We start from the raw sequence: 139,539 nt of genomic DNA, 5'->3' as shown, positions 1-139,539 counted from the left end.
CCGCAGTTCTTACGATCCAGCTGGCAAAACCTACTGTACAGAGATACGATCTCCTGCTGCGTGACTATGGTGTTCCTCCAGCCACAAATCAAAATCAAAATCAAAATTGAAAAAAATGGTAAAGCGTTTTAATTAAGTTTTGCGAATTACATACAAGTGTCTTCGCAATATTTCTGGACCTCTTCGATGTCGTACTGCGTTAGCATGGAGGAAGAGTTTCCCATCGCGCCAACAAGAAGGAGAAGAAGAAGAAGAGGAATGCAATGTGATCGAAGAATGAACAAAAAGAGTGTGTTTTAACTTTTAAGTATCGCTTTTACTTTTTCCAACTACCAACTACGTGTTTGATTCAAACATATTATATTTTTGTTAAATTTTAGGTGAAAACTTAGGTGAAGTCGATTTAGCGTGAAGTTGATAGTTGAGGGTAGCTAGATGACGTGAAGTCGACTGTACCTGAGTTTCCACCTAAATTTTAAGTATATACATGGTAATATTAATTTAATATTTATATATTTTTATTCTAATATTTTGAGTATTCTTATTTTTAATATTATTTTATATTATATTTTTTATTATTATTTGTGATTTATTTTTTATTTAAATTATCTTTTTTAATAATATTAATAATTCATATTATACAAAATTATAATAATAAATAATGCACAATTACAATGGCAAATTTGACAAAGTCAAACAAAAAGAAAAAACTTCATATTTTTTTAGTATTTTCAATATTTTTTATTTAATATTATTTTAGGCTTTAATTTTTTATTACTTATCATTCTATCCTTATTTATATTTAATTTTTTCATTTAATTTATTTTTTTTAATAAAATCAATAATTTATATTATAACAAAATTGCAATAATAAACATAATATACAAGAATTACTGTTATAAATTTTACAAAACCAAATAAAAAATAAAAAAATTCATATAGAGCAAAAATAAAGTGAAAATTCATATAAACAAAAACAAATAAAAACTCCATAAAAAATGTAATAATATGTATACAAAATCTAAGTACTAAAAAGACTATAATATGAAAATTAACCGACAATAAATATCATATGAATAATAAAAATAGGTAAGTAAAAAACGAAAAATCGTAGAATAATAAAACCAAATAAAAAATAAATAAATAAACTTTGTACAAAACATAAATATAGTGTAATAAAAAATAGAAAAAGATAGTTCATATGAACCAAAACCAATAAAAATTTCATAAAAAATAATAACATACCTAAGAAATTAGAATACTAAAAAAATAATAAAAAATTATTTATCATATGGATACAAAATACGATAAAATAAGTGTTACGGCCTGGCCCAAGCTCACGCGGGTTAACCCGACCCGAATTCCCGCCGGCCCAACAACGCGCCCTCCACCCGACCCGGACACGCGTCCCGTACGGCTTGCACACAGCCGTGGGACAGCGCCCTTGAGGGTATGGGCCTAACCACTGGAGGGGCCCACTACTGACATGTATATAAGGGGGAGACTGGCTCTCCCTCCAAGGTACGTCACATCCTTACACCACCTCCTTTCCGCCTGCACATATTCTGACAAGAGCGTCGGAGTGTCTTTGCAGGTGGCACCCCCCTCTCCATACGAAGTGCTCGGGACCTCGCACACCCGGGACCAGGAAACCACGACCAGACGAGTCTCTCCACCATCCCAAGCGTTGACCTCAGGGTCCTAACCCGAACCGTCCGGTACCCGACCTACCGAACATTGGCACCGTCTGTGGGGACAACTCGTCCATGGATTTCGTGCTGGTCCAGACTGGGACAGGTTCCGAGGTAGCGCCTCCCGTGCTCGGGGGAGGCGCCGTCGCGACGGAATCCCGGCAACAGCAACGGTCGCCCCCGAGGGATGCGACACAGGCTCACGAGAGACGCCCCTTCGGGGGGACAGGTGATAACCACGCCAGGATAATGCAAGAACTACGCCACAGAATGCAGGACTTAGAGCGCAGGCTAGCAGAAAGAGAGCGCGACCAACGCTCCCCAGAGCGGAGCCCCACCCGTTCCCGTTCAAGGAGCCGCTCGAGGCGCACGCCGAGCCCCCAATACGAGTCGGAGAGCACTGGGGGGCGGGTACGCCCCAGAAGAAGAAGTCGCGACCCCATTATCTACGCCCGACACGAAAGGCGGCGCGCGTCGAACAGGGGCGACGAGGAGGCTCACCGCGAGAACAACGAGTCGAGAAGAACTGCCCGAGGACCCGTCATAATAGGAGCGACTCCTTTCCACCGCTCCGTACTCGAGGTCCGACTACCGAAACACTTCGACAAGCCGACAGACATGAAGTATGACGGAACGCAAGACCCCCTGGAACACTTGACGGCCTTTGAGGCCAGGATGAACCTAGAAGGGGTGGGAGACGAGGTCAGATGTCGCGCTTTCCCGGTCACCTTAGCGGGCCCGGCAATACGGTGGTTTAACAACCTCCCGCAAGGCTCGGTGACCCAATTTTCCGACATCAGCCACGCCTTCTTGGCTCAGTTCACAACTAGGATTGTCAAAGCCAAACACCCAATTAATTTGCTGGGGGTGACACAGAGACCCGGAGAGCCGACCAGGAAGTACCTGGACCGTTTTAATGACGAGTGCTTGGAAATTGACGGTCTGACGGACTCAGTGGCAAGTTTGTGCTTAACGAACGGGCTCTCGAATGAGGACTTCAGGAAACACCTCACCACAAAGCCCGTCTGGACAATGCAAGAGATCCAGTGCGTGGCCAAAGAATACATTAATGACGAGGAAGTCAGCCGGGTTGTGGCTGCCAATAAACGGCAGCTGGCCTATAACCAAGCCCGGCACTTCGAAGCCAGAGAAAGACCAAAGGAACACGCCAGGGACGGCGGTCCGAGTAAACCACCCAAACCGTTCCCCCGAGTTGGGAAGTTCACCAACTACACCCCCCTTACAGCATCGATCACAGAAGTTTACCAACAGATAGCAGAAAAGGGGATACTGGCGAAGCCCCGACCACTGAAGGACAGGACGGGAGGAAACAAGAACCTCTACTGCGAGTATCACAAGGGTTACGGGCACAAGACCCAAGACTGCTTTGACCTAAAGGACGCCCTCGAGCAAGCTATCAGGGACGGCAAACTCACCGATTTCTCCCACCTTATAAGGGAACCAAGGAGACGCAACCGAGACCACGACAGCGAAGATAGATCCCGACCAACGAGGCGACGACAAGAACCAGAGGGTGGCGACCACGGCCTCACGGTGGTAAACGTGGTAACGGCCAGAAATACCGCCCCGAAGTCGAAATCGGCACAGAAAAAAGATACCAAGGTCCTAGCGATCTCCACCTCACCCGTTAGAAGTCTTAAGGGTCTCCCAACTATCTCTTTCGGCCCGGAGGATCAATGGTTCGACGAGGCGCCGGAAAGTCCGCCCATGGTCATCACGGCTAGGGTCGGAACTGGCCTCGTCAAACGAATCCTGGTAGACACGGGGGCAGACTCAAATATCATGTTCCGAAATGTTTTCGATGCCTTGGGATTGAGAGATTCGGACCTGACGACCCACCAGCACGGTGTGGTAGGGTTAGGTGACCACTTCATCAAGCCGGACGGAATTATCACACTCCCGACCTCTGTGGGACAAGGGCAAAGACGGAGAACAGTCATGGCAGACTTTGTGATATTACGAGATTCGACGGCTTATAACATCATCCTGGGGAGAAAGACCATTAACGACTTGGGGGCAGCTATCAGTACGAAACTACTGGTGATGAAATTCATCACCGATGACGGATCCGTGGGATCCCTCAGGGGCGACTTGGAAACGGCGGTCGCTTGCGACCACGCCAGCCTTTCTCTCAGGAAAAAATCCAAGGAAGCGTCAGGGGTCTTCCTGGCCGACCTGGATGCCAGGGTAGACGACAAACCCAGACCAGAGCCAGAAGGAGACTTGGAAAAGTTCAGAGTCGGCGAGGAGGACGATAAATTCACATTCATAAACAGAAACCTCCCCCACGAGATAAAGGAGCCTTTGATGGAAATGATTAGGGCCAATGCCGACCTCTTTGCCTGGACACCTGCCGACATGCCCGGGATAGATCCCCAGCTCATGTCGCATCACCTGGCCGTAAAGGCAGGAGCCAAACCAGTGGCCCAGAGAAGGAGAAAAATGTCGCAGGAAAGGGCGGAAGAGATAGCCAAGCAAACGGCCAGCCTCTTAGAAGCGGAATTCATCCGGGAACTGGACTACTCGACTTGGTTGTCGAATGTGGTTCTGGTTAAAAAACACAACGGGAGGTGGAGAATGTGCGTGGACTACTCTGACCTCAACAAGGCTTGTCCCAAGGACTGCTACCCCCTACCTAATATTGATGCACTCGTCGACGCAGCGGCAGGGTACAGATATCTGAGCTTCATGGACGCCTACTCAGGGTACAATCAGATACCGATGCACCGACCCGACGAGGAAAAAACGGCGTTCATAACGCCAGGGGGCATCTATTGTTACAAGGTAATGCCGTTTGGTCTAAAAAATGCCGGAGCCACATACCAAAGGTTGATGAATAAGATATTCAGCGAACTCATGGGCAAAACAGTAGAAGTCTATGTGGATGACATACTCGCAAAGACCGCACGACCTGACGATCTCCTGAGCGACCTTAACGGCGTTTTCTCGTCCCTACGACAACACGACATGAGGCTTAATCCGCTCAAATGCGCGTTCGCCATGGAGGCCGGAAAGTTCCTGGGCTTCATGATCACTCAAAGAGGAGTGGAAGCCAATCCCGAAAAATGCCAAGCGGTCCTTCAAATGAAGAGTCCGGGTTGCATCAAAGACGTCCAGAGACTTGCTGGGAGATTGACAGCTTTGTCCCGTTTCCTCGGCGCATCGGCAGCAAGGGCCCTACCTTTCTTCAATTTAATGAGAAAGGGAATGACGTTCGAATGGACCCCAGCGTGCGAAGAGGCATTCAACCACTTCAAGGAAATCTTGGCGGCACCACCAGTCCTCGGGAAACCCAGAGCCGGAGAACCGCTCTACCTCTACCTGTCAGTAACTGAGGAAGCGCTTGCCGCGGTCCTCGTTACAGAAGAAGCAAAGACACAACAGCCCGTCTACTTCGTGAGCAGGGCACTCCAGGGACCAGAGCTGAGGAATAGCAAACTGGAAAGACTGGCGCTGGCGCTCCTAGTGTCCTCCCGAAGGTTAAGACAATACTTCCAGAGTCACCGTATAGTTGTGAGGACAGATCAGGCGATTCGACAAATACTGCAAAAACCTGATTTGGCTGGTAGGATGATGACCTGGGCCATCGAGCTCTCACAATATGACCTACAGTATGAGCCCCGACACGCAATCAAGGCCCAGGCAATGGCAGACTTCTTGGTGGAGGTAACGGGCGACCCTCCCGAGGAAACGGGCACACGGTGGAGGCTTCATGTGGACGGAGCCTCCAACCAAACGTCCGGAGGAGCAGGGGTCATCTTGGAAAGCCCAGCAGGGGTCATCTATGAGCAATCGACCAAGTTCGAGTTCCCAGTGTCGAACAACCAAGCAAAATATGAGGCTCTCCTAGGCGAACTAATGCTGGCTCGGGAAGTCGGGGCGACGAGGGTCGAAGTATGCAGCGACTCCCAAGTCGTCACCTCACAGATAAACGGAAGCTACCAAGCCCGGGACCCCCTCCTCCAAAAATACTTGGAAAAGGTTAAGCAAATGACAAGCCAGTTCCAGGAGGTCATCGTCCTGCACGTTCCAAGAGAAAGGAACACACGAGCAGACCTCTTGTCGAAGCTTGCGAGCACAAAGCCAGGATCGGGTAACCGGTCGCTCATCCAAGGCATGGTGAAGGAACCAACGGTCGCCCTCCACTTGACGGAGTCGAGCCCCTCATGGCTGGACCCCATCACCAACTTCCTGGAACTCGGCAAGTTGCCCGAAGATGAGAAAGCAGCCAAAGCTTTAAGAAGGGAGGCGGCCAGATATGCAATCATACAGGGACAACTATTCAAAAAGGGACTTAGCCAGCCCCTATTGAAGTGTTTGCACCCCGACCAAACGGACTACGTGCTCAGAGAAGTCCACGAGGGGTGTTGCGGACACCACATCGGGGGCAAAGCCCTAGCAAGGAAGCTCATCCGAGCAGGATACTACTGGCCGACAATGATGAAGGACTCAAAGGAATTCGTCAGAAAATGCACGAAGTGTCAACAAAACGCCAACTTCCACAAGGCACCGGCCTCCGAACTAAGCTCGCTAACGACTACACGACCTTTTGCACAATGGGGAGTCGACCTCCTGGGACCTTTCCCGGTCGGCCCAGGACAAGTCAAATACCTCATCGTCGCCATTGACTACTATACCAAATGGGTGGAGGCTGAGCCACTAGCCACGATATCGTCCACCAACTGCCGGAAGTTCATGTGGAGGCAGGTGATAACCCGTTTCGGTATCCCGGAGGTGGTTATCTCGGACAACGGGACCCAGTTCACCGACAAGAAGTTCATGGAATTCCTCTCTGGCCTGGGGATAAAGCAAAAGTTCTCCTCAATAGAACACCCCCAAACGAACGGGCAGGTAGAGGCCGCAAACAAAGTCGTCCTCCTTGGTCTAAAGAAGCGCCTAGACAATAAGAAAGGGAGCTGGGCTGACGAACTCCCCTCCGTCTTATGGTCTTACCGGACAACCGAGCAAAGCGCCACGGGGGAAACTCCCTTTCGACTGACATACGGGGTCGACGCGGTGATACCAGTCGAAATCGGCGAACCGAGCCCCCGACTACTGCTCGCGGGCATGAGCGAAGTAGTCGAGAAAGACCTGATTGAGGAAACGAGGGAGATAGCTCACCTAACGGAAACGGCGCTGAAACAAAGAATAGCCCAGCGTTACAACGCAAAAGTCCTCAAACGAGATTTCGAGGAAAGGGACCTCGTCCTGCGACGCAACGACATCGGCGTCCCGACCCCAGGGGAAGGCAAGCTGACGGTAAACTGGGAAGGACCCTACAGGGTAAGGGAGGTACTCGGCAAAGGTGCTTACAAGCTCGAAAGACTCGACGGCAAGGAAGTACCCAGAACATGGAATGCGGGTAACCTGAGAAGGTTCTACCCATGACCAGACGATTCGCCGAACTAAGAGCTTAAAGAAATAAGTAAATACCCGCTTTGTCCACATGACAATTCACCTTTTTATCTTGTCAAATATTCGCCATATTGGTTAAATTGCTTGGCTAAAGATTAACTTATACTTAGTTAATTTGCTTTTTACTCATGCTTGCCTACTTGTCTGCTCTTTTACTTCCTCCCTACGTGCGACGCACACGAGCGCGCCTTAAAACGGCAGACCGGGACTGATCACCCCGGGGGCCATCTTAGTCACGGCCAAAGACCACTGCGACGACAACGCAACCACGGCAATTCAAGCCATAACTATCACAAAACGGGAAAACGAGTGCCAGCCCCCCAAGAGAAATAACAACGAATACAATAAACGGCAACCCGGCCAAACGACCAAACAAGTATAACTTATCAAGAGTCAAAACAAAGAACGAACAACAGGTTGTTCAGCAAATGCATTACAAAATATCCTAAGTTATAAGACTTCACTTCCTCGGCATATCAACAATTTTTTCGTCCTGGATAGTCTTGAAAACGCCAATTGACGACGTCTCGAAATCAGGAGCAGCAATCCTCAGCTGAGCCTTCAGGGCATCTTCGGTCATCAAGATAGCATTCTTCCCTTGCTCCTTGGCCACCTTAAGCTTCTTCTTAAGCTCAGCGGCCTCTGCTTTAGCGGCCTTCGCCTCCGAGACAGCCTGCTCCCGCTCCTTTTCCAAGGCGACAATCCGACCCTGAGCGGCGTTCAGTTGACCCTCCAATGTCATCTCGCGCTCAAGAAGCCGGGCCACGGTCTCATCGGACGCCTTCAACCTCTCCGCAACAAACGACGACTTCTCCTCAGCAGCACTAAGCTTTCCCCCCATCTCGGACAGCTGACCCTGGAGGAGTTCAACTTGAGCCTTAAAGTCATTGTTCGCCTTAGCAGAGGACTCAAGCTTCCTCCGAAGCGCCTCCATACCGGATAACTCGAATTCGGCCTTCCGAGCTATCACGGCCCCACGAAGCAAGGTGCGATACATCCACCTCGCCTGCCCGGACAGTTCGGTCTCATGAAAATGCTCTTCTGTCCCGGGTATCAGTTGGGAGTCAATGAATTTGGTAGCATCAAAGTTCCTCTCCATTATGGTAAGGCCCCCTTCCGGGCTGGAAGACATCTTTCGCTTCTTGGGAGTATGGATAAGCTCCACGTCACTATCCGGATGAGGGGTGAGAGTCACATGCCCATCAGCAGGCCCTTCCTCGCGGGTAGGGGAAGCCTGACCCCCTACGCCCTGTTTTCCCGACGTTTCGGTATCCCGGGTAGGGGAAGCCTGGCTCTCCTTCTCCCCTGAAGGACCCTCCGACTTACCGACGTCCTTCTCTTCGGCATTCTCGTCATCACTTGCCTCAAAAAAGGTCTTCATCAGATTCTCAAGACCGGTCACGGTGGCAGACATTTCCACTGCGACAAACAATAGGCACGTTAGTCGTTAGATCGGAAAGAGAAGAACAACGACAAAGAAACATAGGCAAACAAAGAAGACAACTCACGGATATAGCTCCTGGCGGCCTCCCGCTCACCCATAAGAAGATGTGGGTTCACGGGGTTCTTTTCAAAGATAGCAAAAAGGACGTCGGCTATCTGCTTATCTACAGCCGACAACCTTTTGTACGTCACTTTGACGAAAGGATTCGACCCCGCGCCAAAACTCCAGTAAGTCTGGATAAGGCGCTCCCCCTCTAACGACAACCAGAAGGGATGACGACCCTTGACGGGACGAACCTTGAAGTACTTATCTTTAAAACCGTGGTAGGAGTCCTCAAAAAGGCTAAAAATCTTCCTACCCTGGGCAGAACGGAAAGAAAGAAACCCTTTTCTCGCCTTCCCCTGTTTGGAGGGGTTGGTAAGGTTGAAATAAAAGAGAAAAACGTCCACCGACGTCGGCAGCTCCAAGTACTCGCAGACCATTTCGAAGCAGCGGATCGAAGCCCAGCTGTTCGGATGAAGCTGAGACGGGGGGACGGATATCCGGTTCAGCAGCGCCATCTGAAACTCGGAGAACGGTATCCAAACACCGACTTGCGTGAACATGGACTTATAAAACCAGATCCAATCGGGGACACGAGGGGAGTGAAAATTGAGCTCATAAATACGCTCATGGGGAGCAGGGACAATGGCCTCGTAGTTGGCCTCTTCGTCAGTCCCCCCACACAAGTAGCCGGCTTGCCGGAACTCCGTCAATTCCTCCAAACCCATCTGGTTGGGTGAGCTCCTTATATCGTCGGTCACCCAAGCATACGGGTCGTAAGCCGCACCAGATCCGGAAGACCGGGAGACAACGCGAGGCATACCTACAGCGGGGTACCACTCCGTTAGTCTATGAGGTCGGGAGCCCGAAAAAACTCAGAAACTACGCCTTTTCAACCCAATCGTGACCAAACACGGCTAAAAACTACGCCTACCACATAAACCACCCAAAAAACCTATCCTGGAATGGTACCCCTCCCCTAACTCACCTACCCCAACATTGAAAAACCTTTCAACAAAAATAAACTAGCCATGCAACAAACGCAAGCAGCAATCGCACAGCAGCAGGACATAACACAGATACCAAAGGAAAGAGACCAAAAAATTACCTGGAATGATGAAGGAAACTTGGACTGAAAGTTGAAGCAGGAGGGAATTCGCACTGGAAGCTTTGGATGTTAGGGAGAGAAGGAGTTGAAAATAGTAAGAGTGGGAGGTGGATAGGGAGAAAACTGTTTAAAAACCACCTCCAAAAGCGCGAAAGGAAGCAGGGGCAAGATAGTCTTTGCGCACAGGTTTTTTCAAATCATTATGAGCATTAAATGCCCAGTGCAGAGAACGAAACGGCAAACAGATGCCACAGCAGATCAAGAGACACGCGCACAAGAGACGCGTCTCTCCCACGATCAGCCGACCCAACGACAACGTACGAACGTAGACATCACGCGCCACCAATGGCCCTCACGGCCACCGCTGACGCGTCGGGGGCACTGTTACGGCCTGGCCCAAGCTCACGCGGGTTAACCCGACCCGAGTTCCCGCCGGCCCAACAACGCGCCCTCCACCCGACCCGGACACGCGTCCCATACGGCTTGCACACAGCCGTGGGACAGCGCCCTTGAGGGTATGGGCCTAACCACTGGAGGGGCCCACTACTGACATGTATATAAGGGGGAGACTGACTCTCCCCCCAAGGTACGTCACATCCTTACACCACCTCCTTTCCGCCTGCACATATTCTGACAAGAGCGTCGGAGTGTCTTTGCAGGTGGCACCCCCCTCTCCATACGAAGTGCTCGGGACCTCGCACACCCGGGACCAGGAAACCACGACCAGACGAGTCTCTCCACCATCCCAAGCGTTGACCTCAGGGTCCTAACCCGAACCGTCCGGTACCCGACCTACCGAACAATAAGAAAAATAATATGAAAAATCTAAATAAAAATAAAAAAATTTCATAAAAAATAGAAATAAAGTACGATAAATAAAAAAAATCATATAAACCAAGAAACAATACAAATTCTAAAAAAATAACATGTATGAAAATTAAAGCATTAAAAAAATAATATAAAAATTTAATATTTATCATATAAATAAAAGAAATATAATAAAAAAAGTAAAAAATTAAAATATAAAAGAAATCACTAAAAATGATAAAAAAATATATATTAAAATATTTATATTGATTCTGACCGAAACAAATTTGAGAATTTTTTATGGAAAGAAGTACTGGACAAAAACCACGAAAAATCATAAGCGAAGGTAGATTATTCATTGTGCATATTTTTTATGAAGAAAATAAAGAACAGAGTTGTAGAAATTTTTTTTCTCAATTATAATTGTGTAATAATGATCAAGTGAATGCATGGTTAAAACGTCTATCTATCTAAGAGAAGACCTGCTAAAAGTCCGTTATCTGGCGGTCCGTTCTGTCTTATTTAGTGAGACAATCTTAAATTTTTCTTTCGTCTTGTTTAATGGCAGGTTAAGTGTGTAAATTTTTTTTATAAATTATTAAATATTAAATAATATATATAATTTTATAATTATTTCAATAAATTTATAAATTTTTAAGATATAAAAAAATTATAATTTTTAAATTCATAAATATTAAAGTTTTTATAATTATAAATATATAATAAATATAATTATAAATTAATTTTTTTTAAACAAAATAATAAAATCAATATTATCCAAAACAAAACAAATATTATCCAAAACATATAATTAAACATCTTTAAGTTTATAATCAATCAAATATAAAACATAATCTAAAATATAACTTAAAATATCTTCAATTACCATTTTTATTCTCTTGTAGATCAATAACATCATAGAAATTTATAAAAATTGGCCATGACAACAAATACGCTTAGTCCGCCGGAAAAGTCTGCTCCGCCCCACCAAAACCCGCCAAAGTCCATAAATTAAACGGTGCGGGTTAGGCGAAATTTTAAAATTTAGTGGTCTCAAATTTTTAACCAAACCCATCTTTTTTAAAGGGTTAGGCAGATCAGTCTGACAAATTTCAGTCCGTCACCCCTACTTTTAATGTTACAAATGCTAAACCAGACTTCTACCGCAACCGAATTTATTGAAATGGACCTCTTATGTATTAATTGGCCCACCCCATGTTGGGCCTAATGGGCCGCATGCTCGAATTTTAATACATGTGAGAATTTTTTCATGGGCCTACACAACCTTTAAGAAAATGGGACTATTTGTGTCCAATGTAATAACCCAATCAAATGTCTTGAACCAAAAACAAAGTTTTGATTAGAAACCATAAAGGTTGAAAAATGATGACAAAAAAAAAAGTATTGACCAAAGATAAAAGTATGAAGTTAAGGTAAAGAACTTATTAGGTTGACCAAAAATAGTCCAATCATCTTATATTTGTTTGATTAAACAAATATAGAATGTTCAAATCATCTCTTGTGAAAAAAAAAAAAATTCATGTCTTTTGTATGCAATAATTTATTGGACAATGTTAGACACTTAACTAGATTTCAGATCTAGGACATATTTTGTCCTCGATCTGTGGGTATATCTAAAACGAGCTCAACAATTATGTGCTTATTGAATAAGTCACACTCATATAGACCATTAGATTTTATTATATGAAAATCAAATGCTAATATAAAAGAAGAGCATTGATGGATTCTAATAAATATAGAATATCCTAGTACATAAATAAATGCTTTAAATGGCAATACTTTAATACACAATACTTTAAACGGCAACAGAATCTTTTATTCTTAAATAATTAAATATAAAATATATCATATATGAGTATTTTTTATTTATTAAATTAATTATTATGCAAAAAATTTTTATAATATTAAAAATATTATATTAAAATAATATTTTAAACAGTAACATAAAAATATAAAATTATTAAAATTTTATTTTATATTACTTGATAAATAATTCGATTATTATTTTTAAAATTTATTAACTAACTACTTTTATTAAAGATATTATTATATAATATAATTTTTTATAAAAATATTTTGAAAATAAAATATTATATATAATACATAAAAATATTAATTGTTTTATTTTTTTAATTAAAAAAAATATAATAAATAATATAATTTTAAATACATACCTAAATAAAAAAGTTAATATTTTCATGTATTATCTATAATGTTTTAAATAAATTTTACTTTTACAAATATTTTAATAAAAAATTATATTATATAATAATATATTTAACAAAATAATTAGTTAATAAATTTTAAATATAATAATTTAATTATTTTATATTTTTATGTTGTAGTTTAAAATATTATTTTAATATTATAAAAAAAATTGTATAATAATTAATCTTAATGAATAAAAAAACTTATAATTTTTTTATTTATTTATTTTATATTTTTTAGAATAAAAAATCTCTACCTTTATATAGTAAATATGTCATAATCTTCTTATTAACATATATATGTTTTATATAATTAATCTTCTTTTTAATATATATATATATATATATATTTTACTATAAAATTGAAGTAGTTAACGGCGGGTTATCCCTATTGTGGTGACGAATCTTGTATGTGTTCCTAAGAAAAAGGAATTTGTCCAATTTTCGGAGTCTCAAAAGGGGGCGTGGAAACACATAAGAACTCTTGAATGGAAATCGAAAAATAGATGTAACTCCAGTTACTCCGGAAATGGTAAGATCTTTGGGGTTCCGGCAAGCTACTGTTACATCCATTTCCTTAGGGGTCGACGATCTTTTAACCATACCGTCTAAGGGGTGGCTTGTTCAAGATGCTGAACAACAAAGTTTTACTTTCAAAAACGACAAGAACTGAGCAAAAAAAAAAGATATCTTCGGAAACCGATACTTCTTCTTATCTTTTTGCAAAGAAGGGTAAGAATTCAAAGAAAATCAACGAAACCGAAGATAAAAAAATATTGGTATCGAATAAATCCCTTGTAACGATTTTTTTTTTTATTTTAGACTATGGAAGCGGCCGTTACGATATATAAAAAACGCTCGATTTGAAAATGTCGTACGAAATGATATGTCACAATTCTTTTTTGATATATGTCAAAATGATGGAAAAGAAAGAATATCTTTTGCCTATCCACCCAATTTGTCGACTTTTCTAAAAATGATGGAAAAAAGAATAGACCCTTTAACAAGAGAAAAAATATATATATATATATATATATATTAGGGGTGGGTCGGGCTAAGATTTGAAACCTGTCAAATTAAAAAAATCGCTAAATTATGTATATATGTTCCAATTGTGTGACTTTATTTATTTTATTTTACAATTTCGTATATATGTTCAAATTATGTGACTTATTTTTTAAAATAAAGATGGTTCTATTGACAAATATTATTTTGAACAATTTTATTGAAGTTAAAAATTTAAAAAAGAATAGTAAAAAAATTATATTATAATTTGACTATTTTTTATTTGTATTTAATTTTTTAATTATTATTTTTTACTTAATTTTAATAAATTTTATTTAAAAAAAAAAAGAAAACAAAGTCAAACGGGCTAGCATTTTATACCCACTTTAGTTGGCGGGGCGGACCGGTCCATTCTGTTTATGGTGCGGGCCTAGGCAGGACGGGGCGAGCTGGCCCACATTGACACCCCAAATCTATATACTATCTAGTAATTTTTTTATATATTAAATAATTATAATCGTATAATAACATTGAAATCAAAAAACATATTAAATTTGTTACGTATAACAATTTAAAATATCATTTCAATATGATTTTTTAATATTATAAAAAAATTTGCATAAAAATTTTGCGAGTTTGGTAAATTTTTTAATTTGACAGGTTTCAAATTTTAGCCCAACCTACCTTTTTAGCGGATTCGACGGGTCAACTCGACGGACTCGATCCGTTTTGCCACCCCTAATATATATATTAAGAAGATTATCAAATATTTTACTACATAAAGGTAAAAATTTTTTGTTCTAAAAAATATAAAATAAATAAATACAAAAAATATGTTTTTTATTCATTAAGGTTAATTATTATGTAAATTTTTTTTATAATATTAAAATGATACTTTAAACTACAATATAAAAATATAAAATAATTAAAATTTATTTTATATTACTTGACAAATAATTAGATTATTATATTTAAAATTTATTAACTAATTATTTTGTTAAATATATTATTATATCATATAATTTTTTATCAAAATATTTGTAAAAGTAAAATTTAAAAAATTTATATATAATACATGAAAATATTAACTTTTTTATTTAGGTATGTATTTAAAATTATATTATTTATTTTATTTTTCTAAAAAAATTGAAAAAAATAAAAAATTAATATTTTCATATATTATATATAATATTTTAAATAAATTATATTTTTAAAATATTTTTATAAAAAATTATATTATATAATAATATCTTTAATAAAAATAGTTAGTTAATAAATTTTAAATATAATAATTTAATTATTTGTCAAGTAATATGAAATAAAATTTTAATTATTTTATATTTTTATATTACAGTTTAAAATATTATTTTAATACAATTTTTTAATATTATAAAAAAGTTTTGTATAATAATTAATTTTAATAAATAAAAATACTCATATATTTTATATTTATATATTTTATATTTAATTATTTAAGAATAAAAGATTCTGTTGTCGTTTAAAGTATTGTGTATTAAAATATTGCTATTTAAAGTATTTATTTATGTATTAGGATATTCTATATTTATTAGTGTCCATCAATGCTCTTCTTTTATATTAATCTTTAATTTTTATCTAATAAAATCTAATGATCTATATGAGTATGGCTTATTCAATAAACACATAATTGTTGAGTTCATTTTAGACATATCCTCGACCTGTTGGGGACCTGTTGAATTGGAAGATAATGTGAAAACAAAACAAAAAAAAACTATTAAGACTAGCTTAGCTGAAACTAGGAAAATATTTTTGTGTTTCATTTGAAATATTATTGTTGAAGTCCGATGTTGTACTTAAAAATTTTTCTTAAATCTATCTAGGATGAAAAGTGCAAGAAAATACTATAATCAAACTAAATTCACAGTTAAAATTAGTACGGGCTAAAATAATGGTATTTGTGTAACATTAATCTAAAATAAAATGTATTAGGTGGCTGTTTAAATATAAAAACTACATTCATAAACTAAAAACCTCTAGTATATCTGCCCCTAATAATTAGCAGCTATTCATTCAGCAAAGAAAAACAAGCTTTGGGAGGAGCATACAAAATGTAGCAAAATGGATACCGTGGTTTTTTCTGACTTAGCAAATTATATATGTGCTAAGAGAGATAGGGTTTTCCAATTGACCATTGTCTATTTGTTTTGTTTTATTTTATTTTATGAGAAAGTACAGGAAGTCAGGAATCACGTTTTTTTTTTTTTTAACAATATAAATAATAGGTTAAAAAAAAATTAATTTTAATTTTAAAAATTAAATTTTAAATTAATTAAATTTATTTATATTTAATAGATCTGAGATGTAGCATATTGTTCACAATTTTCGTTGTCTACTTAGCGGAATTATTATTTTATTTTTAAACAAAGGTTTGTTCCATTAAACCACTATGCGACAAGCTGAAAGATTTTCATTGAGCTGGAGTGATTTTAAATCATTTCCCCCCTAATCATGGCCAATTGTTATTGCTTACTCTTGGCATATATAGTATCATAATAATAATACATTATTGCATGCATAATAATTAATAACATTGGCGGCTAATTAAATAATAATATATATATACGTACTACAGTAGTTGACGTGCAGTAATAAGTACTTGCAAACTTAGCTTGTTTAATCCTTAAAAATTAATCTATTTGATATGCTTTTGAGAGATTGGTATGGAATTTAACGATCCCCTACTCATGCTACATATTACCTTGTTCATTAATATAATTACTATGCTAATAATCTTCTTATTACCATCATTTAATTTCCTTCTTTTCATGTATACTTCCAACGGCAACACTTTAGCTTAATTAGCTTGGAGCAAAATCAATTATTAACACCAATCATGTCAAACCCAAAATATAATAATAGCAAGGGTTAAGGACTGAAATCGTCCCTAAAGTACGGGGTAAAAATCAAAATCGTCTCCAACCTTTTTTTGTTATTAAAATCATCCTTAACGTTACAAAACGTTATAAAATCGTCCTTTTCCACTTCAATTTTATTTTTTTTTACTATACTACCCTTCATTATTAATAAAAATAATTAAAAATAATATTAAAAAATTAAAACAAACACCCCCACGGCCCCACCCCCCTCTCCTCCCGTAACTCCCCCACTCCCTCACTCACCCTCCCGTAACCCCCTCACCCCCACCCCTCACCCCTTTCTTCTTTTTCTCTGAACCACAACCACCCTCCAACAAGTCACACAACCACCTTCCTCTCTCCTTCTCAAGCACAGAACCGAATCATCCCCCACCATGGCAGTCCTTCTTCCCCCTTCCGTCATGCCCAGACCGCCAGCGACCCATCAGCTGCAGCTGTCCCTGTCGCTACCTCCCTGATGTTTTTTCCTTTCCCATCCCCATCCCCATCTCCGATGTTTCTTCCTTTCCCATCCCCTTCCTTCTGCTCTTTTTGGATTCTCCCTTCCTCCTCTTCCCCCTCCCCCACCTAAAAAACTCCAATTCTTTTTCTCTTCTTCAACAACAGCAACAACTAAATCTAACAACAACAATTCTTCTTCTCTTCTTCACCAGCAACAACAACAAATCCAGCAAATTCAACAATAACAGATTCAGCAGCAACAACGACCACAAAATAAATCACTAAAAATTTAAATTTGACAATAATTCAACAATCATCAAGTGCACTTTAAATCCAAAATCATCAACCATAGAAATTAAAAAGAATTAAATAAAATGTTTATGTTCTTCAAAAAAAAGGAAGAACGAAAAAAAGGAGGAACGAAAAAGAGCGCTGTGTTCTGCCAGTCCCCAACCCACGCTCTCTCTGCTAATGGAGAACATGCATTACGTCTTCCGAACCGATCTTGGAAAGGACTTCCACGTCGATAAGATCATCAACTTCTCTTCTCCGCTTCTTCGTCGTTCACACCTTGCAAGCCAATCGCAGGGACAGAGTCACCGACTTCTTCACTGTCCATGGCAGTGACCTCTTGCAACGCTCACAGGATTGGACTCGCTGGTTCGGTGCGTTTTGCTGTCGACAGAGACGGCGATGTGGGACTGGGCGGCGAGGTTGTGGACCTCGTCGGCGAGAAGAAGGTAGAAAAGGAGGCGGGGGCGGAGATGGTACGGTGGCAGAAAGAGAGAGAAGATGAATTGGGGTTGTGGTTGGGAGGGGGGTTCGAAAAAAGGGGTAGGAGGAAGGGTAAGAAAGGGATGAGAGGGAAGAAACTGAAGAGATGCAGGATTTGGGTTCGGGTGGGGGAGGAGGGGGGAGGGTGTTGTTTTATTTTTTTTTAAATATTATTTTTATTAATTATAAAGGGTAATTTTGTCAAAATAATAAAATTGAAGTAGTAAAGGACAATTTTATAACGTTTTGCAACGTTGGGGATGATTTTAATAACAAAAAAGGTCGGGGACGAATTTGATTTTTGCCCCAGACCTTAGGGACGATTTCAGTACTTAACCCTAATAGCAATGAATCCATAGTTAATAGGCTCCAAGTCAACCAATTTGAGTAAGTCGAGTAGGCAGTTCACTCATTTATTTAAATAAGCATTGGAGGTTTAAATCTCGTTCTATGCACAACATTTTATTAGCCAACATGTAACAGATTTTTAAATAAAGATCAGATCCGCAACGAGTTAGTTTTTGACATGTTGAATTAGAAAATATCGTAAACAACAAAAAAAAATAGCTAGGCTCCAAGTCAAGTTTTTAAAATTCCATTTAAAATTAAACCTATCATCTCTCATATTAGTAATATAACTATAATAAACAAATATAAATATAGCGATGCACCATGCATGTTCGACCTTGTACGTATACATAATAAAAGTATAAATATATATACTAGTATACTACTAAATATATATAGTCATTTCACTCATTTGGAACAGACAGGGGAGAATCCAATGCAAAGGGTAATAGCTAATAATATAACACATAATAATCATCCTCCGACGTACAAAACAAAAGAGAACAAAATCGCGGGAATCCAGAACCATGCAATTTTCTATTTTGACGACGACAAAATCCCATCATTTCTCAAATTAAACTACTATGGTTTCTAATTAATCAATGAGTATTCACATGGGTGTGCTTTGCCACAAGAAACATAGTAAAATTTGAAGCACCGGATTTATATATAGGTGATTTCTGTGATAGTACGAACTTGAGTGGTTAAAAATGAATGATGTTTGATTGGTAAATGACGTCAGAATATGTGACTTGATGGAATATGCGGGTGGAGTATTTAAAGTTTTAAACGTGAATTCAACTAAACTTAAGTGTTTAACTAACATTATAGTTAAGTTTTCACAATTACCGCATTTAAGTTTAAATCCTTTGGTTGAATTCGCGTTCAAACACTTCACTTGCATATTTCATCATGTCACCTGTCGTCACATTATTTGTCAGTCAAACATTATTCATCTTTAGCCACCTAAATTCGTGCCACCATAAAAACCACCTTTTATATATAGGCTTCAATCGTTACTATTATGAAGAAGATTGTGTTTCCTATAACTTTATGAGAGCATTGGTTCACGTTATTCTCAGTTCGACATGTCAATAACTAATTCGTTATGAATCTGAATTCTATTTAAAAATTTGTCGCTGGCCAATAAAATACTACATGTACAAAGTAGGATTTAAATTTTCGACTTCGTACGTTCTTTGGTTTGTCCAACAAAAAACAATAACCCTGGTCAATAGGGGTTGACCAAAAGAAAAAGCTCTAATAATAGACCAGTTGACTTCAATTAGTGTTGATCAAAAAATAAAAAAATACTCCAATTAGTTTTTGTAGAATTTTTCTTGTTGGAATGTTGGGTAGGAATTTCATGAGTGACAATGTTATTGAAGTTTGATTTAACCATCAAGATTGAGGTAATGGTGTTGGCCTGTTGGGGTTAAGTAATTTGTATCATTTTATTATAATTTAAGTTAGTTCGAACTTTAGTACCGCCGCTATATATATGATGTCAAATTATTTGAATTTCAAGGATAAACCTAAAAAGTGTTTTAATTATTAGGAGCATCCAAATACTTCTCTGTTATCATTAGTTTACATTGAAAAAAAAAATTGATTGAAAATTTATGTATATGTATTATTCATGTAATAAAGACTAAATTTTTAATTAAAAATAATTAAAAAAATAAAATAAAAAATGAGGTGAGATGAGAGAGATACGTGGCATATATATGAATTGTCGGCACAATATGCATGCATGTGGCAACCATCACAATTCACTCAGAAAAGCCAACATATGCCATGTGATTGTGCCCTTACCAATCTAACACCATACATTACTACATTACTCATCTATTTTCGCCTACGAAGCATGGACATTTCGCTCCGTGTCTCTGTGGGTGGGACACATTTTGGACACGACACTCACCGACATTTATCCGATACGCATATCTGTTGTGTCCAACCGTGTTTTAATAAAAAATAAAAAAATTTTCTTCAGACACGTTTAGACACACCTAAATACCATCACGTGTCAGCGTATCCAGTCTTATTCTTAACATATATTATTAAAATAAATTTAGATATAGTATATATTATTATTTATTAAAATAAAAAATATTTTAAATACTTGATATAATTAAAATAAGTCATTAAAAATAATTAAAAAATTTAATTTATATTTTAATATCAATAAAATATCAAAATATTATTATAATTTATCTAAAAAATACTTTATATTTTATATGTATACATGTTCCCGTATCATGTAAGATTTTAAAATTCGCATGTCAACGTATCCTGTATTGTATCGTATCCCGTATCCATGTCAGGATCCGTGCATAATAGATTTTCACCTTCAATTTTACAAACATTTTGTGTGGACTTTGCTTCTTCATTCGGCCAAAATATTTTGATATGGAAATATTTCTGGAGAATGCTCCAAAATTTTAACAATAGAAATAAACAAAAAGTTAGTTATCTTATCTCCTTGCTTTACAATTTTATGATGCCTGTAATTTTTTTTTATTGTCTAATATAATAATTGTGAGTATTAAGAAATAGAACTCTTTTTTTTTTTTTTGAAGTTGATATATGTGCAATTTTTTTAGGCGCTCTATAGAAGTATAGAACACACCAACATTTTATACTTTCTTTATAGTTAACCTTTTTCGCTTATGACCAATAAAAAATAGTCTGTGAATAAGTGTATTTGTAATTAATTTTCTTTTATAAATGCTAAATAAATACGTATTCTTGTAACTATATTTTTTAGAAATTATTTTTTTTTTTTTTTGGAAAAAGAAGAAAAAAACTCAAAAAAAGAAAGAAATATAGTTTTTTTTTTGTGTCTTAAAGAAATATACTATAGAAAAGAAGGAAAAGAAATAGAAAAAAAATTGTGAAAAATAGAGATTAGTTGAAAAATGATGAGTTCAATTAGAAACTAACTATTTTTCAATTAATATTAGTTAATTTTTAAATTATTTTTTATTCTAAATATTAAATCATAAATTTTAAATTATAAACACTAATACTCTAAATTCTAAATCCTTAACCCTAACTTTAAATCTTAAATTCTTCAAAAAAAAAAAAGTAAAAAATAATTTTCAATAAAAAATTAATTAATATTAACTAATTAAAAAATAATTTTCTATATTTATTCAAAAAGAATTTGTTTAATAAGAAAGTATATAACTTAACAATTAGTGTAAATAAGAAAGTATATAAATAAAGAGTTATTAAAATTAGTTATTTTATTATTACTCTTAACTTAACATTATATAACTTGTCTTAATAAAAAAATAGTCAAATAAACGAACCTAAGCCCTTGTTGTTGTTGAAAAGTTCAAGTCTACCAGAACTACTACTAAAGCAGCCATTTGATAATTCCGAAGGCTTCCTAAGCTTTAGAAGTGATCTACTATATATTGCCTTGGTATTCTCGATATTTTTTTGGGTTTACACCAAGTTTCTCATAAAACAAGCAAGATGATATTTAATTTGGTACTTAAATTTTTAAGTGAATCTTAATTAAAATTTTATTTGCTTCTATTTAGTTTTTAAATTTTACGAATATAATTTATTTTAGTTTTTGAGATAATTTTTTATGTATAGACGTTAACAAAATGCTTATATAAATAGTCAGATATTATATTAAATTATGTAAAACAACGTCATTTTTATTTTGGCATTTAAATAGTCAAAAAATAATATTATAATTTATAAATAATATTTATTAAAACTTTTCTATCTAAAGTTATTTTTGAACTATTTGACTATCAAAATTAAAACAACTTTATTTTATAAGTTTAGTTTCAGCGTGATATCTGATTATTTATGTCAGCATTCTGAAAATATTTATGTATAAAATTGTCCCAAAAAATAATATAAGTCACCTTTGTAAAATTTAAAAACTAAATAAAAATAATTTAAACTCCAAAAATTAAACTAAAATTCATATATAAATTTAAATCTCAAATTGAATATTAGTTATAGGACAAGCATAGAGCTACTAATGTCTCTGAAAACGACAAGAGAAATGTTAATTGAAAAAAAAAGGACCGATTATCCAACTCTGACCAGCTTCATAGAACATTCTCTTTTAAAGGTGAAAAAATAATATAATAATCCCCCTATGTTAGACAAGACACGAATTATTGTTTGACATTTCAACAAGCTAAGCAATGCAATGAAGGTGTTATACAATGTGCCAACTCGTGATTGGGTCTTGTCATTTGTCAAGTTGGTTAATTAAGTTAAACTAATCGCTTATATGTGCAAACGATTAATAAGGTTAAGTCAAGAGATGTTGTATTAACTCAGATGAAATAATGTAATTAATAATAATAATAATAATAATAATAATAATAATAATAATAATATTATAAATTAGATATTAAATAGAATCATTTTGGTAAATAAATGTTGTTCTATATCTTGTTTATATATGTTAATAATTTTAAGTAGCATTTGTTTTGAGTTATTATTGGGACGGAGATTAGGAGACTGAGATTCAGTATTATGTTTGTTGGCCTAAAGACTGGTATTAAAATTTTAGTACCTCCAAAAAGTGGAGACACAGGAAACTGAAATTTTTTGGAACGGAAACTAACATTTTATACCTAAAGTATCCTAATTTCAATTAATTAATTCTAACTTTACCTTTTGTACAAATTAAATTAGAGCTTCATTCTTAGCTTATTTTAGTCTCTATCTCTCATTTTATACTAAACACAATACTAAAATTTGTTTCAATCTCTATCTCTCAGTTTCTATTTTTTAGATTCTGTTGTCTCTCTTCCAAACACTATCTATTATTTATGTATATATTTCACTTTTCTATTAAATGGATCTTATATTTGTTTTTCAATTAAATAACACAATATTCTATATATATTTAATATGAGAGGGGCGGTAGAGAGAGGTAACAAATTAAAAGAAATTGGATACCATCACTCACAAATTAATAACATTACTATTTTATTATATATGTTATTTTCAATATTAAAAATTAATTTATTATTAAAAGTAAAAAAAAAAAAAAGAAAAGAGAAACAAAAAGATAAAATACTCTAAATTTTAAATTTTAAATTATAATTCTTAAATTTAAATAATTAATATAAAATATAATAAATAAGTAAATAACTAAAGTTTAATTTGTTTAGGATAAAAATTACTTCAATTTTTAATCAATGAGAAAAGTTTAAGGATAATTAAGCGGAATTATCATTATATATGAACATGTATATATAGTAGTTGAGGGTTTGATCCACCAAATAGGAGAAAGGAGACAACAAACTACCAAAGCTATTCCAGAAATTTTCATTCATGGCTTTGAATCGGATATAAAAAAGAAAAGACAAAAACTAATAATAAGAGTTATTAATTATTTGACGATGAAATTTCCAAATAAAAGCATATGTCTCTCTTTCCAATTTGCTATAAAGAATCGTGCTAAAAACGATGCTTGTCACATTCGTAATAACAGGTCACATGGATTGGGAATAATAAATTTCTAAATTCTAATACGTATTCTCTTTATATAGATACAACATCTAAAATTATCCAAATAATTTCTTTTCGTTGTCTATAATAATTATTAAAATAAATTTGACGTACGACTTCTCGATCAACTTTTTTGGGTCAACTCGAAATATAAGACTCTGCCCAACAAAATCTGTTTAATTTTCATGCCAATCATCGTTTTGATCTTTATATATATATATCCTTACTGTATGTTTGATTAATATTGGAAAAAAATATAAAAAAAATAAAAAATATATATATATCCTTATTACTAATGATATACGACAACGGATAAAAAATAAATAACTTAATACAAAAAAGCTTTTGTGAATTATTAGTAGCAAGTGTTTAGAGAAAATAAATTATTTATTAATTATAACTTGTAGGAAAATCGACAAAGTAATAATGTGAAATCTAGGGATGTGTTTTATTTGCATTTTTTTTTTGTTTTTATTTATAGTATCTTCTGTTTTTAAAATTGTGTGAAAAAAAAATACGGAGTCAAGATAAATTTTTTTTTCCTAAATTTTACATTTTTTTTTACAAAATTCAAAAAAATATAAAAAATGAAAATATAAATCAAACATACTCTAAGTTGTTCGTATTTAGTTTATTTTTGTACGCAAATTAAATATATATATCGAATATACAAAATTACAAACCCATACCCTTTTTGATAACGTATAGTAATAGTAATCTATAGAAAATAAAATGGATCAAAATACTTAACGAGCGCGCTACACATCTATGTAACCATATAAAATTAAGTTGGTCCAATCTCAAATAGAGTCACACACATTAATGAGAGTGAAAACACGCGCCTGCTTATTATGAAAAAAACGTTACTTCTTTCTTAGTTCTTCTTCTTTTTCTATGCTCGCGTTATAGGCTTTACCGTTCTCCTCTACTTGCGTTTTCTTTGTTGTTGTTCTTCTTCTCTACTCGCGTTCTTCGTTATGGATCTGAATTGACTTCAACGTAATTAGCTTTGTGGTTCTTCTTCTTCGTTTTCTTTTTCGATCTGGACTTTTGAATTGAAATAATGAATGAATCAACTTCAAAATCAGTTGAATGAGTGCGATTTGGATTATTCTTCCGAAACGCATCACAATAATCTTAAACATTGAACAAAGTAAAAGGAGGCTACTGAACTGAACAACATTCATTTGGTGAATCAAAATCACAAAGGCCCCCGAACCGAACAATATTCATGTGGTGAATAAATGGTGATCAACTTTCAATCAACAAGAATAGTATTTCTCCATGCAAAAGAAGTACTGAACATAGTAACAACCAATTTCAAAACCCTAGTTAAACTATCCACTGAACTGAAGAAGAAGAACCTATGTGCGCAAATTTGAAAGAAGAAGGAGGAGGAGAAGGAAGAGGAGGATAAATACTATTTTTGTTGATTGAAAGTTGATCACCATTTATTCACCACATGAACATTGTTCAGTTCGGTAGCCTTTGTGATTTTGATTTACCAAATGAATGTTGTTCGGTTCGATAGCCTCCTTTTACTTTGTTCAATGTTTAAAATTATTATGATAGCATGCAGCAATCATTCCCTAGTTGTCTCAATGTAATAACCTCATTCAACTGATTTGAAGTTGAATCATTCATTGTTTCTATTCAGAAGTGTAGATCGAAGAAGAAAACGAAGAAGAAGAAGAACTACAGAGTTTATTACGTTAAATTCAATGCAGATCAATAATAAAGAATACGAGCAGAGAAGAAAAACGCAAACAGAAGAGAACGGCGAATTTTATTAGGTTGAAGAAGAAGAAGAATAGGAAGTAGAAGAAGAACGCCAATAGAAAAAAAAAAGAAAAACGAAAACGCGATACATTATATAAGACGCGTATACAGTGACAGACCCAGAAAATTTTAGGAGTGGGGGCAAATATATATATATATATATATATATATATATATATATATATATATATATATAATTATATGGAGATATAAAAATTAAAAAGAGTTAGCGAACACTTTTATTCTTAAAATACTATTTATTATATATAATTTATAAAAAATATTTTTTTTATTTCTAAAATTTAAAATTAAAATATTTTAATTAAATTATAGATAACTTATTATCCTAACTAATCTTTTTATACACATTTAATAATAAAAGACTGAATTAACTGGCATATTAGCGCATAATAATACATTAGTATTTATAATTTGAAATTAGAATTATATATAAATACTAGAAAAATTAAATCTTTATATGAAAAGTATGTTTATATAAAATAATAAAAACATAATTTTTATAATTTTTTTTATTTTTTAAAATAATTAAATTTGTTATATATTTTTTAATTTAATTTTGATATAATATTAGCTAAAATATTTTATGTATCTGTTTAATTATATATTATAATTAAAATATTTTTTATCATTATTTTTAAAAATAAAAAATATATTCTAAATTAGTAAATTAATCAGTTTATTTTAAAATTTTATATGCAACATAGGTACATATATTAGAACAAAAGATAAAAAATAAGTAATAAGGATGAATAAATTGAGAATAAAATAAAATATATAAAGTCACGAAAAAATAAAATATTAGATTGATACCTAAACTATAATTGTTTGAATTAAAAAATGCAATTGAAAATATCAAAAAGAAAAATAATGAAATTGAAAGATACATAGAGTCATGGAGAGCTATATAAAAAAATTGGAGAATTTAAAATTTACTTTTTGATGAAGAGAAGATGACCATTAGACAAGGAATAGAAAAAGAAGGTTGAAAATATAAAAATAAGAAGAGGGTTTAAGAGAATAAAGAACTGACGGTACAATAATTAAATTTGATTAGGTTAAATAATAGTTAAAATGATAAAAAAAATAAAAAAATAAATTTAAAACTTTAGCTAATTGATTTATTTTATTTGTAGTGGAGTCATTTAAAATTTAAAGTGGAAGCATATTATATATAACTATATCTTTTAAAACAAAAATTAAAAAATTATGGGGGCAAGTGCCCCCTTATTTATATGCTTGGGTCCGTCCCTGCGCGTATATAATAAACGACTGTGAAGTAGAAGAATGCGCGTGTGTAAAAAAAGTTACTTAGATAATATCCGTATATTTTTTAATGGATTAAATAGTTGAGACTCTGCATTTAAGATGATCCTCATTATTCAAGTTCTAATAATTAAGAATGGCATCGCTATATATAGTAGGTTTTCGTTGACGTGAAAATTATCGCGGTGCATTTTTTTATGGAAGGTTTCTACATTTAATAGTTCATAACTACTATGGTACGTACATATTTTGGTGCAATATATATAGAAACTAATAATTTAATCACATATGAGGTTTGAATTATTCTCTGCACCTTTTATTTTTCTTTTTTCTTTTTCTAAAGCAAAGGTAATAATTAGATGTTAAAATAGGTGGGTCAGATTTTACCCTTAATAAGAAGTATAGCTTGTAATTATGTAGTTAGTTAACCCTAAATTTAAACAACTTGAGCAATTTACTCGATTCTCGTGCATACAGTAATTTATTGATCAACAACAAATTTTAACTTTAACTTTTGGTTCTATCAATATGAATAACGTAAAAAAAAAACAAAAAAAGAATTAACCTGAATTTGATCTAAAATTTATTGAAAAATCTGACCTTTAAAAAAGTAATAAAATTTGTTATTGAGTTTTAGTTTTACATAATATACCAATAAACAATTAACGTACTAAGAGAGAGAGAGAGATAAAAAAAGTATGCAAAAAATTGTTACTACATTATTTCACTCAACAAAAAATGAATATTAAAAATAGGCAATAAAAACTTCTTTTCCTCACCTTCACGTATTAATTATTAGTCCGAATTGAAAGCCATGATTTTACAAGTATTACCTAATTTTGATTGTAACATAAGTCTACTTAACATTGTAAATCAAGCTAGTGGAAGCAATGAGTTAAGCATGATTTTGTACTTTTATTTTCGTTTAACAAATAGTTTCAATAAAGAAATTCAAAATCTGAAAAAAAGGGGAGCAATTTTTCACATAATAATTGTGTTTTTCTCATTTACAAAAATAGATGACGTATCTTACAATGTTATCTTTTCCGAGAAAAAAAAAATAGGGCAAATGATAATAGCACAAGTACGTCAATGATAAAGAAATATATTAATTAACTTATTAATAAAATATGGCAAGTATTAATTAATACATGTTACGTCTGTTTTAAATTTTTCCTTAAAAACAGAGTTGAGATGAGAAGGATATTTAAACGCAGCATAATGTGACAAAGTTGTTTTCACTTTTCACATAGTGATATTTATTATTTAATATCAATTTATATCCGATGAAAGCCAAGTATTCAATATAAATTAAAGCCAAGTATTTAATATCAATATTAATTATTTTATTTAACTTTAGTAAATTATAGAGTAAATGGTCAAATTAATTTTTAAAATTCTTTTTTAATCGAATTCGTCTTTTAAAGATTTTAAGTTAATTATTTTAGTTTTTCTGTGATCTCCGTTACTAATGTGTCAAAATTTGTTGATATGATACTATTTATACTCTAACCCAAATTATAAAGCCTAGTCCAATAAAGACATAAGGCCCACCTCAAAGGATGGCCTCTACCGGATACCCAACCTCTTTGAGAGGTCAGATATGACGAAAGGGACCGGCTTGTACTTATCTAAATAAGTAACTGCCTCCCCAAATCTCTTCTACTATCTCTATCTCATCTAGAAGATAAGATCTCAACAAACTCCTAAAATATAAGATAAGATCGAATTACCGCCACTAGAGAGGTCATCAAACTCTACTATAAATACACTAGCACCCTCCAGGTATAACTCACGCTTTAATCTACCAAAAATCTGCTTAAAACTTTTGCTAACTTAAGTATCGGAGTCTCTTGCAGGTACCACCCCCCACCTCCTCACGAGAAACTCGGACAGGCGGCACCTCGGCATCCCAAGTCGGACGCTGCCCCTCAAAGGGACCTGGACCTCACGTTCAGACTCAAATCAACGTTTCAGGTAACCCTCGGAACATTGGCGCCATTGCCGGAGACATGGAGCTCAACCCTTGATAATGGCGGATGATCAACAAAATGGTCAGACAACCACCCGACATAAATAGGATGCAAGCATATTAAAAAGAGGCTGGAATACATTTTCTATGGATACCAGAAACTCTGTAAAAATTTCTCCCAATAGGCAGAGGATATCAAATAGGGATGATGATTCTGCTTCTACAGTTAAATTGGATTAAATATACCAAACGGCAGAGACGAGGATAATGCACTCGTAGACACCAACCAGGATAGATGGGAAGCCGTATATTCATCACCATTGTAAAAAAAAAAAGGAGAAAGGAAGCTGACTGCTAATTGAAAAGGACCTACAAAATAGTAGAGGTCTTAGGCAAAGGTTACTACAAAGTGTCCAAGCTCCAAGGGTGAGAGCTCCCGAGGTCCTAGCACGCATATAACCTAAGAAGGTACTACAACTAAGCAGTGAACCTCGTGCAGAGATGCACTCTTTTTTCCTGATCTAAAGGTTTTTAATGAAGCACCAGTATGGGAATTAAGGGCACTCAATCCCCTTACACGCATATTTCTGTAAAGAAATTTTTTCTTTTACTAATAAAAATTCCTATTTTTTCAAAAGTTTCCTACTTAAGAGCATTAATTTAAACTCGACAAAACGCAAAAATTCATTGCCCGACCTAAACTTGGTCGTCAAGATGAAGCGGCGAGATATAAGTTAATGTAAGAAGTTATATAAACTCGTGTGAAGCGATTTCAATGAGATCGGATAAAAAACAAGTTGTAAAAATAACTTGATAAAGGCCGATTACTCGAAGTCGGACCTATGAACGGAAACTCAACATCTCGAAAGACCTAGCTCTATTTTAAAGGCAAAAAGGTTTTTCCGAAGAACAAAAGAGCGATTTTGAACACTATTTATAAGAGTTGCAAAGAACAAACGTTTAAATTTTCAAACGGGTCAAAAACCCGACCTCCATAGAAAGGAGCACCCGACGTCTAAGCAGAAGCCACAGAATGCTCGAGCTTGACCTATATAAAGATTAGGACTCAAGCAAGGGTACTGTTCATACCCTGACCCAAATTATAAAGTCATGCCCAATAAAGACACAAGGCCCACCTCAAAGGATGGCCTCTATCGGATACCCAACCTCTTTGAGAGGTCGGACACGACGAAGGAGATCGACTTGTACTTATCTAAATAAGTAACTGCCTCCCAAATCTCTCCTACCATCTCTATCTCATTTAGAAGATAAGATCTCAATAAACTCCTAAGATATAAGATAAGATAGAACTATCGCCACTAGGGAGGTCATCAAACTCTACTATAATTACACTGGCACCCCCCAGGTATAACTCATGCTCTAATCTACTAAAAACCTGCTTAAAGTCTTTGCTAACTTAAGTATCGGAGTCTCTTGTAGGTACCACCCCCACATCCTCACGAGAAACTCGGACAGGTGGTACCTCGACATCCCAAGTCGGACGCTGCTCCTCAAAGAGACCTAGACCTCACGTTCAGGTCTAAATCAACGTTTCAGATAATTCTTGGAACAGATACGTTAAGTGACACATAATACATACGTAAAAGTCCTAATTGGCAGCGAACATAATAAATTTATAAAATTAGACCAAATAAATCTTAAATTGATGGATTCTAATGCCTTAAGTTCTCCCCTTAATTAGGTTTTGATTTAATATAATTTCATAAATTTATCCTGCTAATAGTTAATTAAAATCACTTAACGTACCATATTAATCAATTTTGGCACAATAGAAAAAAAACAAATATACTAACGCGATTAATTTAAAATTTTAAAAGATGAATTTGATTAATTTTTTTTAAATTAATTTAAAAAACGAATAATATTTCAAAAACGAATTGCACCATTTATCTGTTAATTATAAGTAACTCATCACGCATTTAATACAAAAAGTACAAAAATAATTAAATTAAATTAAATTACTTCATAAGGCGGAAGAATCAATTAAAAGTAGGTGGCGCGAAAACAACCGTCCCGACTCCCTCCTTTTTCTTTCCAACTGAAAACCGTTTACATTATTTTATTAACCTAAATATACAGTAATATATAATATTATAATTCATTTCTTTTATATTTTTAATTTTTTTTTTTATTTTTCAGTAGAAATCATCACTTTATATTTTTCCTCTTTTAATTTTCTTCTTCCCTTTCTCCTTCCCTCTCTTTCTCTTCGAAATCACAAAATTGCCACCGCGACGAAGTTGAACTCCGGCGACCGGCTGTCCTTTCTCCGTTTGTCTCCGGCGAACCTTCGTGAGATCTGCACCTCATTTCTTATTCCGTTTTGGATCCTCCTTTCGCATCTTGCTTTTGTTTTTTGATTTTTAGGGGAAAAAAAACGAAATAGAAAGAAGAAGAAGAGGAAGAAAATAAAGATTATCTGATCAGAGCAAGTTTTTTTTTAGCAGTAGAAGGTGAGAAATTCATCGAAATTGAAATCAATTGTGTTCTGATTAATTTCCTCTTCGGAGCTTCTATTTTTCGTTTTCTTAGCTCTACGTAGATCACTTTGTCTACTATCGCATCATGCGTGGATTTCTCCAGATTTTGGTTTTTGATCAAGTTTCATGCTCGGTGAATTCGAAGAAGAAGAAGCAGAAGAAGAGAGAGTTATTTGATTTTTTTTTTCTTTTTGGATTTTGAATTTCCGAAATTAGAGAAAGTGTTCAAATTAATTTTAATGATTGAAGGAATTAGGATTCAATGAACCCTAGTGTTTGTATTCGTTCTGCGAGATTAGATGAACAGTGAAAACACTTAACGTGTCTTCAGAGAGAGAGACATGAACCTGTCAATCCAGACATCTGTCATGGATCTCTGTCCTAGAACCCTTTGTTTCTTTCCAAATTTTCCAGGTTAAAATGGTTCCTTTTTTTTTTCTTTTTCTTTTTCTGGGATTCCATTCTATAGATATTCGTTCATGAGTACTTTGAAAAATAATTATTCGGTATGGTCAAAAAAGAAATTACCTCACAATCAATCTTTTATGAAGTATTTTATTTTATTCTGATTCTGATGAATCATGTTAGGTTTGCGAAATAAGTGTTTATGGGGATGGACAATAATCGTCACTGCACGTGGATGTCCATGTCTTTACCCATCTCCCAAACATTACCACCAGCTAGTTCATACTTCAACCTTACAACAAAACCCATATAATGTATCTGTGCATAGCATTACAAACAAAACACACCAATTTACATTCTCTAGTTGAGAATTCTCTCTGCAAATTTAGGCACAAAAAACTCATGAAACAGTAAGTTGTCATATATATATGGTAACTACTAACTACCACTAATTAGTGTTCGAGTCAAATTGGGAAGAAAGGGAAGAATGTTACTGTGTTTGAGTTTGAAAGATAGATAGGAATAGAAATAGGCACTTATTATTGGCCCTGCAAGTTATGGCATCACTTTCATAGAATTCCCTTTCATGAAAAGGAGTTGAGAGAGATGAGGAAATAGGGACAGAGTGGGTTTATGTGGAGAGAACCCATTGCCAACCCACCCGACCATGGCACTCCCGTGAGAAAGACAAAAGGGGAAAAAAAATAAAAGCCTCTTACCCTACGCACTTACCTCTTTCTTATCCTACACCCCCTCCATAATTCCATTTCATTTCCCAGTATCCCCAATTTCCAAGGGGACCCCCCTCCCATCCCTGCAATTCTTGCTATGTTCTCCAGTTAAACTGTAACCAAAGTTTGGTGATAAAACGTTAAATGCACGTTGAGACAGTTTCCGCTAGTTTCTCTCATCCATCACAACTAATGTTGTTTTCCCTCTCCATATTCTTCTTGCCGTGTCCTGATCTTGTTGGATTCAGGATATTTTTTATGACAAAAACATACCCACTTGCGTTTACCACACACGATTCTCAAATTTGTTCTCTAACAGATCAGAGTCTCTGTAAAGATGTACACTTTTTTTGTTTATGGGTTTATTCTCTGGTTTCCTTTTTCTTTTCCAATCTGGGGTATCTTAACTTTCTTTGCATTTGTTGCAGATTTATTGCAGAGGAAAGGATCTTCTTTCTGGATAATCTGTGCTGTTCATTTATTCCATTGATTGCCAAAGCTGCTATATCTAGCCGAGTTTCATGAACACTAAGATCAATGTGGTCTAACTGTGATAGAGTGGATGGATGTACATGAATCAGATCAAGCATTACGGAAACTCCGAGCTGTGGAGACTCGAAGACAACCCTTGGTTCTAGCTGAAAAGTTCAATGGACTCGCTACCAGGCTTCCAGCAACAAGGGAAGTTAGTTCAAGGTATAAATCACCTTCTCCAGCATCCCCAACTTCTACTCCTCGGAGATGCCCATCTCCAACCCTCTCAAGAACTACTCCTGCATCACCCAAATCGTTACCAAAGAGGCCTCTCTCAGCAGAGAGGAAGAGGCCGGCTACTCCCTCTTCCCCACGCAGTCCTTCCACACCGGTCAGCGACTCATCTGCAGATGTGCATTTATCATCCAGACAGGCAGCTGGTAGCCGTTTTCCAGAGACCCTATGGCCTTCTACAATGCGAAGCTTGAGTGTTTCTTTCCAGTCCGATACCATTTCGATACCTGTCAGCAAGAAAGAAAAAGAGAAGCCGGTTACTAGCCCTTCTGATCGTACATTGAGGCCTGCTTCCAATGTGGCTCACAAGAAGGCTGAAACTCCTCGAAAGGCTACTCCTGAGAGAATTAGGAGCCCTCTTAAAGGGAAGAATACCACTGATCAATCAGAGAATTCAAAACCAGTTGATGGTCTGCACTCTCGATTGATAGATCAGCATCGATGGCCAAGTAGAGTAGGTGGGAAGGTATTGCCTAGTTCATTGAACCGAAATATAGATCATGCTGATACCACGATAAGAAAGTTGAGCACTCCAATTTCAGAAACTGGTGTATCATCGCTGAGAAGATTGTCTTTATCGAGTGAAGTTTCGGCCTCGGGAACTGGCATGCCTTCACTGAGAAGATTGTCTCTACCAGGTGAAACAAGTAAGCCCGTGCAAAAAGGTTCTAATGATGCTGGAAGGCTGTCATTGCTTGGTGAAAGCGGAAGGACAGGAAGCCAGATGAAATCAACTGATGACCGCCTCCAGTTATTAAGATCACTTAGACCCGTTTCTACAACTCCATCAGATAAAACAGGATTGTCAACTGCTGGAGTCAGATCTCTGTCCTTGTCGCGTCCTGCCTCACCCAGTAAGACATCGGTGATATCCTCTCCTGGTTCAAGAGGTCTCAGTCCATCTCGGTCGAGGCCATCAACTCCTGTAACTCCTTTTTCTAGAGGGCTTAGTCCATCTCAAATTAGGCCAACCAGTCCTACCAGTCCATCTGACAATTCAACTTCAGTTATGAGCTTTATTGCTGATTTTAAAAAAGGGAAAAAGAGTGCAGCCTTCATAGAAGATGCTCACCAGTTACGACTTATGTACAACAGATACCTGCAATGGAGATTTGTCAATGCAAGAGCAGAGGATGCACTTTACATCCAAAATTTAACTGTGGAGGTTTGATTTGCTCTCTTTCACAAGCTTGCAAACTCTTGCAGTGTAGTTCTTATGCTATGTACAGGATTGTGCACGTCAATTTACTTGCTTACATCATTTTACAAAAATCTTTCAACAATGATGCAGAGAACTTTGTATGATGTATGGAGCACTACTTTGTCTATGTGGGAATCAATTATTAGGAAGAGGATCAATCTCCAGCAGCTGCGGCTCGAGCTCAAGCTGAATTCTATTTTGAATGATCAAGTAATGCTTCTGTGATGACTAAAATAGTTATGATTCCACATGCCACCTTTTTTTAGGGACATTCAAGTTACTTTTTATTCATTAAATTTTTTACATGATTGATTTGGATAGTTGGTGATTTATGAGTTAAGCAAATATGCACAGCAGATATTGGCCCTATGCCCCTGTATATTGAATATAGGTTTTTTATTAGTCTCTGATTACATGTTATTGATATTAGCGGTTGATATAATTATATCACTTCCTATAAGTGTAATCCTATTTCCCTTCATTACTTGGTTCAACTTTCAATACTTGGTGATATATTGTTCTGATGTGGGTCTTTAACTATGTTTGAAGCAGATGACCTACCTTGATGATTGGGCTGCAGTTGAAAATGATCACGTTGATGCTGTATCTGGGGCTATAGAAGACTTCGAGGCAAGCACTCTTCGTCTTCCAGTGACTGGAGGAGCAAAGGTATGCCTGGTTTGTGTTTGTTGATTTGATACCTGGGACGACCGGATGAGATGCATGCATCGATAATAACAAGTTAACAATAATAACTTTACACCTTTTCAGGCAGATATTGAGCATTTGAAAGTTGCTATCTGTTCAGCTGTTGATGTCATGCAAGCAATGGGATCTGCAATCTGCCCTTCGCTTTCACGGGTGACTTATTTTATCTAGAGTTATACTGTTTTAGTCCACCTTATCATCTATTTTCCTGTTGTTTTCTAGGCTAACACATTACTATCAAACTTGTCCTCCATTTATTGTATTACTGTTTAATTTAGTATCTGATGGTCAATATCATTTTTTCCATCATTTCGTAGTCAAATGCAATATTCTAGGCATTTACACCTGTTTTTATGTTATCATAGGTGGAGGCCATGAATAATTTAATTTCTGAAGTTGCTATCGTATCAGCACAGGAAAAGGCCTTGCTTGATGAATGCGAAGCGCTACTAACATTTGCAGCAGCTATGCAGGTGAGAGTCATGGTATATACTAAACAGTTAACAACATTGTACTCAATAAAATCTCTAAAATTTATGATGTTGGGTATGAAAATAAGTTAACAGCCAACCAAAATATGTGGCTCAGTTCTCAATCATAGTTATCAACCAAAATATGTAGTATACAAAGATAAAATGGAGACACATCCTTCCAAATTCATAGTGGATTAGTTTGATTAGTTTCTTTCATTAAGACAGTTTGAGAGAAATATTTTGCATGTAAATTTGTTCGTGAGCATTTGATGAGACAAAAATAATGCGTTTCATGGTTATCATCATCATTGTGTTGCTAGTCTTCTAATTATTTTTTGGATAAATCAGGTTGAGGAAAATAGCCTTCGGACGCATCTCATGCAAATCAAGCAAGTTTTAGAGGTGAATAAGTAACAAATGCTGGAATTTAAACAAGCATTAGCTTGACCTACTTCTAAGCTAACAACACTTCTTGCGGCTGCAGCCAAATAGTATAAGTATATCTAATATATTATATAATTATTTCAGGTTATTTACCCTTGTAAATTATTTTTGTTATGTTTAAATAGGCTCCTTCCCTTTTTTGTCTCTCACTCAAATATGTTGGAATTCATATTGTTCCATTATTATCTTCCTCTCCTTTCTTTAGTCAACACTGGCGACCAAGCCTTCCACTTGTAATTTTGTATCAGGACAAATGAGAAAGAAAATGCAAAGCAAAAGAGTTATATTGAGTTCAACCCATTTTTGCACTATAGTTTGCATTTAATTCATATTTGACCACCAAAGGCAAAAATAGCACGAAGTTAAACATTTTGATGCTAAATAACAGAGCTTATGCGATCCAAACCACAATAATTTTAAGAAGATTAGAATAAAAAATAAATTGAAATTGATAAAATATAAATAATAATTTTTTTAAATAAAATTGAATTAGATTGAAAAATAAAAATTAAACTGTTACCATTTTAAATGTATTGGTACTATTGAAAATGTATTTTTAAAAAAAAAACATATCAAGAAATAAATATTTTATTTTATAAGCATTCTTTTAGGATTAAAAAAAAAAAAGGATCCAGTCACCAAAAAAAAAAAAAAAAGGATCCGTTGTTTTGTTAAAGAAGGGAATGATGAAATTGGAGTGCAGATGCAGATGATTCACCGGGAGCTGTCTGCACCGCCGAGCCGCAACGCCCTCCTCTCACTCATCACCAACTCCGCCACCATCCACCACCTCCTCCAGCTCCACGCTCAGCTCCTCCGTAATGGCTTCCACTCCGACATTGCCACCGTCACCAAGCTCACCCAGCGCCTCTTCGACCTCCGCGCCCCTCGCCACGCCCTCTCTCTTTTCTTCTCCTTCCCCAAACCCGACATCTTCCTCTTCAACGTCCTCGTCCAAGGTTTCTCCCTCAACGCTTCCCCTTCTACCTCTCTCTCCCTCTACTCCCGCCTCCGCAAAAGCATCAACCTTTCCCCTGATAACTTCACCTACGCTTTCACAATCAACGCCGCTTCTGGTTCCCGCGACGAGAAGCACGGGATGATGCTGCACGCGCATGCCATTGTTGATGGGTTGGCCCCCAACCTATTTGTGGGTTCTGCACTCGTTGACTTGTACTGCAAGTTTTCTCGTGTTGGGTATGCTAGAAAGGTGTTTGATAGAATGCCTGAGAAAGATACTGTTTTGTGGAACGCTATGGTTAATGGCTTGGCGAGGAATTGTTGTTATGAGGATTCTATTGAGGTTTTTGGGGACATGGTTGAAGATGGGGTGAGGTTGGATTCAACTACATTGGCTACTGTGCTCCCTGCAGCTGCTGAGTTGAAGGAGTTGGGAGTTGGGATGGGGATTCAGTGTTTGGCTATGAAAATTGGGTTTCATTCTGTTGATTATGTGCTTACGGGCTTGGTTTCATTGTATTCGAAATGTGGGGATGTGGACACTGCTAGGTTGTTATTTTGGATGATCGATAAGCCTGACTTGGTGTCTTACAATGCTCTTATTTCTGGGTTTACTTGCAATGGTGAGGTTGAGTGTTCGGTGAAGCTTTTCAGAGAGTTGCTTGCTTCTGGTCAGAGGGTGAGTTCAAGCACTATGGTTGGCTTGATTCCAGTGTCTTCTCCCTTTGGTCATCTTCATTTGGCTTCCTCTATTCAGGGATTTTGTGTGAAATCTGGTACTATTTCGCATCCATCTGTTTCAACCGCACTCACAACTGTGTACAGTAGGCTCAATGAAATGGACTTAGCACGCTCCTTATTTGATGAATCGCCAGAGAAAACTGTGGCTGCTTGGAATGCTATGATTTCGGGTTATACTCAGAATGGTTTAACCGAGACCTCTCTCTCTCTTTTTCAGGAGATGATGAAGACTGAGTTTGCTCCAAATCCAGTTACAATCACAACTATCCTTTCAGCTTGTGCTCAACTAGGAGCACTGAGTTTTGGGAAATGGGTCCATGAGCTGATCAAAATCAAAAATCTTGAACCAAACATTTATGTTTCCACTGCTCTAGTTGACATGTATGCTAAGTGTGGGAACATATCAGAGGCATGGCAACTATTTGACTCGATGAGTGAAAAGAATACTGTCACATGGAATACTATGATTTTTGGTTATGGGCTCCATGGACACGGGCATGAAGCGCTTAAGCTTTTTAATGAGATGTTACATTTAGGATTTCAACCATCTAGTGTTACTTTTCTTTCAGTCATGTATGCTTGTAGTCATGCTGGCTTGGTAAGAGAAGGAGATGAAATTTTCCGTGCTATGATCAATAAATACGGTATCAAACCCCTGCCTGAGCACTATGCATGCATGGTGGACATTCTTGGGCGAGCTGGGCAGTTAGAAAAGGCCTTAGAATTTATAAGGAGCATGCCTGTTGAGCCTGGTCCTGCAGTGTGGGGTACATTGCTTGGTGCTTGCATGATTCACAAAGACACAAATATGGCCCGCATGGCTTCGGAAAAGCTATTTGAATTGGATCCAGGGAGTGTTGGATACCATGTTTTGCTCTCTAATATATACTCGGTAGAGAGAAACTTCCCAAAAGCTGCTTCAATACGAGAAGGAGTGAAGAAAAGAAAACTGGCAAAGACTCCTGGTTGCACTCTAGTTGAGATTCATGGGACCCCACATGTATTTGTATCTGGTGATCGATCTCATTCTCATGCTACTGCTATCTATGAAATGCTGGAGAAGTTAACTAGCAAGATGAGGGAAATTGGATACCGTTCGGAGACAGTCACTGCTTTGCATGATGTGGAAGAAGAAGAAAAGGAGCTCATGGTTAATGTTCACAGTGAGAAGTTAGCCATTGCTTTTGCTCTTATTACAACTGAACCTGGTACTGAGATCAGGATCATCAAGAATCTCCGGGTTTGTTTAGATTGTCATACTGCAACTAAATATATATCAAAGATCACAGAAAGAGTCATTGTAGTCAGGGATGCTAACAGATTCCACCACTTCAAAGATGGTGTCTGTTCTTGTGGCGATTATTGGTGAATCTGAATGAATAATTGTTTACCAGTTAAACTAAGTGGGACAGAAGCATCACCTGAGCTTTTAGTTTCATATTTTTTACCTTACAATAATGCGACGCGGACACCCCACTTGAGCAGCATGACAATGAGTTGATCACTTGAAATATTTTTGAAGCAAGTTAAATTGAGTGATATCTAAGTTCTATCATGCTTGTCTGCTGCTGTACTCCACCTAAACATCATACAAGCCCGTTTACTGTATCAAGCAGTCTTAGTCATTGTATCTTTTAGAGACACATACTAGCATTGCATTCTTTTTGTCCATGCAGGAGGCTGATATCCTCCTCGGCTGTACTATTGTAACGGAGTTGATAGTAAGTTACCATGTTTCACTATTTATCTAGTCATCAAGTGTTCTCAATTTTTTATTTGCTATTTGGAGCTGCTGTTGAATATATGAAATAATTCTAACGAATTTGCAACCAAAAGAATCTTTTCTTTTCCTTATATACTTACAAAATTAAATATTTTGCTCAGTGCTTCTCCTTTGTTTAATGAAGGAAGAAAATTGTTGCTTATAGAAAGTTGTTGCTTTCTGATAAAGAGATTCATGTAATCTTAAACCTATTAGAAAATTTAACAGTTGATTTTCAAGCTCAAATCTTCCATGGAGTGAATTGATTCACATGTCGTTACACAACTACAAATCCAGTTTCCAGAGCCTAAATCATTCAAAACCAATTTGTAGATCAGGTATATTTGCTACTGCCTTTGCATTCTGTTTAATGATTGTGAAAAAGAAATATGGTTATAATTCAATAAAAGATGAATGTGATTGAAGATCAGTGTACCACTAATTTGCACGATATATCGGTAAACTTGTAAAGTTCATTTGCTTTCCAATCCTTGGGCAATTTAAGCCAAAACATAAGGCTATATGTAGTACATTTACAAAAACGACAAAACTGCACTTGCACTTGATAGCTTTCAGTCTTTCCTTATTCCTCCATGTGCATCTACATTCGTTGGTTAACAAATTATACCTTAAAATCAAGCATTTGCACACACCATCAACATGGTCACCAAAGAATACTATGAAGGGAACACTAATCTTCAGCAGTTTATTCCACACATCTTGGTATCAGGTCCTTTAGTTTTCGTCACAAATGGATCAATTCTTACCCAGAGCAACGAGAAGATGGAAGCCAGTAGCACTGACCATATCACAACTATGGTAGGTGTGCGGTTTTGCCGACCCATCAAACCTTTAAGGAATGGATATAGATGGACAATCACCCAGAAGGAGAAGAAGAGTTTTCCAAAGAGAGGTCCCCATGATTGGTAACCATTGTTTATTGCATCTGAGATTCCAGCAACAACCCCAACAATGTTGATTATTAAGATTGTAGTTGGAGGAATCAAGAGAGTAGTCCACTTGAAGGTGTATAACTCTCCAAATTCTTCATCGTCTGCAGCCTTGGATGTGACAGTGAAGTTGGTGTCAATTCCAGCCAACACCTTCAGAAGACCTTGTATGACAGCAAAGAGATGTGCTGATACACCACCAATGACCCAGAATTGTTCATTTCTCCACCATTCTTCAATGCTCACTCCACTCCATTTCAACTCAAGAATGCCAGTTGCAATGATTGAAGAGAAGAGAGCAACAAAGTACAAACCAGCAAAAGTGCTTATCTGAATCATAAGCAATAAAAAAAAGTGTGAGTTTTTGAGGATTGAAGCATTTTCAGCTTTTTAGCTATCTTGGATTGAGTCCTACAATATATTTATTAGCATTCATATAATGTCATGTCTCGTGCTTTTCTGAAGATAACATAAAATTATATGAAACTATGCATGTTAAAATTCAAGAATCATGTCATGTCTAACTCCATTCTAAATTGAAGTGAATAGTTCAAAAATTGTTACCGGCGGCATGATGAATTTGTCAGTGAGTAAGCAGACAGCAGGAAGAATACAGTATGCAACCAGAGGTATGGATGTGAATGGGTAGACAGTTGTGTTTGCATATGCAAATCTCTCAAGCCACTTTAGCTTCCCTTCCTTGTAGCCATACCATAACGGGCAATGGCGACTGAAGAAGATCTCGATGGATCCAAGTGCCCAACGAAGCACCTGGTTAAGCCTATCTGACAAGTTGATGGGAGCAGTACCCTTGAATGCTGTTCTCTTTGGCATGCAGTAAATGGATCTCCAACCACGGCAATGCATCTTGAAACCTGTTAGAATATCCTCTGTAATAGAACCATAGATCCAACCTAGCTGCAAATTTGGAAAGCAAAACTCTTGGATGAGTTCCTTTTATTCTTAAATGTGAATATAGTAAGATATTCAGGACAATCGAGATTTCGCCGAGTTGAGTTTTACATTTCAAGTTTATCCATTAGGTGAACTCTTGAGTTTGATAACCTTATTAAAAATAGAATTTACCTCAATTCCCCATTCAGTTTTATCTTCATAACCACAACTGATTACATGAATGGCTTCTTTAAGCTGGCTTGCTGGACTTGATGAAGGAGGTACACCACCATCTTCCATCAAAGTTGAGGTCACAAAAATAGATGACTGCCCAAATTTCTTCTCAAAATTCATTTGGGACATGAGCAACTCTTTGTCATCCTCCATTACTATATAGAGACATGTGACGGGTTAGAATAGGTAAAGGGAAACCAATTTGGATACAAATTAGTTTCAAATAGTAGTGACTAATGAATAGAGAAAAATGAGAACCTTTAAGGTTTGCAGCCTCTGCAATTGCATCATTCTTTGCATGCTTTGCCTTCTTACGCTTTCCGAAGCATGGACAACAGTCACAACTTACCATTTTTGGACGTTTAGGACCCTTTGGAGGATTGTATCCATATAAAGCTTGCCTCCTGAATACACAACCTGTGCCCACATATACAGGACCCTGAATTCCATCCAATCCCTTCATGTTAATCTGCAAACACAAAGAAGTGAAAGTAGTTAAGTATCTGAATTCTGCAAAGACAGTGCTTTAAAAAGGCCATGTCTTACTGAAGCTGAGAATCTTGTAGTGACTTACATCAAAGAAAACTGTGTTCCTGTTAGCATACCGATCATGTGTATCGATACCATCAAATCTCTGAGGAAATTGGACATAGCAGACTTTCTTCCCAGTTTGAGGGTCCATTAAAAAGCACATGGCCTCTCGGACAGCTTTGCTGTTATTGACATAGTGATCACAATCCAAGTTCAGCATGAAAGGAGCATTTGTAAGCACAGCAGAGACCCGAATCTGGAAATCGCGGCAATCATCAGAGAAGAATGAAGTGAAATAGTGGCTCATAAAGGTGAAATTGGACATCACGTAAATAACACTGCTGCTCAAAATTCAAAACTCTACCAGAGCATTCATGGCACCAGCTTTCTTGTGGTGCTGAAAACCAGGCCTTTTCTCCCTGGAGACATAGACGAGACGAGGAAGCTCATTTCCTTCAGTGTCATGGCCTCCACTGTGGCCAAGAAATACTTGAATCATACCAGGATGATCCTTAGTATTGTTTCCTGGCCATGGTGTCCCATCCTGCATGATCCACCCTCCTGGAGGAACCTTCTGTGCTTTAGCCACAAGTGCATTGATCCTCACCTTAAACTCTTCATATTCTCTCTATCAAACAAACAATTAATAGAGTCAATCCTTGAAGTCTTTTTGTACATAATGTAAAAAGGTTCTACCATTTTTGTTCCTCACAACTACTAATATTTTTTAAGTGTCTCATTTGATGCTTAACCATTTTTGTCTGTGTTATCCTAGTAATTTTAGTACTAACCTTCATTGCGCGCCGCTCCTTAACAAAAGTTGGTTGCACTTTGTCCTTGAGGTAGTCAATTTTCTCAGAGAAGTACATCTCCGGTGCCCTTGGTTCTATGGAAAATTTCTTGCAAAATGGTACCCACTTCCTAGCAAACTCTGCAGTTTCTGATAAGGCTTCAAATGTACACATTGAAGCACCATCATCAGAAATGTAGCATGATATCTTGTCAACAGGGTAATCCATGGCCAAGATTGAAAGAACAGTGTTTGCTGTAACAAGAGGAGGTTCCTTCATAGGGTCCACAGTACTCACAAACACATCTACAGGAGCAAGCATGTTTGGTTCACCTTCACGCTCATACCTAACATATGAACAACATTTTGGTCACGCAATCATTTCTCTGAAAAGGTTAAGCTATTAAACAAAGACATATAAATGATATTTTATCTAATAATATCGTTACCTGATTGAAAGACGGTCAAGGTAGGTCTCTCTGTCAATTGGAAACCATTTAGGGAACTGATCAAGGATCCATGAAAAAGCAAACCAGATTTCACATATAATGGAAGTTAGCCATAGCCCCAGTGCATCATGAACCGGGTTCAGAATTCGATATCTTAGAAAGAATGCAAGAATAACAAGCCGCGCCACAATCACCATCCTATATGGATTCACTTTGCTAGATGCAATTGGTACCTTCCTTGATAGTGGTTGCCTTGTTACATCCAACCTGCAACAGTTGACATAATTGCCATCATTTCATTCAAGTTAAATCAGAGAACTGCTTGGAGGAATGTTTTTATAGAAGCATACAAGGCTGCATCAAAATCTTCATCAGGTTCAGGGCCTAAATTGCCTTGTTGAAGTTTCCAATCATCCATCCTTTCTTTCCATCCATCTTTCTTATCATCCCATCTTTCACTTCCTGTTTAGGATCATAACATTAATACACTTTTGTTCTTTTTTTTTTATACAATGTCTATTACCAAATTGTAACCGATATATTACCAGGTTCAGAAACTGGATATGGATGCACTCTTTTATGCAATGAAGAAGATAACATCTCTCCATAAGCATGAGATCCCGCTGCTGATAACTCTCCACTCACCTGCATATTCATGCAAGCAAAGTTAGAATTTGTATGAGTTGAATAATTGTATAAGAAGGCTTTATTTTCTATTGAAATAGTTCAAAGTTCAAACATCTTACAGGAAGAGATCGACCACCAGAAATGACAGCTGGGAATTGAGCATTATCTTCATCTTCAGGACCTCTTCCATAGCTCATCTTCCCATACAGCATGGCTTCTGCAGAATGGTCATGCTTGTTCCTTTCGTCCTCAATGTTAAATTCATGTTCAATATCATCCACATCCTCCTCATCTTCATCTCCCTCCACCCTTGGACTCCCTAATATAATGGCCAACTTTAGATTATAACATAACAACAATAATTTACAAATCAAACAAAAACATGTATAAGTTTTCCTTTAAATTTCTGTTATCTGTTATTGTTACTTCTTAGTATATTCATAAAATCAATGTATTCAAATACATCGATTATCAAGAAGTAACAATTACAAGTAAAAGAGAATGGAAAAATGTAAAATGTAACATCTTAATTCATTAACTAGTTACCCTTGAGACGCTTGTATCTGGTTTTGCATTGTGGACAAAGTTGGCTGCCTTCCCTCCTTTCATACTCATAGCACGGCCGGCACACCGGAAAACCACACTCATTGCAGGCCACAAACAAGTCTCCATCCACCGTGAGTCCCACCTCATCACCACATATCTCACACACTTGACCATCCAAGTTCTTCAAAGGCTTGTGCTGCAAGAAAAGGACATAGTAGTAACACAACACATATATCAATCAAAACTGTTTGATGAAAAACAACCAGCAATTGAACTCCTTTTGTAGCTTCAATGTCATAGATATCTGTTACCTCTTCATGGCCATGAATGACAACAAGCTCATTGCGGTTATGAGAGCCAGCGACAAGTCCGGCGCTGGCTTCCATATCGATTTGGTAGTGACTATAGTGAAGGAGACAATGTGGGGTGACACAATGGAAGAAAAACAAGAATGTAGTGGTGAGATTTTATGAAGGGAAACTAAACTCTTTACACACACACACACACATGACACACCTAATGTGTCCACATAAGAGATGGTGCTAATTGGTTGCAGGGTCCCCATTGCCTTGAAGTTAAGCTTCTTCCTTTTTTCTTTCAACTACCATTTTTCTGAGTCATTTTCCAACGACTGACTCTATTGTTTGGTTGTTCAGAAATCATACATTGCAAACGTAACAAGTGGGCAAGAAGTAGGAGGGAGCCATTGCTGCGAACAGATGGTATGTCAGCATTCGAAAAGGAATACAATAACTACAATGAAGTTTCTGCATTAAGCCATTAACTTTTGGTTTAGTTGAATATAATAGGAAACTATTTGGAGGATTCAACCAACTAACCTATAGAAACTATATGACGTTCAAGTCAACAGAGTAATACTATTACTAATGTGAAAAAGAAAACAAGAGATCAGTTATAACACTAGTAAAACTTTATTAAATCAACACATATTAATACACCCAAAAAAAAAATGCCACATTATTTTATTGAATTTAATTTTTAAATATTAATAATGTAAAAAAAAAAAAAAAAACTTATATAGACAATTATATGAATAAAAATAACTAATTTTTAAATTCATTATCTAAAAGATCATCTAAACGGATATATGACTGTAAAAGTACTCTACTTTTTTATTAGAATAAAAAAGTTAAATTCGTCCTATATGTTTTTAGTCATTTCACACTCTAAATATAAGTTTTATAAAAGTATTAATGATTGATGTTCGGTTCTTTTAGGAAACCAACTTAGTATTATTACTTATCTTCTTCAATTTTAGCAGATATTTATTGCCAGTCACATTGCCTGTCAATTTAACATTTTTAACAAAAATTATATGGATATCACGTATGGTGTAAGCCATACATTTGTGGAAGTTTAGAAAAGCTACCCATTATATAAATCGAGCAATGTTTTTAACAAATTAATGGAAAAAACACTAAGTAATTGAATAATATATATAAGTTTTAAAATAACATACCAAAAAGTTTAAAAATAAATGAGGCGTAACTGCTTGAAATTGTAATCTCCATTTTACCAAACCATAATGTTCTGTTTAAATTTCCGCATCTAATCTAATATGCAAATAAATGTAAACTTTAATCTCGTGCACCAAACCAAAGAAAGGTTTGGCGTCAATTATTAAATGAAAATAACATGTTGCTATCAGGACAAGGTTCTGATTACTTATACGAGTCAAATATGTAACACGTTAGCAACCTTGGAACGTAAGCACTTCAGAACTACGTTACCTTCAAATCGTTAGGTACGTAGGTTGCATTATCTACATCTCGAAATAGAAACATTACAACTACGACTACAGAAAATATAAGCAGCATACTGAAACAGCTACTGCAAGATATCATGCTGGCATAGGCATAAATGCCTGAAATTGGCGTTCTGTTCTCTCTGCCAATTCCCCATAATTCCTTATGGTATGATGAAGCTTCCTATGAGTAATCACCAATTTGACATGCAATGGATTGAATAACATAAGGCTGCTTCTACCATTATGTTCTGGTGAATGTGTCATTGTTGCTCATGATTATATGCTATACAACACACACATATTCTAACCTGGCCAAAAAAATATATGTTGCACACAACTCATTTCACAGTAGACTCGCAGCAGAGTTTCAGACACTAGCAGAGACTTCATCTGCTGCGGATTTGTCTTTTTTCTTTGGTGGATCTTGGGTTTTCTGTAGAACGGCTTTATTTGGAACCAAAATTATGAAAATGTTCCTATCCCGGAAGTTTTTGGCCTCCTCTGCCCCAAGCTGCACATCAACCAGAGATGTGGTTTTGATATAAGATTCAAGTTGAAACAAATATCATGTCTCCATTCAAAGAAATCATCTTTCAAAGAATCTGAAATGAATTCACGAAAATCCAATCTCCAACAAAGATATACTAGGCTTCTAGCATACATTCACACATAAATTTTACTTATATCACAATCAATTGTACAATATAGTGAATCAGCATCATTACCTCCCCAACATCATTTTGGAAACGTCTAATAAGCTCAATAGCAATATTTCTGAATTCGTTTTCACGACCTTTGAGATTCACAATGACCTTTACCTGAATGTAAGTGATCCAAACGATATGAATAATTTGAATATAATATACTTTCTCTTCTATGTATAATAATAGGGCATGGATAAATAATTCATATATAATATACCTTGTCACCATCTTTCAAGAATTTTCGGGCAGCTTTCAAACGCACAGAATAATCGTGTTCATCAATGTTGTATCTATTAAAAATAAAAGACAAAGCTAAGAAAGAAATTAGGAAAAAGGCACAATACCCCATGTAACTAAAAACTAACCCAGCAAATGAAAACCAATCTCTACCACTGGTCTAATTGAGTTTATGTGATCATTAGGATTCAAAAATTAAAACAAAGCTTAACCTTTATATGATGTAAAATGATATGCCAATCATTTAGGAGTATCTATTTTTAAAGATTAAGATGCACCATATTGTACATATCTTTGGGCATCACAATTATACAAACTCCTCTTCGTGTATCCCATCATAATCAATACAAGTCCAAAAGCATGAAATCATATTGCACAATGAATCAAATAAATATCACATGCCAGATCTAATCATGAAAGAGTATAATATAATTTGGAAATCTGAGAAACAAAATCCAGAACATTTTATTGCCAAATATTCCCTTTGAGATAATAAAAGTAAAGAAGGATTATCTAGGCTCCTAGCCTAGGAAATTACCCCATTTTGAGCTCCTTCAAATCCATCCGACTGGCTACATTTAAAAGATCATTTTGTCAGTAATAAATTATTTGCGCTGAGTTCTTACATAATTCGACGAAAACATCATAGTCCAGCTACTACAATGCTTACCAGCACTTTTCTTCTGCTGATCTCTTTTCTTCTTTTGTTGTTCATATCTATATTTACTGTAAAACAAGGGAGAAACTATTCAAATCACAATCTTCAAGGTCCAACTATCCTCAAAGCATAATATAATTCAAGTAGGTAGGTGGAAAAGTAACTTAAGTCCCCTTCCCCACCCCCTTCCTCTCCCCTTCTCTTCTCTCTCAACAGTCAAAACACTTCCATGAAACAACTACATATATGTGCCAATTCTCCATTACTGATAGCTCAATCTCATTGTGACTTGTGATGATATCCCCCCGCAAAACAAAAAATAAAAGAAAAACAAAACAAAAACAACAAAAAATAAATGAATAAATGAATAGATGAAGAGTGAATCTTAATGAAAAAGTGACCTTTTATAATCGAATGTTCTGACAGTACCAGACAGAAGCACAAAACACATCTATACATAAGTTCAATGCGAATTGTATGCCTAGCTCCCCCACTACTCCCAAGTCCCCCTTGCCTCGAGAAACCAAATTTGTTTATTTGTCTACGAAATGCAGACCGAACTAATGATTATCTGATCTTACGCATAGAAACATGCCATTGACTACTAAATTTATCAACAGATGTCTGAACATTTAAAATTTACACATATGGTCACGTCTTTGAATAACTTCATACATAATAGCCATTAATATTTTGATATGAAAAAAAAAAAGTGCACAGCCTTTCTAAGAACATACGGAGATCATACCTATAATCCATTATGCGAACAACAGGAGGATCTGCATCTGGGGACACTATTACCTGCATAAAATAAGTTTCACTCAAGTCAGAAGTATAACATTTTAACCAAACCCCATTAAAAAATTAAATGGTCCACTGAATCAAATCAAATATTATAAACCAAATTCAAATAGTTCAAACACCTCACTATCACTTCCAGGCTTCCAGCTGCAAACTTGTCTAAGTGAAACATCTTAAATCATTTATCACGTTCAAATTAAGACATTGCAAAGAAAAAAAGTAGATGGACCGAAACAATAGCTATTGAACAAGTCAGGGCAATACAACATTTGCATATATGTCTATTAGGTAGCGTTTGGTGGAGAGACAGAGACGAAAAGACCGAGACTGAGAGACAGAGACTAAGAGACAGAGATTGAAATAAATATCAGTATTCTGTTTAGTGCAAAGTGGGAGACAGAAATTAAAACAAAAATGAAATTATAATTTAATTTGTACAAAGAGTAAAATTGGAATTAATTAATTGAAATGAAGGTATTTTAGGTATAAAATGTTATTAAAATTTACTCTCTATAAATTTTAGTCTACTGTGTCCCCACTTTTTGGAGGTACTGAAATACTACCAGTCTCTGAACCAACAAACATGATAGTCTCAATCTCCCAATCTCTGTCTCAGTACCTCAAAACAAACGCTACCTCAGTTGACATTAAATTACATTGATAGGACAAACTGCATTCAAGTATTTCAGTTAAGAAAAATCAACAGCAAACTTTTTCACTCAACCTATCCCTAAACAAATAAATAACGAATAAAGGGAAAGGCTTCACACCAAGTCAAGTTCAGCATCTTCAGCCATTTGAAGGGCCTGACTGGTAGACACTACTCCTACCTACAAAAACAAAAACAAAAACATCTTCAAATGCCAGATTAATCACTACTCAAGCGTGGCTTTCTTCTCAAAGCACTTTACAAGCCAAAGTAGCCAATTAATTACTATAGAGACAATTTGAGTAAACGGAATTCAAATCCTAAATGCAACGAGAGAACTAACCATATTCTGGCTCTGGTCAATAAGCCTCACGGAATTCGAACTATTCCCAAAAAAAAAAAAAAAAAAAAAAAGAAGCCGAAGCAGTTATTGAGCGCGAAATTCCAGAGGCAATTGTGTATGAGAGTGAGAGAACAAAAATATAGTAGGAAAGAGTGAGGATGGAAACCTAAGAGAGGACATATCGAGAGCTTGGTCGTCGTCGGAATCGTTCCGGCGCTTCCTGAAATTGTTGTAGTCGGAAGAGCGGGAACCGCCGTAGCGAGCGGCAACGTAGGGGGAGGATGTGAAGGAGGCAGATATAGGAGAGTCGAATTTGAGGGAGTTGGGATTGGAGATAGGAAGACCGAAGAGCTTGGAATCAGAAAAAGAGAGAAGAGGAGAGGGTCGAGTATGGAGGTGGTGGAAGGGGAAGGCGGTGCTGGTGGTTATACCAGCCATGGTGGTGCTCCTCTTCGTTCACTGCTCCACACTGATGAAGATTTTGAGACAAAGCTCAAGTGTGAATTCAGCTGACACTAAACTTCAAGTTTGGCGCATCATTTCGTTTGGGGTCCTCTCTCACTCACTCTACTCTACTCTCTCTCTCTCTCTCTCTTATCCACAATTTTTGCTCCAATATCATTCTCTCAAACTGGGCTTCGTAAATCCCTTACTTTGGGCTCATAATTCATTCATGGGCTGAACCTATTCCTTCCGCCCTATATCACTTCTGGGTATACTTTTCAGCATGTATTCGTTCCAAAAATATTACTCTATCCATCTAATTACATAATACTACATTAAAAATAATTACTTTTCACATTCATCACGTAATTATCTTAAAAAACAGATTTAATTAGGTAAAACACTTTATACATCAAAATTAAATTCTTGCTCGTATAATTAATTATGAAAAAAGTATAAAAAAACAACACTTATTATGAACAACGTAAATAATGAATTAAAAAAATATTAAATTAATTTTAAAAATCATATTTTTAATTGATTAGGAGTAATTAAATTTTTAAATTTGGATAATTAAGATTAGACAATTTAACTTTCTCTAAACACACTTTCACAAGGAATGAATCCTCTCAATTGTGGAAAAAAATTGAAGGAATAAAGCGTAATTTATAACCTTTTAATATACTCTCTCATATTTTTTTTTGTCTCACTTATAATAATTAATAATAAAAAATCACACTTTACTCCTTCAATTGTTAAAAAAATCGAGAAAATCTATTTCCCACCTTCACACTACGTCCCGTTCTCTTTCATTGTACTGTCACACTGCGTCTTGTGTCGTCTCCGCCTCCACAGTTTGTCGCTGCCGCCGAGAGAGCTCTATGCAATATGCGCGTTAAAAAAACATCTAGTACAGTGAAAAAAGAAACACCCCAACGTATACAGAAAAAAAATTCTATATTCAATATCAATAATATATATATATATATATATATATATATATATATATATATATATATATAAAGAATAATCTAATATCTTATATGCATAGAAAAAAACAACCTCTGTAATATAAAACTCTTAACTATATACTAACTGATCTTGCCTGTGAAATAGGTCGGCCTCCACAATCTGCGACGGTCGAGCTATAACCTTGGAGACTGAGTGTCCAACAACTCGATTCCGAGCTTTTCCTTTTGCCACAGCGTGATGTAAACAATGAAGAGGAGGGGAGTGTACCTGCAAAGGCACTCCAAAGCTTAAGTCAGTATGTTGTCTTATTTTCAACTTAACCTAAAAGAAATACTTTACCTTCTTTTATATTATGAATTCTTCGTCGGTTATGTTCTCGGCAATAATCATCGGTTACCGAATTGATTTGTAACCGACTTTATTATGCCTGTTCGGATATCGGTTATGATAGGAGCATTAATCTGACCGAGTTATGGCTCATGAAAGGCCGAGCTTATAGCGGGTGACAGTTATAGTTTTTTAGTGACAACAGCTATAATGCCGAGCTATAGCTCGTGTTTAGATGGTGGCCATATCATAGCCTCCAAGCTTGACCTGAGGAGGGATTTTTAATGAAGCAGGTTGAGCTTTTGAATGAGTTATAATTCGGTCAGGTGTTTTATTTAAGTGAGCCCCCAATTCAACGTACTTCATTAAAAAAAAGAATGAGCCTTTTATTTAGGAGAGAGAAAGTGTCCTTGGAGCATTAAAGGCTTGTTAAATTCCCAAGGTAACTGCGTCGTTTGGTGTGATTGAGTTGGCAGTTACTTCTGGATGTGGTTAAGTTCAAATGTGTGGTAAGTTATCTCTGACTCTTGGTTTTTTGCTGCTTGGAAAACATAATGAGTAAAAGAGGTATGCATGCTATTTCTTTCGTCTTCTGCTTTGTCATCTGTGTCTTCTACCTTTCTGCTTTTCTGTTATGGTTCTCGAATGGGTTTAGAGAAGGAGAAAAAAGGGGAGATTGACTGGTCGTATGACTAGGTTAGTGACGATGTGAAGTCTCGTATTTCTTTATTTTGTGATGATGTTGCTATGAAGCAGATAGACGTGAAGAGAGTCGTCAGGGTTGGTTGTGGTGTTAAAGTGGAGTTGTTGCCATGTAGTAGTGAGGATAGGATTTACCATAGGGGACAGGGGTTTGAGTTTTTCTATATGCATAGTTGCGTGTTAGAGGAGTTGCGAGTGAGACTGCCTTTCACTATTTTTCAATGTCAGATTCTAAAACAACTTAACTGTGCTCCTTCACAAGTGCATCCTAATGGATGGGTGTTCCTTCGATGCTTTGAGATATTGATGGAATTTCTGGAGTTGGAGCCTTCTGTAGATTTATTTTTTTCTTTGTTCCAAGCTAAAGGGGTTTGGAAAGGGGGTGGGTAAATTTGAACAGTACTCCTGGGTTTGGTATTTTTAAACTGTACAAATCATCTTTCAAGGATTTCAAGGAGATGTATGTTAAAGTGAGGGGTGTGGAAACAGAATTTCCATTTTATATGGATGAGTTGTTAGCGGAGAGGTTCCCTTTATGGTGGTGCTCGGAACCGCAAAATATCCTCGGCGCCGAGGTTATTACTCCGAGGAATATCTGTATTATTGAGTTTTTAGTTGAACAAATTGATCGGAAAGAGTTGATTTCGATGTTTGAGTTGTTGAAGTGGGATGAGGATAGGAATTCTGTGGTAGAGTATATGGGTGAGTTTTGTTTTTGGTTTCTGTTGTTTTTATTGGTTAGTTATTTGCTGACATTCCGTTTTGTTTTCATGGAACTTGTAGGAGGTAAGTACCCTGGCGTTTCGGCTGCGTCGCTGAGGTCCCGGTTTAAGAGCAAGAACTTGGAAAAGGAAGTTTCTTCTACCAATCGTGAGAAGGTGGTAGTGGCTGGGGAAGTTAGTCAGCCTCCTCATGGTCGTCGGAAAGTGATCGTGAAAAAGAGGAAATCGGACGTGGTGGACTTATCTGACGAGTCTAGTGGGAAGGAACATGGTGTTCCCCTGGAGGAAATTGAGGCTTTTGTTGTAAATCAGAAAAGGCTTCATGAGATGTATGAGCAGAGTGGAGGTTTGTCTGTCTGGGGGAAGGAGTATCCTTACATGGCTGTGGCCGACGAATATTGTCAGTCCTCTGCCGATGTTTCTTTGGCAAATGAGGTTGGTGAGATGGCTGTTGGGCAGTACATGCAGGTAAGATGTTTCTTATATTGGTAGTTTGGTTTTTGCTTATTTCATATACCTTATGTAGTAGTTTTGATGTTTTTATAGGTGGTTGGTCTGAGGCTTGCTAGTTTAGGGCGAAGTCAAGAGCTGAGGCATAAGAAGATTGCAGGTGAGAAAGCAGAATGTGTTGTGTATAAAGAAGAGTTAATTAAGAGTAAGGGTATTGCTGCTGGGTTACAAAGTCGGCTGACTGAGACTGAGAAGCAATTGAAGGAAACAAAAGATAATTATGCCAAGGATGTGGAAGATTTGAAGAAAAAGGAAGCTGATCTGGCGAGTATGGAAACTCGGTTGATTGAGGTTACAGCTCAGCTAAAGGAGATGGAGAAAGGAAAGGTGATGAGATTTTGGATTCTTTTGTTGAAGGTTTCGAGAGGGCATGCTTACAAGTGAAGTTTTTTGTTCCTGATGCTGACCTGTCTGGAATGGATCCTGCGAAGATTGTTCGTGACGGGAAGCTAGTCGAAGATGATGGGGAGGCCGAGGATGAGGCCGAGAATGTTTAGTGGCTTTGCTGTTTGTTTTGTAAAAAACTCTAGTTAATAGTTCTTTTTGTTATTGGATATGTTATTAGACTTTGTTAAGGTTGTAAGCCTGTGATAATTGCTACTTTGTTGGGATATTGATCTTTTGTTTATTTGGTTGAATTGGTATTTAGAGAAGCATTTTGCTTATTTAATTGGAATTTTGTTCAGGATGTTATTCCTGTGTGTATGTTAGTATTGCCGAGTTATTTTGGATTTGATGATTGTTCGTCGTTGTAGACGAGTTTGTAGTTATGCTTTGATTTTGGAAAGCAAGAAAGTGATAGATGCGCATATGTCATGCATATTTGAATATGAAATGGATATGTTTTGATTTGGGAACCTTTGAATACAAAGGTGCAGGTAGGCTAGCCTCGTTAAAACCTCTCCAAGCAAAACCCTCTAGGGATAAAATCTTGGCAGTAGGAAAAAGAGTACAAGCCTGTCCCTGACTTTTTAACTATAGAATTTCTTTAGGGAGGATACATTCCAAGTGTTGGGTAGGGGTGTACCATTTACAGTTTCTAGCTTATATACTCCGTTGCCGAGGACCTGTGTGACTCGATATGGGCCCTCCCAGTTTGCGGCTAGCTTGTCATGTGATGGTGGCCGTTGGGCGACTTCTGTCTTTTGAATGACCAAGTATCCTTTGTCGAATATTCGGCTTTTGACCAATTTATTGTGGCGCCGAGATAATTTTTGCTGGACTGCGCGTTGTCTTAACGTGGCAACATCTTGGACCTCTTCGATGGTGTCTAACTCGGTTCGCCGAGCTTTATCGTGTTCGCCGAGTTGTGTTCTAATTGAGTTGTGGGAGATTTCTAGTGGTATCATTGCTTCAGATCCATATACAAGTCTGAATGGTGTCTCCTTTGTTGATGACTGGGATGTTGTATTGTATCCCCATAGGACTTCAGGTATTAGGTCGGCCCATAGCCCTTTTGCGTCGTCCAACTTCTTTTTAAGTGCGTACAATATCACTTTATTTGCTGCTTCTGCTAGTCCGTTCGTCTGAGGATGTTCAACAGAGGCAAAATGTTGTTTGATTTTGAGGTTCTGCAAGAAAGATTAAAATTTCTGATCGGCAAACTGGCGACCATTGTCAGTTATGACATGATGAGGAATGCCGAAGCGGCAAATGATGTTTTTCCAAACAAAAGAGATTATTTGATGTGATGTGATTTTTGCCAAAGGTTGGGCCTCGACCCATTTTGAAAAGTAGTCAATTCTGACTATAAGAAATTTTACCTGGCCCGGCGCCGTAGGGAACGGGCCGAGAATGTCTAATCCCCATTGGTTGAAAGGCCATGTGACATCGCTATGGTGCATATCTTCGGCTGGAATGTGGATGGTTGGGGCGTGCTTCTGGCAATTTATACAAGTTTGGACTTTGTTCTGACATTCTTGTTTTAGTGATGGCCAAAAGAAGCCGGCGCGGAGGATTTTCGATGTTAAGCTCCGAGCTCCTGTGTGTGTTCCGCAGATCCCCTCATGTGCTTCGGATAGTGCTATCTCGACCTCGAGTCTGCTGAGGCACTTGAGCAATGGGCAAGTGTATCCTCGTCTGTATAAGGCTCCGTTCAGTAATATGAAAAATGTGGCTTGTCTTCGGAACCTTTTGACATTCTCTATGGTTTCTGGGATGCGGAACGTTTGTAGATAATTTATGAAATCTGTTCGCCAATCTGTTTCCTGTGTAACACTTAGCACCTTTGTCAGATCAACACTTGGAGATGTTATAGTAAATTGATGTAATGTGGAGATCTCGGATTGGGTGCTGCCGAGCTTGGATAAAATATCGGCTCTTTGGTTTTGTTCTCTTGGTATGTGTTGTATTTCAAATTCTTTAAATTGTGAAATTAAATCTTTTACTAACAGCAAATATTTAGATAGAAGAGGGTCTCTTACTTGAAATAAGTCGTTTACCTGTTGAACAACTAACAGGGAGTCACAGTATACCTTAATCGTGGGTATATGGAGATCCAAACAAAGTCGGAGTCCTGCGACCAGGGCTTCATACTCTGATTGATTATTGCTGGCCTTAAAAGATAAATGTAAGGAATGCTCAAGGATGGAACCATCATCGACTTCCAGTCGGATTCCGGCACCACATCCTTCTTTGTTGGATGAGCCATCTATGTACAAGGTCCATTGTTTTGTGTGGTCGTCTTCGGTTGGTATTGTAAGTTCGGCGATAAAGTCGGCGAGGAATTGTGATTTGATTGGCCCTCTGGACTGATATCTGATGTCGAACTCGGATAATTCGATTGACCACTTTATAAGCCTTCCTGCAATGTCGGGCTTATGTAGCACTTGTCGTAGTGGGTGATCTGTCTTGATATTGATGACATGACTTTGGAAATAAGGTCGGAGTCTGCGTGCGGAGAAGACTAATGCCAGGGCCAGCTTCTCTATCCTCGGATAATTAAGCTCGGCGTGCTGGAGTGTTTTGCTGACGAAGTATACTGGATGCTAAATTTTGTTTCTTTCTGTTACAAGAGCAGAGCTTATCGCCCAATCAGTAACTGACAAGTATAGGAATAAATCTTCCCCCTGGAGGGGTTTTTGTAGAATCGGCGGTTGTGAGAGAGTTGTTTTTAGTGTGTTAAAAGCTTGTTCACAATCGTCGGTCCATTGAAATTTGTTTTTCTTTTTGATTGTTTGGAAAAATGGATTAGATTTGAAGCTAAACAAGGTACAAATATGGATAGTGCGACAAGCCTTCCTGTGAGGCGTTGAACTTCTTTTATAGTCTTTGGGCTTGTCATCTCCAAAACTGCTCGGCATTTGTCGGGGTTTGCCTCAATGCCCCTGTGTGTCAATAAAAACCCTAAGAATTTACCACCTTGTACTCCAAAGGCGCATTTTTCTGGGTTTAGGCGCATGTTGTAGTGGCGTATCTGGCCGAATATCTCTGTTAAATCATCAATGTGGTTGCTGCCGACCTTTGTTTTGGCGACCATATCATCTACATAGACTTCGATGTTTCTGCCGATTTGTTTGGTGAAAACTTTATCCATAAGACGCTGGTAAGTTGCTCCTGCATTCTTTAGTCCAAAAGGCATAACCTTATAACAGTAGTTGCCAAAGTCAGTAATAAAAGCTGTTTTACATTGATCAGAGGGGTGCATAAGTATTTGGTTGTACCCTGAATAGGCATCCATGAAACTTAAAGTAGCGTAGCCAGAAGCGTTATCTACCAAAGAGTTTATGGATGGTAGAGGATAAGAATCCTTTGGGCATGCTTTGTTTAAGTCAGTAAAATCGACGCATATGCGCCACTTACCGTTTTGTTTCCTTACCATAACCACGTTTGCCAGCCAGGTGGTAAATCTGATTTCTTTGATGAACTCTGCGCTGATAAGTTTTTGTGTTTCTTCTAATGATGCTCTTCTTTTCTCTTCGCCGGGTTTTCTTTTCTTTTGTTGCACTGGTCTCACAGATGGGTTTATAGCTAATTTATGACTGATGATTTGTGGGTCTATGCCGGGCATATCGGAAGGTTTCCAGGCAAATAAGTCGGCTTGCTCTTGCAGGAAGGCGGTGAGGGCCTGGAGCTCCTCTTGTCCTATTGATTTACCTACAAAAGTGAATTTGTTAGGGTCATTGTTAAAATATATCTTTTGTAAGTCATCAGACGGAGTAGGTCGTTCTCGGAAGTCTGTTCTTGGATCTAGGTCGGCTAATGCCGAGCTTTTTTTTGTAAGATCGACGTTGTTAACTTGTTGCTTCGAATGAATTTGGAATTTCATGCCGACGTTGTAACAATGCCGAGCTTCTTTATGATCTCCGTGGATTGTGACAACGTGGTCGTCCTGCAAGGAAAACTTAACACACAGGTTACTGTAGATACAATGGCGCCGAACTTGTTTAAGAAAGGGCGGCCAAGGATAAGATTATATGGACTGAAGCAATCTACTACTAGATATTGAATATCACAAGTTTTTGAAAGAGAATGCTCACCCAGTGTTGTTTGTAACCACACTAATTCCATTATTGGAACTCGTTCGCCCAAGAATCCGACCAGATCTCCCCCTGTTGACTGGAGAATGTTGTTACTGAGCTTCATTTTTTGAAACGTCGAATAGAATAAGACGTCTGCGCTGCTTCTAGGATCTAGGAGTACTTTCTTGACCAGTAGGTCTCCCAACTGAAGAGTGATAACCAAGGGATCATCCAGGTTCTGTATGTTAGACTTAAAGTCAGCTTGTGTAAATGTGACTTGTGAGAGTTGTGTTGAATTCTCAACCTCGCCTTGCGGTCCTTCTAACGAACATATTGCTCGGAATGATCTTTTTCTTGCCGAGCTTGAGGATCCTCTACCGGCGTACCCTCCTGAAATATAATTGATTATTCCCCTTGATTTTTCGTAATTGTTTGGCGTTACCTTTTCTTTTCCTCGGTGTTGCTGTTCGGTTATGTCACTGTTTGTAGAGATCGTCGTGCGCTTTTGGATGTGACCTCCAATATACTTGTCAAGGTGACCTTGCCGAGCCAATCTCTCTAGGAGGTCTTTGGCGACCACACAATCGTCAGTGGTGTGACCGTGCTTTTGGTGGAATGCGCAATACTTGAATTTGTCTGCGTGTTTAGTATCTTGGTAGGTGCCAGCCTTTCTCGGGAGCTTGATCAATTTTGAATTTAGGATTTCCTTTATTATGTCCTCTCTCCTGGTGTTGAACTGCATATAAGAATCAAACCTAGGGGTTAGTTTAAAATTTTGCTTACTGCTCGGCGCCTTATGTTCGTCTCTGTAGATTGTTTTGTCCGACTTCTGAGCTTGTCTGAGTTCCTCGATATCGATTTGACCTTTAGCTTTTTCGCGGAACTCGGCAAGGGTCTTCGGTTTTGCTACCGCAATGGTTTCTTGGAACTTTCCTGGTCGGAGTCCACTTTTGATCGCGTGGAGATGGACCTCGGGGTGAAGGTCTGGTATGCTTATGGCAATCTTCGTAAAACGAGTCATGTACTCCTTCAAGCTCTCATTTTGTCCTTGCTTGATTGTATTAAGATAATCTGAGTCGTGCAAATAAATTGCAGATCCTGCGAAATGTTCCTCGAATAGCTTGGCCAATTGCTGAAAGCGCGAAACAGAACCTGCAGGCAAAGCACACAAGCAATCAAGTGCAGGACCGTCTAAATAATTTGAAAAATAATGGCATAAAACAATATCTGATGCACCGTTGACGATCATTATTGATCGGAACTTTTTGAGGAATTTCTTCGGGTCTCCGAGCCCATCATAAGGTGTGAGAGTTAGTGGCAGGGCGAATCTCTTTGGCAACTCGAAGTTCATCACTTCTTCTGTGAAGGGTCCTACAAGTTTGTCGGACTCTTCCTTTTCATCTTTGGGTTGAATTTCGTCAGCTCGGACAGTCTCCGAGACGTGAGAGGGCTGGAAATGATGCTCATTATCCTCTGGCTGTTGGTGATGAGTATCGTTATGTTCTATCCGAACATGGTTCAGTTCAGCAATTTGAGCAGCCATTATCTGATTTTCATCGGCCATTCGTTGGTTGGCTTGTTGTAGCTCGGTTACCATCCGCATAAGCTCGGACAAGGAAGGAGGTGGCACGTCAGCCATGGGTGTAAGTGAGGATGATGGGACCAAAAAAGAAAGAATCGATTTCTTCGAGCCCCACGGTGGGCGCCAATTGATCTTGCCTGTGAAATAGGTCGGCCTCCACAGTCTGCGACGGCCAAGCTATAACCTTGGAGACTGAGCGTCCAACAACTCGATTCCGAGCTTTTCCTTTTGCCACAGCGTGATGTAAACAATGAAGAAGAGGGGAGTGTACCTGCAAAGGCACTCCAAAACTTAAGTCAGTATGTTGTCTTATTTTCAACTTAACCTAAAAGAAATACTTTACCTTCTTTTATATTATGAATTCTTCGTCGGTTACGTTCTCGGCAATAATCATCGGTTACCGAATTGATTTGTAACCGACTTTATTATGCCTGTTCGGATATCGGTTATGATAGAAGCATTAATCTGACCGAATTATGGCTCATAAAAAACCGAGCTTATAGCGGACGACGGTTATAGTTTTTTAGTGACAATGGCTATAATGCCGAGCTATAGCTTGTGTTTAGATGGTGGTCATATCACTAACCTTTTGTATACCAATAGAGTGAACTAAGACTAACAACGTAAGTGTGGAAACTTGGCCAGAGTTGCGGCGTGGCGAAACGAAGATTCTGGTGCGGCGAGATAGAGGAAAAGGCGAGCACTTTGCAGGCTTCAAAAGCGAAGATTCTGGTGCGGCGAGATAGAGGAAAAGGCGAGCATTTTGCAGGCTTCAAAAGCGAATGAGCAGCCACAGCATAGAGAAGCTTCGTGATTGACAACGATAAATGGCAATAGAAAGGAAAACCACGCTGAAAATGATGAAATTATGATTTAGTTAAGGTAAAAGATGAAAATTAAAATAGGAATGGATAATAAATTGAAATACCTTTTTTTATGCTTATTGACTATTGAGTATGAGAGTACAGTCCGTTGTTCACATTTTGAGAGTATTGTTCACATTATTCACATTATTCATATCTCCGTTTGCAGAACTTCTAATTATATTATTTTGGTTTTCCTTTATCGGGGACTTTTCAGTTTTTTAAGTTAACAGAATAACAGTTTATCGTTCTGATAATCTTTTCGTTCTCCAGTTTGCAAGTAACATTAATTATAATTTCATTTACAAATCGTATCGCGAGCCTTAATCCTCGTTTCATGCTTACATGTTAAATCATCAGAGTTCTGCAAAAATCTTCGCCGGAAGTATTTCGAGTTTTTAACGAATTTAATTTTTGTAGCAGAGATCTTGTTTATCTAGCTCCATATCAGAAAAGAAAAGAAAAAAAAAATATTTTTCATTATTTATCAAACACATCACTGTTACACTACTAGATGCGAAACTTTAACCGAAAAAAAGGGGAGAAAAACAACTGAATAACGAGCTTTCAACATAACCGCTATGAGTTCTTAATCATATAACAAAGATAAAGTCAAGATGCTTCTTGTTTAGTCAACTTCTTCAATCTTGGGTCCAGCACCAGAATCAGATGAACCACCAGCAGGCATGTCATGAGCACCACCCATTGGAGCATCTTCACCACCACCACCACCACCACCCTGATACAACTTAGCAATGATGGGGTTACATATTCCTTCCAACTCCTTCTGCTTGTCCTCAAACTCATCCACCTCCGCCATCTGGTTCCCTTCCAACCACTCAATAGCATCCTCCACCGCCTTCTCAATCTTCCCCTTATCCTCAGCACTCAACTTCCCAGCAATCTTCTCGTCCCTTATCGTGTTCCTCATGTTGTAAGCGTAGTTCTCCAGAGAGTTCTTCGCCTCCACCTTCTTCTTCACTTCCTCATCCTCTGCCCTATACCTCTCTGCATCCTTAACCATCTTCTCTATCTCATCCTTGCTCAACCTTCCTTTATCGTTCGTGATCGTTATCTTGTTCTTCACCCCTGCCGTCTTATCCTCAGCTGAAACATTCAAGATCCCATTCGCATCGATATCAAAACACACATTGATCTGCGGAACTCCTCTCGGAGCCGGAGGGATTCCGGTCAGCTCGAATTTCCCGAGAAGATTGTTATCCTTCGTTCTCGCTCGTTCTCCTTCGTACACTTGGATTAGAACACCAGGCTGATTATCAGAGTAGGTTGAGAAAATCTGCTCCTTCTTCGTTGGAATAGTCGTGTTCCTCGGAATCAAAACCGTCATGACTCCGCCGGCGGTTTCAAGTCCAAGACTGAGCGGCGTGACATCGAGAAGCAGCAAGTCCTGAACCTTCTCGTCACCTTCACCGCTCAGAATTGCGGCTTGAACCGCAGCACCATAAGCAACAGCTTCATCAGGGTTGATACTCTTGCAAAGCTCTTTACCATTGAAGAAATCTTGAAGAAGCTGTTGAACTTTCGGAATCCTTGTAGATCCTCCAACAAGAACAACTTCATGAACCTGACTCTTATCGATCTTCGCATCACGAAGACACTTCTCCACCGGCTCCATGCACTTCCTGAACAGATCCATGTTCAATTCCTCAAACCTCGCTCTCGTGATCGTTGCATAGAAATCAATCCCTTCGTACAGAGAATCGATTTCAATCGTCGTTTGCGCAGTTGAAGAGAGCGTTCTCTTGGCTCTCTCACACGCAGTTCTCAACCTCCTCAAAGCCCTAGGGTTGCCGCTAATATCCTTCTTGTTCTTTCTTTTGAACTCCGCAACAAAATGATTCACCATTCTGTTATCAAAATCTTCGCCACCAAGATGAGTATCACCGGCAGTGGCTTTCACTTCGAAGATCCCTTCTTCAATTGTTAAGAGCGAAACATCGAAGGTTCCGCCACCGAGATCGAAGATGAGAACGTTCTGCTCGCCTTTTCTAGAAGCTTTCTTGTCCAAACCGTAAGCGATAGCAGCAGCGGTTGGCTCGTTGATGATCCGCAAAACATTCAATCCCGAAATTGCCCCTGCATCCTTCGTGGCCTGCCTCTGAGAGTCGTTGAAATAAGCAGGGACGGTTATAACCGCGTTCTTGATCGGATGGCCAAGAAACGCTTCCGCAACTTCCCTCATCTTGATCAGAACCATGGAAGATATCTCCTCCGCCGCGAAAGTTTTCTCTTCTCCTTTGTACGTCACAACGATCATTGGCTTGTCACCTGCGCCAGCAATGACCTTAAACGGCCACAGCTTCATGTCGTTTTGTACGGACGCATCGGAGAATCTGCGACCGATTAAGCGCTTTGCGTCGAAGACGGTGTTCTTAGGGTTCATGGCGACTTGATTCTTGGCAGCGTCGCCGATGAGACGCTCGGTGTCTGTGAAGGCAACGTATGAAGGGGTGGTTCTGTTGCCTTGGTCGTTGGGGATGATCTCAACGCGGTCGTTTTGCCACACCCCCACGCAGCTGTAGGTTGTGCCTAGGTCTATGCCTATGGCTTTTCCTTCCTTTGTAGCCATGTTCAACTATCAGTATATAGTATAAACCTCAACTTCAAATTTAAGGGAAAAAAAAAATAGAGCTGTCAGAAACAATGAAGCAAGTTTTTGGTTGCAGACTGGTTTCTATTTTTATTAACTGTAATGAGGGAGAAGGGGAAGGTGGTTTTTATAGTAGGAGTTTGAGGAAGAAATTCGAGAAAGTACGAGGTTATGAAATGGAAATATCAGAGGTGGGTAGAGGGTTCTCGAGCGTTTGATGGGGTTCCAGAATATTGCAGTCGGTGGAGAGGTGGGTAAGTTTTCTTTGATGGGGTTCTCGTTGACGTGGAAATTAATGTGAGTATTATTAAGTAACTAACAAATATTATTATTTTTTATTAATATTTAGTTAATAATAATTTATATTTCTATTTATTAAAATTTTTATATATATATATATATATATATTAATAAAATTTATTTATTAAAAATAATTTAATATTTATATTAATTAAATAATGATTTTTTTTTTAATCAAAGATAAGAGATTCGAACTCGCAACCTCATAATTGAGTATAGGGAGACTATGTCATTTGAGCTATAATTCATTGAGTTTTCTATAACTTAAAAATGAGTTATAACTTAAATAATATAGTCTCTCCATACTCATTTAAGAGGTTGCGGGTTCGAGTCTCTTATCTTTAGTAAAAAAATTAAATAATGATAAAAATACTAAAAATTAATGGCGTTGAATTTACGGGTACGTGCCAATATTGTTGTTTACAAATGGCAAAGGACCTAGTGTTAATTTGGTAATTTACGGGGACAGATAAATATAGACCAAAAGTCCGAAAAAGACTAATAAGTGCATATGAATATGATGATGATGTGGGAAGTGTGGTGTATGAAGGCGAAGTGAAGAGTAGTGTTGTGAAGGAAGGTGATTTGAATGAACCACGTGGGGATGATAAAGTGTTGCGATAGGGTGTACGTGGATGTACCTGATGGTTTTCTGAAACACTTGTTCAAAGAGAGGACTATGGATGAAGAAGATGGCGAAACAAGGAATCAATAGCAACTTTGGCCTACATTGGGGAAATAAAAAATGTTAAGTGATTAGAAATTATATATAAAAAAATGCTATGTCTATATTAAAAACCAGTCACTAATTATATTATAAAGAGATATGCTACGTTGATAAACAATGAATCAATAGCAAGTTTGGCATACCGCATACACATAATTTCTGTATTTTTAACGTATATTTTACTTTAAATATATATTGTATATAAATTACTGATTTAGTGTGCCAACGAGCAATAGCTCAAATGGCATAGACTCTCCATATTCAATTAAGAGGTTGCGGGTTCGAGTCTCCTATCTTTCCAAATTTTTTAGTCACCAAAAAAAATTACTGATTTAGTGTTAATTTTAATATATATTTTATATAAATAATTAATTTTTCAATATATAATACATTTCTTATATTATTTTTGAATATCTTTTTTATATTATAGAAAAGATCAAAATAAAAACTATGTTTAAAAAAATCTTATTTATTTTAATGATTCTAATATTACTAATATATTTTTAAATCTACTTAATATACTAAAACTGGGTTTTCCCCCGACTAATAAAGGTGACGTGGCGATCCCTCGTGAGTCCGTTTTCCCTCCAAAATGCATGAAATTTTTCATCTATTCTAAATTATTTTATAAAAAAATATCTTTATTATAATTATACCAATTTAGGAACATATCTTCATTATTATTATATCAAGTCAATATTTAATGCACTATTAAACTACTTTTCAATTATCAATTAAAAATATTTTTAATCATTTTAATAATAATAATAATAATAATAATAATAATAATAATAATAATAATAATAATAATAATGGCACCGGTCGTGGTAATCATGATAATATATCTCTATCCCTTTTCTATTTCAATATGTGTATATTAGGTATAATATTTTTATTTATTGTCCGAGATTTCTCTAATTATGATTGAAGATAATGATTCTAATTATGATATGATAAAATTATATAATTTTAACAAAATTAATATATGATGCAAAATTACTGTATATAATAAAAAAGGGTAAAGTATATTTTTTGTCCCTGAAGTTTACTAAAAGTTTCAAAAATACCCCTAAGTTTTAATTTGTTTCAATTTTATCCTTAATGTTTCCGATTTGCATCAATTTTATCCTTATCTTCAAAATTTTTGGTCAAACTACGGTCAACATTAATTTTTTCCAATAACACCCTCCAAACCCTATTCTCTTTCATCATCATCCCCAAACTCACTCAGCAACATTCCCATCCCTCACTCCCTCTCCGATTGTCTCTTCTACCGTGTAGTCTACCTCCAGAAGAACTCCCTCTCCAGCCACCTCCCTCCGCCGCTCCTCAACCTCACCAACCTAACCTCGCCAACCTCCAACTACTCAACCTTGCTCACAACCTCCTTTCCGGCACGCTCTACCCCCTCCCTCCTTTCCCCTTCTTTCTTCTTCTTTCTTTTTCCTCCATCCTCCTCCGCCACTGTTTCCCCCCCCCTCCCCCCCGCGCCACCACACGACGCCGCCACCGTCCAACCGCACCCCCCTTCAACCAGCAACACCACCCCTTTCCCCCCTCCCTTCCCATACCCCCATCACTCCTTCCTTCCCCCTGCCGAACAGCCGCACCGCTGTGCCCACCACCGCCAGCTGCCATGCTTACCACCTCCCAACATGATTTCAATGAAGATGATAAAGGTAGAATCTTTTTGTTGAAATCTTTGAGACCATGCTTGAAGATACGGTACCCACAAAGAAGAGAAAGTAATTGAGAATCAGAAGAGACATGTACCTCTTATTTGTTATGGAGTTTTGATCTGTTGTTGCATGGAGCTGTTGTTGTGTTTTGTTATTGTTGATGTTGCTGTTGCCCTTTTTTATTTTGCTTCTTCTTCTTAAATGTTGATGGATTTGATTTCAAGTGCTTCATAGCACTTGTTGGTTGGAGCCATGGTCAGGGATTGGTGGTGGAATGCTGGGTCTTGTAATGGAGTCTTCTCCATGAAAGAGAGAAGGAGGTTATGATATACATCACTTGCGGTGGCCGGAGTTGGGACACAAACGGCGGCGGAAATGTTAGGGAGGAGTTGTTCTTGATGATGATGAAAGAGAATAGGGTTTGGGGGGTGTTATTGAAAAAAATTAATGTTGACTATAGTTTGACCAAAAATTTTGAAGATAAGGATAAAATTGATGCAAATCAAAAACATTAAGGATAAAATTGAAACAAATTAAAACTTAGGGGTATTTTTGAAACTTTTAGTAAACTTCAGGGACAAAAAATATACTTTACCCAATAAAAAATTACCTTAATAATAAATAATTTACATATTTATTTTTGTTTTACTAAACTCTATATATAGTGTTTTTCTGTGATACATGAATCTAAATTTGAGAGTCAACTCATAATTTTATATTTTTTTTTACTACTTCATAGAATAAAAATGTATTCTTCGTTTTTTATTGAAGTTGATCCTTTTAAGGTACAATTTATAATTTTTTATAATGTTTTTCATATACTCATCATTCTATTATATTATTCTTTTGATAATGTATTAATTGTGGTTGCTCTAAGTTATTTTTATCGTCTAATGTTCCAGTTCGATTGTCTTTTGCCACAATCGTTTACAATGCATCACATCCATGAAATACCTCATCGAGTTGTCTTCACTGATTCGGGTTCAAAACACTGGTTCTCTCTCCTTGCTTCAGAAGCATGAATAATTTTCTTTTGTATCTCCTTCTATGTTGCTAAGTTACTTACTTCCAAGTCAACTTCTCGAGCTGTGTGCTTTACCAACTTACCCTTTCATTGTTTTCAATTAATCCTTGAATTAGGAGTTTTGAATCTGACCCCTTTCGCTTGATCGAAAGCCTTAGGTGAGCAGAGAAAAAATTGTTCAATGATAAACCCAGATCTAAACCCTTGAACTGCAACTTTATCCCAAAAAAACAATTTTGGTTTTTGATTCACAGCAGTGATTATCAGAAATCACTTTCTCCATTTATCCCAAATTGAAATAGCAGAGAGTTAAAGAAGAAGAGAGGAAAGTAAATTGGATGCAAATAGAAATGAATCACCTTTAACTTCTGACTTAGCTTGAAATTGTTTGATTTGGGTGATTAGACCTTTGCCTTTTGGATTAAGTTTTCTCTTTCTTTCTTCTATGGTGAAAAGAGCAATTGGACGAAGCTCTCTCTCTTTTGTTCTGATGCTGACCGAAGCAAGTAGAGAGAGGTGAGACTTCAATATTAAATGAGAAGTTTGATGTAGTCAACTTGGACTTGTGTTGAATATGTTTTCATTCAGTCCAGTTGAGTTTTACAATATTTTGTTGGGCTTTGAGTGTTTGAAAGCCCACTGAGAGACTTGTTTATTTTTCTATGTGTTTGGGCTGCTGCAACTATTTTATTTCTTTGGCCTGCAACACTAATTAAATACAATTAAAGAACTAATTGAATTTTTAGCCTAATAAAATAATGTTTGTCATCATCAATTGAAATTAGTTAATTTCTTAACTCAACAATCTCCCCCTTGATGACAAACATAATTGTAACTTTGATCAAAAGGAATTGAATTTTGGATAAGATTAAGAAACTTCCCTTTGAGTAATGTTACTTACTTTTGTGTTGTTCCCCCTTTCCTTTTCAAGAGATGCTCCCTCTGTATGTATGCTCTTTTCTTCTTTCCTGTTTGCATATACTTTTAGGGGTGGCAAAGCGGACCAGCCCGCCCCAGCCCCCCCAAAAAAACCAAAATTTCTCTAATCTTCTGTCGTTTCTGCTTCCTCAATTTCCCACTTTCATCTAATTTCAAAATCGAATTCCATGTTTTCATTCGCTAATTGTGATATTAATTTTCGATTGGCTTCAAAATCCTTTATTATCACTTATCTTTAAAATTTGCATAATTAGGGTATCTAACGGTAATTTTTTTGAGAATTTTTCATTTCTTTTATTTCAGAAGAAGTGGGTTCGGAAGAGTTATTCCCAGATAAGTGTTGAAGAATCGAAACTGACAATATGGAAAGACAAAGATCCACAAGAGGTAGGATAAGAATGTCGTTTTCATCTGTTAACAATTGCACGAATGAACAGAAGCAACTTCAATAAACATATATCTCTAATGGAGAGTGGGTTAGGATTGTGAATAGAGGTGCATATCTCTATTAGAGTTTGTGAACAATGGAGACAATGTTCTTGTGTTTTCCTTGTTTTACTTGTTAGTTAGAGATTTCTAAAGATAATTGGCTTTTATCCATGTTCACAAGGTACGAGAAAAACACAGGAGGAGGAATAATAGGAAAGGCAAAAAGAATTAGAACTTGAGAATGAGTGATTTGTAAAGAGTAAACTATGGGTATAATGATAAATTTACTCTTCGTTAACAATTTTTTATGTTTGCCGTCAAGAGGGACCTAGTTAAAAAAAATTGGTTTAAAGACCCAATTGAAAAAAAAAAGTATAAAGACCTAATTGAAAATTTGACAAAATTTTAGGGACTAATAGAATAATTAAATCTTATTATATTAAAAGGTTAATATAATAAAGTCTTTGATTAAATGTAGAGATTTATCATTAATTCATTATGATAGTAATCATAATAGTAAGAGACAGATATTTTATATTATAATCTAAACTGTTCTTGATTATAGGATTATTAAAAGGGACATTAATAATTTGGATAGACCAATATATATATAATGATTTTTATTGAATGAAGATTAATAGATCTTATTTATTAAAAATTATATATAGATGGTGCATATAGAGATATGACTAGGGGTATTCGCTGTGCGGTTTGGTTCGGTTTTAAGGGAAAAAGTCATCCGATCCGAACGCTTAATTTATATGCGGTGCGATTTGGATTGGATGAAATCTTTTTGGAAATCCGATCCGATCCGATTACAAGCGGTTTAGATTTGCGGTTTTTTAAATAAAAAAATTAAATACATATAACAAGTCTCAACATCAAATTTTAAATAATCAACAATGACATAACAAATCTTAACAATATCTTAAAAAACTAACGATAACATAACAATAGAAATAAATATAATAATAAAATAATAATATTATAGCACATTGTGCAATTTGGATTGGATTGGATCGGTTATGAAAAGTAGATTCGAAATCCGATCCAATCCAGCGGTTTGCAAAAAATAGAATCCAATCAAATCCGAATTAGTGCGGTTTTAATCGATTTTCAGTTTGGATCGGATTGGATGAGCGGTTTAATTTGGATCGGTTTGGATTTGAACACCCCTAGATATGACTATTGAACTGACTCACTTTGAAAATTCGTAATGGTTATAGTTATCGCATATTTGTCAATAGAATATTTTCAAGATGAATATGAAAATAGAATTTCATTTGACTTGCAACTGTCATAGTAATTAAAAATGTATTTATTATACTTTGATTATGGACACCTAATGTCCTATGATGCTAGTCGAATGGATATTGGATATGATTTAAATACTTGTAGAATTAATGATTAATCAATAAGAAATCCGTTAACCATCGTAAAGAGTTTGATCTTTATGATTATACTTTGTAGGGGTGTTCATGGGTCGGGTGAAATCGGGTTTGTCCTGACCCAGACCCGATCCTAAATATACACCGGGTTTATTTTTTAGATCATAACCCGACCCTACACCCGATGAAACCTAAACATTTTCGGGCCACAACTATATCGGGTCCAAATCGGGTGAAAATCGGGTCTTTAAAATTTTAACAATAATTTATAAAGAAACTTATTTATGATGCACTTATTTATAAATAAGAAACTTGTTACTAAAATGTTAATATCCATATTTGAACTTGAATTTGTCCATTAATTATAATTTGATGCTTCTTTGATCTATTTTCTAATTCAACAAGTGTGATTAAAAATAAAACAATAAGCTTATAATTAATATAACATAATATTAAAATTAATTTAAAACATATATATCTTTTTTAGTTCTCTTAGGGTGCACATGGTTGGGTAAAAGTCAGGTTCACTTTGACCCGTCCCGCCCCGAAATAATGTCCGGGTCTATTTTTGAGACACTTACTCGACCATAGACCCGGTGAAATAACACTAAATTAGTTCATAAAATGTTCGAGACCGGGCCATGTGCACCCCTAATACTTTGTTCTTATTGGATTTTTAGTAAAAATATATTACTTCATACTATCGGATCTGATATAAAAAAAATACTATAAGATTATTAAAGAGTATTGATAGATGCCAATTTTAATTAGTAAAGTTAATATGACTAATTTACTACTCGTTTAATGCTAAACCTCACACTTACATACTAACGAGTATTATAATATTTGCTAAAAAATAATTTAATCAATAAATATATTAATTTAAATAGAATATTTTATATTTTTTGTTAGTACTAAAAATATAATAATAATATAATAATTAAAAATATTAAATAAAAATAAAAAATAATTAATTATTTTATTTTAAAATTATATCTAAATTTGGATGAAATTTTAATTGATTATTGTTCATACCCTAACCCAACGCTAGGGCTCAGGATCCAAGTAAGAAGGCCCAACCCAAAGGGTTGAGCCTCACCCAGCACCAAATCAGCCGCTACAAAGTCGGTTTGCACCACGACTTGCTCTAAGGAAGTCGGGAACGAGGATTAGCTGGCAGATAAGCACTCATTTGAATGAGTAACTGCCCCTAGAATCTCTCTAACCACTTCACGAGCCATATCTTAACTTCCCTAAGATAAAGGGACGGTTAACACCCTAGAAAAGTGGCACTACTCCAACGGTGGTTATTGACTTACCACTATAAATACACTGACACCCCTCAGGTATCTCTAAGTCCCAATACTCTCTAGACCTGCTAACCCCTTTGCTGACTTAGGCATCGGAGTGTCTTTGCAGGTACCACCCCCCATTCACTCATACTCACAAGTCGGACGGAGGCCCCCAAGGCGCAGACCCTGACAAAGGCTTCCTCCCTTAGACGATTGGGCCAACCAGCACCATCCAGCCCATTAATCTCCGGTTACCTACCGTAACATTGGCGCCGTTGTCGGGGACCCGAGAGATCAACCAGTGATGGCGGACGGATCCCCTGAGGAGGGTCATGTGGAAACAGATTCTGAACAAGAGAATCTGGACACCAGAAATAGTGACGCGGACCTAACCCTCCATCAGGAAACCAACGATCAACACAAAGAAGGAACCTCCGGAGTCAAAATCCCGAAGGTGAATTCCTCAGAAGGCCGTGAGTCAGAGAAGGACGGACAGTCCCATTCAACTGAGCTTATGGGGTTAGTCCATATCCACCAAAATCGTTTGGAACAACTAGAACAGGAACAGGAGCGACAAAAGGAGATAGAAAAGCGCCTAAGAGAGGAGATGGATAGACGAAAAGAGTTAGAGGAAAAATTCTTAAAGCTAGAATCCTCCCTCAAAGGTCGGAACTCCCGTGATAGTAAAGAAGAGTCCCCCCTAGGAGGAGAAGATCCTTTTAGTGAGGACATAATGAGGGCAAAAGTTTCGAGAAACTTTAGAAGCCCCGATATGGACCTCTACGACGGAACCACTGATCCAAAGCATCATCTGAGCAACTTTAAAAGTCGGATGTATCTGGCCGACGCTTCCGATGCTACGCGATGCAAAGCTTTTCCGACAACCTTGTCAAAAGCAGCGATGAAGTGGTTCGACAGCCTCCCCCCGAGGTCGGTCACCAGTTTTGAAGACCTCTCAAGGAAATTCTTGATGAGGTTCTCTATCCAGAAAGACAAAGTTAAACATGCACCAAGCCTCCTGGGAATAAAACAGGAGGTCGGAGAATCCTTACGAGCCTATATGGAAAGGTTCAACAAAGCATGTTTAGAGATTCAAGACCTGCCCACCGAGACAGTCATAATGGGGCTAGTCAATGGGCTCAGAGAAAGTCCCTTCTCACAGTCCATATCCAAAAGACATCCCATCTCTCTAAGTGATGTACAGGAAAGAGCGGAAAAGTACATCAACATGGAGGAAAATGCTAAGTTAAGAGACCTGAGTTGGCGACCTGGGCACCCTCCCTCAACAAAAGAAAGAGAGAGGGAAACCAAAAAGAAAGAAGAACTCGGTCTCGATAGACCAAGAAAATATCACTCTTATACTCCTCTAAAGGTCTCTATAGTGGACGTATACAGAGAGATTTGTAATACTGAAAGGCTACCACCCCCCAGACCCATTAAAAATAAAAAAGGGGGGAGCTGCAGCGACTACTGTGAGTATCATAAAATATATGGTCACTCCACAAACGACTGCTACGACCTTAAAAATGTGATAGAAAAGCTGGCTAGGGAAGGTCGGCTCGACAGATATCTCATAGAAAGGTCGGACAGTCATGGAAAGAGAAAGCGAGACGATATGGATAGAAGAGACCCACCACCGCAGACTCCGGAGAGGCATATCCATATGATCTCAAGAGGGTTCGCGGGAGGGGGACTCACCAAATCCTCTCGCAAAAGACATCTCAAGAGAGTCTACCAGGTCGGAGGAGAGTCATTCGACCTCCCTACCATTTCATTCACAAATGAAGATGGGCAAGGAATAATCCCTGGACACGATGATCCAGTGGTAATAACTATGATCCTAGCAAATGCTCATCTCCACAGAACCCTAGTAGACCAAGGAAGCTCAGCGGACATTCTTTTTAAGCCCGCTTTCGACAAACTAGGGTTGGATGAGAAAGAATTAAGAGCCTACCCTGACACCTTATATGGACTAGGCGACACGCCAATAAAGCCACTAGGGTTTTTGCCCCTCCACACCACCTTTGGAAAAGGGGAAAAATCAAAAACTTTAAGCATAGACTTCATAGTCATCGATGTAGGGTCAGCATATAATGCTTTAATTGGCAGGACTACCCTTAATCGACTCGGAGCGGTGGTATCCACCCCTCACCTTTGTATGAAATTCCCAACTTCAGCGGGGATAGCAACGGTAAGGGGAGATCAGAAATTAGCAAGGAAATGCTACAATGAAAGCCTAAACCTGAGAGGAAAAAGCCGAGAAGTTCACACAGTAGAGCTCGGAGGCGCAAGGGCTAGAGAGGAGCTGCGTCCACAACCGGGAGGAAAAACCGAGGAGATACAGGTCGGTGAAGAGGAGGGAAAAAATACTTACATAGGGGCCAACCTAGGGGAAACCCTAAAACAAGGATTGACTAAGCTCCTAAGAGATAACTCCGATCTCTTCGCCTGGAAGGCCTCCGACATGCCTGGGATAAACCCCGAGCTCATGTCCCATAAGCTCTCGGTTTACCCGGGGTCCCGACCTGTACAACAAAGAAGACGCAAGCTCGGCCCAGAACGAGCCCTGATAGTAGAAGAGCAAGTACAAGCGCTCCTAGAAGCCGGCTTCATTAGAGAAGTCAAGTACCCAACATGGCTAGCCAATGTAGTGCTAGTCAAAAAACAAAATGGCAAATGGAGAATGTGTGTCGACTACACCGACTTAAATAAGACATGTCCCAAGGACCCTTATCCACTACCAAGTATTGACACCCTAGTGGACTCCAGCTCGGGGTACCAATACTTGTCATTCATGGATGCCTACTCGGGGTATAACCAAATTCCGATGTATGAGCCAGATCAGGAAAAAACATCATTCATCACGCCCAGAGCTAATTTTTGCTACGTGGTCATGCCGTTCAAATTGAAAAATGCAGGGGCCACATACCAGAGGTTGATGAATAAGGTGTTCGCCTCCCACCTTGGGACCCTAATGGAAGTATACGTCGACGACATGCTGGTAAAAACCAAGAAAGAAGTCGACCTCTTGTCTGACCTCTCACAAGTCTTTGACACCATAAGGTTGCGCGGGATGAGACTAAATCCTGCAAAGTGCGCCTTCGCGGTAGAGGCAGGAAAATTCCTAGGGTTTATGCTAACACAAAGAGGGATTGAAGCTAATCCCAACAAGTGTAGAGCTATCCTAGAGATGAAAAGCCCGACTTGTTTAAGAGAGGTCCAGCAGCTGAATGGCCGACTTGCAGCCCTTTCCAGATTTTTGGCAGGATCGGCGCTAAAATCTCTCCCACTGTTCTCCTTATTGAGAAAGGGATGTCAGTTTGAATGGATTCCTGAATGTGAGGAGGCGTTCCAGGAGTTCAAAAGATTCTTAAGCCAACCTCCTATTTTGACACGACCTATAGCTGGGGAAGACCTCGTCCTATACTTATCTGTAGCAGACAAGGCCGTCTCATCGACCCTGATCAGAGAAGACGAGGTTGGACAGCACCCAGTATATTTCATCAGTAAAGTTCTACAAGGCCCTGAGCTAAGGTACCACAAACTGGAGAAGTTTGCCTACTCCTTAGTAGTAGCCTCACGAAGACTACGGCCTTACTTTCAAGCTCACACAATAAGAGTCCGCACGAACCAACTCATGAAGCAAATCCTCCAAAAGACGGATGTTGCAGGGAGAATGGTTCAATGGGCAATAGAGCTCTCCGAGTTCGACCTGAAGTATGAAGCTCGGACGGCGATTAAAGCCCAGTGCCTCACCGACTTCATCGCAGAATACGCAGGAGACCAAGAGGAAAAACCAACTACATGGGAACTCTATGTAGATGGATCCTCAAACAAAACAGGAAGCGGTGCAGGCATAATATTGGTGGATGAAAGGGGAACCCAGATAGAAGTTTTCCTCAAATTTAAATTCCCAACTTCAAATAATCAGGCAGAGTATGAAGCTCTGATTGCTGGATTGAAGCTGGCGGAAGAAGTCGGTGCTACAAAAGTGATGATATACAGCGACTCGCAAGTGGTGACCTCCCAGATAAGTGGAGAGTATCAGGCGAAGGACCAAAATATGAAAAAGTACTTGGAAAAAACTCTGGAACATCTTGGGCGCTTTGCAGAAACCGAGGTCAAACATATAACTCGGGATCTAAATAGCAGAGCAGACGCCCTATCCAAGTTAGCAAGTACCAAACCAGGAGGGAATAACAGAAGCCTGATCCAGGAAACTCTCCAGAAACCCTCCGTAGTAAAAGAAAAAGACAAACAAGAGGTCCTTGAGGTAGTCGGATTAAACCTCGGATAGATGAACCCCTTGGTCGAATACATGAAATTCGACATCCTCCCTAAGGAGGAAAAGGAGGCTAAGAAGATCCGAAGGGAAGCACAACATTACACTTTGGTGAGAAATATCCTCTACAGAAGGGGGATATCAACACCATTATTAAAATGTGTACCGACCTCAAGAACCACCGAAGTGTTAGAAGAAATCCACAGTGGAATCTGCGGAAATCACCTCAGAGCGAGATCACTAGCCAGGAAAGTAATCCGAGCAGGATTCTACTGGCCGACCCTGCAGAAAGATGCCACGGAATTTGTGAAAAAATGCCAACCATGCCAGATGCATGCAAATTTCCATGTGGCCCCACCAGAGGAGCTCATCAGTATCACTTCTCCATGGCCTTTTGCAAAGTGGGGAATGGATTTGTTAGGTCCTTTTCCCCAGGCGCCAGGACAAGTCAGATACCTGATCGTGGGAATAGATTACTTCACAAAGTGGATAGAAGCAGAGCCATTGGCCACCATCACCGCACAAAGAAGTCGGAGGTTCCTCTACAAAAATATTATCACAAGGTATGGGATACCTCATTCCATTACTACAGATAATGGAACCCAGTTCACCGACTCTACCTTTAGAAGCCTAGTAGCCAGTATGAAAATCAAACACCAGTTCACCTCGGTGGAGCACCCGCAAGCCAATGGGCAAGCCGAGGCGGCCAACAAAGTCATACTGGCAGGGCTAAAGAAGAGATTACAAGATGCAAAAGGAGCTTGGGCCGAAGAGCTCCCCCAAGTGCTATGGGCCTACAGGACGACACCCCAATCCGCCACTGGAGAAACTCCCTTTCGACTAGTCTATGGCGTAGAAGCCATGATCCCAATAGAAGTCAACGAACAAAGCCCAAGAGTGATTCTCCATGACGAGATCGGAAACATACAGGGGCACAAAGAGGAGCTCAACTTGCTCCCCGAAGTCCGAGAAGAAGCCCAGATAAGAGAAGCAGCGTTGAAACAAAGGATGACTACAAGATACAACAAAAAAGTCATTCGAAGAGCATTCACCCCAAGTGACTTAGTCTTGATCAGGAACGACATTGGAGTCAACAAATCAGGAGAAGGAAATCTCGCTGCAAACTGGAAAGGACCATACAGAATCAATGAGGTCTTAGGAAAGGGCTATTATAAAGTAACCGACTTGGACGGCACCGAGTTACCAAGGTCGTGGCATGCTTGTAATATGAAAAGGTACTATAGCTAAAAGCGAACTCTACTCCCTGATGTACTCTTTTCCCAAACTTCATGATTTTTTCCCAAAACCAAAGGGTTTTTTCTAGAGAAGGGTTTTTAATGAGGCATCATAGTAGAGACTAAGGGAAATAGATTGTCAAAAACCCTTAGTAGCAATAAGGTACCTCCCTAATTAATAAAAGATCTTTTTCATATATATCTCTTGCAAATTCCTTTTTTGTTTTTTCTTTCGACGAAACGCGCCGACTTAAGCTCGACAAAACGTGAAAATCCCATGAACCGACCTAGATGGTCGTCAGGATAAAACGACGAGGTACAAGTCGGTGTAAAGAGGTTATAGAAGTTGATCATGTTAAACTCGGAAATATCCCGACTCAAAAGTCGGAATGGGAAACCGAGTAACACAAAAATGAATCACGAAAGTAGCCTAAGTCATAAAAACTCAATGAAACGAAATTGAGCACTAGGAATAACCAAAGAGAGATAGGAAAAAACCTAAGAAAAGATTAAAAGGCTGTCCTAAAGATCCTTAAAATAAAAAAGGTTCAGAAAGGCAGACAAAGCCAAAGAAAAGGTTTTTCCAGAAAAGATCAAAGGGAAGTTCGAAATCAGAGAAACATGCACGCATAAGGTAACTTAAACCCTTATCCAAAAAAGGGGTATTTATTTTTTTAACTTAAACCCTTATTAAAAAAGGGTATTAAAAAGTGTTTTGTTTACGGCCTTAAAAGGCCAAAAAATCGTTCACGCACTACCAAAATTAAATAAAGAGTTTAAAAAGAGGGGACCCACAGGCCGGGCCCCCATATAGCCAACAAAATTATTTTTTAGGAAGGAGAGTAGACGGATCACCATCACCAGAGCCAGGAGGAGCACCACCAGAACCAGGAAGAGAGGCATCCAGAGGAGATGAAGAGGAAGTCGGAGGAACTTTGGAGGAACTCGAGGCGTCCTTAGGGCGAGGAGGAGACTCCATAATCCTTTGCCCCCGAGTCTTCAAATCTGACTCGGAAATAATCTCGGGGACGGGGTGATCCACAATGGCACCATCAATTACAACTTTATCGGGATCTAAAGGAGAGAGGTCCAAGTCAGGAGCAATGACTCCGACCTGCTCCTTAAAGATCCTCCAAGCCTCCTCAGCGCCATCAGCAATAGAGTCCTCCAACTCGGCATATGACTTCCGAGAATTCAGCAGATCATTCTTCACAGACACAAGATCATCAAACAAACTTTGATAGCTAGCCTGTGCTGTCTTCCTCAAGTCCGCCTCCATGTTGCATTGGGCTTGCAACTTCCTCTCCCTATCCCGGAGGTTATCTCTCTCCTCCCTCAGCTTGGCGACTTCCTCCTTCAACTTCCCCTCATGCTCCTGATATATGAGAAGCCTTCCTTCCAGCTCTTCGACCCTTGAGGTCATCCCCAAAGAGATAAGAGGAGCCTTCTCAAAAATATCTAAGAGTTTGCCACAAACCCCCGCCGCCTTAAGGCTCTCCTCAACCAGAGTGGTAAGGTGGCGCCGAACAGAAGCATCATCCATGCTTATACGAGCATGGGGATAGATGTTCTTTCGGACGAATGCAAGAGCATCCGCCTTCACCTTACCAGAAGAGCCAGACTCTAAGGTCTTGCGCTTCTTATTCTCTGGCTCAGAAGAAGGTCGAGCAGAGGGGGGCGGCTGAGAGAAAGTTGAAGAAGAAATCACAATGGGCTGAGAGGGAGTTCCAACGTTCCGAGGAGGAGGAGGAGGGGAGATAACCGCCCTGGCGCCACCAGTCCTGGCGCGAGACCTTGCTTTAGCCTCCTGAACCCTTTGGTAAGACTCCTGAGCGTTTGCCTTTGCCATCTCTGAAAGGACAATAACAGATAGATCAGACAAGTCGGAAAAGTCAGTCAGACAAGTCGGAAATCTAACAAACAAATAAATGCTACCTAGCTGTGCCTGGACAAAGGTCGGAGACCCCTGGAGAAACTTTTTTGTGTCCAAGTATGGGGCCCTCCCCCACACTTCTCGGAGGAACCCCACAATGGCTGCTTCTACCTCATCCAGGTCATCTAGACCATATTTCTCGCAGGGGGAGGCCTCCAGCCAGTATAAAGGAAATCGGGGAGAAGAATTATCATCCAGAAAAAAGGGATGGTGACCTTCTACGGCTTGAACTTTGAAAAAGTAATTTTTAAAGTCATGGAAGGATTCATCAAAAAGGGTAAAAACTCTCCGACCCTGTATGGCTCGGAAAGACACCCATTGTTGCTTATTGTTTAGCCCACTGAAGGGTTTGGTCATATGGAAGAGATAAAAAAAAATCTTCAAAGAAGTCGGGAACTCCAAAGCTTGGCTAATAAATTGATAAATTTTCAAAAAACTCCAAGAATTGGGGTGAAACTGGGTAGGGGCAACTCGGCAGTGATGCAAAACAGATATCTCAAAGTGTGAAAAAGGAAGAAAAACACCCAAACGGGTGATCATACATTCATACATAAAGAAAAAATGAGGGGCTGCCTCATTGACCCTCCCAAAGCAAACCCGGTCTTCAGGACCCGGGACTACCAATTCATATTTCGGCTCGTCATCCTCAGAAGTACAAATTCTGTGGTGAGTGCGAAGGTTGGTGATAAACTCAGTATCAACAGAGGGTTCCACCCCTAGGACCGTGACATCAACCCACTGAGAAAGGATATCTACGGAAGCCATTTCTTTTTCTTAAAAAGGTAGCAAAAAACCTACAAGGAAAAAAGAAAAAGAAAAATAAAAAACACGGTCTCTAAAGGAGGAAGTACGGAACTGAAGTCTACAAACCAACCTATCTACAAAATGAAGGCATGCAAATAGAAAAGCATGTTACAAAAAGAACTAACCTTTATCCGAAAATGAGGGTTGGAGAAAACGAAAGCCTTCGAAGATGCAAAAATGCAGCACGAACGAAAGAAAGGGAAATTTGAAAAATTGCAGAAACGAAACAATGAAAGAGAGGGAAAGTATTTATAAGTACGTTAGGGGCACGATGGTAAAAGCGGAGCAGTCATTAATGAAAGTGCACCGTTACCAAGGCCATCAATCCCTACGCACATCCCTAACGGACGCGACGCTTGATTAGACATAACTGTCAGAACCAAAAGGTCACGAAAAGTCACGTCGGTTTTAGACCATCACGTCGGTCCTCCAACAAGTCGATCACAATCCCGAGTAGAATACTCGAACCCAAGTCTTAAAGAGAAATTGGGCTCGAGTAGGGGCACTGTTCATACCCTAGCCCAACGCTAGGGCCCAGGATCCAAGTAAGAAGGCCCAACCCAAAGGGTTGAGCCTCACCCAACACCAAATCAGCCGCTACAAAGTCGGTTTGCACCACGACTTGCTCTAAGGAAGTCGGGAACGAGGATTAGCTGGCAGATAAGCACTCATTTGAATGAGTAACTGCCCCTAGAATCTCTCTAACCATTTCACGAGCCATATCTTAACTTCCCTAAGATAAAGGGACGGTTAACACCCTAGAAAAGTGGCACTATTCCAACGGTGGTTATTGGCTTACCACTATAAATACACTGACACCCCTCAGGTATCTCTAAGTCCCAATACTCTCTAGACCTGCTAACCCCTTTGCTGACTTAGGCATCGGAGTGTCTTTGCAGGTACCACCCCCATTCACTCATACTCACAAGTCGGACGGAGGCCCCCCAAGGCGCAGACCCTGACAAAGGCTTCCTCCCTCAGACGATTGGGCCAACCAGCGCCATCCAACCCATTAATCTCCGGTTACCTACCGTAACAATTATATTTCAAATTGAATCGTGATATGATATAATTTATAAGATTTTAGTTTAAAATAAGAAAAGATAAGAATCAGATTTAAAATTAGATTGAAATCTTATAACAAATAACAAATCTCAATGGAAGGTAGGTGGATCAAGAATACTGTTATTGAAAAAAAAAAAGCAATCACTATTGTGGGCCGTATCTTGACCACCCGGCCCACTCCCACTTACTCTTAGGCACCTCTATAATACGTAGTATATACGTTTAACATATTGGAACTATACGGTATGCGGTACATATAAATGAGCAAGACGCCAAATCCAAACCCTAAGGAGGCCGTAACTTCAATTTCCGTTTATCTTTAATCTTTAATCTTTGATCTTTTATCGTTATTAACCTAATTTCAAAGGATTTTCCCAAAATTTAAATCTGAACATAATTATAAAATCGATTTTGACATACGGTACGCTATACGTTTGTACGCACGCTCACTCGTAATAAGGGTTTTTTGTCACCCCTTCGTTCTTTCTTCCCTTCTCTCTCACGCTCTCACGCAGTTCTCTCTTCTCTTCTCACTCCGCAGAAGAGAGAGAAATATCCCAACACACTCCCAATCCCAATCTCTATCTATCCTTCTTCATCCCTAACCTTTCCTTCCTCTCTCTCTCTCTTCCTCTCTATCTCGTAAAGTTCTCCTTTTTGGTTCTTTTGAGCCCTCAGATTCGCTCGTCGAATCTATCGTCTCTTTTTTTTATTCATCTGACGGCGGAGATTTCATCTCGAAGCGAGAGATCCTGAGGTATGCAGCAAGGTGATCAGACGGTGATTAGCTTGAGGCCTGGTGGTGGTCGAGGCGGCGGCTCCGGCGGTGGTAGCAGGTTCCTTGCTCCTCGATTCGACTCCTCCTCTTCTGCTTCCTCCACGACTTCTGCTTCCCTTGCCTTCGGCGATCTTCCTCTCCTCCGCCCCCATGGCGGCGCTTCTTCTGCGTTCTCCATCAAGGTATAAATTCCAATCGTTAACTGTTTCCCCCGGATCTACCTTTTCGGTCGCTTTCACCTCTTCATTCTGCAGGCTTTCCATTAAAGTTTAACACTTTCTTCATTTATTTACTTTTTCCGAAACAAAATTGATTGCTTTGTTTTTTCCTCTCTTGTTTCCGTTGTGACATTGAATGTGTCTTGTCACGGTGCTGGAAGGATTATTTGGATATTTGTTTCCAATACGTTATTTCAGATTCTATTTCTTGTTCACTTTTTGGATCCTGTGTTAATTAGGTTGATATCAATGTTCAAGTTGCTTTTTTTTTTTGGTGTTGAGGTTTGGATTGTGAAAATAATATTCTTTAATTTGTGTGACAACATCATCCGGTGCAATACCATAGAGAGCTCTGCAGAGAACTAAAACAGTGGAAGAACTAAATAAATTCAGTTTTACTGCGATTTTTCAGTGTATAGCAGCTAGGGACTTGGCCATTTAGGGCAACATGAGTTGTTGAATGTCCTAATTCTTGGTGGGCCACTAAATATGTGTACCTGCTGTAAATATGGACTAAAAGTAAATTGTGGGCTTTTAGGTGGGTTTGACTAAGTTTCAAATTGTCCATAAAGGACCCACGTACATGGAATTTACTAGGCGATTTTGGTTTATACTGCTCCATTTTGTATATTGTGAATAGAATGGTATTATGATATTTTCACTGTGATATACATGTATAGAACTTGGTGTCATTTTATTCTGATTATATGTTATGATACCTCCTCTTGTTGTGTTCCTGTGAGTTATATGATTGAATGTTTTTTTATATAACCATGTACTGTGGTAGACGCTTTTAATCCAAATGCTCTGTTTTATAGGCTGGAGATTCACGGTTTGAGGGTCGCGAGCGGGTGCGTTATACCAGGGATCAGCTTTTACAGCTCCGAGAGGTAATACATATTTTTTTTTCTGATTAAGTACTATGTTGAGTTTTGTGCTTTAAAATTAGTAATAGCCATCTTACAATATTGTTGTTGCTTATTGGCAAAATAGTGTCTGATCAACATTGTCTGACAACACTGATCACTGGTGGTTGGATTGGTCTCTTACATTTTTTTTTTTCACTCTCTCTGTGGATAAATTTCCTGGTGTGTTGGTCTATGATCTGTTATTAATTTACTTATACCTTTTGACTTAATTAATAATTAACAGCTGTCGGGTTTTTTTTTTTTGGTGGAAATCTCTTGCTGAGTACATACCTGCCTTTTGTCATTGCATAATTTGTCTATTTGCTCTAATGATACTATTGAAATGGCAGCATAATTCAGTTTTTGTGCGACTTGTATATCTTTTGTCATATAACTTGTATTTGTGTGCTAACATCTGTCTGATTACTTGTAGGCTGTTCAAATCCCTGATGATATTTTGAAGATCAAACAAGATATTGAAGCTGAACTTTTTGGTGAGGATCAAAATCAAAGCTGGGGACGCTCAGAGAACAACGTGAGTGCTTTTTTTTGTTTTCTATTTGTGTGTGTAACTTTCTGAGGCTCCAATCCTCTTTCATCCTCTCTGATAAATTGATGGATGAAGTTAGCTCGGTTTTAGTTATTGTTGGTGATGAATATACTGATACAATATGTAGATTTATGAATGAATTTGAAAAAAAAAAAAACTCATGTGCATCACAAGTGCTATTTTTATTCTTTAAACTGCTGCTGTAAATGTATCATGTTAAGATATATGATTTTATTTTGGATCATCTTCAATATACTAGTTTCTAATTTGTTTAATAAGGCTTGAATTATCTTCTGCAGCCTCCACCTCAATTTCAAAATAGATACTCTGAACCTGATAATCGTGACTGGCGTGGCCGGTCTGGGCAGCCTCCTCCTGCAAATGCCGATGAGAGGTCCTGGGATAATCTCAGGGACAGGGAGAATAGGGAGTTTGGCAATACTAGTCAGGTTAATCGTCAAGACCAACTGAATTCTCAGTTTGCAAGGGCACACATCTCATCTAACCAAGTGGTAATATAAAAAGACACAAGTGCTTGAAGCCTTATCCTTTATTTCTTGACCAATTGTATTGTATAATTAATTTTTTCTTAATCTTTGTATTAATTTAGGGAGGACCTTCTCCTACTCTGGTCAAGGCTGAGGTGCCATGGTCCGCTAGAAGGGGAAGTCTCTCTGAAAAGGATCGTGTCCTGAAGACTGTTAAAGGGTAACATATTTTTATCATCTTAATATTTATTGATATTTGAGTGGGTATCCATTGATGTTAACCCGATGTAGATTTTTTAATTGCGGTGTATGCATTACCATTAAATTCCACACCTCAGTAATAGTAATTTGAACCAAGGAACAATTTGAGGGATAATCATCATATATTAAATGTGAAACAAATCATGTTTGATGTTTGTTAGTTGTGATAATTTTATTTACTTATTTCCTGCTTAAACTATAGAATTAGCTTCTAAGTATCGTTATCTTTTCTATTTTTAATTTAATCACTTACACAAACTTTGTTTGGAGTTCAGAATGTGTGGCTTGTGCTACTACTTACTAATGTTGTTAACTGTTTCACAGAATACTAAATAAGTTGACTCCTGAGAAATTTGATCTTCTAAAGGGTCAGTTGATTGATGCAGGCATAACATCAGCTGACATACTTAAGGTGTTTTTTTAAATATTTTTAATTTTGCTGTTGTAATAACATTTTATGTTTCCTTGTTCCTAATTAACTTTGTTTGTAAATGCAGGGGGTCATTTCGCTTATATTTGATAAGGCAGTGCTAGAGCCAACATTTTGCCCCATGTATGCTCAGCTCTGTTCTGATCTTAATGAAAAGCTGCCTCCTTTCCCATCAGATGAACCTGGTGGGAAAGAAATCACTTTTAAGCGAGTACTCTTGAATATCTGCCAGGAGGCATTTGAAGGTGCAGATAAGCTGAGGGAAGAACTTAGGCAAATGACTGCTCCTGAACAAGAGATGGAGCGCCGTGACAAGGAGAGACTTGTCAAGCTTCGTACCCTTGGAAACATCCGCTTAATTGGAGAGCTGCTGAAGCAAAAAATGGTTCCAGAAAAGATTGTCCATCACATTGTTCAGGTTCTAGCATGACTTGAGACTTCACTGATGTAATATTATTTCTTGTTTTGGGGTGTAATATCAAGTTTTGTTTGATTGGTTAACTGTTATTTGGAACAGGAGCTTCTAGGACCTCCTGACAGCAAGATCTGTCCAGCTGAGGAAAATGTTGAAGCTATATGTCAATTTTTCAACACCATTGGTAAGCAGCTCGATGAAAGTCCAAAATCACGGCGGATAAATGATATTTACTTCAACCGGTTGAAAGAGTTGAGCACAAACTCCCAACTTGCACCACGTCTGAGGTTTATGGTTCGAGACGTTCTAGATTTGCGTTCTAATAACTGGGTTCCAAGACGTGAAGAGGTAAATTTAAACAACTTGTTGTATACACATGCCTTAACTTTTGAAGGCACATATTAAGCATTGATGTTTACTTGTGTAGGTGAAAGCCAAGACCATCACTGAAATTCATTCCGAGGCTGAAAAGAATCTTGGTCTGCGTCCAGGTGCTACTGCAAGTATCAGAAATCCCCGTGGTGTAGTTTCTGGTGTTCCTGGAAATACCAACCCTGGGGGCTTCCCCATTGCCCGACCTGGCACTGGGGGCTTGATGCCTGGGATGCCTGGGACAAGGAAGATGCCTGGGATGCCTGGAATTGATAATGACAATTGGGAGATGCCTAGGACTAGATCAATTCCAAGAGGTGACATTTCAGGTGCTCAAACTGCAGGACGTGGCCAGTCTCCTATGTTTTCCAAGTCATCAACCCTGAGCTCTAAGTATCTACCTCAAGGAAGTGCTGGTCTTATGAGAAATAGTGCCTTAGTGCATGGAGGGGGTGGACCTCCTGCTCGTCCATCAAATTATGGTTTTGGTTCTGAGCCTGCACCTCAGGTCGCTTCACCTGTTAAAGCCGCTCCTCCCGCTGTGTCCTCTGAGAAAGCACAGGCTCCAGTTGTAAAATCGGATACTGCTGATCTTCACCGGAAAACAGTGTCTCTTCTGGAAGAATATTTCAGTGTTCGCCTCTTGGACGAGGCACTGCAGTGTGTGGAGGAACTAAAATCACCTGCTTACCACCCAGAGTTTGTCAAGGAAGCCATTTCTCTTGCTCTGGATAAAAGTCCACCCTGCGTTGAACCTGTTGCCAATCTTATCGAGTATCTTTTGATGAAGAAGATCCTTGTGCCTAGAGACATAGGAACTGGTTGCTTGTTATTTGGTTCAATGATTGATGATATTGGCATAGACTTGCCTAAAGCACCAAACAATTTTGGGGAGATAATAGGAAGACTGATTTTGGCTGGAGGTTTGGACTTTAAGGTGGTGAGGGAGGTACTTAAGAAGGTGGAAGATGACCGGTTCCAGAAAGTAATATTCGACAGCGCTATGCATGTCATCAGCTCTGCATCCGGGCAAGCAGTGTTAGAATCGCAAGCCTCGGATATTGACGCATGCCGGGGACTGTTCCAGTGAAACCTGATGGGGATGAAGACGACTATGCATGACCAAATTGTGTATCTGGACGAACATCTCTTCCCTGTTTCACTACTTTGAAGTTCCCAACCCTTTTTACGCTCACACTTGAGTTAAAGAGCATTTTGTATTGCACTATGTTATAAAAGTGGAGTTTCAATTATCAGGTATTTTCCATCAAGTTGTATAATTTTGATTTTGGTCTTTTTGGGGATGTCGTAGAGGTGTTTATTTGTTGAGGGAACAGTCAAAACCATAAATTCTACGGATTTTGTTTCTCCTAGAGAAATTGGCCCATTACAGGGTCCAAATGTTTTTTGTATTTCATTAGTTTCCATTTTATTTTTAATTTTCTTTACAAGAGTAATTGTTAAACTCGTCAGTTCATAAATATCATTGTCGTTATTTCCCCTTGCTATCCTTGTAATTTTTCATAATTGTTTTCTGCCCAAATAAATTATTACACGTTTATTTCGTTCCTATATACGGCCTTAATTTCCTTAGGCCTAAAACAATATCAACAACAATAAATTTATTATTTATTATATATCTCTAATTTTACAATTAAAATGTGTCACGTATCATTTCTACATTATAATTGAAATTAAACTTTCTCCTCTAAAATTAAAGAGTTCTCCATCCTCTCTCTTTCTTTCTCTATTTCTCTCATTTCTTCAACTATTTTATCTATTTTATATATTATTATCAATATTAATGACTAATTACTAATTTGACAATCAACATATGCAACATGACATTCTTTAATTGTATTAAAATTAAAATAAAAATATTAAAATTAAAATTAAAATATACCTATATTATATATAGAGCTGCACATAGATCGGATAATATCTGCATATCCGCGGTAATTATACGCATCCGATCCGAATTTTGCGGATATTATCGATTTGCAGAGTCATCGGATCGGATCGGATCCGATCCGCACTATGATAGGATTGGATTGCGGATTTGGCAGTGATATCAGCGGATTTGATCCGCAAATCCGCACATCTCATAGAAATAGCATAGTTTAAGAAAGTAAACCCTAATGTGATATGAATTTAGTGTGTTATTTTATGAATTTTATAATATCTTGTTTTTAATTTTTTATGTTATACTTCAACTTAGAATAATTAAACTTAAATCTTGTGTTATTATTTTGTTTTTGTTATTCAAGAGAACTTTTATTGATAATATTTTAGAAGTAAATAGGCTTAAACAGGTGAAAAATGAATTTTCTGGATATTTTTTTTTATAAAAACAGCCAAACAAAATCTTAAAATTGTTTTTTTGAATTATGCGGATATACCCGATATCCGATCCGATCCTATCCGCAAGTATGCGGATCGGATCCAGCCTGAAAAATGCGGATATCGTATCCGATCCGATCTGATGAGTGCAGTGCGGATCGGATAGAATTTTATGTTATATCCAATCCGATCCGATCCCTGTGCAGCTCTAATTATATATCATATATCTATTATATATTCTAATTTTACAACCAAAATTTGTCACATGTCACTTTCTTATTGCAATTGAAATCAAATTTTTTCCTCCAAAATTAAAGAATTCTTCCCTCCTCTATACTAATTTTACAACCAAAATGTGTCATATGTCACTCCCTCATTACAATTGAAATCAAATATTTCCTTCCAAAATTAAAGAGTTCTCCCATCTTCCATCTTTCTTTCTCTATCTCTCATTCCTTCAACCACTCTATCTATTTTATATATCATTATTAATATCAATGACTAATTACTAATTTGACAATCAAAATGTACAACATGATATTCTTTAATTGCATTAAAATTAAAATTGAAATATTAAAATTAAAATTTAAATATACCTATATTATGTATATTACTATCTAATTTAATAATCAAATGTGTCACATTACACTCTCTTATTAAAATTGAGCGAAAATATTTTTTTCCAAAATTAATAAACTCCCTTCCTAAATTCTCTCATCTACCTCTCTCCATTTTTCTATTTCTCTCTACCATTTTTACTCTATATATAATTTATATTTTATATTAGTAATTTGACAAATCAAAATGTCATCCGGTATTTTTTTATTATCATTAAAATAAAATTTTTCTTCCAAAGTTAACAAACTCTCACTCTCATTTTTCATCTTTATCTTTCTTTCTCTTTTTTCCCATTCTCTATTTTTTCTACCTTTCTGTTCGACAGAAAATAAAATAATATAATTCAAATAAAAAATATTATTATTATTATATACATATTTTTTTAGTTTTTTTTTTAGTTTTAAATTTTCACCACTTATCTTTTTAATCTATATTTTCATTTCTCTTCTTTCAAATATTTATTACATATAATTTAGAGAGAATATTAATGTTATAATTAAAAGTTAGAATTAAGATTCAATTATTTTAAAAAATTAGTTTTGAGTTAATTTTATAACTATCCGTATAATTTTTTTATACTAATATCTAATTATATTTATATATATAGAGAGAAAAAATATTATTTTTAAATAATAAGTATAAAATTAATTATTTTTATTTGTGCAACAGACTTAACACCTAATTAAATGTAAGTATACACGTTAAATTGTTTCAAATTTTAGATAACGAATGTTAAAATTAATTATTAATAAAAAATGAGACTTTTTATATAAAAATAATAATTAAAAATCTTATTATTTGATTTTTTATCTATTGATATATTGGTCTTCTTAGCCAGAGACTTTTGTCAACCTACGACTTTTTTTTGTAAAAATAATTTGATTTTATAAATTTTTTGTGTGCATAATCTATACGGTCAGAATAAAGTAAACCGTAATTTAAAAAAATGTATATTCTCATAACGTTAATATGAGTAAAAATACTAGTAATATTTAAGCTTTGATATCAGACCGAAAATCGTTTGTCAAATTAAAGTATCTTTGCAATTTTAACTAAGTTAATACAAGTCTAATAAAAAAAGTGCAAGCATGTATCATTTTTTTCCTTGTTTAAGAAGATGATGATAATAACGATGATGACGAGGTTGTTGAAGAAGAGCAAAGAAGCTCGAAGGAAAAATTATTGAATATCTGATTTAGTTAGGATTTGATCTGTAAAATTGCTTAGAATTGAATTGCTTATATATATATATAAGAAAATACTCGCATGAGAAAAATGTTTATTATAAAAAAAAAAAATATCTAATAATAATAATAAGAAAAAGTATAAAGTATTAATATATTATCTGTTAATTTATTGTCAATAATAATTAATTAATATATTTTAAACACATATATAAAGAGATATATCCAAAAAATATATTTAGAAAGATACTTTTATTAAACACAGTCATAAAAAGGATTTTTTTATTAGACACATTCACAAAAATACCTCCATTAAACATAATTATAAATAAAAGTTGGCAGAAGTTGGTAGAAATATTATTGGTAATTTAGCGGGATTGAAAAAAAAAAATAGAGCATGTTGGATACTTACATCGAAGTGTTAAATACGAAAAAAGGGAAATGGCAGAGAAGGAAGGCGGGAATGACGAATCGCTGAAGCTGGCGGTGGCGATATCGCTTCTCCGATCGAAGGTTTTGAATAACAATAACGAGCCTGGTGCGTCTTCTAATGACGCCCTTCGTTGGAAGCGAAAGGTTCGAAACGAATCACTTCCTTCTTTTTCTTCTGAATCCGATGCGTTCTCCGTGTGTTTATTTCTATTTGTGTGTTTGGAATCTTAGGCTAAGGAAAGAAAGCAAGAGATCCTGAGGCTCAGAGAAGATCTCAATGAAGCTCTAGGTTCGATTTCCATCTTTCACATGTACACACGACGCGCTTACTGAAATTAGGAGCTTCTGGAATTTGATGTAGATGCTTCGCACTGCGATCTCTTCCCCGCTAGTGCTTCTTGTAAGTGCTATTTCTTCGACAATTTGGGACAGTTAAACCCTAATCAGCATGGAAGTGGCTCTGACGCCAGATTCAACGATGTCCTTCGCCGTAGATTTCTTAGACAAGGTTTCGCTATTATCATCGCTCTCATCTTATTCGTTATGGCACCGTGATCTTCAATGAACCATTGGTATTGAAAATCTGCTTTCTGTAGTGCGCTTTAAGGAAAGAAGGAGAAGAGTAGGTTCATCTTCTTCAAGTCAGCAGCGACTTACTCTAGGTGCATTATTGCATAGTAACACTCTAACAGCTTCTTGAGTTAAAGGCACATTTCATTATTTGTAACAAGAATGGTGTTACTTCCATATTGAGAATTTGAAAGAGAGTCGCACTAAATTTGTTTTCAATTTTGAAACTGAAACTACAGGTTTAACGGAGGAGGATGAAACAGAACAGCTTAAGGCCTCTGTTGACTTTCTTGTGGACCTTTGTGATTCTGTATCACCTGGCATAGTGCTTCACTTTACCATTTATTTTCAATTGCATTTATTATTTACACAGAATGGCAAACCTTTTCTTCCCGTTTTCTTTTTTAGGTAGATGATTCCAAGTTTGCAAACCTGGCACATCAAGCTGAAGAGTTTATATTGGGTATTCTGTGCTTTTCAATGTTTGTGTACAACTTGTTTTAATTAGATACTTATAATTTACAGCAAGCGTTTATAATTAAGTTCCTGTATGGGATCAATATTTTCTATTAGGTTGCTATTTTTAAATTTTTTCTTATACCATAAATTTGTGGCTTCCTGTGGGGTTTCATTTGTCTCCAAAAGGAAAGCCCAGTTCGTATTTTGTTTTACGAAATGCATCAAGTAAATGAATATTGGCTGTGAATGAATAGCTGTATGAGCCGAATGAGTTAATTTCAGCTGTATTTGGCAATACTTCATGCAAGCCCGTACACTGGGCTAGTCTCCCACTCTTGCAAACTTCTGATTAGCATCAAATTTTGACATCTTGTGCGCTTATTATGTTTCATTCGAATTTTTATGGCTTCATTTTGGATGATCATGTTACGAACTACCCACAATCCTGTATCCTTATTGTCCCCACTAAAGATTATTTTATGCCTTTTTCTGAAGTTACATTGAAGAATCTTCTATCTAATGGGAGGAACCTGGAACTTATCGAAGGAATTATCAACAGCCTAGTTACACGTTTGGTTAGGCAGATGTGTTTGCCCTTGTCAGAAAATGGTATCAGTACTTTTAGATTTGCTTACCCTTTTTTGCTAAACTTTTGTAGCTGTGTAATATCTTTAATTTTTCTTGCCTTGGTCATTCAATTGATTAGCATTTTGTTTTTTTTTTTAAATAATTTAATCTAGGATCTCAACACTCGGATGCGAATGCACAGTATTGTATCCAGCATTTGATTCGTAAACTTGGAAGTGAGGGCTACATTGGCCAGCGGGCAATACTTTCAGTTTGTCAGAGAATTTTGGTGCTAGCCGAACGTTTGCTTTTCTCCGATCCTTTTGATGATGCCTTTCCCGATATGCATGAAAGTATGTTCTTAATGTAAGTTCTATGCAAATGCATGTTAGCATTCTTGACTCGTAACCCTGAATTTCATTAACTTAACGAATAGTTCAGTATAGGTTGAGCCCGAGGAAGTGTTTTTTAAGGCTAATTCTTTTTTTATTTATGGATGACAGGATCCAACTCATCGAGTTCATGGTGTCAGATTACTTATTAGAGTGGTCAAAATCTGAAGATTTTGATAAAGGTACACCATAGTTTTACCTATGTTTATTATTAGCAGGGTTTTCGAATTCCTTTACTTCAATTGAAAACTATTTATTTATTTTTTCCTTTTGCAATAAATACATTATAAATGCATTGAAAATTTAAAAATTTTAACTCTGCGATAAAATCTTTCTATATTAAAAGTCTTGACAAACGGCCTTAACAAAATTGTTATTATTATTCTACATAAAAAAAATGATAATGTTCAAGTATTTTCCTACACATATTCTTCCCCTATTTAAGTCTTGCTGATTGATTGTAATAAGAAGATAAACCAATTATAACAACTATAACTAACTAATAACCATGACATTACACTTCACAGTGCTCCTTGAAGATTGGGTGTCATCAATTATCCAGGCAAAAAAAGCATTAGAACTTCTGGAAAGTAGAAATGGACTGTATGTACTCTATATGGACCGAGTAACCGGAGAATTGGCAAAACAATTTGGCGGGGCTTCTCTTCAGAAGCTTATTAAACAAGATATTTTCAATAGCTTGCTCTACTAACCATTGGTTCAATATAATGTTGTAATATGGTGATTGATGACCCTGTTCGTGGTCCATATAGGAAAAGTTGTGTTATAGATGGAAAATGGAAGGAGTATGATTCCTAAACATTGAGTGAACTATACAAGCAGGCATTACTGGATCTGGATGGATTTTCATGTGTTAATGATCGGCATCTATCACTGTCATCTAGTCATTGTTTTCGCTACTTTCGGCCACTGTCTTTTTCTTCAATACAAAAGTTATAGTTGGTTGTATCTACAATTCAAACTTTTCCTTTTCTTATGTTTACACTGTTTCTGTTTGCCTATGCCTTGTATTTGATACTTCTTTTTTTATCAATACGTGCACCGTCTATTAGTTGTTTTTGGTATTAGATACGTATTAGAAAACTCTGCTTCTTCAATATTGCTTTATTTAGATTTTCCGGACAAAGTTGGGATTTGCAGCTTTAACCTGATACATTGCTATTTTACCTGCATAAATTATAATAACCAAGTATCTCAAAAAAAAAAAAAGATCACGTGAAAAAAAAAAGGTATTCACTCCATGTATTGGTATATATATTGCACTGTATTGGAGCTTCTTGGCAAAAGGCACAGCTATGAGGCACACAAGAGGCATGCTTTGTGCTTGCTTCGTCGCTTTGGTGCTATTCTCACTGTGGCTACTAACTTCAGCAGATGATATCAACCAGAAAGCAGCATCACTAAGTGCAGTTGTTTCACACAAGAGTCTAGTACCGACATACCACAACTTTTTCTCTCAAAACAGAAAGTTTTCGCCTCGTTCTAGAAGAAGGGGCCCGCGTTCCTCAGCAATCAGAACTCGAATATCAATGTTGCAATACGGCTTCATTCTGTGCACATCTCTTTTGTTTGGTCCATTCCTCAATTTCATGTAGTAGTAGTAGTGTCATCATTCATTTGTTTCCTCATTTATATTCTTCATGTGTAAAGGATCCACCAGGATTTCTAAATTTGACTATCACAATTCCGTTAATTTCTTTTCTTTTCCTTTTCTTTGCTAGTTTATACTATACATGTATTCATTTAATTTGGACCAAAATCTTGTCGACAAAAAGAATAAAAAATCTCAATCTAATCTTAATCTCTGCCAAAATTTAAAAAGGATAAAACAAAGTCCACTAAGTAACCGAAAGGTTCCTCTTTATCCCTTTACTTTTTTTGCCACCAAACCGTGCCGTGCTCAAAGAATAAGTTGTCATGTCATATTGCAGAATTCACTACTATTCCCAGGAATGGTTTGTTTAGTTAGGAATCTCATTCCTAAAGTTCAGAAATTCCTAAGCAGTATCGTTTGGCTCTTATAAATCCAAGTGCACCCTACAACAACAATGCAACTTAAATTTGCCTACTTAACAGAGATTACTATTAGTCATTTATCACCTTCAATCAAGTTCAAATATGAGCAAACCATTATTAGTTGTCTTTATTTTCTTCAACATCCTCAAGTATGGGAGCACATCTGATGCAGACACAGCTATGATCATGGAATCAAGCAAACTAGGCATTCAAAGAACATCACCAGTACAGCATGCCGTCCAAGAAACAAGTTCTTCGCGGTTCGGAAAGGCAGGAGGTTATACTTCTACGGTGCCAAAGACCATAAATCAGCCACGCAGTGGCCGGAGAAGTGCAAGCTGTTCAATCAAACCTCCATCCTTTTTCATGGCTGCACTCAATTATGTCATTTTGGGATTATTCCTCATTACTCGTTTCTTCTGAGACCCTAAACTTATTCTCCATTACATTGGTACCCCAAACATTACTTAGGATTTAAGCCACCAGTTAATTCAAGTTAAGTCATACAATGTGTTCCTGCTGTTATCTAGTGTATTATATTGTGAACGAAGTTAACTTGTGAGAGAGAAATTAGAAAACTCATTCTATGAAGATGAAAGTTGAATATGTGAAAAAAAATTAGTATAAACAAGAACAACATTATTTGGTAATATATTATATCAATTTCAGACAATGTTCTTCTATATAATACATTAAAGAAAGCACAACACGGAAGGGATACAATACAACCAAATAGGAATTAAATAGACACAGATCATAATTCCTACAAGAAACATATGATAATAACTGCAGAAATTTCACTGGAACCAACCATAGATCAACAGAAATAAGATTGAATAAAAAAGTTAACTTCTTGTACTGATCTTCTTCGATGCTCAGATTCGAAAAACATCAGTTTGGAACCTCTCATCATACAATCTCCAATGCCCATACCTTTCAGTGTGAAAGACAGACCTGGGAATATAGAAATTTGGCTTTTTAATCTCTTTCAGGTGTGCCAAATTGGGCGTTGCATTCACAATGTCTCGACTGGTTAAGTTAGCGCACCCAGACAAATCCAAGAACTCAAGGTTTGAACACCTTTCACATATCAAACTAAGGCCTTTAGCTGATAATTTAGAGAACCTAATCTCCAGAGACTCTAGATGAGGCATAGAATTCGCAATGGCGGCAGCTTCTGATTCTCCATCTTGTGGACAAGCATTTAGATACTCATCCGGAACTATCCCTATGTGCTGGGAGGGATCAAGCCAATTCATGAGATTCCTCTTGAGAACCTTAAGATTGGGGCAATTTTTTCCAACCAATGCCAATGAAACATGGGATATTTCATAACAGTAGCTGACATCAAGCTCCCTAAGCTTTGGACACCTCAAAGCTATTCTAGAGATAGAGTCATCAGTAACATGAGGGCAGCTCCTGATCGACAACACCTCAAGATTTGGGCAACTGAAACGCAGTTCAATCATATTCAAAGCAGGCAAGCAGCAACAACAAAGGTAAGGCTTCATATGTTGGAACATAGAAACTTGAAACCACCATATAAGAAACTATTGAAAATAGTAAATTACAGCATGCCCAATTTGAAGTTTCCAACAATCAAATCATAAATCCACACGGAACAATTAAAAGCACGAAATTTTGAACCTCCAATACAAAATAACGAGAAAGAGAAAAGAGGGGGGGGGGGGGGGGGAGAAAACAGAGGTATGCAAACGGTTACCATTATCCATGACTCTCAAAACGAAACACAATTGAAGGAAATGGGAATCCAAATTGAGAGGCAAGTTCGCACCTTTCGGCGACCAAAGCGAGAGAGCGATCGGAGCAGTGACGAACGCGGATCTCGGTGAGAAATCCATGGCTCCATCGGACGACGGAAGAAAGCATGGAATCGATCTTACGCTCGAAATGAGGGGCCCACCAGGTGGGAAGCTCGGGGGGAGGGTCGAATTGGGGGTCGAGGTTGAAGATGGTGTGAAGAGAAGGGTCCTTGAAGGCGCGGAGCCATGACTTGCAGACAAGCATGGTGCCTCGCCATCGGTCCTGGATGGTGAGTCGGGAGAAGATGTTGGTGAGGCACTCGTGAGTCAACTCGGCCCAGTCTGGTCCTCCTGACTCGCTGCTTTGTTCTTCTGCGTCGGCTTCCATGGTCTCTCTCTCTTTCTCTTCCAGATAGCTATATGTTTTATGTTTATATGAAGGAAGCCTTTCTTTTGGGAAATTTTCCAAGAACAAATATTTAAATGTTACTTAAAAAATCTTCCTTCCCCAACACTTAATCTTTAACAAATTTGTATAATTGTATTCAGTCCATACGGCTCATTTTTTTTTTTTTTTTAATATTGAAAACATGTGTATTGTGCCTGACTGTGGAGCTGTGGGGTGCTATACAGGAGTGTAGAGCAACTTTATCTAGATGGTAGCGATAAAATCGGACCGTTTTTTTTGGTTAAAAAAATTAGGGTCACAAATAGGATGGCGTCCGATTTGTGTGGAGAAAAAATTTTAAAATTTAGCCATTGTAATCGGACCATTCGATTTTAATAAAGTTTTTTTTATTTCGAAAAATTTAAATCGAAGCGTCCGCTTTGATTATAATATATATTATTTCAACGGACAAATAAAAATCAGTTGGTACGATTTGTTATGTTTATATGTATATATATACACATGTGTGTGTTACGAGTTTGCAAATCTCTTCTCCTTCGTGATGTTAGGTAAATAAATTTTAATAAATTTGTTATAAGATAATTAAATTTTAGGGTAAAGTATATTTTTTGTTTCTGAAATTTACTAAAAGTTTCAAAAATACTCTTAAGTTTTAATTTGTTTCAATTTTATCCTTAATATTTTCAATTTGTATCAATTTTATCCTTATCTTCAAATTTTTTGGTCAAACTATGGTCAACATTAATTTTTTCCAATAACACCCCCCAAACCCTATTCTCTTTCATCATCATCAAGAACAACTCCTCCCTAACATTCCTGCCGCCGTTTGTGCCCCAACTCCGGCCACCACAAGTGATGTATATCATATCCTCATTCTCTCTTTCATGGAGAAGACTCCATTACAAGACCCAACATTCCACCACCAATCCCTGACCATGGCTCCAACCAACAATACTATGAAGCACTTGAAATCAAATCCATCAACATTTAAGAAGAAGAAGCAAAATAAAAAAGGGCAACAGCAACATCAACAATAACAAAACACAACAACAGCTCCATGCAACAACAGATCAAAACTCCATAACAAATAAGAGGTACATGTCCCTTCTGATTCTCAATTACTTTCTCTTCTTTGTGGGTACCATATCTTCAAGCATGGTCTCAAAGATTTCAACAAAAAGATTCTACCTTTATCATATTCATTGAAATCATGTTGGGAATCAACAACCTTCTCTTCTCATGGGGCGTTGTATCTTTCAGTTTGCAATTGTTGAAGGTAAGATCCCATAGAAATTGTTGGAGTCAAGCCAGAGATGCTTGAGCTTCTTTAGAACTCCGATGGTGACCGAAATCCCACCGAAAAAGTCATTGTAGGACAAGTTGATGAGTTGGAGTTGAGATTTGGAGGAGAAATTCATTGGAATGTCGCCGGAAAATGTGTGGGAAGACAAATTGAGGTACCAGGGGAAGTTCATTATGTCGCCAAAGAGCGTGCCGGAGAGGAGGTTGTGAGCGAAGTTGAGTAGCTGGAGGTTGGCGAGGTTAGGTTGGTGAGGTTGAGGAGCGGCGGAGGGAGGTGGCTGGAGAGGGAGTTCTTCTGGAGGTAGACTACACGGCAGAAGAGACAATCGGAGAGGGAGTGAGGGATGGGACTGTTGCTGAGTGAGTTTGGGGATGATGATGAAAGAAAATAGGGTTTGGGGGGTGTTATTGGAAAAAATTAATGTTGACCATAGTTTGACCAAAAAATTTGAAGATAAGGATAAAATTGATGCAAATCGAAAACATTAAGGATAAAATTGAAACAAATTAAAACTTAGGGGTATTTTTAAAACTTTTAGTAAACTTCAGGGACAAAAAATATACTTTACCCTAAAAAATATTATTATAAAATAAAAATTAATTTCTTTTTATAATAACGAAGAACTAATCTGTTAGATGTAAATAATTCTTAAAAATTTATAAAAAATAAAAATTTATTACAAATTATTAGACTAATTTAGTTATTTTTTTATTTGACATTAAAATAAAAAAAAATTTAAAAATTAGTAATTTTAATTTGTACTCACTAACGTTTTTATTTAGTCGTCTAATATTATATTTTTAAATATTAATAATTAATTATTTGTCAAAAATAATAAATTATATTATTTTAAAATAAATTAAAAAATGCTATAGGTAACGTATAAGACTTCTTAAACATTTCTTAGCGGCTAAGAGTGCTTACTCCTTCTTAGCGAATTATTTAGTTTTTAAAATTGTTAAATTCTTGTGAATTATTCTTTTCGTGTAAAAATTAAAAAAAATTATTTTTATTGATGTCATATTAGATAATTAAATGAACTTAAAATTATTTTATATTAACAGTATATTAAAATTAAATTTAAAATAAAATAATAAATAAATTTTTAAAGATTTATATTTTAAATAGATTAGTTTTTAAAAAAATATTAATAAATTTTGTATAATAACAAATGTAGATAAATTAGTTTAAATTAAAATTTTTTATTTTAAGTACCTAATTATAGAAATTAATTTAAAAATAATGTGTTTATATACATTATTTTAAAAAATTTTATTGATATTTTTTGAGTGACTAATTTATCCGAAATATAAATTTTTAAGAATTTAATTATATTTTATATTAATTTTAAAATTCTCCAAATATAGATTTTGGATTTGGACGTGTACGAATCTAATCTTCCAAAAGTTCCATTGGCCTTTGAAGCCCTTTGTAGAGACATTTTCCATTTAATTTAATAATAATTTAATTTAATAATATAAACAAACCATGAATCTCCACGTGTAACACGTGGCATCTTGGATCTTCGTTGATATAACTTAAACTTAGTAGTATCAAATAACAACCAACAGTTTCCATTCCAAAACCCCAATCCATTCCACAAAGAACAAGAGAAGCTTATCAGAGTCAGAGGAAAATGCCAACCCGATGTGAAATTTGCTGCGAGATTTTGATCGCCATCTTGCTCCCCCCACTCGGTGTTTGCTTCCGCCATGGTTGCTGCAGTGTACGTCTTCATTTCTTACTCTCGCCACATCTTTTCTCTTTGGATCTGGACTTCTAGGATCAGATACTAACACCCTTTTACTTATTTTCACTGTTTTTGTAGTAAAAATCTCTTTTTTTCCTTCTGGGTATCATTGTTTTTATCTCTTTTTTATCTAGCTACTTGAAAGTAGTTATTTTTCAGTTAAATGGGAATTTTTTTTTCAGGTGGAATAATATTTGATCAATCTGGAGTTGTATGCTACCATTACTCTATTGGTTCTGTGTGTTTCCCTTGTAGATTTATTGATAGTGGATGCATATTTTTTGCAGGTTGAATTCCTCATCTGCTTGCTGTTGACTATTCTAGGGTATATCCCTGGGATAATTTATGCACTTTATAGCATTATCTTTGTTGATCGTGATCAGTACTTCGATGAGTATAGGCGCCCTCTCTATGCACAATCTAGCACCAATTAATGTGGGGTTGGGTTTCCTTGTTCCCTTTATGTACTCTTGTGTAATTGTGTTGCATCTGAATCCGAAATGGAACTACACTAAAAAGGTAGAAATTTAGATGCAGCTAAATGAGTGTGAAATTGACAGGTGAAAATGGTCAATTAATTTAATAAGTTTAATTAAATTATTATTTAATAATTTTTATTTATCAATTTTATATAAAATTAGTTGAATCTGAATTTTTATTTTTTTAAAAAAATTAATTTTGTAGAATAAATTAATTTTTATATTATTTTTAGTTAACCGATTTTTTAAAGATATATTTTTTATTGCATAAAAAAAATTATACTTCAAGCACAATATTTTAAGACAAAGGAATTTTTTTAACTAAAATGTTAAGGAAACATTTTACCAAGGATAAAGGTGATCTCTGTTTAAAAGAAAGTTGACAATTCAACCTTTTAACTTTTTTATTTCGAATAAGATTTTTTTTGTTAAAAAATTCGTTAAATAATAACAAAAATTAGTTTTATGGAAGTTTTATTTGTATTTTGTGGGAGATTTTAAATTTTTACAAAATTCTTTTTAACAATTTAACCAAATACTACTGTTACCTTCTTTATCCTCATTATTATCACTCCTATCTCTATTATTTTTATTGTTTTATCATCATCATCTCTTCTACCGTCATCATCACCAATATCAATATTATCAACATTAAAGTTCTCTTTAGGTTTAAAACCTTCACAAAATACAAATAAAATCCTCACAAAATTAATTTTTGTTATTATTTAACGGTTATTTAACAGATTTTTTAACAAAGGGATCGTATTGTCCCAAAATAAAAAGGTTGTCCCAAAATAAAAAGGTTGATGGTTGAAGTGTCCATTTTTTTTGGACAGGGATCGCTTTCTCCTTCGTAAAAATGGACAAGGAACGAATTTGGTATTTACTCTTATTTTTAAGAGAAAATAACAAATAAGTTTTTAATCTTTTGTCTTGCGAACATTTTCGTTCTTGAAGATTAAAAAATATATTTAAATCCCTAACCTCTTAAAAAATCGGACATTTAGATCCCTCCATTAAATAGGGTCCGTTAAACTCAACGAAAAAATTTGACTTGACTCCCGTTGAACTGACCTAGTCGTTACAGTGTCCTACGTGAAGGGAGAATTTTCAAAACAGGACAAATTAGTCTTCCCTCCTTTAAAACGACGCCGTTTTGAATAGTACCTTTTCCCTTCAAAGGCTCGTCCCTTCCCACTGCCACCATACACCGCTGCAACTTTCACAACCATTCTCCCACCGATGCTCTTACTCTTTATTGCTACAAATTTTCGTCTTCTAAACTCAAAGATTTGAATAATGAATACCCTTAAGCACCACACTAAGAAGAAGAAAAATGGGTGATACGTTGAGATGGTGGTGAAGGCAAGTGGGTATATGCGACCATCAAGAGTGACAACTTTAAAACCAACATTTTTACTTGAGCTTCTAACTTCACCTGCAAAAAAGAAGAAATAATTACATGATTTTGATAACCATAGCATGAATTCATAGAAACAAGAAGAATTTGGATAATTTACGAGTGTAAAAGCCCTGAAACTTGAGGTGAAGATGAAAAGTTTTGAAAGACTTAAAGACTCTGATTATAAAAGTTCTTTTTCTAATACTCTACAATTGAATGATAAGTCAAATTAGGAATTAGATGATGATGATTCAAAGTGAGACTGGTGACGAGGAAGCATTTGTCGGGAGCGGCCATTGTTCCTCTGACTTTGTTGTTGTGCCAATGACATCGGAAATTGAAAGTAAGAGTGAGAATTTTTCTTATGTAATACTATTGGACTGAATTTGACTACCACATGTGGTGGTGTTGGTGCCAAATCTGCCATTGGAGGAGGAAAAGCAAGCTTCGACCAAAAAAAAAAAAAAGAACAAAAAGAATAAGAACAAAAACCCCAACAAACATGAAGAAAACCCCTCCACCGACGAGCACGGCAACGCACGAGCAATAGGATAGCAGCGGCGAGTAGAGCAGCACACGAACAACAACAGCAGAGAAGAGTAGACGCAGGATCAGATGATCCATAAGGGAAGGGGTACTCACCAAACGAAATCGTTTTGAATGAGGGGGACTAATTTGTCCCCATTTTAAAAACTCTACCTCTACGTAGGACACCGTAACGGCCAGGTCAATTTAACGGGAGCCAAGTCAGTTTTTTCGTTGAGTTTTAACGGACCCTATTTTTAATAGAGAGACCTAGATGTCCAATTTTTTAAGAAGTTAGAAATTTAAATATAATTTTTAATCTTTGAAGATGAAAATGTCTGCCGAACAAAAGATTAGGACCTATTTGTTATTTTTTTATTTTTAATTAATTGTTAGTGTGTTAGGTAAATAAATTTTTAATAAATTTTATTATAAGAGAATTAAATTTTAAAAAATATTATTATAAAATAAAAATTAATCTCTTTTTATAATAATGAAGAACTAATTTGTTAGACGTAAATAATTTTAAAAAATTTATAAAAAATTAAAATATTTAATTAGATTTTATTAGACTAATTTAATTATTTATTTTTTTATTTGACATTAAAATAAGAAAAAAATTTAAGAATTAGCAATTTTAATTTGTATTCACCAATATTTTTAATTAGTAGTCTAATATTATATTTTTAATTAATATTTTTAAATATTATTAATTAATTATTTGATAAAAATAATAAATTATATTAATTCTAAAATAAATTAAAAAATGCTATGGGTAACGTATAAGACTTCTTAAACATTTCTTAACGGTTAAGAGTGATTACTCATTCTTAGTTAATTATTTAGTTCTTTTAAAATGGTTAAATTCTTGTGAATCATCCTTTTCGTGTAAATGTTAAAAAATAATTTTTTTTATTAGTGTAATATTATATAATTGAATTCACTTAAAATTATTTTATATTAATAATATATTAAAATTAAATTTAGAATAAAGTGATAAATAAATTTTTAAAGATTTATATTTTGAACAGATTAGTTTCTAAAAAAATATTAATAAATTTTTTTATGATAATAAATATAAATAAAATTGTTTAAATTAAAATTTTTATCTTAAGTCTTTAGCTATAGAGACTAATTTAAAAATAGTGTATTTATATTTATTATTTTAAAAAAAATTATTAATATTTTTTTGAGTGACTAATCTATCAAAAATATAAATATTGAGAGATTTATTTATCCCTTTATTCTTAAATTTATATTTTATATTAATTTTAAAATTCTCCATGTATAGATTTTGGATTTGGACGTGTACTAATCTAATCTTCCCAAAGTTCCATTGGCCTTTGAAGCCCTATGTAGACATTTTCCATTTAATTTAATAATAATATAAACAAACCATGAATCTCCACGTGTAACACGTGGCATCTTGGATCTTCGTTGATATAACTTAAACTTAGTAGTATCAAATAACAACCAACAGTTTCCATTCCAAAACCCCAATCCATTCCACAAAGAAGAACAGAAGCTTATCAGAGTCACAGGAAAATGCCAACCCGATGTGAAATTTGCTGCGAGATTTTGATCGCCATCTTGCTCCCCCCACTCGGTGTTTGCTTCCGCCATGGTTGCTGCAGTGTATGTCTCCATTTCTTACTCTCGCCACATCTTTTCTCTTTGGATCTGGACTTCTAGGATCAGATACTAACACCCTTTTACTTATTTTCACTGTTTTTGTAGTAAAATTCTCTTTTTTTCTTCTGGGTATCATTATTTTTATCTCTTTTTGATCTAGCTACTTGAAAGTAGTTATTTTTCAGTTAAATGGGAATCTTTTTTTCAGGTGGAATAATATTTGATCAATCTGGAGTTGTATGCTACCATTACTCTATTGGTTCTCTGTGTTTCCCTTGTAGATTTATTGATAGTGGATGCATATTTTTTGCAGGTTGAATTCCTCATCTGCTTGCTGTTGACTATTCTAGGGTATATCCCTGGGATAATTTATGCACTTTATGCCATTGTCTTTGTTGATCGTGATCAGTACTTTGATGAGTATAGGCGCCCTCTCTATGCACAATACTAGCACCAATTAATGTGGGGTTGTGTCTCCTTGTTCCCTTTATGTACTCTTGTGTTGCATCTGAATCTGAAATGGAACTACACTAAATTTGTTTTTATCTATATATCATTTATGTGAGAACAAGCTTTTTATTCAAGTTATAATGTTTGACACTGTTATTCAGTTTGCTATGATGTTCTTCAAATTAGAAGTAAAAAAGAAAAGGTGATTACTTGTAAGACATAATACACAGGTTTCTACCAAAATAGACCAGAATAGATTACTAGGAGGAAAGAAAAAAGACAAGGTATTTGATAGAGTTCTCTATAAGAACTGATGGAGCTCTCTAAAATATTTATGAATTTGCCCCATCTCACTATCCTATATTCACTTATTGGCAACAAAATTTTAATGAATTTATTAACAACCTGTGAGGGCGATTCATGCACTCCCAAAGGGCACCTCCACCACCATAAGTCCATCATGGACGATTCCTGGAATTGAATGTTAGGAGGAAGATTGCTTGCTAATGTTGTGCCTAGTCTGGGATAGTATCTTGTGATTCTGGTGTTGGTTATAGGTGCTAATCAGATCAACAATTTTTTAGAACTCTGTGGATGGGGATTGAATATAATGTCTTACTAATTTGTTAGGTGTTATTGATTTTTCCCAATTTAATATTTCGCTTGTTGAAAGGTGAAATGATATTTGAGATTCCAAGCTCATTTGAAACAGAGTATGTTGAGAAAATTTGTGTCTATTGTTAAAATCTATTGAGAAAATTTGCAAGCAGATATAATCTTGGGAAATTTAAAATTCTCAATTTTTATAAGTAACTTTTTCTTTTTTCCCTCTCCTAGACCTATCATGATGTTTTACACTGGGAGAAATTATTTTTCTTACTATTCTTATACCAAAAGTTGAAATTTTCTGTGACCTGTGAGGTAGAATTCGGTGTTGCAGATTTGATTTGTGGGAATTGAGTTTGATTTGTGGGAATCGATTAGGGAAAATTAGGTGCTAAATTTGTAAATAGAATAAGAAAATTTAGAGGGTCAATTTGCGAATATGCACTATAATGAAAAAAAAAAAACCGTAAAGTGTCATATGCACTAAAAAAAAGCTAGTGAATCTTTAGTTCTTAACATAATTCTTTGAATCGTAGAGAAGAAACAAACAAAATTAATTACAAAAGAACCATATCATTCTAAATGACAAATCCTAAATTATAATGGAATAACAAAGATAAGGGTGGATATCCAATATAGGCCTATAGCATAATCGAACATTTTATGCATGCAAGTTACTACAATCCTGTGGAACTGGAACTACCCAAATTGGTGGAGGATCAATCCTATCTGCACATTGTACGAGGCTCTTAACATATTTCTCTTGAAGATTAAAAACACCCCAATCATGTCCACCATACATGTAATCCAAATTCATCTCTTCCCACCTATCATCTGTAAAGTAGATTGAATTTGCTTCACACCCCAAACAAGTTTTAGCATCCATTGATACAGACTCATTAGCATCCAAGAACAGAATTTTATCATGTAAAGATTTCATCTTTTTCCACTTCTTGTCTTCAATATCAAGCTTATAAACAGTAAAATATTTGGTTTTATAAGGACAAATTAATGGTTGTGTATCTTCAGAGGATAAAAGATCTTCTTCTTCTACTACTAACCCATCATCATTAACAAAATTTCCAATAAATCTTTTTACCAACAAGATATCTTCCCCAGATACTACCAAATACAAATTTGTTGAGAAGTTATCTCCAAAATATGATTTCTCCTCTTCATAATTCACTACCATAGTCGGTGTTAAAAAAATCCATCTTATAGGAATTGGCCCAGAAATATTCCAAACTTCAATAGAACCATCTTGTGTCAAAGCATAAAGATGGTTGTTGCTGAACACAATATCACAATAAGATTGTCTATCATTAGAGAGTTCAACCCAAGTTGTAGAGTTGCAGTAAGCAATCTTACGGTTGCAACCATATATGATAGCAAGAGTGTAGCTTGAAGGAGAGGAGTAACACATTAAGATTGCTTTGACTATGAAGGTTTTCCTTAAGTGTTCAGCAAAGTAAGAATATGTGAGAGGGTGCAAGAATGAAAGGGGAAGAGGTGGTAGGTTAATAATAGTGGAAGAAGAAGGATTTAGAAGAAGTGGAACTCCATTCTGATCAAGAAACACAATCCAACCATGAGAAGAACCAATACACCATGCTCCAACATGATCCTTCAACATGTTCTTCCACTCATAACGCTTCTTCTCTGCTAAACTGAAGATGCTTCGGTCAACAGTCATAGGATCATCATCATCATCATCAATAAGCTGTGTTTGTTGAATACTTGGAAGAATGGCATAGGGAACTGAGAGAGAAAGAGAAGCCATTGAAGTGTGAGTAGTATATTTTGTTCTTTTCTTGACACGGTTTAATTCTGTGGAAAAAAGCTTTGAGGGTTAAACTTTAAATAGACTCAGGTATGTACATTAAAACAGGAAACTAATATCTTATTAAAATTTAAAATCTCATTAATAAGATAAAATATTGTTGAAGATTCAGCACGTAAATAATATAAGAAGCTGTTCCCGTGTTCCTACATTATTAGAAAGAATTGAGTAGTCTTAACTCTAAGAATTAAGATTGTTAATTTAACATTAAAAAAAGCTGATTTCTCCAACATCCCAAATAATTAAGAGCAAAAGATATTCCTTTTAGTTAGGATCAGTTAATGTTATATCATCAATAAATTAAAAAAAAAATATTTAAATCCAACAATTTATATTTTCTTATTTTTTCTTAAATATTAATTAAATTTAAAAATATATTACACATTAATTCTCATACTAAAATATCTTTTTAATTAACTGAAAAAAGATTAAAATATCTTTTTGAGTAATATTACAAAAGGACTAAGATCTTTTTTCAATATATCTAAAAAAAAAAACAATCTTTTAGGATTAGTTTCTAAAAAAACTAAAATACCCTTGTAAGTTAAAGGTTGTTAAATTATATTAAAAATTTTTAATTTGAATTTAAATTTAAAAAGATAATATATCCACATCAACTATCATAAGAGGCTAAAAATATCATATATTTTAAAATTTATACCTAAACGGTTAAATACCGTTAAAGATTAAATAAATTTCGTTTGCTTCTTAAAATCATATATTTTAAAATCTACACCTAAAAAGTTACTTTACTCTTCGAAAGATAACAATTATCCTTTTTAGTTGGCAACAATCAAAATTGAACATGTAATCATTTATTGTTATATTATTTTATTTTAATCAAAGATAGGAGACTCGAACCGCAATCTCTTAATCTCTTAATTGAGTATGGGAAGACTATGCCATTTGAGCTCTTACTCATTGGCATTTATTGTTATATTATCAATAAGTAAATAAATTACATTTAAATTCACTAATTTATATTTTTACTCTAATTATTAATTAAATTAAAAAATATCATATATTAACCAATTAAAATATCTATACCAATATATAAAGTCAATATTAGAGTTTGGTATCCAATTTTTGTAGACACCATTTATCCTTAAATAATTTATTTTACAAACTAAATTTATGGACAAAATAGTAATAATATATTTTTGTTTTTTAATTAAAAAAGTCATTAACCGATGAAAGAGTTAAATAACTACCGCAATCGTGAAGAAATTAAATAACTGCTCCACTTACAAACATCTATCCATGTTGTTGTTCGATCTTCTTTTTGCTTGCTATCTTTTAGTTCTGACAGCATTTATTAAAAAAGGAAGAATTCAACAAATCAATCAGCAATCACGTTGTCAAGAACAAATGCAACAGGTTTATTTTATTTTTGAGTACTAATTTTTAATTTTTAAAAGAAAATTTAAAAGATAAGTACTTTTTGTCTTATTCTATTTTTACATCTAAAGTTTATTTTTTTTATAACTGTAGATCGAGTACTACTACTCAATATTTCAGAAAGTTTCTTATATGAATCAGTTTCAAATCTATAACAATATATAATGGCAATACATGAGTTTGGTGTCCAAAATTTATTTCCAATATTACCCTTTCTATTAATTTCTCCACTACGTGCTTGACATAACTTTTACCTGTTATCTTTTACCTCTCATCTGTTTCTTTCTTCTCATCTCATCTCTTATTAGTATTATTGAATATAGATAGAAATTTTTTTATTTAATTTGCTTTTAATCTATTTTTTTTAAGATATCACAAACAAAAATAGACATATGTCTAGAATTATTGTCCTTCAATATTTTACTTGAGGTACTCCATCTAAATTAATTATTATAAATAATAATTTTTTCGTTTAGATCTATATTTTGATTATTACTATTATATTGTTTTTTACTCTTAGTAGCTATGATTTATATAAGAAATTACTTTATTTTTGGTAAAATTTAAAAATAACAATATATAATGACAATATATGGATTTGGTGTCCAAAATTTCTTTCCAGTATTACCCTCTCTATTTAACTTTTCCACTATTTGAACACTTTAACATAACTTTTATCCGTTATCTTTCGTCTCTCATCCGTTTCTCTCTTCTCATCTCATCTTTTATTAATATTATTGAATACAGATAATTTTTTTATTTAATTTACTTTTAATCCATTTATTTTTTTTAAAGATATCACAAACAGAAATAGACACATGCCTAGAATGATTGCCCTTCAGTATTTTACTTGAGGTACACTATCTAAATTAATTATTATAAATTATAAATAATAATTTTTTCATTTAGATTTATGTTTTAATTATTACTATTATATTTTTTTTACTCTTAGTAGCTACGATTTATATAAAAATTACTTTATTTTTGGTAAAATTTAAAAATACATTAATCTCATATCAATAATATATTTGCTTTTTAAACATTTAGATACTGAAAATAATAATAGAATTGGTCCAAATCCAAGTAATAGATGAAACACTAATAACATTAGTGGGTATAAATTCTCATTTTTTTAAAAGCTTTAATTCATAATTAGTAAACTTTTAATTATTTCTAATATAATATGTTACATATATCTATAATACAGTGTATTATGATTGATAATTGTTCACTTAAAAAATTAACACTATTAATTTTATATTTGAATTTTTTATTATAATACTATTTTAATGTACTCTAGATTTTTATTATGTATTTATAATTTTGATAAAAATTATTCTTAGAAGAAATATTAATCTTATTTTTTAATTTTTTTGGTCCAGACAATATTAAATTATTTATATTAAAAGATTTAGATAATTCAAAAAATATTATTTATATATTAATAATCTGTTTTTTAGATATTCAAGTATTAGAATTAGTCTAAATAATATACTGAATGATGATAACATTGGTTAGTTGTATATATATATTCCATTAGTTTGTTAATTTTATCTTTTGAATTATTTTTTATTATGGTAATATTTTAATATATTCTAATTTTTTATTGTGTATTTATAATTTTAAAAATAATCATTTTTAGAAGAAATATTAATTTTATTTCTTAATTTTTTTAGATCTAACAATATTAAATAATTTATATTAAAATATTTAGATAATTCTAAAACTATTATTTATATACTATAACAAAATAACAATATACAAAGGGATAAAAGAGTTTGATGTTCAACTTTTTTTTTCTACTATTCAGTGAATTTTGTATGACAGTTGTTGTATAAAATATTTATTTAAAAATATTAGTAATTTTTTATTTAATTTATACGGTAAATAATAACATTTTATGTAATTTTACTTTATTTAATATCTAATAAATTTAGATTTGAATTTTCTTTTATTTTTTTCGGCATGGTTGAACTGAAATAGTCTCATTGTATGATTAACAACTTTAATTTCTATTAATTTTTATTTACTATTTTTTTAATTTATGTCATAATGACTTTTTTTATTCTAATAATAATTATTCCATACAGAGAAGTGCATCTTGAATTAGAAATAGAAGTAAAAAAATGAAATAAATTAAAACGTAAATTAATAGAGTAAAAAATTAAAGAAGAGGTTACACGTAATTTTTCTACAACTGTTACAGAAATTCAGATGAAAATAAGGTAGAGAATATGAATTGTGTTCACCGTAAAGGTGGTTTCTTTATGTAAAATGTAAGGGAGAAGTTCTACCATAAAAGTTAATATTAAAACTTAAATTTGGACATTAAAATTTTGAAGTGAGTCATGTCATTTAAACTATGTGCAATTATTGTCAGGTACAATAGTAGTCGTTTTATAAAATATTTATTTATTTATTTTTAAAAATATAATTTTTTTAATTCTAAAAGTATTGGTATTTTTTTATTTAGTTTAGAGTGCAAATAATATTTTAGTTTATTTTATTTAATACCTAATAAATTGAGATTTGAATTTTTTTCACATGATTGAATTGAAATAGTGCTATTGTATGATTGACAATTTTAATTTTTGTCATAATAACTATTTTCTCCTACTATAATGTTTTGGATTAAATATTTTTTAATTTAATTTATACTATAAATAATAATATTTTATTTCATTAGTTACCTAATAAATTAAAAGAGATATAAGAGTTTGGTGTCCTATTTTTTTTTTTAATTTTACTTCTATCACTATAATCCAAAACAACCGAAACAGTTATCATTAATTATTATATTCTCCTATTTTGTTTATTAATCATTCTTATAGTTTGATATTTAAAAATAAAAAAAATAAGTATTTTCATTTCTTTAGTTTTTTCACTATTTACAAAGAAATGAAGACCTATTCAGGTTTAAATCTATATTTTGGCATACCACTTAAAAAAAATGAAGGCAAATATGAAAATCCACGACATTTAAGCAAAATTATCTTTTATAAATAACTAACATATATTTTGGTTTATGTATACTCTTTTTAAACCAGGATAATATTATTATCATTATTTTTAAACTATGTTTTTTTTTTTTACTTTTTTATTGTGTGCTTTTATAATTTAATATTTTAATAATTTTTTATAATAATTTTATGGTAAAAAAATATGATATAAATAAGATTACGTTAATATTAAAATAATATAAAAATTTTTATTTAATAAATTTAAAGAGTAAATAATATATTAACAAAATAAAAATAAATTAATTTCTTAGAAAAATAGAAAAGCGGCTGATAGTACCTGTTGAGCCGCTAATCTTTTTATAGTATGATTTATTGATTCTATTAGGTAAAGTAAATTAAACAAAAAAATTAACTATAAATAACAATAATAGTAAAAAATTATAGCATACTAAAAAAAGAGTACTAAAAATACTAAAAATATACTATATAAAAATATTATCAAGAACTTTTAAATTTGTTTCAATTACTACAAAATAAATATTTAATTTTTTTATTATTTTTAGTACTCTTTTTTATAATTGTAATTCTTGTATACTATATTTTAGTGTAATTTTTTATAATATAGATTATGATTTTATTAAAAAAGATAAATTAAATAAAAAATTAATCATAGATAATAATAAAATCATAAACTTTGGATTCCAAATTAATATTAAGAATAAGATTATTGAGAGTACTAGAATAAGAATATGATGTAAAAAATACTAAAGTAACATTCTTACGTTAATACTTAAAAAATGTAACATATTTGATTAAATATTCTTTTACACACATATATATATTTAAAAATATATTTTATCTATTTTTATATGTTATTTTTATTTTAGTAAGTAAATATTAATTTTATTATAAAATTAACTAATAAGATCTATTTAAATATCTAAATTAAAATAATAGGATAATATAAAAAAATTATTTAAGTTGATATCCATTTTAGTCATTTTTTTAATCTAAAAGTGAGTTTGAATGGTAAAAGCCAAACAACATTTATTTTATTATAATCCATTTTGATACAAAAATTACCAAACATAAATCATTTTAACAGAAACTTATTTTTTATTAAAATCAAGTTTGCAAAATCAATTTTATGCAAATTTTCATTTGTAAACAATAATTCAAACACACACTAAGTGTGTGTTTGGATTACGGTTTGCAAACTGAGGTTTGTATAAAATTGATTTTGTAGAATTGATTTTGATCAAAAGTGAGTTAGTATTAACGTGGTTTATGTTTGGTAATTCTTATTCAAAATGAATTATAGTAAACTAAATATTGTTTGGATTACATTATTCAAAATCACTTTTAGTTAAAAAATTACAAAAAAGAACATGAATTTAAATAATTATTTTATGTTATCTTATAATTTTATTTTAAATATTTAAATAAATTTTAATATTTTTTTTAGTACTCTCAATATTTTTTAGTACTCTAATAGGATTAATAGAATTATAATACAAAGTAAAAAAAATATTTCATACAAAAAAAAATAACAATAACAGTAAAAGAACTCATATAAAAAAACAGAAATTTTATAAAAAATAATAATATACATAAGAGAGTATTAGAAAAAAATACTATAAAAAAAATAAACATATGAATAATGAAGGATATAATTGGTACATAGAACATAAAGTTCAATCCAACGTGAAAAGGTGAACGGAAAAGCTAGAATTTTTAGCTTTTGGTAAACCTGGGTTGAAGGCAGAAATCACTTCTGCGTTTACAGCATAAAAATATTGCCAAACATAAAGATGAAGCTTTCAAGAAACTCAAACGAGCTTCTCTCTTCTCCAACGCAAATCCAAACACACCCTAAGTCATTAGATGAAAATTTAACTATTTTCAATTAGAGAAATTCTGCACCTTCTTCCTCTTGCTGCACGTTATTCTTCCTCTTCCTCTTCTTCTTCTTTTCTTTCATTTCTTGCCTTCTCTTTCTTCTTCTTCATTTACGTGCTTTTCTCTCTGTTTTCTTTCTTCGTTATTCTCGATTTCCATTGTTTTTTGATATCAAGCTCTGAAATCATTTTTGAAGAAAAAGAAACAGGAGGAGAAAGAGAAATAGTTCTGAATTATGCATAAGATGTACTTCAACGAATTTTGGGTGTATTTCTTAAATCCTTTGGGTGTAGTTTTGTAATCCTTTGGGTGTATTCTGTAATTTTTTGGGTGTATTTCTATAATCGTTTTGGTGAATTCATGTAACCGTTTGGGTGTATTTCTGTAATTCTTTGGGTGTATTTCTGTAATCGTTTGGATATATTTCTGAAGTTCCATTATCTTCAAATTTGGCAAAAAAACTCGTTTTCATGGAGGAAGAAGAAGAGTCGTTCATAATCCATGGTGAGTAGCGCGCTTTGGAAACAGGAAGCGGTTGAATAACGCGTGCGTTTATTTACTCTTGAACGTAGACTTGTGCCAACTTGTAAGACTTGTATGTGTAGCAGGCCTCTTTCAATTATCAACTTTACGTGAAGTTGATTGCATCTAAAAATTTTAAATATAATAATAAAATAATAATATTATATCACATTAGATTGAATCAATTTTAATATGTCTTTTAAAATAAACTCTATAGATATTTTAGTATTTTTAAAATAAAATTTAAATATCTAGTAATTCATAGATTCAAACATTATTAATTAATCATATAAGATTATTTTAATATTTTTAAATTAAACCTAAATTTTTTTATTTCTTTTAAGAAGTAATTATAAGAGTATTTTAGTCTTCTAAATATTAAAATTTATCATTTTAAATACATATTAATTTAAGTTTAAATTACAAAAATATTTTTTTAAAATTAACTACTATATATTTATATTGTTTTTATATATTTTTATTTATATTTTATATATTAACATATATTTAACTGATTCGATGATTGATTTTTTTTAATATAGAATTATTGTACTTGTTTGGGTACCATTAAATCGATAAAAAAAATTCAATGAAAAAAGATTTTTTTTTTATTTGTTAGTGTGTTTGGTAAATTTCTAATAGTAAATGTAAAAGTACTAAAAAATAAAAAAAATATTTTTTTAGAAATTATAATTTATATCTTTTTTTAAGAGATCTTTTTTTCTTAAAAAAGATATTTTTATATAATAAATAAACAAAAACTTTTATCTTATTTTACCCAAATATAATTGATAAATAATTTTTTTTTACATAAAATCACTTTTATTTTTATAAAAATTTTTAAAATAATATCATTTAAAATAAAAAATTTTTAAAAAATGGCGCCTAAATAAATTCTAAATTTGCAGCCGTTCAAAAAGTGATATACTTGTCAATTTAATCCAATAAATAATCTTTGACACTGTTATTCAGTATATGTGAGAACAAGCTTTTTATTCAAGTTATAATGTTTGACACTGTTATTCAATTTGCTATGATGTTCTTCAAATTAGAAGTAAAAAAGAAAAAAGTGATTACTGTAACACATAATACACAGATTTCTATCAAAAAAGACCAGAATAGATTACTAGGGGAAGGAAAAAAGACAAAGTATTTGATAGAGTTCTCTATAAGAACTGATGGAGCTTTCTAAAATATTTATGAATTTGCCCTATCTCACTATCCTATATTCACTTATTGGCAACAAAATTTTAATGAATTTATTAACAACCTGTGAGGGCGATTCATGCACTCCCACAGAGCATCTCCACCACCATAAGTCCATCATGGACGATTCCTGGAATTGAATGTTAGGAAGAAGATTGCTTGCTAATGTTGTGCCTAGTCTGGGATCGTATCTTGTGATTCTGGTGTTGGTTATAGGTTCTGATGTGGGTGGGGATTGAATATAATGTCTTAGTAATTTGTTAGGTGTTATTGATTTTTTCCAATTTAATATTTGGCATTGTTGAAAGGTGAAATGATATTTAGAGATTCCATGCTCATTTGAAACACAGATAAAAATAATTCTAGCTTACTCTGAGTTCTATTGAGGAAATTTGTGTCGATTGTTAAAATCTGTTGAGAAAGTTTGCAAGCAGAGATCTAATCTTGAGAAATTTAAAACTCTCAATTTTTATAAGTAACTTTTTTCCTTAGAAGACTTTGCCCAAAAAAAAAAGATATACTGTAATGTGTCATATGCACTGAAAAAAAAAGCTAATGAATCTTAAGTTCTTAACATGATTCTTTGAATTGTCAGAGAAGAAACAAACAAAATTAATTACAAAAGAACCATATCATTCTAGATGGCAAATCCTAAATTACAATGGAATAACAAAGATAAGGATGGATATCAGATATAGCATAATCGAACATTTTATGCATGCAAGTTATTACAATCCTATGGAACTGGAACTACCCAAATTGGTGGAGGATCAATCCTATCTGCACATTGTATGAGGCTCTTAACATATTTCTCTTGAAGATTAAAAACACCCCAATCATGTCCACCATACATGTAGTCCAAATTCATCTCTTCCCACCTATCATCTGTGAAGTAGATTGAATTTGCTTCACACCCCAAACAAACTTTAGCATCCATTGATACAGATTCATTAGCACCCAAGAACAGAATTTTATCATGTAAATAACTCATCTTTTTCCACTTCTTGTCTTCAATATCAAGCTTATAAACAGTAAAATACTTTGTTTTATAAGGACAAATCAATGGTTGTGTATCTTCAGAGGATAAAAGATCTCCTTCTTCTACTACCAACCCATCATCATTAACAAAATTTCCAATAAACCTTTTTACCAGCAGGATATCTTCCCCGGATACCACCAAATACAAATTTATTGAGAAATTATCTCCAAAATATGGTTTCTCCTCTTCATAATTCACCTCCATAATTGGTGTCAGAAAAATCAATCTTGTAGGAATTGGCCCAGAAATATTCCAAACTTCAATAGAACCATCTTGTGTCAAGGCATAAAGATGGTTGTTGCTGAACACAATATCACAATAAGATTGTCTATCATTAGAGAGTTCAACCCAAGTTGTAGAGTTGCAGTAAGCAATCTTACAGTTAGAACCATATATGATAGCAATAATGTATCTTGAAGGAGAGGAATAACACATCAAGATTGCTTTGACTATGAAAGTTTTCCTTAAGTGTTCAGCAAAGTAAGAATATGTGAGAGGGTGCAAGAATGAAAGGGGAAGAGGTGGTAGGTTAATAATAGTGGAAGAAGAAGGATTTAGAAGAAGTGGAACTCCATTCTGATCAAGAAACACAATCCAACCATGAGAAGAACCAATACACCATGCTCCAACATGATCCTTCAACATGTTCTTCCACTCATAACGCTTCTTCTCTGCTAAATTGAAGATGCTTCGGTCAACAGTCATAGGATCATCATCATCATCAATAAGCTGTGTTTGTTGAATACTTGGAAGAATGGCATAGGGAACTGAAAGAGAAAGAGAAGCCATTGAAGTGTTGAGTAGTAATTTTTGTTCTTTTTTTGACACGGTTTAATTCTATGGAAAAAAACTCTGAGGGTTAAACTTTAAATAGACTCAGGTATGTACCTTAAAACAGGAAACTGATATCTTATTAAAATTTAAAATCTTATTAATAAGATAAAATATTGTTAAAGATTCAGCACGTAAATAATATACATTATTAGAAAGAATTGAGTAGTCTTAATTCTAAGGAATAGTCATAAAGCGTCAAACATGAAACTAGGTATATTATTATGTGATTGCAGCAGAAATTAAGATTGTTAATTTAATATTAAAAAAAAAAAACTGATTTCTCCAACATCCCAAATAATTAAGAGCAAAAAATATTCCTTTTAGTTAGGATCAGTTAAATCATCAATAAATTAAAAAAAATATTTAAATCCAACAATTTTTATTTTCTTATATTTTTTTAAATATTAATTAAATTTAAAAATATATTACACATTAATTCTTATACTAAAATATCTTTTTAATTAACTGAAAAAAGATTAAAATATCTTTTTGAGTATATTACAAAAGGACTAAGATCTTTTTTCAAACAATCTTTTAAGATTAGTTTTTAAAAAAAACTAAAATACCCTTTTAAGTTAAAGGTTGTTAAATTATATTAAAATTTTTTAATTTGAATTTAAATGTAAAAAGATAAAATATCCACATCAACTATCATAAGAGGCTAAAAATATCATATATTTTAAAATATATATTTTAAAATCTACACCTAAATGGTTAAATACCGTTAAAGATTAAATAAATTTCGTTTGATTCATAAAAAAAATCATATATTTTAAAATCTACGCCTAAAAAGTTACTTTACTCTTCTATCCTTTTTAGTTGGCAACAATCAAAATTGAACATGTAATCAATTAAAATTACAAAATTGAACATTTATTGCTGTATAATCAATAAGTAAATAAATTACATTTTTTTGGTGTCTAAATTAATTACATTTAAATTCACTAATTTATAATTTTACTCTAAATATTAATTAAATTTAAAAATATATCATATATTAACCAATTAAAATATCATTTTAATTAATTTGAAAAGACTAAAATATTCTGAGTAATATTACAAACAGAATAAATTATAATAAAAAATTTATAAAAATTCACATGAAATTTATTCTGAGTTTTTACCTAAAAATTTTTAAATATAATAATAAAATAATAATATTATATTGTATGATTTAAATTGGATTGAATCAATTTTAATATAAATTTTTTAAAATCAACTCTAAATATTTTAGTATTTTTAAAATCAAATTTAAATATCTAATAACTCATACATTCAAATATTATTAATTAATCATATAAGCTTATTTTAAAATTTTTAAATTAAACCTAAAAGATTTCTTATTTTTTTAAGAATTAATTATAAGAGTATTTTAATCTATTAAATATTAAAACTTATCATTTTAAATACAATTTAATTTAAATTTAAATTACTAAAATATCTCTTTAAAATTAACTACAATATATTCGTATTGCTTTATATATTTTTATTTATATTTTATATATTAACATATATTTAATTGATTCGATGGTTGATCTTCTCTTTTTTTTAATATAGGATTATTACAAGATTTGCATTCGTTCAAAAAGTGATATACTTGTTAATTTAGTGTTTGTTTGTGCGTTATTATTTTGTTAAAAAAGATAATAAAAAAAGATTTTTTTTATTTTTTAGTGTGTTTGACAAATTTTTAGTAGTAAAAATAAAAGTATTAGAAAAATAAAAAAAATATTTTTTGAGAAGCTGTAATTTACATATTTTTTTAAAAGATCTTTTTTTCTAAGAAAAAAATATGTTTTTCATACAATAAATAAACAAAAAAGTACTTTTATATTGCTATACTTAAACATAATTGATAGATAAAAAAATCATTTTGCATAATATATTCAAACATAAAATTATTTTTACTTTTTTATAAAATATTTTAAAAAAAGATAATTCAAAAAAACATCTTTTCTTAAAACATCTTTTCTTTTCTTAAAATATTTTAAATACAATTTAATTTAAATTTAAATTACTAAAATATCTCTTTAAAATTAACTACAATATATTTGTATTGCTTTATATATTTTTATTTATATTTTATATATTAACATATATTTAATTAATTCGATGGTTGATCTTTTTTTTTTTTTAATATAGGATTATTGCAAGATTTGCATCCGTTCAAAAAGTGATATTCTTGTCAATTTAGTGTTTGTTTGGACGTTATTATTATTTTGATAAAAAATAAAAAAAAAGATATTTTTTTATTTTTTAGTGTGTTTGGTAACTTTTGAATAGTAAAAGTAAAAACACTAGAAAAATCAGAAAAACATCTTTTTTGAAAAATTATAATTTATATCTTATTTTAAAGATCTTTTTTTTTTAAAATATATTTTTCATATAATAAATAAATAAAAATTACTTTTATATTATTATATTCAAATATAATTAATAGATAAAAAAATCTTTTTGTATAAAATACCCAAACATAAAATTACTTTTATTTTTCTATAAAAATTTTCAAAAAATATAACTCAAAAAAAGATATTTTCTTAAAAGATCATCCAAACAAACCCTTAGTCCAATAAATAATCACTGTTATGATTTTGTAACGAAGGAAGATGAAAGACTAGAATGTGAAAGAGGGAAAAAGTTTGGACCTTGGAAGCATCATGATTTTCGATTCATATATACGATTCTGATAGAGTTAGAGTCATGATGAGAACACTAATTGAATCAATGCAGAATCAGAATCAGCAATCACATTTTCCTAACCCTCCTTAAAATCCAGATTTCGAAACTCAACTACTTCTTCAACCCACAACTCATTCTCCTCCATGGACTTCAACCACCGAGCTATTGGGGTTACGCCACCGACGCAGTCCTTATACACGGCCTTCCCTCCTCCCCCTCCTTCTCCCGCCACCGCCGTCTACTCCGACCGATTGTTGCGAGGTAAAGTTTCAGTCTTTTTCTTCATTCAATGACGCCTCCTTTCTATGCGTTTGTGTTTATATTCTCGTTCTAGGTAGCATGTTGATTCTAAAGGTAGCCCCTTTTTTCGCGTTAGAAACGTAAAAAAGTTTGCATCTTTTTTGAAACTGTTTTCTATTTAAGGTGAGTTTCTAAACATGGTTTCAATGCCGCTGACCAATGCGGTTGCCGGAGACTCCATGCGGGAACTGGAGAAGGCGCAGATACGGCGAGAGATGATTGCCAGCGGCGTTGCACGGAGGATTCAGCTTGAAGCTGAGGTGAGGAGGGAGCTCGCCTTGGAAGCATTGTTGGGAATTCTTCCAATGCAGAGAGGAAATCTGAGTGAATCAGTGCAGCTTCAGCCACCGCCACCGCCACCGCCACCGCCACCGCCACCGCGTCGATCCTTGGTTGAGGAGAGAGTGGCAATGAGTTTAAATAACCGTTTCAATAGTACATTTGCCCCACCAAAATCACAACAGTTGCAGCAACTCATGGCTCCTGTGAAGATAGAGCCTTGTCCTGAAGAGACTAGCAAGAAGGATAAAGTGATCATACTGGTAAGTGTGGACTGAATACCCCTTCTGTTATATACTTATATCTCACTTTTCATTTTGTGTTTGATGTGAACAAGGTTGCTTGCATTTATGCCTTCCTTATTCAAGTCAAGAATAAACTTTTCAATGGTGTGTTTGTTTTGGTGGAAATTTTCATGAATAAACTATATGTATAAAATTACACCTTGTGTTCATCATGAAAACTTCCATATCAATTTAGCCCCAACCAAATGTACCCTTATTGTATTCGGATAAGTGTGCTGGCTTAGTTAACTAACTAGTCAATTAATGGTTTCTAGATTTTTTGTCAGCTGGAAAATATGCAAGTAATCAAATTGTGGTGCAAAAGTGAAAAGTTGAAAGTCTATGTTAAAAGGGGGTTTGACATGTTAAAAAATGGTTATGGCTGGTGCTTATAATTTCTCAAGTTGAAGAGGTGATAAAACTAAACAATTCTAGGTCTAAAACTAAACAATCTAGCTCATGAGTGCTGATTATTCAAGGTTAGTTCTATGTATTTGGTGATGAAGCTCTTAATTGACGAATGAACATGTTACTTTTGATTATCCCATTGCAGGACAAGCCAAACCCAGCTCTCCATTCCAGAAAGCAGAAAGCTGTAATACCCCCGCTTGATGAGCATCGTAAACCCAAGGAAGTGTGGAGTTGTGCGCTATGTCGGGTTAGTGCTCCAAATCAGGGAGTCTTTAGTGCACATGTTCAGGGTAGGAAGCACAAGGCCAAGGAAGCATCATTGAGACAACAGAACAATAGTAAGAGCACCGACATGTCCGCGTCGTCAAAGAGAAGAAAGTTTAATGAGTTTACTGCATCCATTGCTGCCACAATATCAAGGTCAAACGCAGAAGCAGATCAGCAGGTGAAGAATCTAAATATGGTTGATACAGCTAGAGTAGAATCTAAAGAAGAGGAGCAGCCTGAGCAGAACAGGCAAAATATAGAACCTCTGAAGAACAAGAATGGTACAACAACCACCATTGGTGACCAAGCGGAGAGAATAAATGCATTAAAGAAAATACACGCGAAATTTTGGTGTGAAACGTGTCAGGTTGGAGTTTGGGCAGAAGCTGTGATGGAAGACCACTTGAAAGGGAAAAAGCACCTGAACCAGATGAAGAGACTTGGTGCAAACCATTCGAGTTCCGCATCTTCCAACATCACAAGAAGCTCCTGTAAGTTTGATCAAAAGATAACAACAGAATAGCCAAAGTTCACAGTTTGTTCAGTGATGAATGGAGAGAGTGGGACAAGAACTCTAACCACATCCAAGGTGCTGCAAAATTTGAAGTTGCAAAGGTTTACTTGTATGGTATCCATGTCATTTTGTATATTATTAAGTTCTTACTAACTCGGTAATGTAATTGGAACTTGGATCACTACAGATGATTTGGTTCAGGGAAAACGGTACATGACATTAACCTATTGGTACTAAGTAAAATACTCTTTCCTTGTTTTTGCAATTATCTTTCAAGTTCAAACACCACCAAAAAAAGCTCATTTTCTTCCGAAGTAAAAAAAGGTAGAAATTAACTGTTACAAACTTGATCAAGAGGCTTGAAACTTGGTTGTTGGAGTTAACAAGGGACTCCACTCTCTGCTGTATTTGGACGTTAGCATCTAAATGTACAAGAGAGTAAACGTTCAATGTACAAATTCCAAAGTGTTCTAAATGCTAACTCAGCCATGTGAACAAGCCATGCTATTCCGGGATTTCTAAGCAACTTCATGATTGTGCCTAAACGCCAACATCATAGCCTTTCTTTATTTTGTATAGATATTGCATCCAATTAAGCTAAGGCACTTTGTTAGCATACTGATCCGGAAAATCCTATGTAACACTCAGAGTCTGAGACCAAGACTGTTACTAGGGTAGAATTTAATTTGAGAAATAACTTCTTATCTGAACTAGAAATGACAGAAACAATGAGATAAAGATACAAACAATGAGATGGTAATCTCTCACATTGTTTATTTTCAAGTTCAGTAATTGCTTAAAATCCCCATCATGTATCTGCTGTAACTCTCTACTTTGTAAGTACTGCCATTACTTTAAAAATTACCCAAAGGATCAGTTTTAAGTGCTTAAAAACACCATTTACACACCAAGTGATTCCAAATCCAGTCTTGGTCTATTTGCAATGTGAAGAGTGAAGAATGATTTCTGAGAATAAATTCTCCATTTCATCTAATATTATATATATATATTTTAACACATGATCCTGTATGCTATCTTTTATCTTTACAAAATGAAGCATAAAACTAGAAATGTTTTTTTTGTTGAATGTAACGAAATATGCTACATATAAAGGAAGACTAAACATTCCAAAGGGTAGGAATTCAGCCTAGCATTATTATTCTTAAGATCAAACCCTTAATGCCACCTGGTCTTGCCATGAAATCTTCCTCTTCCCTGTTCTGTTCGATCCGTCCCCAATGTTTCTACAGGCTGAAAGCATGATATCATTCTGCTGCTCGTCGCCTACAACTCGTTGCGTACTTCTCTTTGGTTCTTCAATTATCATGGGCTCACTGTTGCCCTGTAATTCCTCCTCTTCTCTCTGCACATCATTAAAAGAGGGAAAAAAAATGAAACTATTAGTCTGCAAGAATCAAACATGGAAGGGGACTTATAACTTAAACAAAGCATGTGCAAATTAGTTACCGAAATTTGGTTCAGGTCGAAAAATGGAGTTATATTCTTCTTGGAGGCTTCCTTCCCATTGTGAATCCTATCTTTATGATTCAAGTCAAGCACCGGCGCAGTTGCAGGAGTGTGGAAAGAAGCAACTTTTCTACTTAAAGTCCTAGCATTCTGGTTCAAATCAAACACATGGCAAGTTTTTGGCAATGAGACTTCAACCCCGTTGGAAACCCTTTCTTTCGGGTTCATCGGAGAAGCATTTGCGAGACGCGAAGTGGATTCCTTCCTATTGTAATTCCTTCCCTTAGGGATAACTGGAGCTTGCATTTTGACCTTTTGTGTCTGCAAAACTACTTGCTTTTGTTGAGGCTTTGGTGAAGGGTTCTTCAGTAAGTATTTGTAACGTTTCCTCAAAAAGCTGCAATTGCAAGAGTGTTGTTGCTGAGTATATATACAAAACTGCAAGAAATGAAAAACCACTACCACTCAGAGGCAATACAACACATTACCGGACTTCAGCTGATAGTATCAATTTTTTCTGTTTTGTGGCCTCCAATTTCCTCTTCATAGCTTCTGTGTCCTGAACATATTAAGAATATACTATGTATGAGAACAATTTTACAAGAAAGTTTTCAAGATTATTCTATGAAAAATAAATCTTCTAGGGCAATTAAAAAAGAGACTAGCATGAGAAAAGGTGAAAAACAAACACAACAACTATCTAAATTATTTTGACAAAATTAAGCAAATAAAGTTTCAAAAAGAGGAAACCAGTAAACAATTAATAAGGTCAAGATTATGTAAGCTCAAAGTCCATATGGAAAAACATGGTATTTGATCAAACAAAACGAAAGCAAATTAAGCTTAAGGACCACCCCAACCCAAAAAAAAAAAAAAGAAAAAAAAAACCAACGGGGAAGAAAATGAACATGTTCCAATAGCTTTAAGGAATGAGACAAGAACATACTGCTACATAAGACTGTTTTACATTTTTACACTTTACAAAAATACTCTGAATTTTTGCATATGGGAATCAAAGACTAAGTATACCAAAAATCTTTGTTTTGTAGGAATTTGAAGGAGGGGGTAACCAAACTAAGATATATATATATCAAGTTAAAAACACATAACCCCATCAAATCAGAACATAAAAAACAGGTTTAGTCTAAACAAATTATTCAAACAAGCAAAATCAATAACACAAGATAGATAAATGGTTCCTTTTAATGTTCCCTCCAACAAAAACCTAAAATTCCCAACACAAAACCACCCTAAACCTAAATTAACCAAAGGCCACACAAGGATACCAAACGAAACACCAGATCCAACGAAAACCCACAATTTAAATTTCCAATTTTTGGGAAAGGTTAAAGGAAAAGATGTCACCTTTTGCAGGTCCTCATAGTCCTGCAAGAGACTCTGATGCCTCAACCTGGTCCTCTGATCCTGAAACACATCATAACGAGAAGACTCCATAGGTACAACAACCCCTTTCATCTTCTTCATCAGATCAAGGAAGAGAAGACCGAGAAACAGCTACAAACCAAAGATGAAAAGCAGGAAGAGAGAAAGAAGATAGGGGCGGTGGTGGGTGATAATGAAGATGATGATGGACAGAGAAAGAAAAAGGAGAGAGAAGATGAAGAAGAAGAAAAGAGGGCAAAAGAAAGAGAAAGATGGGAAAGAGGCACAAGAGAGAAGAGGGTGGGAACAGGTAAGAAGGTTCTCGCTTTCCCTGTTTTCTCTGTGAAAATCTCTGACCAAGACAAAGAACCCCAAAAAGCCCACATAACTCGGTGAAAAAAAAATTGATCTTTTGGAAGACCAGTGATGAAGATGGGATTTTTTTGGGGTCTTGCAGAAGGGCAATTCGGGGAACATAGTTTGATGAGAGAGAAAGAGTTGAGTGTGTGAGTGAGAAAGAAAGAAAGCCATGTTGTATTGTGTAAGGTGGGTTTGGTTGGAGGACATTTGAACACATCTAAACTTCTCTTTCTTTTCCTTTCTCCTTTTGTTTTCTCATTCTTTCTCTCTTTCTTTATTTGTTTTTATGTTTTTTTTTTTTCCAAAACATAAATTTTGGTCCAGCTGGGCCATTGATGAGAGAGAAAGTTTGTGTTTTTGATGGGAGAGAGGTGGATGCGTGGAGTTTCCATGTTTCTTCTCTCATTTGTTGTTGTTGGCCTCTGTGTAGAGAGAGAAAGACATGAGGAATGGGTCAGACAGAGATAGATAGAAAGAGAAAGAAAGAAAGAAAATTTGAAGAAATTAAAGATTAGGGGGCTGGAAGAAATAATTAAAAGAAAAAAAAAAGGATGATGAGGTAAAATGAAAATTGGCAAAAATAAATGGGGATGATGCTGTTTTTCTCTGCTTATTCTGTAGCAGTTGTTAGTTGGTTAGAACCTTATTTTTAGGCTTTTGTAGGGTTTGAATTATGAGTGCTTTGTTTGGTCTGTGAATTGAAACTCTCATGGTGGTGGCCTTTATGAATGATTAACAAAGATGCCTTTCACTTCACCCTATCATATTCTATATTTATATGTGGAAAATGTGCATTTACCTGCTTACCCTTTTTCCCTGCTTTTCCCACCCTCATAAAAAACCAATATGCCTTCTTTTCATGATGAAGTGGATCAAGTAAAGAAGAAAAAATGATGGAAGACATTTTGGCAGTTGCTCCATTATTTTGTGGTAGTGATCCGGAAAAGGAGGGATATAGATAGAGGCTAATGACCAAATTTGCCCCCACATTTTAAAGTATGTGAATGGGTGGATTTGGTATTTTAGTAATAACACAGCTATATGAACCTGATTACCTGAATCTCAGTCACTATCTTATTACTTATATCTCTTAATATATTATAATAAATGTGCTGCACCATGTTGGTGAATGGAATTGGAAAGATGCTATGGCATGCCATGCCATGCTAGCAGCACCTACTTTGTGAGGAGTAAGAGTGAGAACAGGCTAGCTATACCTAATTGCCGCTACTGATATTACTGTTAATTGAAAGCTCCATCAGCATTCACCATTCTCTTGAAAAAACTAATGGCTTATGGAATGCAATGATGTATGGTGGGGGCAATTTGGTTGGTGTTTCTTACTCTTAAGTCTTAACCTCATGTGGGGGTGGGTGTGGTAGTGGTACAAAACGTGAAGCCAATCAAAACCAAACCATACTTCTTTCTACCCACCATAGCCATGGGTATGGTAAAGGCTTTGGCAGAGTCCTATACTGCTATATTGTATTGTAAAATAATAGACAGATTCTGGTATGTGAACTCAGAACAGCAGTTAAGGTTAAAAAACATAAAGCTGCTAGTTAAGGTGCCTCTTGATGTTGGAGCCTATTATTTATTTATTTTTTTTAAATCAATTGTCGGTCACTTGTTTGATTGTTTCACTCATCTCTCTCTCTCTCTTCCTGTGAAGGGTGTAATGAATGAATAAATAAGAGAAGAGTCCAAGTCCATCTGCTTAATGGGGACCCCTATCTCTTTGCAATTACTACTAGTACTGAAATTAAAGTTCATTTCATTTTCTTTAAGCAGAGGTTGTGTTAATTTGGAATTGGCATTGGTTGTGATGTACCATGGTTGGTTAATTGGTATTCTCTTTGGTTAATTGGTTAATTGGTATTCTCAGGTCCTATTCAATGGTCATTGGTCAACAAGGGAAGCTCAAATCCAGCTTCAAAATCTACTGTGATATCATTATAAACATCATTTATGTCATATACTTATCCAATTGGCTGGTTTGCTTTTCTTTGCAGAATTTAAGAAAAGCTTGACTTCCATGTTGGGGAGTTAATTATTTTTTATATGATGGATGAAAGGGTGTATTAAGGTGGTATGCCTTAAAATGGGTGTATTTTATAAGTGTGATGCACAATACAAATGGTTACTTATGATTTGCATAATAAAAGAAATTGTTACTAATTAGTAACAGCTCAAATGGCATAGTCTCCTCATATTCAATTAAGAAGTTGCGGGTTCGAGTCTCTTATCTTTGGTAAAAAAAAAATAAAAGAAATTGTTATTCACAATTTCATAAATCACATTTTTGTTAAATTAAAAAATTAAAATCGTGACTTACGATTTCTTTTTTTTGTCTTATTTGAAATCGTAATTCACGATTTCTATTAATTTTTTTTAATTTTTTGTTTTATTTGAAATTATTACTCACAATTTTTTTTATCCTATATCACTGTATTACACCAAAACATCATAATATTAATGAAAAACATCAATAATAATTCAATATAAAAAAAAAATTAGCCCCATGCTGAGTACTTGTATATTTAAAAAAAAAAAAAACTACCGGTCAATAAAATTGTGTTAGTGATAAAGAATTGTACAATAATGTTATAATATTATTACAAGTCTATTAATGATAATGTAACTAGAGTTTAAGACTCTTACTCTTTTAGTACATTTTTTCACTAACCTATTTATATACAAATAACATGTATTTCCTCCCCTTTTTTTTTTTGGTTCAATACGTGTTCTTTAGATTTATACTATAAAAGAAATTTTCATATACTAGATTATTATAAGTAATTGAGGTAATAAATATAAAAAATAAAATTAAAAATAAGAAATACTTATAAACAGGTAAGTTTAGATAAAAAAAATCATATCGAAAACACATTTAAGGTAATAATAAATTTTTAAGCGATAACTATTTTAAAATAATAATAGAAAATGTAATAAGACAGTACGTATTTTAAAATATTTTTAAGTTGGATTGATAAATTTCTACGATAAAATAAGTAATAATTAGTTTTTTAAAAATGTCTTACGTAAATTTCATTACTCTTCTTATAAGATAAAACGGTAGGAACCTAAGTATAAACAAGTAATTTTAGATAAAAAAAATTATATAAAAAACACATTTAGGATAATAATACATTTTTAAGCGATAGATATTCTAAAATAATAATAGAAAATGTAATAAAACAGTACATATTTTAAAATATTTTTAAGTTAGATTGATAAATTTCTACGATAAAATAAAAAATAATTAATTTTTTAAAGATGTCTCGCGTAGATTTCATTACTCTTCTTATAAGACTCTTGATATAGATAGAAACAGTAAAATAGTAGGAACCTAAGTAATTAGTAGAGAAGATTAACAAATTGTGAGAAAAGAGTAAAAAGCAAGATATTTTAGAAGATGAAAATTATCATTTGTAGCAAGTAAAATTATCTAAATCTTAAATAATTAAATAAATTTTCTAAACTATCCTTGGTGAGTCTCATCCTCTTCAATTCTTCGTCTATAGGCTATAGCACTCTTCTTGTGTCACAACTCAACTAAAGCTAAAATCTTTTACTCCAATTTGTTTTTCAATCATTCACTCGGAGAAAGGAGAAAAATCAAAAGAGGAGAGGGAAGGAAGAGACGAAGGCGCAGAAAACCTCTATTGCCATTGTCATCGTCATGGGTTGACGAGGAATTGAGGCAGGGGTGTTGAACCCGAGGAGGGAGAGAGAGAGAGAGAGAGAGAGAGAGAGAGAGAGAGAGAGAGAGAGAGAGAGAGAGAGAGAGAGAGAGAGAGAGAGAGAGAGAGAGAGAGAGAGAGAGAGAGAGAGAGAGAGAGAGAGAGAGAGAGAGGAAAATGAAGATCGCGAGGAGATGGTAATGACAGAGGTGCTCCCACCCACAGGGTTTCCGTCGCGGCTGAAGGAGGCCGCTACCGAGTTGCTTTCCTCTCTACGTCGTTGCTGCTGCAACCACCTTTTCCATACTCTATCATGACTCTGTAGGCTGAAGATCGTGAGGAGATGGAAATGACAGAGATTTTTTCGCAGTGGTTTTCGTCGCGACTAAAGGAGTCTGCCACCAAGCTACTCCCTTCCTTACGTCGCTACTACTGCAACCACCTTCTCCATGTTCTGGCATAACTCTGCCTTTGTTGTGAAAGAGAACAAGAAGGGTCATTAGGTCTAGCAATAGCAGTGTCTCTCAATCGGCGATTGTAGTGGCGAAGCATGGACCTTGCTGCCTCTGCTTCTCTCTGTATCTCGCTCATCTCTTTGTCCTTAAACTTGACGAATGTTTTTATTCTTTTTTTTCCAAAAAAATCTGAATTTTTTGTGGTTGTTGTTGAATTTGAAGAATTTGATGTGATTGAATTTAAAATAAAAAATTCTAATGTGTTGGTGGTGGCGATGGTGACTATGAAAAAGAAGGCAGTGGTGGTGAATGCAGGATGAGCGCTAGTGTAGTGGTGGAATTAGATGGTAATTTAGAAATTTTATTTAATTATTTAGGGTTTCGGTAATTTTGCTTGCAAAAGCCAATCATTCATGGTACAAATGGTAATTTTCATCTTCTATGGATAGATATATCAACATTTTCAACTTTTATGGATATAAATGGTAATTTACTCATAAAAAAATGTCTGACCAGCCTAAGCAGGTCTGTTTGAACCTAAATTTATCATTTATCCCACTCGGTATGACATTTAATCATAGTTTGGGTTGTGCAGGTTATCCCAAACAAGCCCTGACCGAGTAAGGTCGGCCACGCTGGCACGCCAACAGCTTATTGACGTGGCAAATGAAACTTTTTTTATTTGCAATGTGGTCTATTTCCCTTTTAAATCCCTAATTCTCAATTTTTGTTTCCTGAATTCTCTTCCTCGTTTTCTTTTTCTTCAACCCGATTATCTACTATCACTCTTTCAAATCCAATCATCGATACAACAACAATGTAAAACACCAATAGTTATTATCATCAAAACATAGTAAATCACAGTATAAACTTTTCAATTGGTACCTTCAACTATTACAGTACCAAAGATAAGGAAAAAAAAAACATCATTTCATAACAAGATAAAATGAAATCCAATACCAATCAGTTTATAACACACAATGTTCCAACTCTCTCAAACACTTTCAATCCATCTCCAACGACAATGATTCAACTCACCTCCACCACCACCATATGGCTGACAACAACGATAACATTGATGAAGTTCCAACATTTCCTCCCCCTTCACTTGCAGCCAAGGCCACCTTCTCCCGCCGGAGTTCCACTTGCTACAGCTCCTCGTCCAAGGTCACATTCACCGCCGGTGACCCCACAGAGCCAGCCCTGCCAGTAGCGTGCTACTCCGGCCTCAACTTTCGCGACGAAACTCCTCCGACATGGTGTCAGAGCCGTTCTGGAAGGGGCATGTGGTGATGTTCTGGACAACTTCAATGACGGAGAGTAGGTTGATGAGGACGATTCACATGTGGATGGCAATAGAACACTATCATCAAGAGAGGCGGCTGCTGCCGAGAAAGTTGCTGGAGAGAGAGAGAGAGGAAGATGAGGCAGCGCAGCCAATGATGATGTCAGTGATGGACTTGTTGGAGGAGATTGACAGAGAGATGGGGCTTGAAGGATCGAGGTACATTTTGAGTGATGATGAGGAATTTAGCAAGGATGAGGAAGATAAGGATGGTAATGGTGATGACTGATGAGTTGGAATACAAATTATATAATAGAGATAATTGATGATTCGATTTCAAAGAGTGAGAGTATGACTGTCAAACAGGCTAGTCCGGCCCATTAAACCCATGGGTTAAATGGGCTGGACCATTTAAACCCGCTTTATTCGCGGGCCATAATTTTTCAGCCCAGACCGTTTATGGTCAGTCCGTGAGTTAAACGGGCTAGCCCGTTTATCTTTTTATTTTATTTTTTAAAAAATATTTTGACAAAAAATATTATTTTTAGGTAAAAAATCTTTTAAAAATAATATTTTTTTTAGTTGATGGATCGGATTTTCGGGTCGGATCGAGAAAAATATCGACTAAAAGTGTTACTTTAAAAAAAATTAAACAGGTCACACGTTTAGCCTGCGGTTTAACCCGTCATTTTTTGCGGGTTAATTGGATCAGCCCGTTTAGTCCGAAATTTAAACGGATTTAATTTTGGAGACAAAGCTCGCCCATTTAAATGGATAAACGGGCTGGCAAAATAGGTTTGGCCCATTTTGACAACCCTAAGTGAGAGGAGAAAATGAGATTGAAGAAGAAGATAACAAGGAAGAGAATTCAGGAAATAAAAATTGTGGATTAGGGTTTTAAAAGGGGAAAGAGACTAAATTGCAAACAAAAAAGTTTCGTTTACCATGTGGCAGAAACTAGTCCACCTCAACTTTCTGACAACTAGTGATAGACGAAAATTGTCTGAGGGACTACTATAAGCTCCGGAATGTAACTTCGAGGATAAAATTGAGTAACTATTAACTTAAAGAACCACTTTAAACATCGAGTACAAACTTCAGAAACTACTTTAAAACTTAACTCGTTTTGTGTCGTGTTAATTGAAAAAAAAAAAAGAGAAAAAAAAAATTTTTTTTTTGGGTGTCAACAGAAAAAAAAGGAGATACTATTGTATTTCACTGTCCAGCACCCAATAAATAGAAGGGGAAAAAAAATCCCGTTTATCCAATATCACTCCGTCACTCATCTTACAAAAGAAAAACAAAATAATCGTATCGTATCGTATCTTGTTCAAAACCCACAATTCAAGTTAATCTGGGGAACCAATGGCATCAACAGTTTCCCTAACTGCTCATTTATCAAACATACACGCACCTAATGGACGCAAAAAGTTTTCCCCTTTATCAGCTGCACCATGTAAGTCTTCCCTTCTGTTCGTTTTCATTCCGGTTGCTTCCAAATTCGTTAAAGCTTGAAACTTTTTTCGCTTTATCTTGTTACGTGGGACCTTTCCCTGGTTTGAGTATGACACACTAGTTTACCACCAATTGCTTAGTTTTTAGGGTTTCTTTTCTTGCATTAAGTATCTGTGTCCACTTGAAGCGTTTCTAAATATTGCCCCAAAGGCCATTTCTTTTTGTAATTCTGCTGAAAATTAATTCCATATTGAATTGTTGGTTTATCATAGATTGGCTCGGACTATTATTATTCCAAGTAATTGAAAGCTGGAAATGTTCTTAGTTTTATGAATAAGAGATTTGAAGTGTGACCTAATTTTTGGAAAATATGCTCACATTTTGTAATAGATAGTTTAGAATTAGACTGTAAACAAAGTAGGGAACAATGGGCAAAATTGACAAGGTGGTTTTAGCTTGAATCTATGTATCATGTATGCTTTAAATTGTGAAAAATTTTGAGTTCTTATGAAAGTTTTTCACCAATTGCTGTTCTATAGGTAAATTAAACTCCAATGCAAATATACTTAACACGAAGATACTATGTTGGTCCGGTCGGCAAAGGGTTGGACCTGCTAGTAGAAACTTCCGAGTGTATGCCTTATTTGGAGGAAAAAAGGAAAACGACGATAAAAGTGACGACGCACCTTCTAAGGTTAGCCAATTTGGGTTTCTCTTACTGCCGATCTTAAATGTGAACACGCGCAGGGCGACAAATTTTGCTTTTTGATCCATATTTCCCAATTTACTTATCTGTTTACAGTTTTCGCCATTCACATGCCTAAATCAAGATAACGATTAACTAGTTACCAACTGGCCACAGCCCACATGGACATGTTCATATGACGAAAGCATAATGGGCTTTTTCTTTCTTCCTTGTTTAATTTTCATCATGTTAACTAGGCTAGTAACTTTGAAATTGGGAGATATAAATGCTGTTGTTATGTTTACCCCGGAACTTTCAGAAAAGTCTGGTTAGCCAATTTAGGTTTCTCTTGCTGTCGATGTTAAATGTGAACACGCGCAGGGCGACAAATTTTGCTCTTTGGTCCATATTTCCCAATTTACTTATCTGTTTACATTTTTTGCCATTCACATGCTGAAATCAAGATAATGATTATTAACTAGTTGCCAACTGGCCACATGGACATGTTCATATGACGAAAGCATAATGGGCTTTTCTTTCTTGTTTAATTTTCATCATGTTAACTAGGCTAGTAACTTTGAAATTGGGAGATATGAATGTGTTGTTATGTTTACCCCGGAACTTTCAGAAAAGTCATATGCTTTGATGGTTAGTCTTGTAGATGCATCACTGTCCCAAAGTTTTTAACCATTTCATGAGTGCACAAGTTAACCTCGTGGCTTGTACAATTATACTTTAAGCTGTTTAACTCTCGATGAACAGAAATGGACAGGAATTCACTTAGAAAAAGGCCATTGTTTATGTAGTAGTGAATATTAGGGAGTGGCAAAAAATAAGTGTAGTGGAGATGAGAATGTTGACATGAACGAGGACAGAGAAAACTACAACCAAGATGAAGGAGGTGTATCACCATCTTAGGAGGATAATATGGTGACTCAACTAAGGTGGTTTGAGAATGTGAAAAGAGTAGAGGACCGGTAGGGGCTCCGGTAAGAAATATTTGACTAAGGGTTAGAGGGAGGCCCGAAAAATAATTCTAGGGTAAACAATTAAAAAACCTTGTTCTGAATAGTCTTATTGAAAATTGGATTTTAGATAAGTTTGATGGCTTTCGTTGTACCATGAAGTAAATTCCGAGTGGTATGGGCTTGCTTCTTCTCGCCGTGTGCATGTAGACTAATTAACACGCTTTACTTTTACACTTTTCAAATCTCTATTGAATTAAAAAATTGCAGAGACAGTATTTTGACTATTTTCTTTTGTTTAGTATGTTGTGTATTTTTGTAAGTCTGCTCTGACCAATCCTGATATGCAAAATTTATGGGCTTTACATTATGGTGGATTGCTTTTAGGCAGGAATTTTTGGAAACATGCAAAATCTATACGAGACTGTGAAGAAGGCGCAAATGGTTGTCCAGGTTGAAGCAGTGCGAGTGCAGAAAGAACTTGCTGCGTATGGCTTTCCTCCTAAACAAGTATAACTTTTCCATCTGTTTTGAATCATAAAAAACTTATTCACCATAGACTTTTGTGTCTTTGTTAAATTATACAGAGCAGAGTTTGATGGTTATTGTGAGGGTGAGTTGATAAAGGTATGACACTTGGTCTCTCTCTCTCTCTCTCTCTCTCTCGCACACACACACACACACAGTGCAGTTGAAATAACCTGCAAGTATGTTTTCATTTGTTAACTTGCCTTTTAATGAAGTTTAATTTTTAGGTAACACTATCGGGGAATCAGCAACCTGTTCGAACTGAAATTACTGAAGCTGCTATGGAATTGGGAGCAGAAGTAAGAATTAATTGATTTACAATTTTGTTTCCTTTCCGCTGTCAAATTATATTCAACAGTGGCATATTTCTTTCATGACTATGTGGTGAAATAGGAATCAATATTTTAAAAGTAAAAACAAATATGAAGTCATTCTATATGTAAATTGTTTATTGTTTTCTGTAGCTTACATGAAGAATATTTAAGAAATTGGTAGGCTATGACCCAAATATATGAATTTGGAAAGAATTAAAAAAAAATCTATTCTAGTTAAGTATGACCTTAAGTTCTCATGTATTTATTAAAAAAAAATCCTTGTGTTGCAGAAAGTATCCCTTTTAGTCACTGAGGCATATAAGGATGCACACCAAAAGAGTGTCCAGGTGAAAATCTCTATTTTAAAAAGGATGAATGGAAACTCATTTGCATTTGTTGTTTACTGAAGTGGGAAACTATGCTCTTGCTTATTATGATTGCAGGCCATGAAGGAGAGGATGAGTGATCTTGCACAGAGCCTAGGAATGCCACCAGGACTTAATGAAGGATTGAAGTGATGATTATGACATGAACCTCAATTTTGTCCACAACTATCTCACTCAGAAGAATGCTTATTTGTCATTTTACAATTATTGTAATTTGTGAATTTGCAATCTTGTTTAGTATTCATCTAAGCCCGGATATAATTTCAAATGGTGGATCTGCTATTCAATGTCCTTCTCTTTTGTCTTTGAGACTCTCTCATGATTTCAATTTTGAAAGATCAATTATCCATGGTGTATCTGCACTATATTCTTGTCTTTTTCAATGATGTTATATAGATGCAATGTCTAGCTATCTTAATTCTTAGGCAATAAGATTTGAAAAATAACACCAATGAAAATTCTATGCTGGCTGATACACCCTCCAATTTCATGGGATAATGATGGCCACCAAGTAAATCTGAATTGCATTAAAATAACTAAAATGTGATAAATGTATGAAATGTTACAATTTAATGAGTAGGTGTATATTATCTGTTTAAGCAAATGAGATGGAAAAAAATATTGATATCTGATTGGTTAAAGGAAGAAGAGTTTTCTTCCTCCAACAAGCCTTAGCCTTAAGAATTAGCTAAAGAATGCATTGAGGTGCAGCTAAGTTAAACACTGTAATACATGTCAAGACTTTGGTAGCTTCTTCCCTGCCAAAAATGACTTGAAAAGAATGTGAGCTCTCTCTGGCTGAAACAGAGGTACTTCATGTCCAGCTCCTCTCACTGTTGCAAATGTCAGTCCATCATATACCTCTGTCCATCCACCTACCTAAACAACTCCCCAAAACATAGAAACATCAATGTGAAAATTTTATGCCTGAGTTTTATATGAAAGAATTATGGGTATATATGCCCAAAAATGGTTTTGATTGAGTGATTGACATATATATGGGAGCAAACATTTCATTTGCGGCGAAAAACTTTTTTTCAGTGCAGGTGAAGATCGATGAAGTTAACGAATTCTTCGCTCCAAATTAAATTGCTTTTCGCTCTTAACAAATTCTGGATTTCCAAAAATGAAAATTTAGTCCTTTTTTTTTTGTTTTCATATGTATATTTAAAATTTTGTTTTCAAAAGAAGTTAAGTCTTACCTGTGCACCTGATGAGTACCATGGATACCAAGGAGTTTTAATGGTGAGGTTGAGATGGTTGAGTGAAAACCTTGTGGCTGTAACTGGAACCACTGAATCTGTGTCCCCGCTGCATTATAGACAGAAAGAAGATTGTAGCAAAACATGTTAGCCTACAGAAAATTCATTTTTAAAATGCTCCAATTCCATTTTATATAGTAATATAAAGAAAATGATGAGTTGTACTAATTCTCTTTATTGTACAAGTTATTAAACCATAATATATATACCTGAAAACCCATATTCTCAATCCAGCTGCAATTAACTCTTTGTATATGGGCAATATAGAAAATTCAGAATCCTTCCAATTTTTCAGGAGCACATCACTGTTGGATCAACAAAAGGTGTATAATTTAGAAAACTTAGAAGGTTTGAAGTTTGATTCTCATATGTGAAAATGTAAAGTCAAATAAAGAGACCTGCAAGCAGTCCATTTGTAAGGAATGTTGGTAACATTTGCATGCATTGCTTTCTGCACTTGAGGAAGATTATAATATTTCTCTGCATAATTTTCAGTACAAGGATCATAGCCAGAAATCATATGAAACATTGTAGTCTTTAGCCTTATGCGCCTAAGATTGCTGTTTTGTGATGCTGGGCATGTAGGAGTATAGATACTGTATTGATCAATGTTTCCAAATTCATTGTTGACTGCATAGTTCACAGCATCATTACATTCTTGAGAAGTGTTCTGTGCTTTGAAATCACAATGTTTGATGATAGATTTGTATGAATGATCTGATATCATTGAATGGCTCCACCAATATGTCACAGTTCCAATGCTATCATAGTAGTTATCAGTCACAGCATTTCCCACCTATAGTTTTCATGTTCAATGCCAAGTATATAAATAAATAATACTTAAAAAATGAAATATAAAATTTGACTTACAATGAACCCTTTGAGATTAATAATGTTGGGATGTTCTTTATTATAATCATAGATTTTCTTAGCCAACTGAGGCACATAATGACCTGAACAGAGAGCATAGTAAAGCATTGTTAGCTAGCTTCTATCTATATATATATATATATATATATATGAATCAAGAATCATAACTATTTTTCATGTACCTGCATAACTCTCCCCAGCAATGTAAAAGTCCCTATATTTATACTGTGGGAATCTTGACATCCATTTAACTAGAAAAATCAGTGCATCCTGAGCTGTTACAGAATTGGAATTTATTTCATCATAATTAGTGACATAGAATCTAGAAAAAGTTGACGACGACGGCGACGGCGACATACAATTATATTGGACAAAGTTACCTGTCCTATTGTCCCCAGAAGTTAGGAGATCAGAGCTGGTATTTGTGTATGAAAAACCAACACCAGCAGGTGATTCAAGAAACAGAATATTTGCTTCTGAACAATGCATGCAGAACCAAGTTAATTAGTTAATTAAGGCTATTGTGAAAATAATATAATTAAATGTCATTACCCTTTATTATATATTTAGTATTTACCTGTGTTCCAAGCAAATCTGTTAAGATATAAAGAAGAACCAGTTTTGTTTATCCTGAATGGTCCAATTTCCTCTGATGCCCCATATGCTACTGATGAACAACCAGGTCCTGATCCAGTAACACAAAATATTCTAATTTCGGATAAGTTCCTCTAAAGTGAAAAAGTAAGAGTTTAATCGCTCTTAAATTTTGATACATTAACCGTGTAAAGCATTTTACACAGCCGTGCAATCACATTCGTTTTTTTCAGATGACTATTCATATAATCAATATAAAAGATAATTATTTTTACTGATGTGATATTATGTAATTGAATGTATATCAGAATTAAATTCAATTAACTATTTACTGTTTTACCTTACAATTCTCTTGATGGATTTCTTTTTTTCAATGTTATATGAGCAAGTTGTTATCATGATTATAATTAACAAGTGAATGAGAGTATATGGATGAGCATCTTTTTTGTAGGGACAAAATGGAAAAGATAGTTCAATTCTCATTACTACCATTGTATTGTTCATTGTTTGTTTCTGCTTTCTAAGACAAATAATAATACAAAAAGAGTTAATAAATTATTTGTTTGGACTTTAACGGAAATGAGATGAGATTCTTCCAAATAGAGGAATATAAACATCAGGAATAGAATAGAATAGAATAGAAGGAATAAATAAATAAATAATAGTTCAGTGGCGGTGCATGTTAGCAGGGAACAGTGCACATTAACTCAAAGTGCGCCAGAGCAGATAGAGAAGTCAACGGTCAACGATATATACATACATACATTGATACATACATGTGCTTCAGCCTGGCTTACTCACATTATTCACCATTCAATTCATTGAATTCAAATTATTTAATTACTATTATCATATGGTTGCTTAGTTGTTATAACTTGCATATGGTGTCATTTGATTCAACAAACATGGTTGCCAAGTTCTGTAGCATAGCATTTACAATAAAATACTTAAATTAACATTAAATAATATTTAATTTAATAAAATTTGATATACATAAAATAAAACTTACATGCAATTGTCTTAATCGTTAAATAATTGTCTTAAATTTTCAAGTAAGAATTCACGTACAGTTGTCTTCATGTGAAGTTGATAGTTAAGAATTGTTAGATTTTAATTCAATCAAATATATCAAATCATCTAACGATTCTTAACTATCAACTTCATATGAACATAACTGTACGTGAGTTTCTATCTTTAAATGATATCCATGTTAATGAGTAAAAATTTAGGTGAAGTCGACTTCACGTGAAGTTGATACCTGAGAGCCGTTGGATGAAAATTTAGTCAAATCAGTCAAATTATCTAACAACTCTCAGATATCAACTTCACGTGAAGTCGACTTCACTTGAGTTTTCGCCATGTTAATGAAATTGAAGAAGCAAAGTGAGAATTAAGGAGATATTTATGTACCTCCATTGAGCCAGAGAAGAAGAGGTTTGTTGTTGGGAGAAGAGGGAGACTGAGTGAGCCAGTAGAAGAGTGCTCTACCATGTTTCTTGTTTACACTTACATATCCTGAGAACTGTGAGAATCCGACACGTGGCTGACCCGGAAGCTCTCTTATTCTATCTTCTTCTTGCTCTCTTGTTATTGCCATGGATGATGATGATGAACATATTGTTGCAAACACCATCATATAGAACAACATTGCTGCCATCCTCATCATCTATGAAGGCAAATGTATGTATTCAAGGGTGTGGAATATAAATACTACTAGCTAGTACATATATATATGGTTGTGTATGTACCTTAATAATTATGATTATAATAATAAGATACACTCACAACACATGAGCGAGAGAGAGGGAGCTTAATTAGGCCATGCTTGCAACTTGCATTTTATATGGTTGCGTTTGGTTCTGAAAGACGAGACAAGACATTGATATAAAAAATAAAGACACAAAAATTAATGTTTTTATATTTTTATTTGATAATAAATTAAAATAAATGTTAAAAATTTAATTTATTTTTATTTTTTTATTTAAAAAATAAAAAATAAAAATAATAAAAAATATTTTTTTAATATTTTAATATTTTTTATTAAAATAATATAATATTTTTATTTATATTTTATCTGTTAAATATAATTTTATATTTTTAAATTTTTATTTTAATATTCTGTCTTTATAAACAAACACAACTTTATATAATCACTATTACTATAGTCACAACACTGAATAGAAAAGACAATAGTGTATAGTATCTACCTCTGCAACCCTATCATTCTTAGGTCAAATATCCACTCAAAATCTTCCAACAATAAGCATATAAGAGTTAATTATTTTTTATATGATGGATAAAATCGTGTAATATGTTGGTATGAATTAAAATAAGTGTATTTTATAAATGTGATGCATAATACAAATCGTTACTTACGATTTGTATAACAAAAGAAATCATTATTCACAATTTTATAAATCACATTTTTTTTAAATTAAAAAATTAAAATCGTGACACATAATTTTTTATTTATTTTTATCTTATTTAAAATCATAATTCACGATTTCTGTTAATTTTTTTTAATTTTTTATCTTATTTAAAATCGTTATTCACGATTTCTTTTTATCTCATATCACTGCATTATACTAAAATATTATAATATTAATAAAAAACACTAATAACAACCCAATATAAAAAAAAAATTAGCCACCATATAACTTGTTATTTAATTCCTTTTTGTTTCTTTATATAAATTGATTTAAAATATATATAATCTCTTTCAATTAAAGAGAAAGATATTAAAGAAGAGTCTATATTATCAGAATTAGCTAAAAGAATAAAAAATATACAAGAATAGAGAGAATGGAGGCAAAATTTAATCCATCATATTTCATCATCAAATAATTAAAAAATAAGCCGATTTAACATACAAGGCTACTAAATAACTAAATAGGTAAAAATTAATAATACTTTTAATTCAAGAAGAAGAATCAATTTTTTAAATTAAGAAAATTGGTAAAACGAAAAATTAATTATTTTTAAATTAAGATAATAAAATATATATTTTATAAAAAATATAAATTTAATAGTAATTAATCTTTTAATTTATTATTTCATTTAACTTTTTTATTTTAAAAGATCTAAATTTTAAAAGAAATGATAGTCCATAAAATAAATATGCATGTTATATCTATATTATTACCAAATTATTACATGTTCTTTATTTTTTTTTTCATGGATCAAACTAGAAGATAACAAGAATTTACTCCTACTTTGTAATCATCAAAGGAAGTATATAAATTAAATAAGTCACGTGAAACATGCCAAAAAGACAATAATATTTGTTACAGATTGAACAATCCGGCACTCCATTGAACGTTTATACAGTATATATTACAATGCATTCATTGTGATTTGTGGATATTTTTAGTTTGTCCCTATCTCAGGACTACTAATTTAGAACAATATAATTTATTTATGTGACGCATCTCATCATTATATTATTAGCTGGCTAGTTGTTTTCACTTCATGATGATGATGATGGACTAGGTTAAGTTTGTTTATATGTATGAGACATTGTTAAAATAGAGATATAAATTAAAATATATTTTAGTAGATATAATATAAATAAAAATATTGTGTCAAGAAATATTAAATTAGTATATTTTATATCTATTATAATAGAAAAATACACTACAAAAAAAGAAAGTTATTTTAATATGATTTTTTTTAACAACTATAGTTAAGTGTAAAAATTAATATATATTTTTGACAAATATCACAAATGTCAAAATTTTTATGTTTTTTTAATTTATAATTTGGTTGTAGAAAATTATTCTTCAATTTTGACACTCATTTGTTTTCAACATACTCCGTTATTCCTTTTTTTCGTTGAGTTCCGTCAATTTTGGCATCACACTGCTCTCAGTTTAGGATCATACTACTCATTCTTCATCTTCAAAATCTCAGTTTATTCTTTAGTTTCAAGATCTCATCTCATTCTTTGTTAAAAACTTTTGTTGAGAATTTTTTATGGTCAATAAGTGTCAAAATAAATAGTATTTTTGACGGTTAATAAGTATCACAAAAAATATATTCTCAAATTTTTCTAACAAATTATTTTTTATGGCCAATATTTATCAAAATAAGATTTAAACTTTTTTTACAATTACTTATATGTTAAAAATTATTTTTGA

The 139,539-nt window shown here is 34.9% G+C and overlaps 19 protein-coding genes, 1 non-coding gene and 1 pseudogene across 23 annotated transcripts in view; 10 read left to right on the top strand and 11 right to left on the bottom strand.

The window, feature by feature from the left end:
* Positions 1-285, bottom strand: part of LOC107620368 (uncharacterized) — a 1,868-nt gene extending 1,583 nt beyond the window's left edge. Inside the window, exons 1-2 of the mRNA XM_016322540.3 lie at positions 155-285; positions 1-64 (exon numbers count right to left, since the gene is read on the bottom strand). The exon at positions 1-64 is cut by the window's left edge and continues 158 nt beyond it. Of these exons, the coding sequence (XP_016178026.1) occupies positions 1-64; positions 155-224 (134 nt within the window). The 5' untranslated portion in view covers positions 225-285. The remainder of the gene's footprint in view (positions 65-154) is intronic.
* A 30,650-nt stretch (positions 286-30,935) lies between these two features.
* On the top strand, positions 30,936-36,303 carry QWRF8 (QWRF motif protein (DUF566)). Of its 3 annotated transcripts, none has more exons than XM_021106381.2 (7): positions 30,936-31,089; positions 32,842-34,346; positions 34,473-34,592; positions 34,935-35,051; positions 35,154-35,243; positions 35,456-35,563; positions 35,912-36,303. In XM_021106381.2, exons 2-7 carry the CDS (start codon positions 32,976-32,978, stop codon positions 35,975-35,977), a joined length of 1,872 nt encoding a protein of 623 aa, XP_020962040.1. In that variant the 5' UTR covers positions 30,936-31,089; positions 32,842-32,975; the 3' UTR covers positions 35,978-36,303. The 3 variants fall into 3 exon arrangements, with proteins under 3 accessions (XP_020962040.1, XP_016200389.1, XP_088358374.1); XM_016344903.3 differs by having other exon boundaries at positions 30,941-31,250; XM_088502248.1 differs by lacking the exon at positions 30,936-31,089 and adding an exon at positions 31,870-32,092.
* A 362-nt stretch (positions 36,304-36,665) lies between these two features.
* MEF29 (Pentatricopeptide repeat (PPR) superfamily protein) lies at positions 36,666-39,466 on the top strand. Its single transcript, XM_016317589.3, has one exon. The coding sequence runs from the start codon at positions 36,711-36,713 to the stop codon at positions 39,075-39,077; it is 2,367 nt and encodes a 788-aa protein (XP_016173075.2). The 5' UTR covers positions 36,666-36,710; the 3' UTR covers positions 39,078-39,466.
* Positions 39,467-39,925: 459 nt separating this feature from the next.
* IRX3 (Cellulose synthase family protein) lies at positions 39,926-45,258 on the bottom strand. The gene is made up of 13 exons (XM_088502247.1): positions 44,803-45,258; positions 44,492-44,687; positions 44,065-44,264; positions 43,864-43,963; positions 43,669-43,780; positions 43,319-43,585; positions 42,871-43,216; positions 42,444-42,707; positions 42,123-42,335; positions 41,807-42,017; positions 41,507-41,703; positions 40,985-41,338; positions 39,926-40,750 (listed from the first exon to the last, which is right to left on the bottom strand). Exons 1-13 carry the CDS (start codon positions 44,875-44,877, stop codon positions 40,169-40,171), a joined length of 3,117 nt encoding a protein of 1,038 aa, XP_088358373.1. The 5' UTR covers positions 44,878-45,258; the 3' UTR covers positions 39,926-40,168.
* An 892-nt stretch (positions 45,259-46,150) lies between these two features.
* Positions 46,151-50,268, bottom strand: LOC107641397 (Translation initiation factor 3 protein). The gene is made up of 9 exons (XM_088502246.1): positions 49,818-50,268; positions 49,652-49,691; positions 49,430-49,489; positions 48,607-48,659; positions 47,871-47,926; positions 47,739-47,772; positions 47,181-47,253; positions 46,985-47,077; positions 46,151-46,770 (listed from the first exon to the last, which is right to left on the bottom strand). The coding sequence occupies exons 1-9, from the start codon at positions 50,087-50,089 to the stop codon at positions 46,627-46,629; spliced, it is 825 nt and encodes a 274-aa protein (XP_088358372.1). The 5' UTR covers positions 50,090-50,268; the 3' UTR covers positions 46,151-46,626.
* A 4,031-nt stretch (positions 50,269-54,299) lies between these two features.
* Positions 54,300-59,427, bottom strand: LOC148578878 (uncharacterized). The gene is made up of 5 exons (XM_088503246.1): positions 57,766-59,427; positions 56,543-57,658; positions 55,770-56,282; positions 55,092-55,553; positions 54,300-54,854 (listed from the first exon to the last, which is right to left on the bottom strand). Exons 1-5 carry the CDS (start codon positions 59,425-59,427, stop codon positions 54,300-54,302), a joined length of 4,308 nt encoding a protein of 1,435 aa, XP_088359372.1.
* A 1,266-nt stretch (positions 59,428-60,693) lies between these two features.
* LOC107641377 (heat shock 70 kDa protein) lies at positions 60,694-63,120 on the bottom strand. Its single transcript, XM_016344875.3, has one exon. It carries the CDS (start codon positions 62,821-62,823, stop codon positions 60,862-60,864), a length of 1,962 nt encoding a protein of 653 aa, XP_016200361.1. The 5' UTR covers positions 62,824-63,120; the 3' UTR covers positions 60,694-60,861.
* Positions 63,121-76,962: 13,842 nt separating this feature from the next.
* Positions 76,963-78,624, bottom strand: LOC148578877 (uncharacterized). Its single transcript, XM_088503245.1, has 3 exons — positions 78,075-78,624; positions 77,376-77,990; positions 76,963-77,213 (listed from the first exon to the last, which is right to left on the bottom strand). Exons 1-3 carry the CDS (start codon positions 78,622-78,624, stop codon positions 76,963-76,965), a joined length of 1,416 nt encoding a protein of 471 aa, XP_088359371.1.
* A 1,604-nt stretch (positions 78,625-80,228) lies between these two features.
* On the top strand, positions 80,229-85,862 carry EIFISO4G1 (MIF4G domain-containing protein / MA3 domain-containing protein). The gene is made up of 9 exons (XM_016344864.3): positions 80,229-80,901; positions 81,756-81,827; positions 82,279-82,380; positions 82,695-82,907; positions 83,006-83,103; positions 83,469-83,556; positions 83,642-83,992; positions 84,092-84,337; positions 84,417-85,862. Exons 1-9 carry the CDS (start codon positions 80,701-80,703, stop codon positions 85,449-85,451), a joined length of 2,406 nt encoding a protein of 801 aa, XP_016200350.1. The 5' UTR covers positions 80,229-80,700; the 3' UTR covers positions 85,452-85,862.
* Positions 81,420-81,524, top strand: LOC148578876 (small nucleolar RNA snoR103). Its single transcript, XR_015904385.1, has one exon. It is a non-coding gene; the product is annotated as a small nucleolar RNA snoR103 (small nucleolar RNA).
* Positions 85,863-88,908: 3,046 nt separating the features above from the next.
* On the top strand, positions 88,909-91,899 carry MPS1 (multipolar spindle 1). Of its 2 annotated transcripts, none has more exons than XM_016344850.3 (10): positions 88,909-89,079; positions 89,167-89,224; positions 89,297-89,443; positions 89,532-89,597; positions 89,745-89,815; positions 89,914-89,968; positions 90,460-90,573; positions 90,705-90,897; positions 91,035-91,105; positions 91,451-91,899. In XM_016344850.3, the coding sequence occupies exons 1-10, from the start codon at positions 88,945-88,947 to the stop codon at positions 91,633-91,635; spliced, it is 1,095 nt and encodes a 364-aa protein (XP_016200336.1). In that variant the 5' UTR covers positions 88,909-88,944; the 3' UTR covers positions 91,636-91,899. The 2 variants fall into 2 exon arrangements, with proteins under 2 accessions (XP_016200336.1, XP_088358371.1); XM_088502245.1 differs by having other exon boundaries at positions 89,745-89,830.
* Positions 91,900-93,566: 1,667 nt separating this feature from the next.
* SKIP1 (SKP1 interacting partner 1) lies at positions 93,567-95,362 on the bottom strand. Its single transcript, XM_016344842.3, has 2 exons — positions 94,756-95,362; positions 93,567-94,409 (listed from the first exon to the last, which is right to left on the bottom strand). Exons 1-2 carry the CDS (start codon positions 95,109-95,111, stop codon positions 93,836-93,838), a joined length of 930 nt encoding a protein of 309 aa, XP_016200328.1. The 5' UTR covers positions 95,112-95,362; the 3' UTR covers positions 93,567-93,835.
* A 2,631-nt stretch (positions 95,363-97,993) lies between these two features.
* On the top strand, positions 97,994-98,782 carry LOC107641327 (PMP3 family protein At4g30660). The gene is made up of 2 exons (XM_016344827.2): positions 97,994-98,161; positions 98,473-98,782. Exons 1-2 carry the CDS (start codon positions 98,072-98,074, stop codon positions 98,617-98,619), a joined length of 237 nt encoding a protein of 78 aa, XP_016200313.1. The 5' UTR covers positions 97,994-98,071; the 3' UTR covers positions 98,620-98,782.
* A 3,273-nt stretch (positions 98,783-102,055) lies between these two features.
* Positions 102,056-102,829, top strand: LOC107641336 (PMP3 family protein At4g30660). The gene is made up of 2 exons (XM_016344833.3): positions 102,056-102,226; positions 102,537-102,829. Exons 1-2 carry the CDS (start codon positions 102,137-102,139, stop codon positions 102,672-102,674), a joined length of 228 nt encoding a protein of 75 aa, XP_016200319.1. The 5' UTR covers positions 102,056-102,136; the 3' UTR covers positions 102,675-102,829.
* Positions 102,830-103,940: 1,111 nt separating this feature from the next.
* Positions 103,941-105,059, bottom strand: LOC107615516 (putative F-box protein At5g55150). Its single transcript, XM_016317575.1, has one exon. The coding sequence runs from the start codon at positions 105,057-105,059 to the stop codon at positions 103,941-103,943; it is 1,119 nt and encodes a 372-aa protein (XP_016173061.1).
* Positions 105,060-113,840: 8,781 nt separating this feature from the next.
* LOC107615509 (putative F-box protein At5g55150) lies at positions 113,841-114,932 on the bottom strand. Its single transcript, XM_016317569.1, has one exon. The coding sequence runs from the start codon at positions 114,930-114,932 to the stop codon at positions 113,841-113,843; it is 1,092 nt and encodes a 363-aa protein (XP_016173055.1).
* Positions 114,933-117,577: 2,645 nt separating this feature from the next.
* On the top strand, positions 117,578-119,976 carry LOC107620356 (uncharacterized). Its single transcript, XM_016322533.3, has 3 exons — positions 117,578-117,917; positions 118,080-118,498; positions 119,073-119,976. Exons 1-3 carry the CDS (start codon positions 117,800-117,802, stop codon positions 119,718-119,720), a joined length of 1,185 nt encoding a protein of 394 aa, XP_016178019.1. The 5' UTR covers positions 117,578-117,799; the 3' UTR covers positions 119,721-119,976.
* A 698-nt stretch (positions 119,977-120,674) lies between these two features.
* Positions 120,675-123,224, bottom strand: LOC107641321 (uncharacterized). The gene is made up of 4 exons (XM_016344819.3): positions 122,544-123,224; positions 121,667-121,737; positions 121,179-121,575; positions 120,675-121,074 (listed from the first exon to the last, which is right to left on the bottom strand). The coding sequence occupies exons 1-4, from the start codon at positions 122,661-122,663 to the stop codon at positions 120,880-120,882; spliced, it is 783 nt and encodes a 260-aa protein (XP_016200305.1). The 5' UTR covers positions 122,664-123,224; the 3' UTR covers positions 120,675-120,879.
* A 4,888-nt stretch (positions 123,225-128,112) lies between these two features.
* Positions 128,113-128,633, top strand: LOC148578875 (uncharacterized; annotated as a pseudogene).
* A 966-nt stretch (positions 128,634-129,599) lies between these two features.
* Positions 129,600-133,026, top strand: LOC107641308 (Putative BCR, YbaB family COG0718). Its single transcript, XM_016344806.3, has 7 exons — positions 129,600-129,800; positions 130,339-130,493; positions 131,837-131,937; positions 132,037-132,076; positions 132,205-132,276; positions 132,582-132,638; positions 132,735-133,026. Exons 1-7 carry the CDS (start codon positions 129,710-129,712, stop codon positions 132,807-132,809), a joined length of 591 nt encoding a protein of 196 aa, XP_016200292.1. The 5' UTR covers positions 129,600-129,709; the 3' UTR covers positions 132,810-133,026.
* Positions 133,027-133,178: 152 nt separating this feature from the next.
* On the bottom strand, positions 133,179-137,230 carry BRS1 (alpha/beta-Hydrolases superfamily protein). The gene is made up of 9 exons (XM_088502244.1): positions 136,814-137,230; positions 135,387-135,494; positions 135,190-135,285; positions 134,992-135,084; positions 134,810-134,892; positions 134,338-134,735; positions 134,149-134,244; positions 133,880-133,988; positions 133,179-133,556 (listed from the first exon to the last, which is right to left on the bottom strand). Exons 1-9 carry the CDS (start codon positions 137,067-137,069, stop codon positions 133,413-133,415), a joined length of 1,383 nt encoding a protein of 460 aa, XP_088358370.1. The 5' UTR covers positions 137,070-137,230; the 3' UTR covers positions 133,179-133,412.
* Between the last annotated feature and the right edge of the window lie 2,309 nt (positions 137,231-139,539).

Source organism: Arachis ipaensis, chromosome B1, assembly GCF_059453495.1.
Source record: "Arachis ipaensis isolate K30076 ecotype BB chromosome B1, ASM5945349v1, whole genome shotgun sequence".
NCBI classification, from domain to species: Eukaryota; Viridiplantae; Streptophyta; class Magnoliopsida; order Fabales; family Fabaceae; genus Arachis; species Arachis ipaensis.
Note: the sequence above shows the minus strand (reverse complement) of the source record. Positions and strands in the feature narration are given on the sequence as shown.

Bases quoted from the DNA above. Each gene is read 5' to 3' on its own strand.
- LOC107620356 (XM_016322533.3), top strand. From the start codon at position 117,800: ATGGACTTCAACCACCGAGCTATTGGGGTTACGCCACCGACGCAGTCC. The intron at 117,918-118,079 runs GTAAAGTTTCAG...TTTCTATTTAAG, and splicing joins CTCCGACCGATTGTTGCGAG to GTGAGTTTCTAAACATGGTT. The intron at 118,499-119,072 runs GTAAGTGTGGAC...ATCCCATTGCAG, and splicing joins AGGATAAAGTGATCATACTG to GACAAGCCAAACCCAGCTCT.
- MPS1 (XM_088502245.1), top strand. From the start codon at position 88,945: ATGGCAGAGAAGGAAGGCGGGAATGACGAATCGCTGAAGCTGGCGGTG. The intron at 89,969-90,459 runs GTATTCTGTGCT...CTTTTTCTGAAG, and splicing joins AGCTGAAGAGTTTATATTGG to TTACATTGAAGAATCTTCTA. The intron at 90,898-91,034 runs GTAAGTTCTATG...TATGGATGACAG, and splicing joins CATGAAAGTATGTTCTTAAT to GATCCAACTCATCGAGTTCA.
- LOC107615516 (XM_016317575.1), bottom strand. From the start codon at position 105,059: ATGGCTTCTCTTTCTCTCTCAGTTCCCTATGCCATTCTTCCAAGTATT.
- LOC148578878 (XM_088503246.1), bottom strand. From the start codon at position 59,427: ATGGCTGACGTGCCACCTCCTTCCTTGTCCGAGCTTATGCGGATGGTA. The intron at 55,554-55,769 runs GTAAACGACTTA...GATCTGACAAAG, and splicing joins CCCTGTTAGTTGTTCAACAG to GTGCTAAGTGTTACACAGGA. The intron at 54,855-55,091 runs GTAAAATTTCTT...GAACATCCTCAG, and splicing joins TCCCTACGGCGCCGGGCCAG to ACGAACGGACTAGCAGAAGC.
- LOC107641336 (XM_016344833.3), top strand. From the start codon at position 102,137: ATGCCAACCCGATGTGAAATTTGCTGCGAGATTTTGATCGCCATCTTG. The intron at 102,227-102,536 runs GTATGTCTCCAT...TATTTTTTGCAG, and splicing joins TCCGCCATGGTTGCTGCAGT to GTTGAATTCCTCATCTGCTT.
- LOC107615509 (XM_016317569.1), bottom strand. From the start codon at position 114,932: ATGGCTTCTCTTTCTCTTTCAGTTCCCTATGCCATTCTTCCAAGTATT.
- QWRF8 (XM_021106381.2), top strand. From the start codon at position 32,976: ATGGATGTACATGAATCAGATCAAGCATTACGGAAACTCCGAGCTGTG. The intron at 34,347-34,472 runs GTTTGATTTGCT...ACAATGATGCAG, and splicing joins TCCAAAATTTAACTGTGGAG to AGAACTTTGTATGATGTATG. The intron at 35,564-35,911 runs GTGAGAGTCATG...TGGATAAATCAG, and splicing joins CATTTGCAGCAGCTATGCAG to GTTGAGGAAAATAGCCTTCG.
- IRX3 (XM_088502247.1), bottom strand. From the start codon at position 44,877: ATGGAAGCCAGCGCCGGACTTGTCGCTGGCTCTCATAACCGCAATGAG. The intron at 43,586-43,668 runs GTATGCTTCTAT...CAACTGTTGCAG, and splicing joins GAAGATTTTGATGCAGCCTT to GTTGGATGTAACAAGGCAAC. The intron at 42,708-42,870 runs GTTAGTACTAAA...TTTGTTTGATAG, and splicing joins AGGAGCGGCGCGCAATGAAG to AGAGAATATGAAGAGTTTAA.
- LOC107641308 (XM_016344806.3), top strand. From the start codon at position 129,710: ATGGCATCAACAGTTTCCCTAACTGCTCATTTATCAAACATACACGCA. The intron at 129,801-130,338 runs GTAAGTCTTCCC...GCTGTTCTATAG, and splicing joins CCCTTTATCAGCTGCACCAT to GTAAATTAAACTCCAATGCA. The intron at 132,077-132,204 runs GTATGACACTTG...TTTAATTTTTAG, and splicing joins GTGAGGGTGAGTTGATAAAG to GTAACACTATCGGGGAATCA.
- LOC107641397 (XM_088502246.1), bottom strand. From the start codon at position 50,089: ATGGCTGGTATAACCACCAGCACCGCCTTCCCCTTCCACCACCTCCAT. The intron at 49,692-49,817 runs GTTTCCATCCTC...TTTTGGGAATAG, and splicing joins CTCGATATGTCCTCTCTTAG to TTCGAATTCCGTGAGGCTTA. The intron at 49,490-49,651 runs GTTAGTTCTCTC...TTGTTTTTGTAG, and splicing joins TTGACCAGAGCCAGAATATG to GTAGGAGTAGTGTCTACCAG.
- MEF29 (XM_016317589.3), top strand. From the start codon at position 36,711: ATGCAGATGATTCACCGGGAGCTGTCTGCACCGCCGAGCCGCAACGCC.
- LOC148578877 (XM_088503245.1), bottom strand. From the start codon at position 78,624: ATGTATGAATGTATGATCACCCGTTTGGGTGTTTTTCTTCCTTTTTCA. The intron at 77,991-78,074 runs GTAGCATTTATT...TTGTCCTTTCAG, and splicing joins CTTTGTCCAGGCACAGCTAG to AGATGGCAAAGGCAAACGCT. The intron at 77,214-77,375 runs GTTTGTTTGATG...TCTCTCCTTTAG, and splicing joins AGCACAGGCTAGCTATCAAA to ATCCCGATAAAGTTGTAATT.
- LOC107641321 (XM_016344819.3), bottom strand. From the start codon at position 122,663: ATGAAGAAGATGAAAGGGGTTGTTGTACCTATGGAGTCTTCTCGTTAT. The intron at 121,738-122,543 runs GTGACATCTTTT...TAATATGTTCAG, and splicing joins ACTATGAGGACCTGCAAAAG to GACACAGAAGCTATGAAGAG. The intron at 121,075-121,178 runs GTAACTAATTTG...AATGATGTGCAG, and splicing joins TCGACCTGAACCAAATTTCG to AGAGAAGAGGAGGAATTACA.
- LOC107641327 (XM_016344827.2), top strand. From the start codon at position 98,072: ATGCCAACCCGATGTGAAATTTGCTGCGAGATTTTGATCGCCATCTTG. The intron at 98,162-98,472 runs GTACGTCTTCAT...TATTTTTTGCAG, and splicing joins TCCGCCATGGTTGCTGCAGT to GTTGAATTCCTCATCTGCTT.
- BRS1 (XM_088502244.1), bottom strand. From the start codon at position 137,069: ATGATGAGGATGGCAGCAATGTTGTTCTATATGATGGTGTTTGCAACA. The intron at 135,085-135,189 runs GTAACTTTGTCC...ATTCTGTAACAG, and splicing joins TTCTGGGGACAATAGGACAG to CTCAGGATGCACTGATTTTT. The intron at 134,893-134,991 runs GTACATGAAAAA...CTCTCTGTTCAG, and splicing joins TGCTGGGGAGAGTTATGCAG to GTCATTATGTGCCTCAGTTG.
- LOC107641377 (XM_016344875.3), bottom strand. From the start codon at position 62,823: ATGGCTACAAAGGAAGGAAAAGCCATAGGCATAGACCTAGGCACAACC.
- SKIP1 (XM_016344842.3), bottom strand. From the start codon at position 95,111: ATGGAAGCCGACGCAGAAGAACAAAGCAGCGAGTCAGGAGGACCAGAC. The intron at 94,410-94,755 runs GTGCGAACTTGC...ACTGCGTTTCAG, and splicing joins CTCGCTTTGGTCGCCGAAAG to TTGCCCAAATCTTGAGGTGT.
- EIFISO4G1 (XM_016344864.3), top strand. From the start codon at position 80,701: ATGCAGCAAGGTGATCAGACGGTGATTAGCTTGAGGCCTGGTGGTGGT. The intron at 82,381-82,694 runs GTGAGTGCTTTT...TATCTTCTGCAG, and splicing joins GGGGACGCTCAGAGAACAAC to CCTCCACCTCAATTTCAAAA. The intron at 84,338-84,416 runs GTAAATTTAAAC...TTACTTGTGTAG, and splicing joins GGGTTCCAAGACGTGAAGAG to GTGAAAGCCAAGACCATCAC.